This window comes from Ixodes scapularis, unplaced genomic scaffold (genome assembly GCF_016920785.2).
Source record: "Ixodes scapularis isolate PalLabHiFi unplaced genomic scaffold, ASM1692078v2 PGA_scaffold6__148_contigs__length_123643588, whole genome shotgun sequence".
Taxonomy (NCBI): domain Eukaryota; kingdom Metazoa; phylum Arthropoda; class Arachnida; order Ixodida; family Ixodidae; genus Ixodes; species Ixodes scapularis.
In genome coordinates this window covers 23,009,772-23,153,950 of record NW_024609881.1, presented here as the reverse complement: position 1 = coordinate 23,153,950, position 144,179 = coordinate 23,009,772, and the positions used below count along the sequence as shown (strand labels likewise).

General features: G+C 45.8%; 1 protein-coding gene, 1 long non-coding RNA gene and 2 pseudogenes across 3 annotated transcripts; 2 read left to right on the top strand and 2 right to left on the bottom strand.

The window, feature by feature from the left end:
• The first annotated feature begins 54,064 nt into the window (after positions 1-54,064).
• On the top strand, positions 54,065-68,230 carry LOC115331562 (zinc finger protein 501-like). The gene is made up of 5 exons (XM_040219148.2): positions 54,065-54,078; positions 57,474-57,573; positions 67,272-67,497; positions 67,663-67,820; positions 67,905-68,230. The coding sequence occupies exons 2-5, from the start codon at positions 57,546-57,548 to the stop codon at positions 68,228-68,230; spliced, it is 738 nt and encodes a 245-aa protein (XP_040075082.1). The 5' UTR covers positions 54,065-54,078; positions 57,474-57,545.
• A 3,184-nt stretch (positions 68,231-71,414) lies between these two features.
• LOC115313874 lies at positions 71,415-132,925 on the bottom strand (annotated as a pseudogene).
• Positions 132,926-132,959: 34 nt separating this feature from the next.
• LOC120847401 lies at positions 132,960-133,755 on the top strand (annotated as a pseudogene).
• Positions 133,756-139,080: 5,325 nt separating this feature from the next.
• On the bottom strand, positions 139,081-141,993 carry LOC120847410. Of its 2 annotated transcripts, none has more exons than XR_005717365.2 (3): positions 141,621-141,993; positions 140,854-140,996; positions 139,081-139,526 (listed from the first exon to the last, which is right to left on the bottom strand). It is a non-coding gene; the product is annotated as an uncharacterized LOC120847410 (long non-coding RNA). The 2 variants fall into 2 exon arrangements; XR_005717364.2 differs by having other exon boundaries at positions 139,081-139,446.
• Positions 141,994-144,179: the final 2,186 nt, after the last annotated feature.

Genomic DNA, 144,179 nt, shown 5'->3' with positions numbered 1-144,179 from the left:
ACCAAAATATAGCATTCCGCAGTTCTCCTATACAGGCGTGCTATAAAATTATTTGAGACATACGCTACTTCTCTGGAAAATTGTTTGACGGAACATTAGGACGTTTTCACTTCCAGAATGCTCTGTTTTGGGGTCGCGCATGCAGTTGCGCCACTATTTACCGGGCTTGTGAGAGCACTAAATAGTAGCTTCGCGGTGATTATTTGCGTTCGTGTTCATTATATTATTTAGATTTATTCTGTCCTTCACCTCCTAACAGTCGTTGCACGCTGTTTCCGTGCGCGCCCGAGAAAGCGCCGAAATTCCGTTTTAGCAGACGAAGCGTTCGCCGGTCGCGCCGCACCAGCGCCTCCTGGCTACACTTACCTTGGTTTAGCACAGAAGTAGTTTCATGGCGCCACTTACCCGTACACGGCACGTGTACCGCTCTGAATTCTGAAAGCGGAGCTGAGAGGCATAGCAGAGCCGTAAATGCAGAGCAGGGGGTCAGAGCAGAGGGTCAGGCTATGTATGATCTCTACGGGTCAGGCAGAGGGTTTTCTGGTTAGTTTCAGTTTCGGTCTGGAGGTTCGCGGCACAGCACCGCCACACTGTTTATCACGTGCCTCGCTCGGTTTGGGTACAATTCCAGGTTGTTAGTGGACTGTTTTTTTTGTTTTTAAACTCAGGTTAGGCTCGCTCAGTTGTTAAGTTGTATAATGTTTTTGTTGATCGTGAATAAAGATGTTTTGTTGCGTCATCAGCTGGCTCTGCATTTTTGTTGTGACGTGAGCCTTTCACTGATTTACAGGTGTACGTAACATTGTGTACGACAGGCAATAAACTCATGTTTACAAACAAACCGGAGCGCCCCTAGCGGATGCCACCGGCGCCGCGCATGCGCGGTGGATGGTGGGCAAGAAGCCCGCCGTCGCCCATAAAGAAGCCATTGAATTGCGTTGTTGTCGGCGTCGGTAGGAGTTCCCGTGCTCTTTTTTGCGTTGGAATTGTTGATTCTACGTCCTGCTAACAATGTCTGACTACTTGAGCGGCTTCAGCAAAACTAATGAGGCAAAACTTTGCGTGAATAATGTGACGTGCGGCGATTAATTTCATGTGGACGCCGCAGAATGGGCGCTAAAGCCTGACTCCCACGATGAGATTCTGCTCGCTATTTTCAGTCGCGACGTCGCTCGGACTGCAAAAGTGTGGACCGTAGCTGAGATGGTGGACGTCGATACTGAAAACCGCAAGTAGAATCGGGCATTACGAGTCGGTGATGGCCACTGGTAACAATGATCAACATCTTCTTGTATCTGTTTACACTTAGCCTACTTACCCCAACCAACCTTCAAAAATGTTTTGAGGCCTGCACTTAGTTCTTATCGCAATTACCGGGTCAACGTTTTGTTTACGGACCGCTGTCGTTTGAACGAGCTGACGACGAAAAGCAGCCAAGTTTGAAAGAGCAGACGACAGTTCGAACGCATGTGCAATGGAGTACGGGCAAGAAGCACCGCGTCCCGCGTCAACAAACCATTCGAATGTCACGTTGTCGGCGTCTGTGTGAGCCTGCATACTCTTTTTCGCGTTGGAATTGTCGATTCTACGTCGTCATCGCAATGTCTTACCACTTTAATAACCTGAGCGAAATTATCAAGGCTCGTTACGCTGCTAAACTTTTCGTAAATAATTTGACGTGCGGCGATTCATTCGCATGAACGCCGCAGAATGGACGCCAAAGCCATGATGATATTCTTCTAGCTATTTTCGGTCGCGGCGTCGCTCGTGCTGCAAAAGTGTCGGCGATGATCGACGTCGATACTGCAAATCGGAAGCGGGAACAGACCAAGCGTAACAAGTCGGTGATGGCCACCCGTACCAATGATCAACATCTTGTACCTACTGCTTTCACCGAGCCTACTTCAGTCTTTTCAGGCCTGCAATTACTTCTTATTGCAATCACCGGGTCAAAGTTTGGTCTACTGGCCGCTTTTGTTTGAACAAGCAGACGACAAAAAGCAGACAGGTTTGGCAGAGCAGACGAAAGTTCGAACGATCAGGTGGCCGTGTGAATTTGAAGACGCACTGAACCCGTGGGTGGTCCGGACAACTTGGCGGTTTTCTCTCGTTCATGTTGGAACAAAGCAAATACATCTGGCGACCACAAAGTGTTGCCCGCACACGCAATCGTAGTTCGACAGCGTCTGGTTTGCCCTTTTCACGGCTACTATCCACGCTCTCGGACGAAGGGAGAGGGCAGAAACACATGAAAACTGATCTTCAAACCTTTCCAGACTCTCTTGGTACTGCCCCCGTCGCAGCATTTTGACGAGAAGGCAGGTTTTTTGTCTCATATCTTCCAAAGGAACACAGGAATGCATGTCTGGCACGGCGACTTCTGCCAACACCACCTAGACTAGGCTTCTGCCCACCGCCCCAGACCGGAAGTGCGTCCGGCGCGCCACCACCGCGGCGTGACGTAGGAGAGTTGAGTCAGAGCCTCCTAGATAAGTGTACTATGCCTCATATACGGCTCTGCTATGCCTGTCAGCTCCGCTTTCAGAGCGGTACACGTGCCGTGTACGGGTAAGTGGCGCCATCAAACGACTTCTGTGCTAAACCAAGGTAAGTGTAGCCAGGAGGCGCTGGTGCGGCGCGACCGGCGAACGCTTCGTCTGCTAAAACGGAATTTCGGAGCTTTCTCGGGCGCGCACGGAAACAGCGTGCAACGACTGTTAGCAGGTGAGTGACAGAATAAATCTAAATAATATAATGAACACGAACGCAAATAATCACCGCGAAGCTACTATTTAGTGCTCTCACAAGCCCGGTAAATAGTGGCGCAACTGCATGCGCGACCCCAAAACAGAGCATTCTGGACGTGAAAACGTCCTAATGTTCCGTCAAACAATTTTCCAGAGAAGTAGCGTATGTCTCAAATAATTTTATAGCACGCCTGTATAGGAGAACTGCGGAATGCTATATTTTGGTGGTTCAACTGTCATTTTAAAATTGCACATACCAGCTCGGTTCTTGAGAAAATATAAAATCTGCCATTCTCTCCCTCGTCAAAACACCTCATGTCTTATATCGGTTTCATGTCTATGTCTCGCCTGCTTTCATCAGCTGTCAGTAGCACATAAAAAAAGAAATCATTTTCTTGCGCGTCGTACATTACCGAAATTTATAGAGCGTACGTGGTCCAGATGTCAGACGAGACCTAGATAAATCTTTAAATAATCGGATTTGCAAGCTACGACAGTGTAATTGCCCGCACAAGTTCGGCTAGGTAGTGGATTTTATTTCTGAAAATAAAAAAAGGAAAGACTTGACCCACTCAAAAGTTGCAAATAAAAACAAGCAAAGTTCTATGGGCCGACATAAGGTGAAGCCTTAATTTTACTCTTAAAGCTAGAAAACAATCTTGTGGGCCACTGGGACGTTCGGTAGACAAAAACGGGGGACGATATCAAGGCTGTCCCGTCCACGCTTTTGTTAAATTAAGCATCCCAATGGCCTACAACCACGGTTTCTTTTTCTTTTTCTAGATCGAAATACGTGGGAATTTATTGATTTTCCCTTGTAACTTTTGACTGAGGGAAGTATTTTTCTTGATATTTTAAGTAACTAAATTCACCACCTAGCCGAACTTGCGTGATAAATTACAGTGTTATAGCTCGCAAATTCGAATTTTTTTCGATTTATTTAGGTCTCATCTGACACGTAGACCACATATCAGTATATATCAGGATTAATCTATATTTATTACAGATGTGGTGACATTTCGTATTTTTAGAAGCCTGTTTGGAGCGAAAATAGTGCATATATCAGCACTGGTATGTGCTAGGCATCATTTACATAGTATCTCCATAGGCAAGTCATCACATTGAAATACATCAGCGTCATTTAGCGCTAGTATACTTGCTAATATATATGACTACAAACACCTATACGTGCCGAAAAACAAACTCCTGGGAGATAGTTTAAGGAAGTGGTCCAGTGGCTAACACGTTACCATTCTGAAAAATAAATCGAGAAAATCCAGCTTGAGTTTCCAAGCATTTATTCACAAACATTTGTGTACTTCACAAGTGGTGTTAAATAAACCATTCTAAAACAAAAGAACACTGACACCCCCCGAAATTATTATTTTTTTTTAACTTTTTGCCAGGCGATTTATTATGGTATCAGAAGACTACCGAATCAATATGCTGCTACAGCGTCACGTATATTTTTAATAAAGTTTTAAAAAAAAACCCAACTGCTTGAAACCGAAACCGAAACTGGACTGGGGAGTCTAGAAGTTTTTGCGCGACACAAGGGATAATAAGTCAGTAGACACGGACAAGCCCCTCTACTTCCTTCTGTCGCGCAAACACTACTAGATTGCACCATGAACCCACTAGGCCAACAAGTGTTAATGGACTGGAGAGGTAGAAGAAATATAGGAAGAGGAGAGTGGTGGCTGTGATACTTCTCTCCCCCCAAAACAACGCATTTGCAGCTTTTTAGAAGCCACAAATAATGGGCATCATATGTCTTTTCCATCTCTAATATTGTGTGCCTGCCTTCGATGACGTACGACTCTGATCTTTGGTGGTTGTGTCTAAACCATAAAAACGGCACATGGCCACAGAGAAGAGAGTAAAAGCGCGACTCAAACCGGCCAGCTCTCGATCGGAAAGAAAACAAATTTTGAGCAGCGAATTGTTTTCCGGGTAGTTGGGCTCTCATATGTAATTTACAAATAAAAACCTTGGCAAGCATAAATACACTGTCAGTGTCCCTTTAAACCTGTAATATGTTCTGCGTTTTCGAATAAAGCCAATAAAAACCAGAAAACGCTTGTCGATAAAAAAATTTGTTATTTATAAATTTTGTCAATTTAGATTTGTCGTAAAAACTCGAAATTTTTTGGGTCTGTCAGCTTTAATAAACCGAACAGGCCTTTATATCACCTTGGCTCCGCGAGCCAGCTTACGATTCACCTCGTGTTTAGTGTCAATTTCCAGTTGTAGGTGTCACAAAATTGCTGTTTAGTCTTTTGTAATAAAAATAAGCTAGCCTCCCCACAACCACAGTCGAATATGTTTCACGCATGAAAAGGCTCCTTTACTAAATTTGGAAACTGCTGCTTTCTACTTTTCATTCACTTCGGCTAGAAAAGCCACTCTGAATTTTATGTACCACAAACTAAAACTCCGAAAAACTCTGCATGCATTTTGCTCAGAAATGAAATCCAATACGCAGAACCCCAAATATGTTACAAATAAACACTGAGCATACTCCTTTTACGACAATGCACTCAGTTTATCAGTCGAAGTTCACATATGTAAAGAATGTTACACACAGAAGATGACAAAGCATTTAATTGCAGATACACAAGTGATCACTATTATATTCAAATAAGGAAGAGAAAAGGATGGTTTGGCCCTAATCATGACGTCCTATTTCAGGCATGACCTGCTGCATACCACATTGTGGCTCAAGCAGACGGAAGCCAGGTCAAGAAAGGAACTTTGCACTCCACGAAATACCATCAGACCCGGATGAACGAGCGAGCTGGCTACAAGCTATCAAGAGAGATGACTGGCTGCCATCAACCTACTCCATGGTTTGCAGTCGGCACTTTGTGCCATCCGACTATGTTGAGGGCAAACGCCGGAAGCTGAAGAAGGGCGCTATCCCAAGCATCTTTTGAAGCATGCCGCCTTCAAATATCACTAAGATGAAGGACGCTATCAGAAGGAAGTGCAGCACTCCATATTCATCAGAAGTTCCCAAGAAGAGGCAATGCCTGGACACAGGCAGTTCGCAAGTGACTGATGCGACATCAAGCTCTACACTGGACACTCCACCTACCTCCTTTCTGTGCAATGAAGGTGCTGAACGAATCCAAATCATCTGGACATCTCCAGCGAGCACCTTGGAGCCTCAAAACAGGCAGGCATCAGAAGAGTCAGACAGCAGGTCATGCCAACAGCCAGTGCTGTTCACCCATCAAGGAACACAGGCAGACGTTCGAAAGATGTCAGCACAAATAACCGTAGAGAAACGTAAATGGACCCGACGAGTCACCACCCTGCGAAACCAAGTGGAGAGACTCAAGAACACTGTTGACATATACAAAAAAGACTTGGAAAAGTTGCAAAACCTGAGGGAAGAAGATGATGTCAAAAATTTTCTTAACATCCGTGAACAAGCAAAGGAAAAGAACGTGTCGGCTATGTTTCTAGTCGACCAAGTAAAGAACTACCATAAGAAAATCCCAAGTTGGACAGATCATGCTATCCGTCACTGCATTTTGCTGAGACACATTTCTACAAAGGCCTATGAACACATAAGGTCGGAAGAGCTTTTTAAACTTCCCAGCAGGAACACTCTGCAAAGCTACATTGGAGCTGCCTCAGGTCAAATTGGCTTCAGCGACTTGGCGAAGGCTCGGCTTCAAACAGAACTGCACAACCTGGCAAACACACAATCAAGGACATGCTCTCTCATTATTGATGAAATGCAGATCAAACAGAGCTTGCAGGACAACAAGCAGCAGGATGTCTTTGTGGGCCAAGTGGACCTGGGACCATTGACTGAAAAGACCAAACAGCTCATCCTGGCAAATTCGCTGCTGTGCTTTCTCATGAATGGGCTCAGCATCCATACCGGATCCCTGTTGCCTACTTTTTTACCAAAGGGTTAACAGGAACCGAACTGGCCAAGCTTCTGCTTCATGTCTTGGGCAAGGTGGAAGACGTTGGCTTCAAAGTACTCCAGATTGTAACTGACAATCACCGAGTGAATGTCAATGCAATGAAGCAGCTTTGTGGGGGACTCCTTACACATCATATCCTGCACTCAAATGACCCGGAGAGGATTCTGTTCCTTAGCTTTGACTATGTTCACATCTCGAAGAATATACGGTCCCAATTCCTGGAACGCAACTTTGGAAAGGACAATGAGATCAAGTCCTTCTACCTCAAGAAGTTGTACGAGCTCCAGAGAGAGGCGGCTGTCAAGCCAGTCAGGTTCCTGAGTCGCAAACATCTTTTCCCTAGCAACATAGAGAAAATGAATGCCAAGAGAGCAGTCCAGCTCTTCTCCCCTGAAGTGACCGCTGTGGTCAAGCACCTCCAGGAACAAGCTGGCCATACGAGTGACCTACTGTATGCGGACGCAGGACCAACCATCTTCTTCATGGACTCTGTGTACCGCTGGTTCATTTTGCATGATACCAGTAACTGCACACAACACATACACCAACGCTATCCAGATGTGCGCCAGTATGATCACCCAGATGACCCTCGTCTGGAATGGCTCGAGTTTTCATTCCCAGCCTACCTCGAGCAGATCAAGAGCACAGCAAGCCCATCACAGTTCCTGACGACAGAAACCTACGAAGCCCTTCTCTTGACAACATACTCGACAGTTGCATGTGTATAAGACCTTCTAACCAAGGAAGACTTTGGATTTGTACTGACCAGGAAGTTCAGCAGCGACGCCATTGAGTCCCTGTTTGGCTCATTGAGACGATCTCAGAGGTGCCAGCTTAGCGTTCGGGCTGCAATCTCAGGAATTGAAAAGATCCTGAAAACTGGTCTCATCACATCTTCCCAGCAGAGCAAATGTCTCACATGCTGCCTCGGCCTCATCGGGTATGACTTCAGCGATTCGGTGCATACCACCAACAGTGTCAGCTGCCACGCCATTCCAACTTCCAGAGAGTGCAGCGGAAATTTGAGAAAAGCTGTCAGATCCCAATGTACAATACCTGCCAAGCCTCGAGCTGTCGGCGACAGAGCACGTTGGGGGCTACATTGCCCGTGTTGTACAAGGACACTTTTCATGCTTCTTCTGCATACCTCTTCTCACAAAGCCGAAGACAAACAGTGCCTTGAAAGGGATCACAAACCACCTGGACCGGGGAGGCCTTTTGTATCCCTCAGATGAACTTGCCCACCTTCTCAATGCCCTCAGGATGTTTGCAGCGGATGTGTTGTCGTACAACCTCAGGAATTGGCAGCCCCTCGAAACTCTTGTGAAGTTTGCACTGCCAGCAGTGTATGACTCTCCTTTGCTGCTCTGCCCAACGAACAATTCAAGGCTCATCGCCGTGAACTGATCCATCTTGTCTGCACAAAGTTCTTCAGACCACTCCTTGTTAACTATGCCTTCTGTCACACATAGATTTAAGATGTTTGCACGAAAGCCTCTATCTCGGAAGTTTCAGAAGGTGAGGTAGAGTGCACGCAAAGGCAGATTAAAGCAGTCTTTTTTTTCTTCTTTTTCTACCTCTAGTCAAGCGGAACTCTGTTCATATGTATTTTATTTGTCCTTTAAGCCTTGGCATTTAGTGATTTTGTGTCCGAGTTGGTCTTTCTGCGCAAATTATGATATATGTATAAAGATTTACTGGGTGCCTTTACTCCCGCTAATAATTCCAGCACCTGCTACAAGTCGGTTTTCCCTTAAATTTTGTCAGATTTCCAGCACTCGTCACTGCAACGTGACTCGATCACGTTCCACCAGTTACATAGCACACCACTGCTGCAATGTATTGCGTTGCTAGGGTTTGTTTTAATGCGTTGAAACGCATCAATTATAAAAAAAAGGGAGACAAAATGTTGTTGCAAAACTTCTTTCAGCAGAACTGCTGTCCCTTATTTAGATACAGTTCGATTCTTGCTTATCACTGCTCACGACGTAATATTTTTTTTCCTTTACATAATTTAACATGCTGAAAATTTAGACACGATGCAATATTATTATATGGAAAGCCTTTGACCAGCGCGACTGCGTAATATAGAAAGCCAAACTCTCGACCGACGTTTCATTGCCTTGCCTGACCTTAATTTTGCTCTTTTCCGACAGTCGAGCTTGCAAACCCTGCTGGCCGAAATTATTAATACCGCAGCGCTCTTCCTACTTACGCATAACTCAGGTTAAGATTGCGTTGTAACCCAGATACTGCTCCTCATCCGGGGTTCGAGTCCAATCACAGCGGCTCATGGGGTTCTCACCGAGTTGCCGCCGTGCACGCCGATATTTGGCCATTTGGCCGCCGAGCACGTCCTGCGAATCTTCTGCTCCTTCGGGAAGGCCCATGGGCTTCACCGCACAACACAACATGTACGCCTAGCTGGCGCCGCCATGCGGGAACCACACGCACTCTTTGCCGGCCGCCTTTGCATTGCCGGAGTCACGAGCTGACGGGCATTGTACACTTATCTAGGAGGCTCTGGTTCAGTGCCCTTTTTAGCCTCGACCGCAAGGAGCAAAAGCGAACAATAATCTCGAACCCAGACGCTCACGGGGAGGGGGGGCTGCGTCGGCCTGCGCCGCCGCTTCCCGTTGAGGGCTTCTTCGCTGGTGTGTGTAGAGACCGGCGACCGTCGAGGCCAGAGAGGAACGAACACATACACGCGCCTGGTCCGGGTGGAACGAAACAAGTAACTTCATCTGCCCCTTTACTCTCTCATATATATACAACCTAATAGTAGCGACCCCTACCACAACATCCCCCTTTCTCAGAAACATCACTCGTGGATGAACACATCAGGACATACTACCTCACTACAAGTTCAGTCTCTTTGGAGCTGCTCCCCGCAGGGGGCACCTGTGAAAGCAGGTGTTTGGAGAGTGGCGTCTCCACGGACCCCGAGCCCTGCGGGTTCGCCCGCCCACGTATGGCTGTGCGTGGCCTTCCCGTGTCTGGGGAAAAGGGCATCCTGGTGGTTGAGCCGAGCCCGGGGTAGGTTTAGACCCTTCGGGGCCCCCCGGGCGAGGTAATACACCACTTCGGCCCCCGCTTCTCATAGACGGGAGTCCTGGTAAGGCCAGGCCAGGATGATTCAGCCTAGTCGCCACTTCTACTATCTCCTCCTCTCTTTCACCCTTGTCTTCTCCTTCTTTTCACTCTTCTCATTCCTCTTCTTTCCTTTTTCAACTCCTTTGGCGGCAAGGGCTAACCTTGGGTGGCGAAAGACCTCTTGTCCAAAACCACACTTGGTTATAGAAACTTGGCATACTAATAGAGTAACGTCTTCAGCCAAGCCCATCTTGTTATGAAGCGTTACCTATTCCCTTGTTGGGCTCGGTGGTGGGCGGTGCACCACAGTTTCCGAAAACCATTCCCCTCTTATGGGTTCTAAGCAAAAACAACCTGATCGGCCTCCGAAAAGAGGCCGGACCGAAGCACTATCCACATTTCTGAAACGAGACAACTCAAATGATCACTTCACAAGATTTTTCGTTCTACATTCCGATGACTCTTCTATGCCACTCTCAAGACTGTCTCCATTCCTTGTTGCTAAAGTTCTTCAAAACACACTCGGAGCAAAATATGAAGCAAAAAAGCTTTTTTCCGGTGATCTTCTTGTCGAGATTTATGAAAGGTATCAGGCAACTGCCCTCCTCAATCTGAATATGATTCATGATCTCAAAGTGACCGTATCTGCACACCGTACGCTAAACACCATTCGCTGTGTGATATCTGAGGATGATCTCATAACCAGTTCCGAAGAGGAAATCGTGGAGGGTCTAAGCACTCAAGGTGTTGTGGCCGCAAAACGAATTAAAATCTGTAAGGACGGCGAGGAACAACCTACGAAACATGTCATACTGACGTTCGAGAAAAACTCGTTGCCCCCTACCGTAAAGGCGGGTTACATTAACTGCAAAGTGCGGCCATATGTCCCAAACCCGCTTCGCTGCTTTCGCTGCCAGCGATACGGTCACGGTTCACGAGCTTGCCGTGGTCGTGAAACCTGTGCCAGGTGCAGCGGCTCTGACCATACTGCTGACGACTGCAACCTCAACTATAAATGTGCAAACTGCAACGCCGACCATCCTGCCTACTCTCGATCATGTAACCACTTTAAAAAGGAAAAAGAAATACTTGCTCTCAAGGTGAAAGAAAACATTTCCTACCAGGATGCAAAGCGCCGCCTCTCTGCTTTTCAGAGAGGATCTTTTGCCGAGGCGGTGTCCAGCAGAGGACCTGCACCGTCTAAGGTATCGGTGGCGACCCAGGTGTCTTTTTCAGACCACGGGAAGCCACTGCAGTCCTCTGCGCCCAGGCTGAAGCTTGCACTTCCTGGGCATTCTATCTCAGCTGCGAAAGCAGCAGATCCACATAGTCGCACCAAGGACATAGGTGCCGCAGCTGCGACGGAGGTTACACCTTCGTCCCCGCATCCTGGTCCCTCCCCTCAGGCAACGGAGCGAGTGTCTCGCTCCTCCTCCCTGGGGAGAACTTCCCCGTCTAGGAGGCAGCACGTGCCACGTGCAACAGACGATACCGGCGGGACAACGGGCCGACCTAGCACGTCGACCGCTGGCCCATCAGGTCAATGCAGGGGCCGTGGGTTGCCCCTACGATCCCTAGACAACTCTAAGGCCTCCAGTAGGCCTGCCAAGAAGTCCCTAGAAGCAGAAAAGACTGCAGAGGCAGGCGACCTTTCTGCCCCAGAACCAGATTCAGAGGATATGGAGTGGCAGACCCAGAAACCAAAACATAAAGGGAAAACACCAGTTTTCCCTCCTAAATGAAGCATCACATACATCACCCCTTTTTCCATCGCTCCTCTGATAGTTAAATTTCTATAAAGAATGACGGCGATCATTCAGTGGAATTGCCGAGGTCTACTGAGGAACTTTGATGATATCGAGTTCCTCCTGGAGCAACACCGCCCACATGCTTTATGTTTACAAGAAACGCATCTCAGTTCAAAGCATACTAACTTTCTTAGACGCTACCATATTTTTAGAAAAGACCGAGAGGATGCATGTATTTCTGCAGGAGGAGTTGCAGTGGTTGTCCCAAGGCACCTTCCCTGTTCCGAAATCGCTCTTAATACTGCGCTAGAGGCAGTAGCGGTGCGTCTCCTCCTTCACAAAGTAGTGACTGTTTGTTCTTTGTACATTCCTCCTTCTTTTACATTTTCGATAAATGATTTTAATGATCTTTTACTCCAACTTCCGGAGCCCTTTCTTTTACTTGGAGATTTTAATGCCCACAACTCTCTATGGGGTAGCGACCACGTTGACGCCCGTGGTCGACTGATAGAATCAATTTTAACGTCTTACTCACTTTGCCTTTTTAACACGGGAGAACCAACCTATTTTAGCCCATCCTCATTATCATCCTCGTGTATTGATCTTTCCATCGGTAGCGCTTCCATTTTTACTTCTTTTACGTGGGTCGCATATACTAACCCACATGGAAGCGATCACTTTCCAGTTTTCTTGAAAAACAACTTTTCCCCCAAGTCCTTGCCGATGCGGACTGCCCGTTGGAAGTTCGAGAAAGCAGATTGGTCTGTTTTTACCGAGTCAACGCAGCTTGCCTGTACATCATTTGATAAAATCTCGGTGGACCAAGTTACAGAACTGTTAAGTGAGTCTATTCTTTATGCAGCATCTCTTGCTATTCCTATGACTTCTACGCATCTCCCTCGGAGACCCAAGCCGTGGTGGAATGAAGAGTGCACTGAATCGAGAAAAAAAAAAAAACAGAGCGTGGGTATTTTTCGACGTTACCCCACGCAGAGTAATCTCCTCGCGTTTAAACAAATGAAAGCTCGGGCAAGATACATTCGCCGCCAATCTAAGCGAGACAATTTCCAGGGGTATGCCTCTTCAATTAATAGCACTGCAACACTAAAATAAGTCTGGGATAAAGTCCATCGGATCGAGGGGCGATACCATGCTTTCGCAGTCCCACTTCTTTCCCACAATGGGATCTGTCCAGAGAGCCTAGAGGGTCAGGCCAATCTTCTTGGTCAGCATTTCGCTCATGTATCAAGTTCCAAAAACTCTTCCTCTGCATTTCTTCGATACAAAGAGCAAGCGGAAGCGCATGCCGTGAAGACCTCAGGTGGTGTTCGCGAGGCTTACAATCAACCCCTCACACAGCACGAGCTCGAAATGGTCCTTCGCTCAACTAAGCCTTCATCTCCTGGACCTGATGGTATCCACTACCGGATGCTTACTCACCTTCATCCTTCTACGCTACTCCTTATTTTGTACCTCTTCAATCGCGTCTGGCAAGAGGGTAGATTCCCACTGGCATGGAAGGTAGCCACAGTCATACCACTTCTGAAACCCGGGAAGGACGCTTCGTCCGCATCTAGCTACCGCCCAATTGCCCTCACCAGTTGCCTAAGCAAGACATTTGAACGCATCATTAATAAAAGGCTCATGTACTTAGAAAAACAAAACATTTTAGATAAAAATCAGTGTGGTTTCCGTTCCTGCCATTCCACTGTTGACCACTTGGTGCGTCTTGAAACCACAATTCGTGAGGCTTTTATTAATAAACAACACTGCGTATCAGTGTTTTTCGACTTGGAGAAGGCATACGACACAGCATGGCGCTATGGAATCCTTCGTGACTTGTATGAAGTAGGGGTACGTGGCAGGTTGCTTGCTATCATAAAGAGCTATTTATCTCAGCGAACGTTTTTTGTGAAGTTGGGCACTGCTCTCTCCAGAGAATTTGTTTAGGAGGCTGGAGTTCCGCAAGGCGGTGTCTTGAGTGTTACTCTCTTTATAGTCAAGATGAACTCAATAGCCCGGTCTATACCTCCATGTGTGCAATATTCTCTTTATGTGGACGATCTCCAGATATCCGTTTCATCATGCAATCTTTCCATTTGTGAACGTAGACTCCAAGTTGCAGTCAACAACCTCTTGAAGTGGGCAGACGAAAATGGTTTTAGGTTTTCTCCTGATAAGACTGTGTGTGTCTGCTACTCTCGGAGAAGGGGAACCTCCGTAGAGCCTTCCTTACGAATGCACCAGACTCCCATCCCGGTAAAGAAGGAGCATAAGTTTCTGGGTCTTATTTTCGACCGTCAACTGTCCTTCATATCTCACATAAAGAATCTGAAGATAAAATGTCAGAAATCACTGAACCTCCTTAAAGTTCTGTCCCACAAGACATGGGGCTCTGATCGTCTATGTCTTTTACAAATTTATCGTTCTGTGATTCGCTCACGTCTGGACTACGGTAGCTTTGTATACGGATCTGCTAGGCAATCAGCTCTTAAGGCACTAGACCCCATCCATCATCAGGGACTTCGTTTAGCACTTGGAGCCTTCAGAACGTCGCCTGTGCTCAGTCTCTATGCTGAAGGAAATGAGATGTCCCTTGACAGACGGCGTTTCTCCCTAGGGTTTATGTATTCGTTAAGGATACGTTCAGTCGCTCAGCATCCAGCCCGGGAGGTTGTGGAGAGCACTAGATACCAGAAGACATTCGAAAACAAGCCTAGCATTATCCCTCCATTCGTGATGAGAAACAGGATTTTGGCAGAATCTATTGGGATAGACAGTAAGCTCCCAGTTGATACAGTTGCAAGGATGGTGGCTCCATAGGATTTTAACTGCATACGTTGTGATTTTTCATTAACAAAGTTCAATAAGAAGGATACCCCAACTGAGGTCATGCGACAAGAATTTTTCGAACTCCACAAGGAACACAATTCTCATTCCCACTACTACACAGACGGCACAAAAACTGAATCATTTGTTGGCTGTGCCATGATTGGCCCTTCAGTAAGAAGTGTTCGTAGGCTTAATTCGTCCGCTACTGTTTTCACTGCTGAACTGCATGGCCTTCTGCTTGCAGTAGATCACATCATCCAAACAAGTAACTCTCGGTCAGTTGTATATACAGATTCGCTGAGTGCTTTACGGGCTCTGACATCGCTTGAAACCCCAAAGAATGCCCTCGTTGTTTTATTACAAAACAAAATAATAACGGCAACCAGGAAAGGATGTAATGTTCTATTCTGCTGGGTACCGAGCCATGTTGGAATCCTAGGGAACGAAGAGGTAGATCGTGCTGCGGGCACTTCTGGCTCCCGTGCTGTAGACATTAGGAGCATCCCGTACAGAGATTACTGTGCCCTAATTAAATACCATGTTAAAGCCCAGTGGCAAGCAGAATGGAGCCTACAGGTGTCAAACAAACTGCACATGATTAAGCCTTTTCTTAGTGAGTGGCAGAGTGCTAGGCACAGAGACAGGTTTTATGAGGTAGTCCCTTGTCGACTACGCATAGGACACACGCGGCTCACGCATGGACACCTCTTACGTGGGGAGGACCCTCCTGGATGTGAACATTGCCAGGAACCGCTGAGTGTCTCACATATCCTTCTAGAATGTCCTGCGTATGAAGAAAAACGCCTCCACTACTTTTTCCAACTGTACAAAGAGCATGTTCCTTTACACCTATGTGTGTTACTTGGAAATGAGCCACTACTCCCACCCACCCAGGTTTTTAAGTTTTTAAAAAGCGTTGATCTTTTACACAAATTGTAGCATTATTTATAATGTATGGTCTTACACTTATTTTATACATTTTGCAAATTACCAGCTACTAAAGCTCTTTCTTCTCCAAAATCCTCTTCTGCAATAGTATCATTTCTTGGCGCATCATAGCCTTAGCTGCTTTTGCGCCACAAAACCCCAATCTACTACTACTACTTTGGAGCTGCTACTCGACGGCCAGATCTCGTGCGTCGAGGAGTGTGGATCCACACATTCGCTGGTGCCTGACTTGCATCAGCTCTCGGACTTGCCCTTGGCTCTGCGGGAGCTTCCTCGGCAGAAGGCTGCGGAGGGGGAGTTGTAACCAGGCTTTGTTGTTCAGAACCTTGGGGTTGGAGGCCATTGGCTCCATCGGCCGCAGGAACCGGCAGAACCGGAGCTGGCAGGCCGGGAACAGGCTCCGTAGGTTGGCTCCCGAAAGGAACCAGGTGTCGCCGATTTCTCTGCAATACACCCCGCGGAGTTTCGACGACATAAGAGCGTGGGCGTTGCGCTCGGCTAAGCACTTGAGCAGGGCACTGTGCGTCGGTCACCCACACATCTTCGCCAGGTGAAAGTTCCCTGAGCTCGCGCACTCCATGACGACGGTCGAAGTCGGAAGCTTGGCGTCGCTTCGCCGCGCTATCCCGCTCCAGAAAGACCTGTGACTTCGGCCATGCCGGCTGGAGTTTCTCGGCAGCCTTGGGTACTTGAGTCCGGAGCTGTCGACCCATCAGCAGCTGAGCAGGGCTAAAACCCAAGACGCCAGGAGTATCTCTATAGACGAGAAGTGACAAGAACGGATCGTCGCCTTTAACCAAAAGGTCCTTCACTGTCCGGACTGTACGCTCCACTTCTCCGTTTGACTTCGGAAATCCAGGACTGCTAGTGACGTGCTTAAATCCGTAGTCTTCCGCGAATCTGGCGAAGTCGTGGGAGGCAAACTGTGGTCCGTTGTCACTTCGAAGTACCTCAGGGATCCCGAAACGCGCCATGACACTTTTTACTGCAGAAATCACGGCTTGACTTGACGTGGTTCGCAGTGTCATTACTTCAGGATATCGTGAGTGATAGTCCACCATCAGTAGAAAATCTTGGCCGCTTAAGTGGAATAAATCGACTCCTACCTGTTGCCAAGGTAGCTCTGTTGGAGGCGACGTCATGAGAGGTCCAGCCCGCTGTACCCTCGTCGATGAGCAGCGCTCGCACTTCTCGACCATGGTTTTGATTTGATCGCCGATACTGGGCCACCACACCGAGTCTCGAGCCCGTGCCTTGCATCGGTTGACTCCTTGGTGTCCCTCGTGAATGGCCTGCAGGACCTCAGGTCGCAGCAATGCAGGAATAACGAGGCGTCCTCCTTTGAGAAGCACACCGTCACAAACGGTTAGTTCCCCGCGGTAGTTCCAGTACTTCATTAGGTGACACGGAACCTTGGTCTTCTGAGGCCAACCTTGGTCACAGAACTTTGCCAGCGCTGTGCACTCGCCATCTGTTGACTGTTGTCGACGGGCGCACCTTCTTGGATTGCGTGAACCACGCTCTGGACGTACAGCTCTAAGCTGTCGCAGGTTGATGGAGCTGTTCGGCTCAACGGCGCTCGGGACAGGGTGTCGGCCGTTGCCAGGAGCTTCCCAGGAACGTATAAAATCTGGTACTGATACCGCATCAACTTTATCCTCAGTCGCTGAACTCGTGGAGGAAGAAGGTCTACGTCCATGTCGCCAAGCAACGCAGTCAAGGGCTGGTGATCGGTTTCCACTGTAAACCGCAGTCCCCGGACGTACTCATCGAAGCGACACAAGGCCCATGTGACTGCCAAAGTCTCCTTTTCGGTCTGGCTGTACCTCTGCTCGGTCGCACTAAGTGACCGTGAAGCAAAAGCCACCGCCCGACGCTCGCCAGACGGTTGATCCTGGAGCAGGACTGCACCAAGACCGAAAAAGCTGGAGTCAGCAGACACTATGGTCGGGTGCTCCGGATTGTAACAAGCCATACAAATGTCTGAAGAGAGCATAGTCTTCAACTTGAGGAAGGCAGCCTGCTGGTTTGGTCCCCAGACCCACGCACTCTTCTTGCTCAGCGATTCTCGAATAGGTGCCGTGACGGCAGACAGATGTGGCAAAAACCTACCTACGCGGTTGACCATGCCTAACAGTCTACGGACACCTCCGACGTCGACCGGTGGATGTCCTGTACAGCCTCCACCTTCTCAGGGTCTGGCATAATGCCATTCTGGCTGACGACCACGCCAAGGAACTTTACACTGGTGACGCCAAACTTGCACTTGGACCTGTTCAGAGTCAGACCTGCTTTCTTTAAGCGGTCGAGAACCTCTGTGAGAGGCTTGTCGTGTCCCACGACATCTCGGCCAAAAACGAGAATATCATCAATCATATTGACAACTCCATCTTGGCCCTCCAGAATGTACGACATCTGGCGTTGAAAATATTCCGGCGCAGAGGTAATCCCGAAAGGCAACCGACAAAAGCAGAACCGTCCGAACGGGGTAATGAACGTTGTAAGTTCCTGGGACTCACTTGACAGCTTCACTTGGTGAAAACTTGACGTGGCGTCGAGCTTGGAGAAGACTCGCGCCTCGCCCAGAAGTCCAAGCACTTGATCCACTGTCGGCAGGATGTGACGTTCACGAAGCACTGCCCGGTTCAGTCGAGTCAGGTCCACGCATATGCGGTAGCTTCCAGAAAGCTTTCGGCACCACTACCATGCCTGCGCACCACGGTGTCGGTTTGGTTACTCTTCGGATTACCCCTTGGGCCTCCATCTTGTCTAGTTCAGACTTTACGACATCGCGTAGTGGGATGGGGACCCTTCGCGGAACGTGCAGCGAGTACGGTACCGCGTTCTGCTGAAGACGAATTGTGTACTGCTCCCGAAGTTCTCCGAGTCCCTGAAAGAGCTGTGTTGACAAAGTCCCGTCGAGCTCAGTAGTACTGTTTTCGGCAGAAGACACCGGAAGGTGATCCACAAACTTGACCACGCCCAACGCCTGAATTGCCGGAAATCCCAACAAGGGAACAACTTGCGAACGCACGACGTAGAGCTTCTGCTTGACGCGCTTGGTTTTCCATTCCAAGGCCGCGACGAACGTTCCTAGCACGTCCAACGGTTGACCGGCGGGTCCTGTCAACTCCCCTTCTGGGGGCTCCAGGCGAGCTGGTATCCCCGAAAACGTACTGGGGACGACGGTGACCTCCGCTCCGCTGTCAACCTTGAAGCTCAGCAGTAAGTCGTTGACCTTCACGTCTACAAACTTTGCTCTAGCCTTGGACGGACAACGGACGGCACCAAGCTCCAGCGAAGCCAACTTATTCTTGGCGCGGCAGACAGCTGCGAAGTGGCCCTTCTTGTGGCACTTGTTGCATTGCGCACGGTTAGCAGGGCACTCTGAGCGCGGATGCGGAGAACGTCCGCAAAAGCCGCATGAAGATGCTCTCGCTGCATCACCGCTTGCTTGCTTCGGCCTTGGCAGGCGGTTCTTCGCAACTTTTGCTGCGTCAATGTTTAACGCTTTGGCTTCTGCTGAAGCTGCCATGGCTGTAGATGCCAACGAGTCCCGCAGCTTCCGTTCCCTCTCTGCGTCCTCGTATTGGCGAACTTGAATGAGCGCTTCGTCCAACCTAAGCTTCGTGTTTCGGCACAGTCTGTCCGACAGCTTTGTGTCTCGCAAGCCCACCACAAAACGGTCGCGAATGAGCCGCTCCTCGACTTCTCGCGACGGGTAGTTACATTTTTTTGCCATGTTGCTGAGCGTCGTAAAAAAGGAGTCTGCTGACTCACCCGCTTGCTTCAACCGTCTGTGGAAGCGTGCGCTCTCGCAGAGCTCATTCACTGGATGAACGAAGTACGCGTTGAACTTCTCAGCGATGAGATCGTAGTTGTCGAAGTCTGAATCGTCGACGTGTAACGAAGTCAGAACGTCCCGCGCTTGCGGCCCCATGGAGTATAGTAGGGTCCGAACACGGACTTTGTCGCTGGCGGCGTAGAGTCCTGACGCGTAGACGTAGTCATCAAACTGCTGATGCCACTGTTTCCATTTTCCGGGGTTGCTGAAGTCAAACTGGGGCGGTGCTTGTAGATTGAGCGCACCGACTGGCAACGCTCCCGGACCGGCGGCGGCGCCCTCCCCTTCGGCCATGGCGGTCTCCTCCGAGGCTGGTGCTGGCGCTTGAAAAGAGAAAAGGCGCTAGCCGCCCACTTCTGACACCATGTAGAGGCCGGCGACCGTCGAGGCCAGAGAGGAACGAACACATACACGCGCCTGGTCCGGGTGGAACGAAACAAGTAACTTCGTCTGCCCCTTTACTCTCTCATATATATACAACCTAATAGTAGCGACCCCTACCACAACAGTGTGCCGACTGCCGTTTCGCCGGCATCGGTCCTGTTTACCGCGGTATGTGAGTATAGTGCCCGTAATGTGAGAGCCGTGTGTCCATACGCCACTTTGCCGCTGTTGGTTTCCATCTAGCCGAGCCAGAAAACATCTCGCGACGAGTTGATTACGCCGCGAGTGACGAAGAAGCAAACATGGCGACGGTTTGTGCGATTGCTTTGGTGGCTCCGGTGTTGAGTGTCTTCAACGTCCTCGTGAGAAGGTTCCCCTGCCCTTCGAAGTTATTGCAAGCACCACGAAAGATGTGGAATCATCGTCTCAACTACAAATAAGCAGGCCTTTAGGAGCAACAACGGTGCCGAGCAGGCGCTCGGCACCGTTGTGTCAGGCTCACGCAGCCAGCCGCACAGTTGTGTTGGTTGTGTCGTCAGATGTTCAACAACGCCGAGGTATTTTCATTTATCATTTGGAATGGCTTCAAGAGTGGAAAATTGATCTATTTCGCGGATTGTTAACGCCGAGGCGAGTGCCCTCCGTTGCAGTGCCGTCGTCGCGCAAAGTGCAGAGAAAACCGGGTGGCGATGGCGGCGGTGCTCTTTGATCTTGCGCCGTCGGGCTCATGAAGTCCGGAGTAAACGTACGTACGTGCGTCTGCTGGATCGGTGTTTTGGACTTCCTCAAAACTCTTTCTCACACGCACTTTCCTTGTGAAGCTTAGTAGCTCATTACACCTCATCGTCGACTGCGCTCATTTGACTACGACGGACGAGCCTGCGTGATGTGAATTTCACTTCCTAAGGTCCTTGGTGTGCTGTAACGAGGGCTAATAAAATATCACCGCGAACTTCTGAACAAACGAGTCGAAGTTTCGTCTGCTATCATAACCGATCGCCTGTCACAATATTAATCAGTAGCGTTCCTAGACTCCGCCCCCACAGGCACCGTGCTTCGTTGCCCGATAGTAATTAAGTGTCTCCTGGTACCTCGTAGAATTCGAGCTCCCACTTCAAGTAAGTACCATCCTTTAGAACTGGTAATTAATAGTTTCGAACCCAGACGCTCGCAGCGTGTGTGTGTGTGTGTGTGTGGGGGGGGGGGGGGACGCGTGCTAATATACTCGGAGCCCTCGTTTACGCCGCTTCGCAGCGGCAGACAAGGCGCCACATTACAAAAGAAAGCTAATCCGAGCTGTCTATGTAACTAGACCCATTCGCTAGTCATTCGATGAAACGTCGTGGTCTCGTTTTCATTCGCTAAAGGGGCGTTCGATCAAGTGAACGCCTCCCACTGATTTCGGCTCGGCAGAGCCGCGCTGCCGCAGAAAGGCAAGCAGATCGCGAAAATCGGTCTCAAACGTGCCACGAATGTAATGTCGTATACAAGAAGCCAACAATCAAGCATTTGAAAGCTACAAGAAAGCGGTAGCGAAATATTTACTACGCAATGAAAAACCGGACTGAAACGCGGATGTCAAGGGTCAGCAGACACCGAGAACATTTAAGACAAGAAAGGTTTTCTCTTGTTTTCTTGATCGAGATGGGTTCTCGAATGTTCACGACATCTTATCTGTTGAAGAACGGGTCGCGGAGGCTTCTGGTGAAGACATCGTTCACGATGTGCCGGTGCATTCGGACGGCCTGTCGCATCCAGCTCCCCAAAGCAACGCCGCCAACGCAGCCCCCCCGCCCCCCCCCTCCTGCCTGCCAGTTCTCTCCGCGTGGTGGCGCGAGCGTAGATAAACATGGCGGCGCCCTGGAATTGGCTCGGACACTGGTCTATAAAGTAGCGATATATGAGAAGAGAAGAGGGCAAGGGAGGAAGTGGCCGAGTGGGCTAACGCGTCTCAGCTCGGAGCGTGGAGCGAAAGCTTGCGCTGGGAACCTCCTGGGTTCGATACCCGCCGCCCCCGCCCGTTTCGATCTGGATGAGTTTCGTACCGGCACGCGTTCGTGTGATCACTACTGCGTGATGCAAGTTAAAAATCCCAGGTTAGCGGTTGTACCGCACTGGCTAAATTTCTCATCTACAGCTAAGAGACCGATTACCCGTTGAGGCGCATCTCCATCAAGGCTGTATAAACATAAAGAGCAAGCCAATATTTTTTTTTTTTTTTTTTTTTTAGAGAAGAGGGCACATACAAAGAATCTAATCTGCGTGGGCATTCAGAGACACGGGGAAGCAGGCGCGTCAAGAGTGGCAAGGCTCCGTGACGACAGCTTGGCAGCCCTAAAAAGGGCCTTTGTCGGGGTGTTAACGTAAATAAACCATACACTTGACGGGAAGGTGTGAGTTCGTTCCGTAGACTGTTGTCAGATCAATTAGGCAGGGCAGTACGGCTCTATAATTCGGTTGGAACCAGGGCTTCGACGTGGCCTAGCTCCTAGGCGCCAAGTACAGAGGCCAAGTCCTGGTCACGTACTCTCCGAATGCAGCAGCTCGCATCTCGTCCGTGATGAGAGTTAACGTACGCTGCCTCAATGCGCTGCTTAAAGCGTCGAGTGCGGGGATGCGGCCCTTGTACACCTGGGACTTCAGAAACCCCCGAACGAAACATCGCATATCGTGAGGTCTGGCGATCGGGGGCTCCCACTGCATGTTCGGCGATCCCCGGCCCATCCATGGCATCCTGGGAAGGTGTTGTCCACCCAGTGCCTTACACTCGTCGACCAGTGGGGTTGCGCACCATCCTGCATAAAGATGCATACGTTCCGCTTCATGTGCCGTATTTCCAACTCGGGAAGGGACTCATGCTGCAGCATCTAGGTGCTTCCATATTACGTTGTCATTAAAGAAAAAGGGGCCAACGACGCCTTCTCGCCAAATTCCGCACCAGACTGTCACCTTCGGCGACTGCAACGCTTTCTCGAGCGTTCAGTGCGGATTCGTCGAACTCCGATAGCGGTATTCTGTCACCTGCCCGTCCAGGTGAAGTGTCGCCTCATCACTGAATAACACAAACTGCAGATGATATGGTCCAATCCCGAGGATCTCGTTGGTGTAGAAAAGACTGAACTCCTGAAAAATATTTTGAAGTGTCTGGATCGGACACGTACGTCACAAAATAGTCTCCGCTAATCATTTCTTTAGTTGAAAAACTACTTCATGGGACACATTTTGAAGTAGAAAAGGCCGATCAGCTGCAAGACGTTTTTTTCACAGGACGAGCGCCCGGGCTGGAGGAGCGTGCAATGTACAATGCAAGGGACAGCCGATTCGGAGCACACTACCGCACGCATCTCTGGATAGGCGCTCGCCACGCGACGCTCGCCCTAGGGCCACGGCAGCCAGGCCCACAATAATAACGTCACGTGACACAAAGACAATAAAAATGTATTTATATGCATTAATATTATTTTTATAACTCACAACTTTTGTCAGGCTGCGTTTAAAAGTTGTAAAAAACAAATGTTGTGACAAAAATGTTTAGTCACGTGACCTTTAACTGTAAAGCTACATTAAAATCGAACGGGTTTATTTTTTATTTGTACTTATTTTCAAAGGCACATTATATTCTGTACGAAGTAATGATTTATATTAGCTATTAACAATTAACAGGGTGACGTCACTTTTGTTACGTTACTTCCGGCGTCGGAGGAGTGATTTGCACACAGATGTCCCAGATGTCACTCCTTCGACGGGCGTCGGAGGAAGTGCGGCCGTGATTTGCACTATGGTGGCTAGAGAGCCACCCTAATTTGCACACAGATGTCACTCGTCCGACGTAGAGCACTATAGCTCCTTCGGAGCAGAGTAGCGTAGAGTAACTGTATACACTCCGTGCGGGAACTATAGGGGGCGCCTTGAAAAACGCGCGCAGCGCCGCTAGCGGAGGAGCTGGCGTTCGACCGTGAGGCGCGTTCAGCAGCCCGCGGCGCCTTTTCGCATGCCAAGCTGTGGCGGCAGAAGCGCGCACGGACGAAACTTTTGCTTTTTGAGCCGATACGTTGAGGGTTACGTTGCATGAGTGCTGGGGCAGATTTAAAGGAACCATGAAATGACTTTTTTACTTTTTCCAGATAACTTTTACATTAAACCGTCAATGTTCACTGAATGCCGAACAGGCATCCGTTTTCGTCTCGGTTTATTAACTTCTACACAAAAAATTAATGAAATATCGACTTTTTCTTGACCGCGAAACAAGCCGTGACGTACGCTGCTTCCGGAACCGGAAGTTCTCTCGGCAGTTGGAGATGGGAGCGTTAGCGGCGACGAGTTGGGGTGTGCCGGTAGGTTTTACTGCGCCGATGTCACCGACGTATTTTCTGAATCGGCGCCTCTCATCGCCGCATCGCAGCTGAGCGAAATTCAATGAGATACGTTGCGCTACAGCGACAGCATGGGACTAGTCCCATACGCCGTTATGCCTGTTGGGAAGTGCAGCGAGTCTTCCGGTGAAGACTCCAGAAGTTAACCCAACTGTCATTGTTGGTAAAAGGCGGCCAGTGTCAGTCGTTTGCAAAGCGACGTAGATGGAAACAAATTGCCGCGGCGTTTTTCGCGGTCTCGGAGATGCAGGAGCGAGCCGACGTTAAAAAAGATACGTTTGAACTACGAGTGTCAGCAAGACCCACGTAAATACCTGTTCACACTCGGAGCGGACACGCGCGTTTGATGGAAGTGCTGTATTCGCGCTGTTGGTAAGCGCTTCGGGACCGATCTTTTACGATTGCAACTCGATACTGACGCGACACTCGGCAAAGAAAGGTTGGACCGGTATTGCGCGTGTACCTCCCACGAACTGTTACAGCTCGACAGTGACGTGCAGTCTGTCAGAATAAAAATGGCATACCAATAACAAAGTGTACATACCGTGTTACGAAGGTAATCCATACAGCGTTTATTTGAGCTCTATATCACACAAAACAAGAAGAGAGAATTGACGAGGGTCCCTTTTCGACGAGTGTTCGTCAACCCTGCCTCGGAAAACAAGGGGAAGAGATTGACCTCACCTCTTAACCTAAAATTGAGGTCAGCGATCAAACTATAATACGGGAAGGGTCCACAAGGGTAGCGCGGGCATATTCCATTCAGCACGCCAGCCGGTCGTAGGCAGACAGACGGTCTTGCGACGAAGCAACGCTGCGCCGAGTCGGAGTGCCTGCTAGGCCTATATCCTGAGAGCTTCGTAGGAGCGGGATTCGCGGCTGTTGTCGCTCTTCTCGGGTGTTTGTGGATCCAGCGTTCTTGTTCGTCGTGGTCCGTTTTAAGTACATTTTTTTCTTGCTGCTTGAAGTCGGCACGCGCGAGATGAAGACGTAGAAAAATAAACGTTCAGTCTGTCAGAGTTCTGAGAGGAAGGAAACCAAAGGAAAGAACCGTTCTGAACTCGGCCCTGCCCTACTGCGCACGCGCAGTGGTTGCTTTGTTTACCACACGATAGATGGCGCTTGGCTCTAAGCATTATCAAATTTGGCAATTTTCGCCACACATCTCTAATTATGCTACAAAATGGGGATCTGAATATTATTTAACAAAACTTTTAGGAAACATTCGCCGGCTATTTATTGTTTACGATCGCGGTGCTGGTGAGGTAGGCTCTTACCCAATAGGCGACCTGGATTTGGCTGACGTGCTCCATTTCCGCGGATGCATCGTAGTGAACAGGCGAAGGAAGGAAGGCGCAAAAGAGTCCAGTTTTCTTTTAAAAGTTCTATAGCAAATAATTTTTTTTGGCTCCCTAGTTTTGTGTTTTTGTGTTTCTTTTCACACCTTTTACGACATGCGGTGGATGAAATTCGATTTTAAAATCATTTCATAGTCCCTTTAAGAAGGGCATTTAGCTGTTGTCCACTTCTTATATATTGATTTTGAGTCGTTATTAGGGGTAATTTCTCTAGTTGCGGCCAAAAAAGGAGTTGGAGCGATTTTCCCAAAAGCAAGACGGCCGCCACGATAATTGGTCTGAGTGGGAAATTTATTTCGCCCGTCGCTGTAAACGTAGGACTGCTGGAACGATGATATTGGAGGCGAGTGAGATGTTCACTAAGTTTGTGCACGAAGTGTGCCAAGTTTCATTTAGACAGCAGGTGTGAAAGTTATGTTTCTAACGAATAAAGAAATAAAACTGTACGGTATATCCAATATTGGACCCAAAATGTTGTGTTATAGCGGGCTGTGCAAAGTGCAGATTTGGGCACACAGGTGCTTGGACTTGACAGTAACATGACACATGTCACAGCACTTATTATAAAAAAAAGGTACCATATGGAAACCAGGTGAAAATTTGGTTTGGGCGGCGTAACTCAATGGGAACCGGTTTTGACCATGAAAAGGCTGTCAAGAGAATACCACTGGTCGGGGGAGGTGGAGACTTTAGAGGTAGGAAGGGACTAGTAGGCTATACATCCAGTTGAAACAACTTTACGAAAGGTGGATCCAAAGCCGAGAAAACAAAGTTGTCGGCCAACACACGGTTTAGCCGCCAAGGGCTTTTGCGGTCAGCTGTTGTGTAATAACCTGTTGTGCGAGGTGCTGATTTTCGGCGCACAGGTACTTTGACATGACCGTCACGTGGCACAACACTTATTATAACAAAAATAGTTGGCATAGCGAAACCAGGTGGAAATTTAGTTTGGGCGGCGTAACTAAATGGGAACTGGCTTTGACCGTCAAAGGCTGTCAGATAATACCACTCATCGTGGGAGGTGCACACTTTACAGGTAGGAAGGGACCAGTGGACGGTATTTCCAGTTCGAACCCCTTTGCGATAGGTGGCTCTAAAGCCGAGAAAAAATTATGTCTACAGAACTCGGGGTTTCAGCGTTTCCACATCCAGAAGGAGGCTCATCAAGAAAGAAAGTACACCATATAAACTTCCATACTCAAACGCCGATTCTCCAGTGACTCCGAGTTTCATTGTTGTTTTCTTTAGATTTATATTTGTCACTTTTTTTACCGTTCCAATCTTTCTTCATGAAGTACAGATTGCGTGCCATACTTGTCCGGAAATATCATCGACACGTACGATGGGGACGAAACTGCTTTGGAGGGCATTCCTCCAACGAAATTGGCACTGCATAGCCGCGAGTTTCAGTTCGTCCCATCGGCGCTGACACATGTAGGCGTTACTGATACGAAAACAAACGCAGAGCGCAAAGCGGCAGTGTAAAATATGTCAGCCGTGCCGACACAGTGGCAGACATGATCGGGACACCAAATTTCTCGCGTCGTACGGCATGGCTCCATCGTTGTCGCTGTCCCACAAAACATCGGCGAGGTGAAAAACTGTGAAACTTTGTCTCCACGAGATACGACGCATAAGTATTGAAGCACTTAATGACGCAGCACAGGCAGCACTTCATGCTGTGAACCCAGCGCAACTGCACCACTCCGACTTCAATGCGTACCAACGTACGCGGCGTGGTTTCGGTTTCGTTTTCTCTGGGGTTCTCACTGCCTACCTTCGGTACCGGCCGCGCGGCGGCGCGCCAGTCGCGTCGCACGGAGTAGAGCCAGAGTATCGCGTTCCTTTTCCTTTTGCCGCCATCTCCGCATTGGCGGAGGAGTGGTCACGTGGGCAGAACTGGATCCGACCTTCGTGCGGGAAAGCGGCCTCCCAGAGCGCCGAGTTTCGGGGGAACATATTTTCTGCTTTGAGTTTGCAAAATATAGATCCCAGACTAAACTGGAACGAACCGAAAGCTTCCTAAGTCATTGAACATTATGTGCGTCAGCTGGGTACAATACAATCCTGTTTTTATAACGCGAGCGATGTTTTAGGACATCCGTTTCCAAGGTATGGGAAGCAGACGACACGGACGACGATCGCGTTGCTTGCGTCTGCGGCTCTCGCGGAGTGATACGCGATACGCGACCGGCGCATCCGGCCTTCTTGGCGAGTCGGCGAGCTCTCGTCCGAAAGCGAGGGGACGGCGTTTTCGTCAGCCGCTGCGTCGTTTACCGCAATGAATTGACGAGTTCACTTCACACGCGACCCGCAGGATCCGCGGTTGCGAATTTTGCAATCGAGAGGGAAGCAGGAAACGACGGGAGAACGATGACGACGCATGCGCGGCTCGTCGCCGCACGCCGCACTATTTTCCTTACGCAGCGCGCCGCAGCACGCCACAGCACGCTGCCTCGCGTCTGCGCCTTCGCGTCCCCTGCAAAAACCGACCGTGGCTTCCCGCAGTGCTTGGCTCCAGAATGGCACCATTGCGGTACTCTGCTCCGCAAGCGGAGCAAATACAGTTACTCTAGAGTAGCGCAATCTAGAACGCCGTCTCTCGGCGACTAGCGGCGAACGCCCGGAGGTTCCAACTGCGGTCAGAAATGCATGGAGAACGTGAGAAAATCGTTGTTTCTTCAGTTTTGTGGGGATGTGCGGAATGAAAATAATTTTTGACATAATAATGAAACATTTTAGAATAATATGCGATAAGTTTTGTGCCATACAAGGACGTAACTTTTTTTTAAAAATGGAAGTGCTTCCTCCGACGGGCGTCGGAGGAGTGGGACCTGTGTGCAAATCACTCCTCCGACGCCGGAAGTGACGTAGTCGCGTCGGAGGAAAGACGGCTGTGTGGAAATCACTCCTTTGACGCCGGAAGTAACGTATCATCCCCGGCCCCGGATGTTGCCTTTGTTATGACATGTGCGCGACCATGTGCGTCTGCCGCTGTAGTCTTCTGTGGTCGGGTCCTGCCCGCGCTGCTGTCGGCTCCGGTCACGCAAGCTATTTTGACTGATTTTTCGCACTCTTTGAAGCGTTTTGTTTAGCATTGTCTTGTTCTTTTTAGCAATACATTTTTCCGTATCTAGTGCTACTCTTTGTATTTTAGCTTTGATCGCACCCCCAACGTGCCTCGAGTTTTGGTAACCGGCGATTCGATGGTGAAGTACTTGCCCCAGTACTTGCCATTGAATAGTCGGTTGGCCGTTGAGGTTGCGCCGTTTAGTGGTATTAGAATTATTATTAGTGGTATTAGTGGTATTGGCAGACATCGAGGCTTTGAATGACCGTTACCGAGAGGTGAACTCGCTGCTGTGAGAGTTGTGTCGCAGGGAAGGGTTCACGTTCCTTGACGGGCTGGCTGACGAGTGGCACCAGTGGATCGGCCGCGACGGCGTCCACCCAAACCGGATCGGCAACAAGGTATGCACACGTGCGTTATGTCGCTGCACTAAAGAGCGCGAATATAGCGCGGCTACGATTGCAAAGCGCGCCGTAAAGAGGGGAACTGAAAATGGACCCGCGCACGTGGCGAGCTAAATTACTGGTTGGATTCAACTGGTTGACAGAACGGTGCCAACTCCAGCAACGAAACACGACACAACTTGGAAGGTTGACCAGTCTTTATTGTCAAAAACCGAGAATGAAAATAAATAGGTTCGGTGACGTCCACCTTTCCGGGTTGAAGGAAGCACAGCGTAGCTCTAAGGACCGCTTCAGTTGCCTCGTTAGCTAATTGCGACGATTGAATCGCCCTTTCAGAGCTAGTATTTGTGCGAGGTGAAAGATTAGCCGCTGGCGTCTGTCAGCATCCGTGACGACGTCCCTAGCTTCTCTCCATCGCGTGAAGAAAGGTGCTCACCCGTGTTTCCGCGTCGCAGGTGAAGTCCTGATAGGATGCGGTTGCGCTCCCACCTTACAATCAAACAATTTCAATTGCTTGTGTCACAACAGCTGCCAGTTCGGGTAGACTTTCCGCCATTTTTACCATTGTGCTCTCCGCGGCTGTTTTCTCTTCCGTCTGGTTTCTCCCTGGGTGCCCTCCGGTCGTTGAACTGCATCTTTCTGCCCTCGAAGTTCACCGTTGGGTTGCAAGAAGCGCAGATATGGTTTTGACATTTTCATAACGACACGTTTATCAATACACCAACTTCGGCGATGGTTTCCCTTCTCTACCGACCACCGGATGGACGGATGGATGAATCCGGCTGAGCCCTTTGGATCGGGCGGTAGCTTACGCCACCTAGCCATTCTGTTTTACCATTTAAGCTTAGAATATTTAAATGTGAAAGCTATATTCACTCCGCACTGCAAAGAAAGTGAGGCTATAAAACACCCTTGCCATCAGTTAATAAGAAAATACCTAGTTTTCTCTCGCTTTCTGCCACCATTCACTTAATCTTTGCTTGGTAATCTCTACAGTCTTGAAATCCACTGTTCCTTCGCTGTTTCTAAAACCCAATGACTTTATTAAATCTATGTTCTCTTCGTATCAAGTGCTTCGTATCAAGTATCAAGTGCTCAGTTGTCTCGTCCTCCTCTCCACAAGCAGTGCACACTGTATCCATTTCCTGGTACTTCGCTCTGTGTGTTCTGGTTTGCAGTACACCCGTCCTCGCCTCAAACAACAATGAGCTTCCCCTAGAATGGTCATAAATGCTTTCTTTGGCAATAACTGTTTTGTTTAATTTATAGCTTTCCAGAGCCGTTTTTGTCTGCATTCTCTTTAGCCACCAATCTCTTTCTGTCGCCTCAACTGACACCTGCTCTTCCTAAGTCCACTATAGCCTTAAAAACTGTCCTCCTAACTCCCGGTGCTCTGTCTCCAGTTTGTATCTATACTCCTCATGTATAAATAGCTGAAAACCTTTTGTGCGCATTGCCACCCATCCATTTTCCTCAACCAATCCTCAAATTCTATCTTGCTCACCGCTTCCCTGCTCTCAAATGACGCCCATTCCGTGTCTCCTTGTACTAGCTCCCTGGTTTGGTGTTTTGCCATGTGTCCCCAAAAGCCAGCCTACCTATTCTGCACTGTTTTATTTCTAGTCTTGCATGCACTTCAGATTTCACGCATAGCACTGCATTTCCAAAAGTCAAGCCAGGCACCATGACCCCTTTCCGAATCTCTCTCACCACTCATACCTGTTGTAATTTCAAAGTGCTCTATTTTTCATTACAGCTGCATTTCTGTTGCCCTTACCTATTATATACTTTCATGCTCACTGAGATATTCTGCACCATCACATATCCATACTCCTAGATACTTGTATTTACTAGCTTTCTCAACTGTAATATTCTTTACCTTCAGCCTCTCAACTTCATCATCGTTAAAAATCATGATTGGTAATTTTTCACTGCGTCACATGTGCCATCTGTCGACAACGCGTAAAACTAATCCGCATGCGTGTCACAACGGCCTGCTGGGTCCGATTAAAAAAAAAAGGACTAGGTCTTTGCTTCAATGTTTAATACATTTTTATACATGTACATAAATGTTGATTTAAGTAAATATTTTGATGCCACTAATTATATTGCAATTTATAAAAGGATATGTACATTGAAATTTGACATATTTTTTAAATACATAAATGTATACCTAGTAACTAAAGGTTTATCCATTTCTGTAAATTTATATATTTAAGTTTTTTTTCCTTCACTAGCAAAGATCAATACACCCCCATCTTGTCGAAATGGACACGGCATGTGAACCCCAACAGGGAATGGGAAAACAATTGAAACTTACCCTGGGAATCCCCCCAACCAGTTAACTCCTTAACTGGTCCCAGTTACCCCTACCCGTTCTTCATCTGGGCATAGTCAATCCAGTTGAATCCTCAGCTAGTCCCAGTTGCACTCCTATTGGTAACAGCCAATTCCAACTTGGGACCAGTTAGTTCCAATTGTAACCAGTCGAGATGCCAACCGGTCCCAGTTAGACGTTTTGTCATAGGTGCCGTGTATGTAAGGCTAAAGGCGCAGCACGTTTTCTGTGAAATCTTAAAGGCAACATCTTTAACAATTTGAACGAGTGAGGTGACTGCAGCTGACAATCAGCTTTGGTGCTAATGTCAAGTACCGTGTGCAGGTCCTCGCTGGGTTCATGGGCCAGCAAGTACGGAGCATCCTGGAGAAGATGGCCAGGGCCAAGATCCAGCAGGACCACAAGGAGGCAATGCCACGGACCCGCTTGTGGGACGGCTGGACCATCAAGGGTGCCCCCTTGACCGCACCATGTTGTCTCTTCAGAATTCTCCGACTTTTCCAGCAAAGTTTTGTTAATCTGACCACATAGTCTTTCTAAGAGGCTGGTGAAATTATAGCAAAAAGTTTGTGGGCCTCACATCTGGTAACAAGAAGGCTCCAAAAACAAGGCCCCTTGAAAACTGAGCAAGTTGCTACTTGTGTCAATTGGCTCTGAAGTAACCAACAACTAGGCGCTGCACAGTCCGATGATTCTTTCCGAGTCTGAAGTGCTTCGAGGGAACCGGAATGTTGTGTTATAATGTGAATAAACTGTTCTGCATTACAAATCGAGTTTGATGTTGTTTACTTACATTTGGTGGGGTGCCAATTTGTCTGATACCTTAGTAGTTACATCAACACACTGCATTTGATATCAATCCTGCCCCAACAATAGCTAGCACACATGGGCCCCTTTTTTCCTTTCTGATCACTCCACAAATAATGCCCGATGCTTCTCTGCTTGCACCAGAGCAACGTAAAAAAGCTAACTGCGAGAGCACTGGCTTTTCTCCGCAGCGTGGAGAAGGTTACCAAAAAAGAGCTGGTGCTTTTCACATGCACCGGGGCGATGTGGGAAAACTTACAGCGAGAGCACGAGTGCTTCTCCGCGTGTACTGGTGCAACAAGGAAAAGCTTAACACGAGAGCATTGTCGCAAAGTATTAAGCTTGATGCTAGCATTGTATTGAGAACACCACAGTTTGCAGAGACGTGGTTCATTACTCCGACAAGCTGGAAGTGCGCTGTGGAGGCATTTGTTTACAGCATTTTCAAAAAAAATTTTTTACTGTCGAAGGATGTATGGTCATATCAGTAGATTATACAAAAACTTTCCAACACAAAGAATGGAAAGAAACTACAGTGGACTGCTTCCTTCAACCAGCAATGACAGTGATGAATTTTGTTGCTGGTTGAAATAAGTAGTAGTCGTCTGGAGTTAGTATTCTATTCCTTTTATGTCCAAAAGGTTGAAACCAACACTTTATTCTTATTTTCCTGCTAATCCTTAAAGGAATGCTTTTCCGAGGCTGCTGGCCCAGATAGCTAACAATTTCTTTGTTTGCATTGTTCGGCCAAGCATCACAGCTACCAGACAACTGGGTTCTAGTTGCCTGGTAGAAAAGCTGTTTTTCTACCAGGCAACTGCACGTGCCGTGTCGATTTTCTTTCTTGAATGGCATGGGATTGGGCCTGGGTGCCATACTGCAGGAAACGAATGATCCGGAGCCCAGGTAGCACTTCCACAAGATGCAAGGAAACTCCTTTTATTGGGAGTGACAATAATAAGACATTAATATTTGGCTCACAAATTCATTGCCTTGGTCGACACGGGAGCCACAAATTCCTGCACATCACATGTAGAGTAATTACTACGGGCAATGAACACCTATTGCACATGGGTAATAGCAAATAGTTACAGCCTATGCGATGTGGAATGATGTTACTGCTTCTTGCAGGCATGTCCACCCTATTTAAAGAAGGAGTCTGTGAAGATGTCCACCGATGCCTTTGTAAACAACTACAGGCAAACTAGAGCAGAACTGTTTCATGTTCCTCCATGTGTAACCAGACATTTCGTATGCTTTCATGAGTGCTCACTGTGCAATACCTCACGTCTCTCGGATTCAGTCATACGATGCCATCGCTCCACCTCACCTTTATATATCTGTATCTGTTGCAATGTACCGTCGCCATTTGGATAATCTTACATTTATTTGTTTGTTAACTTTATAAGTGTGTTTAGGATTTTTTTTGTTTGCTGGTTTTATTGTTTGTTTTGGTGCACCACGGGGCGTCCAAGATAAAGACTGGTGGCACCTAAAATAAAGATGATTATTATTATAAACCTGTTGCTGACCCTCCTAATTCGAGGGCCACAAATGACAGCCCTTTTTTGCCAGCACTATCTACTATCGCTGTAGCGCTGTCAAATCGTTATTTGCAAAGAAAAGTGGTGTAACATAATTCCTCGTGTCTCTGCGGTACAAGGCAGCGTTTGCCTTTGCCTGATTGACACCTACACAGAGTCGCAAATACTTTTCCAGAAGCTCTTGTCTCCACTATAATCAACTATATAAAGAACATGACATTGCCACTCTTTCTGAGCATTTGTGCTACCCACTTATCTATACACTTGAAGCATAAAAGCAGCAATATTACAATATTAGTAAGTTAGCTATAAAAAAATTAAACAGTGGTTCCTGCACGGGACATCCTGATTCAATCGACTTATAGATTCAAGGTCCAACCGATCGATTTCAGAAAAGCAGACCGTACCGAATTTCACCTGCAGGGTGCAAAGTTATCTAATAGTATATCAACAAAATGTTGGAAAAAAATTGTTCAGCCCATTTTCATCCCTTGGCCATCCCCCATTGCCCCCTTATAAAGAATTGAGGGCTCAATGTCGCATGCTGCAAATGAAATGATTGGCAGTGGTCATGCACTGACACACATATCAACAGGGTGGAGGATAAAAATCAAGTTGATTTAAATCGAAAACATGATTTAGACCACAACTTTAATCATACAGGTAAATTACTTCTAAAATGTAATTTAATTACAATTACTTTGCTCCAAAAGTAGTTTAACTACAGTTACGATTAGTACTACCTGAGAAATAATTCATTGCAATTACAAATTACTTTGCTGATGACATCATCAGTGATGATGACAATGCTAATGTTGGTTACGTCATCAGTGACGTCACTGATGTCATCATCAGTGATGATGATGCAAAAGATTTCCGGTTGGCACCGGAAATCCTTGCAAAAATAATTGTAATTATGCCTCAAAGTTTGTAATTACTGATGCTAAAAAGCAAATAAAGTACAATTGCAGCTCCCTTTAGCAGGAAGTAATGAATTACAAATTACCAGAAAAGTAATTAAATTACAGTAATTTAATTACTGTAATTAAATGACTACCCAAGTATGATTTGAATACCGATGTTTCAAATCAAACATTTTATATATTTAAAAAGAAAATTAATTTTACCACTGGAACCTCAACTATTTTATTGTTTTCAGGTGTATTTATCTTTTCATTCCATGTAAAATAATTATCAAGTAATATTGACATGGGGATAACGAGCAAATATAAGACTTCTTCGAGGCACAAGTAAATTGTAGAATTGTACGCTCTCTCTACTTTTCAGCTCGTTCTTCAGGTATAGCAAAACAAGGGAAAGGGTGGAATCAACAAAAGAACTGCGTGCGTGAACAAGCATACAAACTCAAATACCAGCAGAGAGAGGTATAGAATCAGGCAGACAGACTAAAGTGTATGTCTCTGGTTGGTCTTGCATATTCTAGTGTATTTATTATTTTCAGAGAAATTATATTTCTCTCAAAAAATTATTTTGAGAAAACAGTTTAAATCTAATCAATGATTTTTTTTTTCTTTTTTTAATTTCGCCAGTGAGAAATCTGTAATTTGGTTAGTTGTAAAGTCATGTTCAATCAATCAATGTTGCCTATTTCCATAATTGTTCTTCGGAGGATGAGATTCGCGCATGGATTTCTTGCAGTAAATGTAGATAATGAAGAAGTATTTCTAGGTCGCTTTTCCGCAGTACACAACTTTGTAAGGTGAAGCGCACTTGCGGGTTTTTTTTGCTTTCCTGCAAAACTCGGTGTTTCAGGGAGAAGCACGCTTATGGAACGTTAGGTCTACTGCTTTCCCATCTTACTGCAACTGACAAGTACATTTGCTGGTTCTGCGCTTTCCCACAAGGAAAAATACGTGCAAGGGGAAGCGCACTTGCGAGTTACTTGGTCCGCCGCTTTCCCGCCGTACAGCAAAAAGAAGGGGGAAACCCTCCTTCCAGGGTACAAGTTCTTTTCTGAGTTTCAAACTGTTCCACAAGGCACATTCTCGTAGGAAGAACCGCTTTTGCGGGTTGCGCTATTGTGGATAGCGTGCGTTTTTAATTAGAAGCACGCTTGTGGGCTTTTTACTGCACAGATGTCATAGAAAAATGTCCTTCCAGGGGCAAGCAGACTTCCAAGTTAATTGTATTTGTTCCTTGAAACCTCTACTTCAGCAATGTTGCTATTGTGATGAAGCACATGTTTCCTCCCAATTATAAGGTTAGTACAAATAAATGGTGTACAAAACACGTCTTAGCTTCAGCCAAAACTCTGTACTCAGCATACAATGTGTATGTAAAAGAAAACACATGGTGGTATATATTTGAATGATTAAATCAATATAAAACAGTAATAATAATAAAACTTTGTGGTGGAGGAACACTTCAAATGTTAAAATGTAAAGTTGCATAAGTAACAATGTACTAGAATAATGCTTTCTTTTGATTTCTTGCCTGTTTAATAGTTCCTACACTTGGAGAGTTCATTTAAAAATTAATAATCACCACAATTCAGTACCCTCTAACCTCTGAAACAATAATTACATCCAGGAAGTCATCTCCAGCTATCCCATACTCACCAGTTCAATCGATCATTCCCTTGCACAGACACATAAGCTACCCTAGCTCGCATAGGACTCCAGCTCGACTGACGCAGGCTTTGCCCTTTCATACATATTTTTTTCTGAATAATCATACAAAATTTAATGTTTCATCAGCAAATTTTAATGAGAAGGAGATGGTGGTCTTCGTGTGAAATATGATTAATAAATGAAAGATTGTGGAGGGAAGGTAAAAAGAAAGGATCAACCAATCTCTGGGGGGATAGAGGTAAAAGAGATGGAAGAATAAGCAGAGAAGGTGCTTGGCCCCACAGCTTCATGAATTCTTTCAGAGGGGTCAAATGATGGTGTTCCCTTCGGTCAGAATCTCAGACATAATCTCCTACACCCGCTGTAAATGGTTTGGCTCTTCGCCTATCATCTGTGTATTGCTTGCTGTGCTTCTGGTAATCAGCAATGCATTGGCAGAGTTGCTGTATCTCGATGTGAACGAGCTCGTCAAAACTTGGGAAGCCCACGATGTCCATACAGGTACGCATTTTACGTCGGTGGATGAGCTCAGCGGGGGAGAGCTTCGTCGCTGCATGTGGTGTGCTTCGGTAGACACCCGGAAACTCCTCAAGGCCAGTACGAACGTTGGTTTGTTCCTGCAGGATAGTTTAAACGTACTGCTTAAGCACTCGGTTGAAGCGCTCAACCTGACCATTGGCTTGTGGATGGTATGTCGGAGACCGATGGTGGTAAATCCCTCTGGACTTCAGGAACTCCTGGAATATGCGGGATTCAAACTATGGGCCATGATCAGAAAAAATCACCTTCAGATACCATTCCCGGTTGAAGATTCTAATGAGGAATTCACATACAGCTTCAGCCGTAACTTGGTTACAAAGAGCTACCTCTGGCCACTTACTGAAGTAGTCGACTAGGGCGACTGCAAAACTGAATTGTGATGGAAGTTTGTAAAAAGGTCCGACAATGTCTATTCCTTGTTGTTTCCATGCACCCGATGGGAATGGAACTGGTTGTAGGGGTGCCGCTGCCGTCACAGCTGTCTTATCGTTCGTCTGACAGGTGTTGCAGTCTCTAATGTAGGTGTCGACCTCGATGTCGACTCTGGGCCAACAGAAGTGTTGGTGTAGACGCTGCTTCGTCCGCATAATTCCAGGGCGTGACTCATGAGCTAGATCAATGAGTCGATGCCGTAGCCAAATAAGTGGAACCAACACTTCACCACGTAGTAGTAAGTCATCCACGGAGGAAAGCTCTTCTTGCAACTTGTAGTATGTAGATAGTACTTTATCACATTGTTCCTCGTGACCCCATCCAGTGCAGATACACTGGATTACTCGAGGCAAATTAGGGTCTTGCCTGGTTTCGTTCTTGATTTCTTCTTGATTGATTGTGCATAGATTGCGTACCGGCAAGTGCATTCTTCCTAGTCGTCACTAAACTTGCTGCAATCCGAAGGATTCGGAGTAAGCAGGCATGACAGTGCGTCTGCTACGACACTCTTGTTTCCTTTCTGGTAATGTACCTCGTAGTCGTACCTGAGCAGTCTCATAGCCCACCTGGTTATCCTCATTGGTTGTCGACCGGATCCTCGTGTAGAAAGCAAAGTAACGAGAGCCTGATGATCTGTCTTGAGCGTGAAATGGCGCCCGAAGAGAAAAAAGCGCCATTTCTCGCAGGCCCAAAGGCACGCCAATGCCTCTTTCTCCCCTGCAGAGTAGTTGCGTTCGGCGCTTGAAAGTTTTCACGATGCGAACGACACCGTTCGAATTCCTTCCGGATGTACTTGCTGCAGAACCGCGCTTAGTCCGTCATTAGATGCATCCGTTGTGACGACGGTGGGCAGCACCACGTCAAAGTCAGTGGATTGCTGTTTCGTATCAGATCCTTCACAGCAATGAATGCCTCTTTTTGGGCCTTTTTCCATTAAAAGGGAATATCCTTCCGCAGGAGCACGTGCAGAGGCTCCACGATGGTCGCAAAGTTTGGTACAAACTTGAGGTAACATGTGAGCAGGCCGAGTAATGATCGTAGTGATGTTATGTTTGTGGGGGATGAAGCCTGCATGATAGCCTCAATATTATCCTCGCATTGCTTGATTCCCTGCGGTGTCAGCTCGTGTCCTAGGAATTGAAGCTGCTGGACTGCAAAAAAAACATTTGTGCTGGTTTAGTTTCAAGCCTGCATCTTGAAGGCGTGAAAGAACTTGCCTCAGGCGGGCATCATGCTCTTCTCTTGTGCGCCCGAAAATAAGTACATCATCCAGGTAGACGATGGTACCTGGAGTACCTCGGAGTATGTAGTCCATCATTTTTGAAAGGCAGGGGCGGCGGATGCCAGCCCGAAACATACTCTGGTGAACCTGAAGAGACATTCATGCGTCACAGATGTTGTTAGGTCTCTGCTTTCCTCTGCCAGGTCCAACTGGTGATATGCCAATGAGGGGTCTAGCCTGCTGAAGACCCGGGCACCGGAAAGCTGATGAAAAAGTTTGTCGGGGCACGGTAGAGGGTGGGAATCCAAAACTATTGCAGTGTTCGGCTTGCATAGGCCTACACAGAGCCGGATCTGCCCATTCTTTTTGCGGGCCACTACGATGGGAGACACCCACTCCGAAGCATCGATGCGCTCGATAACCCCGGAGTGTTCCAGCTTCACCAGTTCCTCAGAAACTTTCTCCCGCACTGCGAAAGGTAGTCTTGGTAGCTTTTGTTGGAAAGGAGCGACGGAATCTTTTGTCTTTACCTTATGTACAAATCCTTTCGCATGATCCTAATCCCTCGGAGAACAGATGGGGGAAGTCTTGTGTGATCTCTGGAAGGTTTCTCGCGGAGACCGTTGCCACCTGTCCTCCGGTGGGAGGAGCAAAGTTTAGTTGGATGTCCAATGCACAAAAGGCGTTTAGGCCCATGACAGCCGCGTCTGTTCGTACGACGTAAAATGTGCAGGTGCTGCGTCTTTGAGCGAACTGCACCGGTGCGTCGAATTTCCCCAGAACGGGAATGTTTTTTCCGGAGTAGTCCAGAAGTGTTGTACTCAAACATTCTAACTTGTAAGAGTGGAAGTGTCTTCGGTAGACGTCTTTTGGCAGGACTGAAATGGATGAACCCGTGTCGACTAAACGTTTGGTGGGAACATGTGCCAGATGTATCTCACACGTAACCGATTGTTTGGTAAAGCTGGTAGTTAGCACCTGGACTTGGTCGTGCGCTTGTTCCACTCTTCGTACATGGAATTTTGCTTGTGAAACTCCCTGCTTGCAAACGGAGGCGAAGTGTCCCTTCTTGTTGCATTTTCTGCGAGCTTCATTCTGATGGTCCGCCATGTGGTGTGGTGACCCACATCTGTAACAAGTGCCGGACGACTTGCTGGGACTTGCCCTCGAATTTTTGGCTTTTATTTTTGCCACTTGTGAACTGAATCCCTCTTCCGTCAAGAGCTTGGCCTCCTTCATCACTTGCTCAACTTGAGAGGCGATGGCAAGAGCAGATTCTAGGGAAAGTTCAGACTCTAGGAGGAGTCCTAGAGTCCTGTCGACTGCACCAATTGTGTTTTTAATACGAACGCCTATACAGTACAGAAAAACCAGCTGCTCCATCTTGTGCTCCATTCGTATTCCCTTCCTCTTCGTCCTCGTCTACCAGCAGCCAGGATCAGCTTGTAGACACAACAGAGAGTATACGCTGCTATTTAATAGAGTTGCAGGACGGTGAGGGCGACGCGCTCACTGAATGAGTCGAGTATCACATTCATACATTCGTCCCTGTTCCTGAGTCTCGGGTTTTATTACCATGTATCACATTTTACTCTGATAACACTCTACGCATTCTACTGTAGTGACAGGGCCAGGCAACATATGTGACCGAGTGGTCCGGTCAGCTTTAACCGTGAGTGTGTCATATGGTGGGCACACCTTTTCAGTACTGCTCGGTTTGACCGAAGGCGCAAGTGTCAACGCCTACACAAAAATCAGCCTCTGAAGGAAAAACTAAATCTGGTTCTATATAAAAACAAACACAAAGAACAAATGCATAATATGTAAAATTAATGTGCATGATTACAAATTGAGTTAAATCCCAGTTACAATTCTTTGCTTCAAGTTGATTCCCAGTTAGGTCCCCATTGGTTCCTAACTGGAACCGGCATATCTCAGTAGTAGTGACTCCAAGTGGACCCAGTTTCAAATCTAACTGGCGTACCCGCAACGACCCCCCTCCCACCCCCGTTCCCTCCTGGGGTTCCGCGGGGGGTCCCGGGGGTCGCTCCTATCGTTCAACCTTCTTGCAGCTGGGTTACGCACACTTACCACCTGTAACTGAGAACCTTAACGTAACTCAGCTGTTGGCTCGTTGAAAACTACTCATTAGGTGCGATAATCAATGATTCTGGTCACGTTTAAGGTCTTTGCAACAGCGAACACCGATCTAAGCGCGCGGGCGCACTCGGCCGGCCGTCACTACCGCCGGTCACGCTGGTGCAAGAAAGCATTGAGCGTCGTGCTATGTTCCGCTCGCTGGCAGTGTAACGAAGGCTACGGGCACGAGATCAGCTGCGAGACGTTTTTATCACAGGACGAGCGCCCGGGCTGGAGGAGCGTGCAATGTACAATGCAAGGGACAGCCGATTCGGAGCACACTACCGCACGCGACGCACGCGCTAGGGCCACGGCAGCCACGCCCACAATAATAACGTCACGTGACACAAAGACAACAAAAATGTATTTATATGCATTAATACTATTTTTATAACTCACAACTTTTGTCAGGCTGCGTTTAAAAAGTTGTAAATAAACAAATATTGCGACAGAAATGTTTAGTCACGTGACCTTTTACTGTAAAGCTACATTAAAATCGAACGGGTTTATTTTTATTTGTACTTATTTTCAAAGGCACATTATATTCTGTATGTAGTAATGATTTATATTAGTTATTAATAATTAACAGGGTGACGTCTCTTCCATTACGTCACTTTCGGCGTCGGAGGAGTGATTTGCACACAGATGTCACTCCTTCGACGGGCGTCGGAGGAAGTGCGGCCGTCGAAAAAATTGAACTCCTGAAAAATATTTTGAAGTGTCTGGATCGGACATGTATGTCAAAAAATAAAGTCTCCGCGAATCATTTCTTTAGCTGAAAAACTACTGCATGGGACACATTTTGAAGTAGAAAAGAAACTGTAATTAACACCTACAGTACCGTTCCCAGGAAAAAAAAAGGTTCGGTTTCATTTCTGGTTAGAACGAGCCTGAAACACCGTTTTGAAAGAAATCAAATTAAGAGCGGACAGAAACTAATTGATAATATAATAAATTAAGAATATTCATAATAAATTTTACAAATTTGTTTGAACCATAGAGATCATACATACTAACACTAGAGGAAAAGGTCCGCCATTTCCCCATACATTCTGGCTCAGGGGGGTAAAGGTGGGTGAGGAGGAGTGGCAAATCCCGTGCGCCGACATCCTGGGTCCCGAGTGAACAATCGCAAAAGAGAGCGACAGAACACGAGAGAAAGAAAGCAATGTTGCCATGGTAAACACGAAGAGTGAAAACTCTCAGCAATATAAACAGTGATAATTTAACGTTGTAAACTAAATTCTGAGCTATTCTAACGCTTATAAAAAGCAATAAAGTCATTACGCTGCATTAACTTCCCTTCAGTAGAAATCTCGGAAATCTGGTGGTTGCGCAGTTTCGTATTCCTCAACCGCGCCCAGCCGCGCCCCACCGGCGAAGCCGGGTATATGGTTTAGTTTAGCGTTAACGCGAGGCCGTACATCTGCGCACTCTGCTAAAAGAAAGCTTCGAAAGGAACGCGAATATCTTTCCACCGGTAAGTTCGTGGATTGTTGAAGTTCACGAAACTGCTCTGATGATGTAACCGTGTTTGGGACCCCGAGGGTCTGCCTGCATGATCCGCCGCTTGCGGCAGCCAGAATGTATGGGAAAATGGCGGACCTTTTCCTCTAGAGTTAGTATGTATGATCTCTATGTTCTGGCTGCCGCAAGCGGCAGCCACATACCCGGCTCCGCCGGTGCGGCGTGGGTGGGCGCGGTTGAGGAATACGAAACTGCGCAACCACCAGATTTCCGAGATTTCGACAGAAGGGAAGTTAATGCAGCGTAATGACTTTATTGCTTTTTATAAGCGTTAGAATGACTCAGAATTTAGTTTACAACGTTAAATTATCACTGTTTATATTGCTGAGAGTTTTCACTCTTCGCGTTTACCATGGCAACGTTGCTTTCTTTCTCTCGTGTTCTGTCGCTCTCTTTTGCGATCGTTCACTCGGGACCCAGGATGTCGGCGCACGGGATTTGCCACTCCTCCTCACCCACCTTTACCCCCTGGTTTGAACAAAACAAAATTCTAAAATCGGGAAATATTTGTAAATGTATTCACGGCCGACTCAGTGTTGTAATTTTTGGCGCTGCTCTGGTCGTATCGCTGTTGGTGGCTCTCTTTGGAAAGCTTCGTTTGTTGACATCTTTCTTATGAGGTAAATTTCAAGCACTTCAAGGAGCGAAGGAGGGCGCCGATACGGATGGACTGGTTTTGACTCTGTACAAGCCAGCGGTAAGTGCCGATCTCGACAAAGGGAAGATCGGGGAACTACCGCGTTGGTCAAAGGGATCGACGGCCGTTTGAAGGAGTTGGCCGTAGTTTGAAGGCTCTGCTATGCCTGTCCCCAGCTATGTTAATTAGTTTTACTTCATTCAAATTTCCCTTCATGACTTCTATCAATCTTCTAACCTCCTCTTTGTGAGTATAATCCTTTTCAACTCCGTTATTTCATCCTCACCAGCACCTTTGCCAAATCCAAAGAAAGGCTCTCATCACATGACAGAATCAACTTGAGCAAAGTGGTGTCATTTTTAAAGGGATGCTACAACGAAATTTCGGCGCTCATTTTTTGGTCTATTTGTGTTCAAAGGAGCAGCATCACATCGAACATACCAATATCTTGTTTAAAAAAGTCACGAAAAGGCATTTTAAAACGAATTAAACGATTAGTAAAGAGCACCTTGTGGATGTCGCCAACGCCTCGCTTGTAATTCCCGTCTAGGAACCTTGACAGCTAGTGACGGAGCTTGTGTCGCCTCCGGCCATGACGAGAGAAGAGGGGCAGGAGGAACTCCCCTCTTCTCGAGAATGCCTTTTCTGTGTCGCAGAAGTCGCTATAGACCGGATGGATGGATGGATGAATACGGCTGAGCCCTTTGGATCGGGCGGTAGCTTACGCCACCTAGCCATTTTGTTTTACCATTTAAAGGGACAATAAAGGCGATTTTATTTAATTTTTTTAAATGGTGTTTTAATGCTTTTTGGGAACATAGCATGCCGCCCAATTTTTCGTAGACATTTATGACGCGTATTTATGTGCCTACGAAAGATGTAAGGAAACCGAAAACGGAGGTGACGTAGGAGTGACGTCAGGTGTGAATAGTCGGTATCAGTAGTATTTAGGAGATCGAGACTCTGGTTACCGCGGTGGATTATAGCAGCGCGGTGGCGCGGTCGTTGCGCCGACTCTGTCAACATGGACGAATGCCGCTCTCGCGTGCGAGTTCGAGCTTCCGTTCAGTGTCCGAACACCTACGGAACGGGAGTACGAGTGTGGCGGCCTCTGCCATCACCCGACGGAGACCGCCCAGCCGGCAACGAGCGGCCCGCATGCCGAAGGACGGACGCGGGGGAGATGCCGAAGGGAAAGCGGCAGCGATCCCGCCGTCCCGGGATCCGGTTCCCCCGCGGACTTCCTCTTTTCGTCGTCAAAGCACATGAACAGCAACTCACACGTGAAAACTAGCGTCGCCCGAACGAATACAGATCTTCAGTCGACCGTTAGAACAGCCATCTACAGCTACCATTTTGCGAACTCTTTCGAGTACCGTGTTCTTTTTTAATTTTATTTTGTTGGACCATAGTTGCTCGTTGCCGTTTTCACGTCCAGCGTAGCAAAGAAAAAAACAATGATGCTGCTTTATTTACGGTTTAGTAATCATTTCCGATCCGATTTATACTTTTGATGGTTATTCAAGCGGAAATTAGAACAGTATTTCTAAAAATCGCGAACCAAAACGTGACCGAGGGCACGTTTCTCGTTTCGACCAATTGCTGACGCGTCTCTTGTGACGTCGCGCTTTTTGGCCCCGCATCGGTCACGTGAGCTCCGCTTCTCCTGGTTTCTCTCGCAACTCTTGGGGCGTCGCCCCAGTCGATCCCGGTACGATTATTACCGCGACTGTTTAATTGATTTGCGCGGCACACAAGCGCGGGTTTCGGCTGAAATTTGGGCAACGTAGCCTGAGACGTGCCTGGAACCCAGTTCAATCGCCAAAAAGATCTCCGAAATTGCCTTCATTGTCCCTTTAAGCTTTCCGAAATTCGGTGCCATCTGGTGGCTGAAATGGCGGTTTAACTTTTGCCATACGAATGGCGGCAATGAACCCGTTGCCTGCAGTATTTTATCGGGCACCGTCCCTTTTGCATGTCAACGGCAGACGAGAATAAACTTTTCGCTATACAGGTTTTTCTGGATCATCTCTTCCAGTGTCGATTCCCACAATGATGCAACCAGTCAGAACGAAGCGCCAACCCAGACAGACGCCTTGATAAAGTTCTATAAGTCAAGGGGTTTCGAAGTCGATTTTGTGCCACTAACAGGTTCAGTGGGCTCGAATTGGAGAAATGAACACTTACGCAGCGCTTGCATTTAATTCCGGTTTCGCAACGTGCTAACATCTAGAATGTATAGGCCTCAAATCCTCAGCTTAGGAGTATCTTCAACATGTTCCTTCATCAGTAAACAGAAAGCCGCCATTGGTATGGCACATATGCCGTTTTTCGGATGATGATGATAATGATCAAAGTGGCCAGACTGAATTTCGGAAAGGGTCTATTGTCCCCCTACAAGATTACAGAAGATTAACCCATCACTCAAAATCCGTACAAAAGCAGCCTCTTCGGTGGTTGGAACGACTAGGCCGTCCTCTCGACGTCAGCCTCGCTGTAGCTTTGCTCGTCCTGAGACAACCTACGTCACGATTGAGTTGAATGTCACGTGGTCTCCGCTGGGCTTTCTCCGAACGCTTGCCAGAGGGGGCCGTTTATAGCGAAAAATACAGGCACAAGGCTCAAAATACAAACGTGCGATTGTCATTTACGGATATTGTGGATCATATTCAACCTATTTTTGAACACGACGGGAATATTTCAAATTTCGTTGAAGTATCCCTTTAACGTATAAACCGCATGCAAGCGATTAGGTGAGTGACAAGACATGCGACGGCGACCCGCTTCGCTGTCGCTCGGTCAGTTGCGCGACGAGGCAAACCGCAAGAAAGCGACGGGAGCAAGCGACCGAGTCGATGCCGTCCGACGGCACTCCTCTCACGCCTTCAAGTGCCGTCCGAAAGTCTTGTGTAAAGTGAAGTGTCAAAATGAGTTTTTCGAAGCTGTAGCATAGTAACTTTACGTCAAGGTTTCGAGTTATGTCCGACGGAAATAAGTTACGGCCTGGTAACCTACGGAACCTTATTGAATGTTACGCTTTGTGCCCGAAACACGACGTAAACACAAAAATATTATAAATTACTTCTGCTTTACGTCCGATGCAGCATTCGAAAATTGGTTAAAATCACGGCTCTATCCATATCTCCAGGTTTGTTGATAGGGTTGGAGTGTGTTCCTCGTATGTAGAGGCTACGTATGCCCCTCACTTCCGCTTTCTTTTTTTTTCCTCTTTTTTAACAATTTTTTTCAAGAGGATTTTTTTTTTTTATATATGAAACCATTTTTTTTTAAGGCCCGTTCACACTCTTGCGACCGAGTACGACCGAGAGAGACCAGACCGGTTTTTAAGCCTCTTGCAATCTCTTAGGACCAGCTCCGCTGCATCGCATTCATTCTTAAAAAGTCTCAAAAGGCTTAAAAACCGGTCTGGTCTTTCTCGGTCGTACTCAATCGCAAGAGTGTGAACGGCGCTGACACAAAAAAGAAAAGAAAAACCTGAACAAAATGGAAACCGCAGCACGCATGCTGCGAGCCTGAGATATCAGTGTTGGTTCGTGGTTTGTATGACAGATTGAGGGCCCATCGTCTCATCTAAAGTGTCTAAAACCCCTATATGTGCCATGATCTAGAAAAACCATGTTGCTAGTATGTTTCGACAGTTTTGATGCCAGTACACTCCACAGACTTGTCTCTTAGCTGTAGATGAGAAAGCTAGCTGTTGCAGTACAATAGCTAACCTGGGGTCTTTAACGTGCACCACGCGGTAGTAATTACACGAACCGTTGCCAATACCACGGCCTGCGCCGGTACGAAACTGATCCAGGTCGAAACGGGCAGCGGGTGGGGGTAACTTCATTTTTTATTTAGAGTTCCGTCGGACGTAACTCGAAACGTTGGGGTAAAGTTACGTCGGACGTGACTTTAATTTTTATTTTGAGTTCCGTACGTAACTTTAATTTTCATATTGGGTTACGTTGGACGTTACTCGAATCCTTGACGTAACCCGGGTTCTGTCGGACGTAACGCTAGACACTGCATTCTTTTTTTACGATTAACATTGAAAAACAAAAAAACGAAGGTTGTTGACGAAACTTTGCAGAGCAAAAGGGTATGGGACTCCCTTTCCGGAGGTGCATGGGGTACAGCGTGGCTTGTGTTGCTGGCTGGACTCCGCGAAGTGGCGTGTACGGCCGGGCCAAGTGGGTTAATAGTTTTGTAATTAGCAGCCGCATTCTGTCGCCGCCAAGCGGCGTGAATGCAGGCGGGGGGGGGGGGGGGGGGGTGGTTTAACGAGCTCTCCTGTGATACACGCGTCGTCCGGCTTTTTTTTTTTGGACGGCACTGCAGACACAACCTAAAAATCCGAAAACCGAGCGATTCGGCAAGCGACAGTGAGAAATCTCCGTTGCTCTTCACCGACTCCCGTCGCCTCTTCTCTCACTTCCAAAATCGCTCACATGTGCTTCAGCCTTTACTGTAGCACTTATTTGGACCAAATGAAGTGTGTCAACAAAGTACTTAGAATCTGCACACTATCACGCAAGGCATTTTCTTTTTAATTTTTATCTGAGTATATACTCTTCAAAGACTGCTGTGTCGAAGTATTGATTACCTAGGTTTCTCTCGATGGGCTTTCTTTTGAGAGGGACCCTAGTATGTGATAAGTTTGCCGCGAAAGAAAGTTGAAGAGAAGTGAGCTAAAGCAAAAAAGACAATGTCTGCACGCTGAACCTGCACAGCGCGCTTGTTTGTCTCGAGTTCGCTCGTGGCACGGAGCACTCCAAGAACTTTTTGACCCGGACTCGCAATGTCTTGCATCGATGCGCTCAGGTTCTTTGTTTCTGTGTGTTTAGCTTGTACCTCGCCTGCCGGCCTGGTAAGCACGCGCCGCTGGACTGGACTGTGTTTTGTCGTATTCTGGACCGTTACATTTTGCATACAATTTTGGGAACCAGTTGGCGACGGAACGGAGTAACATGGTTTTGGTTTTGATAAAACAGCAGTCTCCGCTCGCACAACGAAGCACGTAGGGTGACCACCTTCCTGCTAGCGAAATGCGGGACACGCAAGGGGGGAGGGTCAAGGAAATTCATTAAAGGGACCATGAAATGATTTTAAAATCGAGTTTCCTCCACCGCACGTCGTAAAAGGTGTGAAAAGAAACACAAAAACACAAAAATAGGGAGCCATGAAAAATTATTTGCTATAGAACTTTTAAAAGAAAACTGGACTCTTTTGCGCCTTCCTTCCTTCGCCTGTTCACTACGATGCATCCGCGGAAATGGAGCACGTCAGCCAAATCCAGGTCGCCTATTGGGTAAGAGCCTACCTCACCAGCACCGCGATCGTAAACAATAAATAGCCGGCGAATGTTTCCTAAAAGTTTTGTTAAATAATATTCAGATCCACATTTTGTAGCATAATTAGAGATGTGTGGCGAAAATTGCCAAATTTGATAATGCTGAGAGCCAAGCGCCATCTATCGTGTGGTAAACGAAGCAACTACTGCGCGTGCGCAGTAGGGCAGGGCCGACAGTTACTTGGTTGGGTGACGGCGACCATTGATGGCGACCGACGAACATTTATTTTCTTTGTTTTCCTTCCTCTCAAAACTCTAACTGACTGAACGTTTATTTTTCTACGTGTTCTTCCCGCGCGTGCCGACTTCAAGCAGCAAGAAAACAGTACTTAAAACAGACCACGACGAACAAGAACGCTGGATCCAGCGACTCCGACGAAGCGTATAGGCCTAGCAGGCATTCCGACTCGGCGCTGCGTTGCTTCGTCGCAAGACCGTCTGCCTACGATCGGCTGGCGTGCTAAGTGGAATATGCCCGCGCGACCCTTGTGGACCCTTCCCGTATTATAATTTGATCACTGACCTCAATTCTAGATTAAGAGGTGAGGTCAATCTCTTCCCCTTGTTTTCCGAGGCAGTGTTGATGAACACTCGTCGAAAAGGGACTCTCGTCGATTCTATCTTCTTGTTTTGTGTGATATAGAGCTGAAATAAACGCCGTATGGATTACCTTCGTAACACGGTATGTACACTTTGTTATTGGTATGCCATTTTTATTCTGGCAGACTGCACGTCACTGTCGAGCTATAACAGTTCGTGGGAGGTATACGTACAACCCCGGTCCAACCTTTCTTTGCCGAGTGTCGCGTCATTATTGAGTTGCAATCGTAAAAGAACGGTCTCGAAGCGCTTACAAGCAGCGCGAATACAAGACTTCCATCAAGCGCGCGCGTCCGCTCCGAGTGTAAACAAGTATTTACGTGGCTCTTGCTGACACTCGTAGTTCAAACGTATCTTTTTTAACGTCGGCTCGCTCCTGCATCTCCGAGGCCGCGAAAAACGCCATCTACGTCGCTTTGCAAACGACTGACACGGGCCGGCCCTTCTGCCAACAATGACGGGGTGGTTGACTTCTGGAGTCTTCACCGGAAGACTCGCTGCACTTCCCAACAGGCATACCGGCGTATGGGACTAGTCCCATGCTGTCGCTGTAGCGCAACATATCTCATTGAATTTCGCTCAGCTGCGATGCGGCGATGAGAGGCGCCGATTCAGGAAATACGTCGGTGACATCAGCGCAGTAAAACCTACCGGCGCATCCCAACTCCTACTGCCGAGAGAACTTCCGGTTCCGGAAACGGTCTACGTCACGGCTTCTTTTGCGGTCAGTTGGAGAGAATGAAAAAGTCGATATTTCAATAATTTTTTGTGTAGAAGTTAATAAACCGAGACGAAAACGGATGCCTGTTCGGCATTCAGTGAACATTGACGGTTTAATGTAAAAGTTATCTGGAAAAAGTAAAAAGGTCATTTCATGGTCCCTTTAACACATGCATCACAAACCCAGGCTCTGTTAACACATTTAATATCCTGTGCTGTTTATACACCTGCTAATTGTATTGCACCCATTAAGCTCGATTACTTTTCACTCCCAGTGAAATATCTTCTATGTGAAATGTGTTATTAATGTGTCGAAGTTGAAAATATAAAAACCGACTGTAGCAGAACTCAATGCATTAAAGGGACACTCAAGCGGTTTTCGGAGAAGCTACTTTTTGCTGCGATGGTGTTAAGGAAGTGTCAGTGAATGAGTATCTTCAGTTTTAGAAGGCAGAAACGCCTATTAATCACGCAGGAATAAAATACGTGCGGACTCTTTTCTGTACTTGCGAGGACCAATGAAATTATCGTATGTTTGAAAATTTTGGCGGTCTTTTTAAGGTTTCGCTAAAAAAACAATTTTCAGTTCATTTAAATATGTTCTGCATGATAATTTCACAAGACGTAAAATATTTCTAGTTCAGAATACGCGATTGCGCAATTATCGTTTCACAAACAAGGGACTACGTTTTCTTCTTGCCCTCCTCCGCGGGGGGTGAATTTCCCGTTCCCCAGGGATGCGCGGAAGCGCACGTATCTCCGCGCGTTGCAGGCCGGCCGTGCCGGTCGCGGGCCGGCCGGCTCCTTCTATCCGCAAACGTGGCGTCGGTGGTGATCGTCGGAATGGACGGCCTGGTGAAAGCTCATCGTTCCGCGTAAAAGCGCTATCCTTGACTGTGAATTTTCGTCGTGTTTCGCTATGATAACCCAGCACGTACTAGAAGGGAAGATCCACCTACTCGTGCGGCGATGCCGTGGCGGCACTCTCAAGATAGCAGAAACGCCCGTGTCGTCGTGTTTGTTTACTTCGACTACAGTGGTGCTTTCTAAGCATTTGTGTCCTCGAACATCGCCCGGATTTCTTATTTGGCGCATTTCATGCGTGTGCTCAAGTTCAAGGTATTACTGGCGCGTACCGTATAAAGGATACGAATTTTCACGCGTTTTCATCACCGGAGAAAAGTGATTAGTGTTAACAATCCTGAACGCTCGCAACGTCTATCTGATCACGAAATCATATTTCTACGTTGCTATATCGCTGCTAAGATTACATTGTCTTTTATAATCGTAGAAAAGGCGTGTGGCGATATTTGTACTATTGCAATGTCGTGTATTAGAGTCGTGATCGTCCAAGACGGCGCTGCATATTTTTATTTTATTTTTTTCATTCGCTGTACCCTGCAAGCCTATCAAGAAAAAATAATAAAGCTTTAGACTAGAAAACTGTCTGTCTATATACACTGCTGACGGCGGCGTACAGACGCGGTCGCCGTGCTGACGACCCGCTGCGCTTGTTGTAGTGGTTACAGGTGTGTGTCCGCGCGGCGCAGTGCGGTCGTTCCGGTCGCTCCGGTTGCAACGGACGCAGTCGTAGGTACGCGCTCGTTGCACATGTCTGAACCAGCCTTCCCCCCGTTCTCCCGAGGCGAAAGTCAACGTGGCGACATCGTTTGACATCACGTACCAGAGCTAACGCTGCGATGTCAAGCGTTGGTTTGGTTACGACTTGCCCCAACCGCAAATCGAAGAACGCCCGAAAAGGTCTGCGTTTCGTCGTCCTCGGAACCCGAACATTACTCCGAAGCGCTGCTATCGTCCACATCGCGTCGGAGTGGCGTCATAGGAAATCATCCCCGGGTCGGCTGTCCGCCGAAGAACTTCAACCTCTAACGGCGTCAGGTCCTCGAGCGTAGAGAACTCCGCCATGATCGAAGCTCGAATGATAAAGAGGTACGGCCGATGCGGCTACCTCGGGATCACTGCGCGACGGAACGTCGTCCAACGCCATTTTCCCGAGATACTTTTGATAAGCGTGCGACGACCAATGAGAGTGGTTTCGTTTTCGGATGGATCCGAGGTTTGGCGGCCTTCAATTACATTTTTAATAAAGAAATAATCACCGTATGACTATACTTTTTGATTTTTAGGGATACTTAGGGCGTCTAAATTCAGCTGTCATCATCAAAACACGAACTCAAAAACCACTTGAGTGCCCCTTTATATGGAATTAAGAAACAGTAAATCTTTTTCGGGTAATTGTTTCCTGTCAACGCTTACTTTTATCAACATGGTCCTACACAAATTTTTAACATTATATTCTTTTTCGACCGTTGCGAGTTGTAGGCTTTTTTGCCGTTTATGGCTGCCTTCACTAAAACAAAAAAATCCACAGCAGCCCTTTCGCGTTGACACAGTGATTTCAAAATAATTCCAATATTTTATATTGAAACCTTTGGTGAGCAATTCTTAGAATATTTTGCCAAGGGGAGAGGCACAACGGAGCATGCGCGTTGGATCTCCTGCAATAACGAAGGTTGCTTCCCACAATGCTCGGATAGAAATGGTGTACCATTGCGATTTAGACGATAACCAGTGACATCCGCGCTTCCCTGTGCCCCGTTGTTCGGCAACAACATGAGTTGCAGTGTGAATTTTACTACAGTATGAAATGCGGGACATTTTGAAGATTTGAGAACTTCTTGTGGGACACGGGACACGAGCCCTCAATGCGGGACAGTCCCGCGAGTCGCGGGACGGGTGGTCATCCTAGATGCGCGTGCAACTGCAAGCTGCCAATGTTGCCCTCATGTGCATGCAAACATGATTGCACGACAGAGGCACCAGCCGGGACGCTTGCAATTCATTGCTTTGCATTTGCTTGCTTTTGTCAAAGACCTGGCACGTCGGGAACCAGTAAAACGGTGGCAAACAGTTTTATGGATTTGCTCGGCAATTCCTACAGCACTGTACACTTGTGGGATATCTCAATGTGTCTTTGGAGACATTGAAAGTGGACATTCATTGCTTGCCGAAGGCAAACCGAGGCTTGCAGCAGCCTTGCAGAAAGTTTCGAAAAGCAAAAGGAAAAGCACCCACTAGTCGTACTGGACCTTTTTCTTGCTTATAGTTTCGCATTGCACTGCAGTAGTTAGGTATGTGTTTCATCAGTCGGAGACTGCTTCCCTTTATTAAATTATATAACTAGTCAACTTTTTGCTTTGATATTTTCTACTACTAAGCTGGTCATTTTCAAATAAATATAATGTGTGCAGTTTGGCTCTTATTTACCTATAGCGGGTACATATATATATATCATTTAACTGAAGCATTGCAAAATGAGTCATGTCATTGGCATTTCAGTTAACATGTTCAAAGACTCTGAGGTGGTCTAACTTGACCATAATGTGTTTATTGCAACGAGCAAAGTGCCCTTCATTTGTCCAGCACTTAAAACAAATATTTTTATTTTTCTAAGAATATCTGCTCCAAAAGCCACTTTTGCTGCTCCACAACGGCTTAGGCCAATCACATCACTGAATGATGTTAGTGTGGGTTAGGGTGCCTGTATATAAGCTCCAATGAGCGCATTCAGTAGCGGCTCCTTCAGCTCCGAATGGAGTAACGCGGCTCCTCAGCTGCTTCTGCGCAATTTCTGCTTCCTCCTCTACCAGACGGTCTCCGAATAAGATGGAACCAGACGATGCTGAGCACGATCGCTTTTATTTGACGCCGGTATTGAAGAAGTCTTGACAAGGTCGTTAAAGAAAAAGCGAGTGACTGTATCTATCAGCGCTGCTGTTCGAAGCGATCCAACGCCTTCGAGCCCTTCGCGGGGCGGTGCAAAGGCTGCTTCTGTTCTAAAAACCGAGAAAAACGTCGTCAGCACATGCAAAATATGGAGCTGAGCGAATCTCTGCCGCCAGTTGCGATACTTTGATACGGCCATGCGTTTGTTCTGCCCTTCGTTACAAACTTCCTATAAAATGTATTCGTATATACACAGGAAGTTCGGCCGCGCTCGGCGATCAAGGTTTGGTTGGCCGAAGCGAGCATCAGCTAACGTACAGCCCGATTTAGCTACGACAACAAACCATTAATCGGGATCATGCTCTGCGTGAGTGTCCAACCGGCTACCAAAGTCGCGTTCACTGCTTGCCTTGCTCTGTTCAGCGTGGAAAGGACTACCGTCGATATTCACCGAGTGTCCATGCAACGGCGATCAAGACACGGCTACAAATAAACCATCTACGTTGTTTATTAGCATATTCAAACCTAACAAAATACGGTCCAATGCATTTTCCGAAAAGAGCCTTACCTGGCAAAAAAATTCAAACGTGTTATTCGTCTTACCTTGAGCACTTTTCACTAATAAAAGCAATCAAACTGCACACCCGCAACAAAACCAACGTAACTTATCCTGCCATTTTTTTATATTTTTTTCTCTTTTAGCGTTGGAATTTTGTCAGCGATCCGGAATTACATCATGTTGCGCCCCTTTCCCTTCTCATGCACCATCTCCGGAGATGGTGCATGAGAGCCTGACTCCAAAAACTCGGAGTAACGTGCACCGGAAGTCGGTTTTTGCCGTCTAGTGGAAAAAGCGCTGACTCCTTGACTCCTGGAGCCGCTACTGAACGTGCCCATTAGGAACAGAGTTGTTCATTCATCCATCTTGAAATTCAAAGTTATGCAGGAAAGTCACTATTCACGCATGCAGGTGCCATGCTTTCACGAGTACGGCTGGTGCTTTGAGCTCATACTTTTCATTATCACTTTGACGACCACGCTGCACTTGATTATGTACTTGCAGGAAATATTTCGCCGAAGTACTATTTAGAAGATGGGCCATGCAGCACGACACGCTAAGGAACTTTCAAGTAGGTATACTTTTTCTAAACAAATTTTGTTTCGTGAAGAAGCACGCCCATCCATCGTTTGTTTTGGGCTCTCGATGCCAAGCAATTATCGCCAACTTTTTATCGCAGTCTCCATACTAATTCTGGCTGCAGGTATCAAATGTAGGGGTGCGACATTAAGCATATTGAATGCTAGCAAGTTTGTAATTTAGTGTTAACAATGAACTGTGATTCAAATCTATAAAAACATGTTTTTGGTCATCTGCTCTAAAAAAGTTAAGTGCCGGTAATCCAGTAGTTGAGAAAAGAACGTTGCTTGCCTATTTTATTTTATTAAAGAATCGGTGAAATTATGAATGCATAAAAAAAAGCTTTCCCACTAGTTCAAAGAAAACATGTTTGCTGCAATAAATTATCTGGGATACCATGGTTCTATAATGTAATGGCACATACAGCCCTCATACTAGGACTTGATTTTTTGTATGTGGTGAGTTATCTTTCCCCGCTAAAAAATCAATGTGCTTGGTTTCGTGACGGGATTAGTCAGCAACTGAAAGAGTGAGTACATGTATTTATTTTCTGCTTCATTTCGAGACAAAATATTTTCGGAAATGTATGCCATAATTATCAAAGTTGCAACTAAATTGTGAAAGGCACTTTACCTTTCACAATTTAGTTACAACTTTGATAATTATGGCATATATTCATGAAAATATTTCGTCTCGAAATAAGGCAGAAAATAAATACATGTACTCATGATCATACATTTATTAATATGCTGCTAAACAAAGGTCACAGGCTAATAATGCACTTTTGGCAAAGAACTCTTGTTCCATGAACCCTTGTGCAGCAAGTGTCTTTTAAGTTGCTAGCTCGCCCGCTCCTTTGACTTTCAAAGCAGGAGGCACAGCGTGTGGGTATTTTTATTTTTAATAAATTATTATAATATTAGCAGTTTTCAGAATTGGGATGCAAAAATTCTAAGGACGTCAGGTATGAATAATCATTAACTATAAAAATCATGCAAGGAAATTTTGTTTATCTTGTACAGGTTATGTTAACAACATTTTTTTGCAACACTCCGAAGTGTACTGATTGCAGAAACAATTTTAAATATGAAGAAACATCTGGCATCAAGTAGGATTTGATGCAGAAGGTCCCTCAATTCTCCCTAATTGAAAAAAGAATGACGGACAAAAATAGATGAGGAGAGAAGTAGAAACATGACAAGTAAACGAAGATCACACTTTCACTCTCCAGCCTTAAAAAGAAGGGTATATTTTTCCGTTCCTTTTTTTTATGCTCTGATATACCTTAGTAGAGTAGTCTGTTTGGTGCCAAGATAAGTATTTTGGGCAGTACTGCAAAGTCATAAAACATTACGGCTTTACAGTAGCTTGTATCCCTGCATACTGAAGGAATTCCAGAACTGCATTTTCCGCTAGCTGTGTACAAAATTTCTTGGTACAATCGCACAAACAATTTTGGTATGATAGCATGGAAGTCCCATATGTTGAGTGTTCACTAATTTCACACTCTAATGAATGTAGTCTCACCAGATATGAGCATATTTCCAAGTTGTATTAAAATTCCACTGATTAGTAAAAACATTGTAGCACTAATTCCGAGCATTGCGATTATTTTGTATAAAGCAAGGTTGATGCTGCTCCTTCCAAAACAAAGATCAGTGCGAACAGTCTTCCGGTGACGAGCGGCCGCCTGTGCCAAGTGTTCCTATGACAACATGACCTAGATCGAGTAGGCCGCTGTGACCTGTTGTAACAAGTTTTCCGGTGACGAGTTGGATTATGACGAGTGACCTGGTTCCAGGGGAGAACAATCAACTCAGGCTCCCTTACAGAAAGCCAATCTAGGATGTCTAGTCCGAGCCATGTGTAAGGCCACAATAATTAGCTGCAACAATCAGGCTCTGTGCAGTTTTCATTTCAACTTTGTAGCTCTTTTAAACACTCATCTATCAATTCATCAACGTTCGGGAACTGCAACATCTGCCTTCTGCCCTGCTCGCGTAAGACCAGGTGCAAAGATGCGGAGGCGGCATCCTCCAAAGTTGATGTCACTTCATTGCACACTATACCAGCTGTTTTTGCAAACGCTTTTAAAAGTTCCTACTACTAGGGTGTTCGAGAAATAAACTCTTTTCGGGAACAAACTTCCGACCACGGGGGACGTCGAAGATTGCAGAAAAGAACCACGAATTATTGAAAATGAACAAATGGTCCTGACTAGAAACTTGCTGAGCATCGTTACAAACTCAAAGATTAGTCAATTATAGGAAGACAAAGCATGGGGATGTGCTGAAGTTCCCACTCGTGAAGCAGGAAGAAGGCTGGCAATGTGAAAATGTTGATAACAAAATGATCAGTGTTTTTGCATCGCCAGCCTTCCATTCGCTAATTAAGTGGAAACTTCAAACACATTTTCACGCTTCACAGATGCTTTAACTCTTCCCAAGGTTATTTGATTTAAGGGTTTTTGATAAGTCTTAGCAAGCTTCCTAATGAAACAGTGTTTATTTTTTACAAATTAACAAATTAGTACAATTTAAGTATTTGATTTTGTAAATATTAAAAATACTGCAGAAGCGCCCACTTCGTTCCAGCGCCAACTAATTATAATAATAATATTTCTACCGGCTCAGGACAGCCGTGACGCCACAAAACATTTTCCAAGCTTCGGAAGTTTACAAATTATACGTTAACCGCCCGATTGGACTGGACAAGTGCCCATGTCTAGATTAACCCTATTTTCAGTGAAAATGGGGTGGATGCTTCCCCAATATTTTGCGGTAGTGTTTTTTTTTTCTTTTGTTTTTTGTAATTTCTGACATTTGCCTTAACTGCCAGTTTGTTCCCGAAAATATTTTTTTCAACAACCCAATTTAAAGGAATTTTTGAAACTTTACAGTGTGCGAATGCTTGCAATGTTAAGCATTAAGCGACACTCGAAACATTTCTTGGAAAGAGGGACATGGCGGTCATCCTGTATGGGTGGATCTGATCATCCCAAGTTCAGTCTGATCTATCTAGAAAAATTGAGCGCTCTCTACTAAACAAATTTAGAAAATATATAGGGACAAGTGATCGTTTCCATGGCATAATTATCTCAGATTTTATCTTTTGCCAGTCTCCCCTTTAACTGATAGGAATTTTACTGTAATGGCAATTCGACAGAAAGCCAGAAAACGGACTGTGTTAACATAAGCAAACAACCACCCATTGCTAGGCACACGGCATTCTGTTTTCTCGTCCATTTGTCATTGTTATCTCAATATGGCAAAATTGTGGATGTCTTTTGTGTGTTGTCCTCATAGCTGTCTGGCTAACCTGATGTGCTTGGAGGGTGTGCCTACTTTGTTCTTAATCACGGCGATTGCTTTCTACATTTGGTTCCAGTCATCTCAAGTGGTCCTCTGCCTCCTTCGTGATCGTCCATGCTTACGAACCTGATCACAGCCAGCAATTCTAATGGAACCGATCCAGTCCTTATGTCTTGGTAAGTTTTTCATTTCCACCTCTTTCATAACGAGAGTACAGTGGCTGTGTCTAGACTACAGGTGGTCATAGCCCAAAGCAGCGCTTTTTGTACAGCTGCCCACAGATTCCTACCAGTTTGTGCCGATTCGGAGATCCTCCACCAGGGACGCTCAGATAAAAATGTGCAGAGTGATATGGATTATGCTTCTCAGGGAGGGAAGCAAGTACTAGGATTGAAGTTTAGGGGAAGCTCATGGCAGCGGAAAAAGAGTGTGAGGAAGGTAAATTTGGAGTTCCCATATACGGGAAGGTGAAGATGAGATAGAGGAAGCGGGCTTTCCGCGAGGTACCAGGATAACATTGGTAAACAATGAACAGCGTAGAATGTTAGCCATTGCTTCCTAATTTTTTTTATTCGCAAAGCATGCAACAACGTTTTAGTGAAAATCTATAATTTGTGCAAACATTAGAAAACATTCCTATTCTTGGCCATCTGATGCATCCATTTAATAGGTGTTGAGCATGTCATACTCTTGAACAGATTCAGGATAGCAGAGAGCAACATCTAAAAGCCAAGTGCTTTTTTAATTTTCTTGCAAATTATGGTTTTAAAGAGAATGTTTAAGGTGGTCAGAAGCGGGATTGCAAACACTTGCAAACTAAAGTCCTTGAGTATTTCTTCTTCGGCTAAAAACATGCGCATTGAGGCCATGCCACCTTTTTTCATGTTGCTGACATCTAATTTTTTTCCGGGTTTTGTGTGTGTGTTTGTGTGTGTGTGTGTGTGTGTGTATGTGGGGGGGTGTCGGGGTCGGCAGTTTGATAAATATAAAACAAACTACAAAGACCCTAAATGCTGCCATCTGTTGGAAAGTGAACAAATAAGCTTCCAAACTCAGGCATTAGCCAGACTTGTGGTTCATTGTGGCCCATAACGGAAAGCACGAAGGAAACTCCTATTACCAGCCTACCGTGCGTAAAAATTGAGATGTAGAAAGGAGAACCTTTTTATCAGATCAAAATGGAATTGTCTATCGTCCTAGGTAAAGACGGAGGTAGTACAGACCATGAGTTATAGGTAGAGATATGAGGAGACACTCTGGGTACAGGCAAAGGTAACAGCAGAGCATGTAAGTATGAATAGTCTGGTACAAACTTGATTGAGGTGGACTTTTGTATTGCTTTGGGATGGGAGGGGCTGATGAAGGAACAGGGGATCTTTAAATGGTTAAGCAAACTAAGAGAAGGCTGGAAGTATAGTGGGAAAAGCTAAAGAAGGCAGAGTTTCTCAATGGTTTGCTCGAATCAAAGTGCCATGCCCCAATTCATCCAGGATAAAAAATATTGTTGAGCCAGGTATCTTTCTATCCAAATTTCATGCAACGCTAACTGTCTGGTTGCCAGAAGGCTGCCTTTCATTTCCAAGTGTTTTCCTCTGAGACTAGCAAAATCTATAGGTAGCACTGACCACATGATAATGGTAACCTTTTCCAAGGGACAACAGTAAACTGCCACTGTTGGATGATGGCCATTATGTTAAGAATGGCAATGCTTGCCACCTCTATGAGGAATGGGCCAAAGCGGTTCCAAGTTTATTGGCATTTGTAAGGAGCTCATAGGAAACATATCTACTGTGTTACGCATGAGTGGCACTTCAGTACATCACCGTGTGGATCCAACAATGGCGTAATAGGGCTCGGACCATCGTAAAGTTTACTTTTGTGCACTGGCACCATAAATGTAAGCTAACTCGGATTCTGTTTTTTCCAAGTTTCTTTTTTGGCTAAATTAGCGGGTGTTATACCTAGCTAAGCCACATACCTAAGCTTGCCTCAGGATGGGAGGATTCAATGAAGGAATAAGTGATCTCCAAAATGTAAAGAAATTTAATGAATGCTGGAAGACTGGTGGGAAGGGCTCAGAGAGTTTAAGTGATCGCTCAAAACAATTGCTTTGACCTAATTCATCCACCCATCCACTCAGAATTAAAACATTGTAGAGCCTAGTATCTTTACATTTAAATTTCACACAATGCCGTCTTGCTGGCTTCCAGAAAGCTGCCTCCCATTTCCAGCTGTTTTCTTCTGAGACCAGCAAAAACCTGGGTAGCACTTGCGAAATGATAATGGCAACCGTTACTCTAGGAACAACAGTACACTGCCGTCTTATGATGATTATTGCGATGAAAAGGCAGAGCTTGCCGCATGGGCCGAAATGGTTCCCACGTTATTTGCATGCATGGTGCTCCAAGTGCTTCTCATGAGGGGCACTTCACTGTATCACCTTGTGGGCTAAGCTATTGTGTGGAAGGGCTTAGAGCAGAGTTGCACAACATGCGGCCCGTGGGCTGCATCCGGCTCGCAGGCACTTCCTGTGCGGCCCGCGGACATAACATTGCGAGATATGCTCAAGACGGCAACCAGTGCGATGATACCAGATATTGAAAGCCTGTGTAGTTCCCAGTAAACATTTTTTTGGCCCGCGTCATTTTTTAGTTGTGCAGCCCTGGCTTAGAGAATCATAAAGTTCATTTTTACCTGCAGGCAGCAAATATGTGACCAGTGTTTACAAAATTCAGTTTCTATTTGAGGTTTTTGCACTATATAGGGATCACAACATCAGCAAATATATTGGAACAGATTTTTCTTAGACATCACGTCGTAGTAAACAATTTGTAAAATAAGTGCCTATATGTTTAGTTGAGCAATTGGCAGTGACCTGCGTAGCATCAATGGCCCCTTGCACTCTCTATGGTGTATCCAAGTAGTATATTTTAGAATATTGACAGTAGCCTTTGTCATATAATTTCATACTTTGTCTAATAAGTAATGTCTTGTCTGGCACAAACAAAAATTTCACCATTTTCAATGTTTTTGTTTTTTTAGCAAAAAATTTACAAAGAAAAGATTTTCACATTTATCTTGTAATATAATTACAAGGAAAAGCACTTAACTTAGCAAACAACCTAAGTATATTGCATATCTCTTAAGGAAAATGCTGCTCAGCAAGATATATTTTTGTGCGGCTTTCATGCAGAGAGAGCCTATTTGGTCCTTATATTGCCTATCAAAAATCTGCTGCTTCTCACGCCGAAGGCAATGGGTAATTAAAACTTCTGGTATATCTGTGATAGTATTTTGGTATAGAAAAGTAAGGAAGTCTTACAGAAATATTTGTTTATGTTAGCATCATCTTGTAAACAATGAGATACATGGTATGTGCAGAAATTCAACATGAAGAATAATTGGTACTTTTTTCACTGAAATAAATGCAAGATATTGGCGAGCTAGAAAGTGAAGGGGGCCGCCCTCAATTTTCTTGAACCAGGCCTTTGTAAGACTTAATTTGGCACTGCACACGGCCAGCACCACGCCATTCATAATATAGCGAATGGTACAAAATTTGAACTTCTCTAACAAGTGCTGTGTCAAGGTCAATTAAAAACCACGAGGTTTTATGCAATGCTTCTTTTTCCCCTGTTCTACCCCTTACAAAAGTAAAAAGTAGTGACGGGCCAAACTTTTGCCGAATCCAAAATTCGGCGCTGAATCTTAGAATTCAGCAAAGCCGAATTTTTGCCGAACTCTTCGAAAGATTCGGCAAAAATGCATTGTTGCCAGACCGAGAAGTTGATATATCGTTTTTGCGTGCAAAGGGAGTTTTTAGGATTTTTTTACTACATATTGACACAGTTATTACTAAATAAGCTAATATTCTACAAGATAATTGTATCGGTGTCATTTTTGTGTGTTTACTGGTAATTTTAAATTGACTTTTTGCAGAAGTGGTGTGACAATGGGGTTTGGTAAGTGGGGGCGCAGTCAGCACAGTCACGATATGCGAGTTTCGGTTTTGAGGCCTAATCAGTGCACGCCTGCAAGTGTGTTGTTGAAATAAAAGCGGTAACACTGTGTTCTTACTTTCTCCGCTTTCTCTGCGAGTCACCACTTCGTGCGTGAAAATGAATTCAACGGCTGCTGAGCCTTCATCCCAACAGATAACAATGTTATTGTAAATATGCATGTTTTTCGATTTTAGTCACTTTAGCTTTGCATGAAAGTGCATTCCATATTCACAACATCTCGTTTTTCACTTTTAAAATGCCGGTTTCTGATGTTTGGACACACCGGACATTTATGAAGATGTGGAAGATTTAGGAATGTCGGTTGTGCAACGTCGAGCATGATAGTTGTGTGTTTAGTTTTGTGCAGGTAAAGATGGAAACCGCGAAATAACATTAAGGGGAGACATGGGTCTTTGGAGCCAAAAACTTCCTAAAACTGCATTTATTTGAAAACGGTGATGGCTGTTGTTCTTCTGAATCTACCAGGCTTTTAATTTCGTGGATGAATGTTTGAGCTATAAATCAATTTATAATATCTATGTGGGCTGAATGTGCATTAAAGTTAAGTCTAAAAAATTGTTTTCGCAAAACACAATTTTTGGACTCAATGAAAATTTGCAGGAGGGATATTTCAGCATCTACAGCAGTCAGAAATATAGCCTTTCTTCAAATGTGTTCCTAAATGTGTGAAGCATACAGTGTTGAGAGCATATTTTTTAACATAAGTCTAGAAGATTTTCTATTTGATCTTTTGTTTTATTACTTCTTAGTCATGCACTGAGCACTGAACTTCAATATGTTGTAAAATCACTAATAATGGGTTTATCTTAAAAGTGCTTCCAACATTGTATTCTCTACACTTCGTAGTATCTGGTCATGCGTTAAAAAGGATATTTTGTTGAGCATTTTTTTCTCTATCATTCCTCCAAACAAAGACAGGCAAATTTTAATTATCTTCAGGACAATTCTACTGACTGAGGAAATTACCAGATATATGAAATCAACACAAAAAGCTGAACAAGCTTGTGCAGTTTCATTGAGTTTGGTCATAAAATAAGAAAAAAAGCTCCAAGACCAGTGTTCCCCCTTAACTGAAAAGCAATATTATTTTGGTACAAACTACTTGTCAGCCGAAAACAGGATTGCTATAATGGCAAGGAGTGCTTTAAAGTACTTGTCAGTTGATGCGGCAACTACCTCGTTGCATCACTGGAAAGATCAAATTAAAATCATTTTATCCCAAATGTACCACATCATTTGTCAGTTGCGCAGTGGACTGGGTCGTTTTTGCGTCAATTTCTGGTTTCTGGTCGATCTTCCGTTCTTGAGGCAGAGAATATTAAAGAGAACCCCACTCACAAAGGCTGAACACAGTTACCATGTCGCCCACTCCGCACCCTGCCTTAACCGCTAGTAGCACTTCACAGTACAATGGCAACCGCACAACCACACGGCAGCCATTTGCAATCCATGGCCCTATCGCGTTCTCGGACGTGCGCAGACGCTTGCCGAATTTTTGCCGAACATTTCTTCAAAAGTTCGGCATGTGCCGAACTTTGCCAAATCTGAAGTTCAACAGATTCGGTCCATCACTTGTAAAACCTTTGCATCGCCAGGTCCAGTGCAATTGATGTTTGACCATACAATTTCCTACAGAGCCAATCCTAATTGTCGCTTAAAGAGACACTGACACCCCCCAAAATTTTTTTTTATTTTTTGCCAGGCGCTTCATTATGGCGTCGGGGGACTACCCAATTAATATTTTGCAACAGAGTAGCGTATTTTTTTAATAAAGCCAAAAGACGCAACTGCTCGAAGCCGAAACCGAAACCTGACGGAGGTCGGAGAAGTGGAGAGAAGAGAGTGAGTGGCGGAAGTCACGTGGCTACACCCGACCGTGCGTTTTTTTTTTTTTTTTTCTCCTCTCCGGTAGCAGACGACACGACATGCGGCGTTCGATGTGGCGTGCGGGAACTGCTCGCCGTGCGATTCTTTTGCAGTTATGTTTGTTCCGCTCGTTGTTCTGTACTCCAAGATGAGTTGTTTTGTACATTGAGGAGTTGGAGACGAGTAGTGAGTGCCCGTGGTGAATTTCCATGATCGGCTCCGAAAAGAATACACCCAAGATGTTGCGTGAAGAGCTGGCTCACATGTCCTGCATCCGAAAAAAAGTGGCATTGTGCGACAGAGTTTCCGAAAGATCAACGGGATCGGGACCAATGGCTGGCTGCAATTCCTGTAGAACATATACGGGCGATTCGGAAAGCGGACGCTACCTGATTTATATGCTCCTTGCATTTTGTGGAAAGTGATTACATTGAGTTCGCAGGTGTCAAAACGGAAATCCCATACCATTTAATTCAGCGAAGTATCGTCCACAACATTTGTTTGTTATTTTTTTGTTTGTTTCTTCAGGGATGATTGTAAAAAAAAAGAAAAAGATATGTAAACATCAAAAAATGCCTGAAAAAAAAAAAGTTTCACGGGGGATTGAACCCGGTCCCACCGCGTGTGAACCGGACGTCTTTCCCACTGAGCTACTGAGGCATCGCTTTTGTGGTGGATCTCTTTCCTTAGTAATAATTCAGCCTGTAAACTGTAAGTTGGAATGTTTGCTGTCCATTTTTCTCTAGCAAAAGCACTCCCGGGTCGAAGTCGGGAAGCACCACGCTTTGGGGACATTCGCACCTAGTAAAGAAATCGTACGCGTGCATATTCAACTCGAAGTAGACACGTCGTACTTGACGTTTGCGCGAGCGAAGTCTTCAGCCACGAGAAGGGAGCGACGGCTTAGCGACGTCTTCGTGCAAATCGGCTTGGTGGCCGGGCGTGTCGTACGGGATGAATACCAATTCTTTTGATCAGTCCCAAATTTCTCTTTTAACCGTAGACAGAATTCGCCGGTACCGCGAACGACAGTTCTGAAATAGAGGTCCCACGCCCGTCGTCCGCTGCCATCGCCGTCCCCGCGAGTCCCACATGCGCAAAACGACGAACGCACAGAATGCTTCCGGTTGTCTGTGGAACTTTTTTTTTCAATCAACTTATTTACAGCTTTTTAGAAGCCACAAAAAATGGGTTTCATATTTTTTTCTATTTTTAATATTGAGTGTGTGCCTTCAGTGACCCACGACTTTGATTAAATTTGGTGGTCGCATCAATACCTTAGAAAACGGCCCGTTACCGCGAAAAAGAGAGTGAGCGAGACTCGAACCGGCCAGTTCTTGATCGGCGGTTTTTGGGCGGAAAGAAACCGAATTTCGAGCCGCAAATTCTGTTCTGGGTAGTTGAGCTCTCATATGTCACGTACACCTAAAAATCTCGGCGAGCATAAATACCCTGTCAGTGTCCCTTTAAACCTGTTTTGTACAATTTGTCTTTTTAATTAACACAATAATGTCCTTCTCACACTGGCAAACAATTATTGCCTCTTCTACATCTCGCCATTTCAGAGTACCATTGAGACAGGCGTTCGTCTTCTTGTCTGTGGTCTACTTCTTAGAATCATGTGTAACATTAACTAGCCCTCAGTAACTGTCTCTTGTGGTAATCTTGCTTGAAATCAAGGCTGTAAACTTTGACTCAGTTGTCTGGAACTCATGTGCTGTTTCCCTGAGCCTCGCAGATACTATTCTGAAAGCAAGCAGCAACAGTGTGTCAACTGAGTACTTAGAATCTGCACACTATCATGCAACACTTATTTTTTAATTCTTATTTGAATATATATAAAGGGTGTCTCCAAGCAGTATTCAGGCATAGCAAATTGTCTGTTAAGGGTTATTAAACTTTTTACTGTCTTTTGATAATGCATTTATTATTCTCAAATTTGGTGAGTAGGTTTTAGAGAAAACATGTTGACTGAAAAATTCTTATGCACCTACCGTAAAATATAAGCGCCTTCCCAAAATTTGGAGATAATTCGCCTAGATATAGAGGGGGCCCTTACTCGGATTGGGCCTAATATTCAAGATGGCGACCACAAAATGGTGGACAGTAAAAGTAAAGAAAAAAATCATTATAGCCTGCATTATTCATACATTTATTTACGGACACTCCAATCAATATTCAATTCGGAAAACGGAAATTCCGGTATTCACCTCAGTCGCTATCAAAGCCACAAAACAATTCCTCAGAATCAGATCCAACTCAGGTCTAGGCCCTCAGTCCGTAGCTCGTTGGGTTTCTTGGGGACAACGGCGCCGCTGTCAGACAGCCGTTCATGAAGATCGCCCTCCTAGCCGCACGTCCAGAGTTCATTTCGCGCTCTGAGAACTAGTACAAGGTGTCGTCAACTTCACTAAAGATGGGCACCAATGCTCAATTTGCGTTATACCTTTGACTCCCCGAAGTTGTGTTGCAGCAAAACTTTGTACTTTGTGTCCCTCTTGCGTACCCTCTTACAGTCCAACTTGAAATGGCAAGAGGTCAGATAGACATTTTTGCAATTATTCTGAGGTCAATCCACAAATTTGAGTTTCTTACGGATGCTTGGCCAACAAGACAACCGCTCCCGACGCAAGCACTAAGAAAAATGGCGGCGATGGCTGGTGGTGCGTTCTAGCAGCCTCTTGAATTGGATGGGATTGAATATTGGCTTTGCACACTGTGACAGCCGAAAGCCCGAAACAAAGCTAAAAAATGCCTTCGGGATGGGTGGCTATGGGAGGGGGACGCTTGCTCGGTCGTGTACAGAAATGGGAAATTCCTAGATGGGGGGGGGGGGCCACTTGCTCAAGTAGGGCGCAGGCTCGGTATTTTACGGTGGTCAAAACCTTCTAATTGATGCCTTTTCACAGATTGCACAACATAAAGCAGACAAAAGTTTCTTTGATATGAACACCCAAAAGCAAATCCAGCAGATTGAGTGTGTGGTTTCATCTTTGAGCGGCAGTTCCAACAGGGTGATTCTAACTTTTTCGCTCCCTGTTCTTTGGCAAAATTATGATGTTTCAACTTAGCTAAAGTCTACACCCATGAACTTTGAATACAATAGAAGCCCCACCTAAACACAACTTCGTGAACACTTTCATTGCAGCCAGTTCAATGGATTCTTTGTACAAGTTTTGCTACGTTGCTAAGCACATACCTTCCACATTATTTCACACGACCATGTTTATTTTTCTCTGGATGAACAAGTAGGGTAGATCACCGGCAGGGTGAAATGATGTTAGTGTGGGCTAGGGTTCCTGTATATAAGCTCTCATGAGAGCAGAGCTGTGCATTCATCCATTTTGAAATTCAATGTTATGCGGGTAATCCACTCTTCCCATGTGCAGCAACCGTGCTTTCACAAAAGTGGCTGCTGCTTTGAGCTCATTCTTTTCATTATCATTTTGACAACCACGTCACACTTCATTATGTACTTGCAAAAAGTATTTCTCCAAATTACTATTTAGAAAATCAATCAGGCAACACAGCATGCAAAGAAACTTTCAAGTGGGTATTCTTTTTAGCGACAAATTCCTTAAGGGTGAACAGAATAGACAGGTTGGCTGTCGTGTGACGTGCTTTGTGGCTTTGTGTCCGGGTGAGATGTTTGGGTACAAGGGATGTATCAGTGAAAAGACAGATATCTGTCAAAGGACAGGAGGTATGAAATGGTCTGTTTTCAGATTTTTATATCGAAAAGCAGGCTTTTGACTTTCTACCTTTTATTGGCTTATGAAATATGCTATTAATTTAATGCCAACCTACATTTTTTTATCCCAAGCCAAAATTTGTTTCATTGAGTGCTTTGAACTGATGTAAAAATGGAAAAAATGAAATTCAACCACTCAGCTGATGCAGAACTACAATAATGGTCTTATTTCTAAAACATGTGGCTATCTTTGTTGTGCTTTCCTAGTGTATCCTAATGCAATGAGGCCTTGTAGGAGACGGAGCTGCACTTTCGAGAGAGACCAGCTGCTCATTGAAAGCCACTGAGGACATCTGGTTTGGGTGTTGTTCCTGTACCTATGACACCAGAGATCAGCATGGGATCGTGAACCACCTGGTTGCCCATGGTGATGGACAATCCAAGAGCCAGCATCCTCCCGTGTCCTCTCACTCCAGGTCCAAAGTGCCAAGCAACACTCAAAAGCACAAAAGCAACAAGTTCAAGTGCCAACTGTGTCCTCAAGCCTTTGCTAGTAATTCCCAACTGACCAAGCATAACCAAACACACACTGGTAAAAAGCCATTTAAGTGCAAGCTTTGCCTAAAAGCCTTTGCTTGGAATTCTCATTTAAGAAGGCATGATCTAACACACTCTGGAGAAAAGCCATTTAAGTGCAAGCAGTGCCCTCGAGCCTTTTCTCGTAATAGTGCTCTAATCTTACATAATCGAACACACTCGGGTGAAAAGCCATTTAAGTGCAAGCTGTGCCCCCGAGTCTTTGCTCAGAATGGCGATCTGATCCGCCATAACCGAACACACTCAGGTGAAAAGCCATTTAAGTGCATGCTGTGCCCCCGAACATTTGCTCGAAATGCCCATCTGCAAAGCCATAACCAAACACACTCAGGTGAAAAGCCATTTAAGTGCAAGCTGTGCCCCCAAGCCTTTTTTCAAAATAGTGCTCTGATCTTACATAATCGAACACACTCGGGTGAAAAGCCATTTAAGTGCAAGCTGTGCCCCCAAGCCTTTGCTCAGAATGGCGATCTGATCCGCCATAACCGAACACACTCAGGTGAAAAGCTATTTAAGTGCATGCTGTGCCCCCGAACCTTTGCTCGAAATACCCATTTGCAAAGCCATAACCAAACACACTCGGGTGAAAAGCCATTTAAGTGCAAGCTGTGCCCCCAAGCCTTTTCTCACAATTCCAGTCTGATCCGCCATAATTAAACACACTCTGGTAAAAAGCCATTTAAGTGCAAGCTGTGCCCCCGAGCCTTTTCTCACAATTCCAATCTGATGCGCCATAATCGAACACACTCAGGTAAAAAGCCATTTAAGTGCAAGCTGTGCCCCGAAGCCTTTTCTGAGAGCTCCAGTCTGATCTGCCATAATCGAACACATTCAGGTGAAAAGCCATATGAGTGCAAGTTGTGCCCCCAAGCTTTTTCTCGGAATTCCAGTCTGCTCTGCCATAATTGAACACAATCAAGTGAAAAGGCATATAAGTTCAAACTGTGCCTCCAAGCTTTCTCAGAGTTCCGGTCTGATCTGCCATAATCGAGCACACTCAGGTGAAAAGCCATTTAAGTGCAAGCTATGATCTCAATCCTTTTCTTGGAATCCAGGTCCAATCGGGCATAATTGAACACACTCAGGTGAAAGCCATTGAAGTGCAAGCTATGCCCCCAAGCCTTTTTTCGGAATTCAAGCCTGATCTGCTATAATCAGACTCAGGTGAAAAGTCAATTATGTGCAAGCATTGCCCCGAGCCTTTACTCAGAATCGTAAATTAAGAAGGCATAATCTAACATACACTGGTGAAAAACCATTTAAGTGCAAGGTATGCCCCCAAGCCTTTTCTCAGAGGCATTCTGGTCTGGCATAATCGGATCCACACAGGTCAAAAACCATACAATTGTAAGTTTTGTCCCCAAGCGTTTGCTCTCTATTCTGAACTGAGCCACCATAACCGAACACACATTGGGGGAAAGCCATTTAAGTGCAAGCTGTGCCCCCAAGTCTTCTAAAAATCCCGATCTGATCCGCCATTATGGAACACACTCAGGTGAAAAACCATTTAAGTGCAAGCTGTGCTCCGAGCCTTTGCATGGAATTCACACCTGAGACACCATAAGCGAACATTGGTGAAAAGTAATTTAAGTGCAAGATATGCCCCAAGACCCTTTTTCAGAGTTCTTATCTAATCTCCAATAACTGAACACAGTTGTGAAAAGCTATTTAAATGCTAGCTGTGTACCCAAGCCTTTGCTCAAAGAGTAAGCTGATTAAACACAGTCGAGCACACGGATTATAAGCCATATAAATGCCTGCTTGCACCCCAAGTCTTTTCTCAATATTTTCATCTCTGATGCCATAATCAAGCACACAGATGAAAAGCAATACAAGCAGGGGTGGAAGCTTTGCGCCATTGTGTGCCATTCCGCTTTCGCTGGGCCATCCTCCTCCCAAGCCCAAATGTTGCACCAAAACTATCCACAAAGGTTTTTTCAGTTATGAAAGCAGGTGACTTGTTTGATAAAAACAGGTGTTGATTGCCCATTTTAATCAAATGAAAATTATGATTAATTCCAGACCAGGTAAGTAGACAGTGCTCCATTTCGTTTCATAGTCATATGTTGATGAGCTGTCAAGCGCCAGCAGCGCAAGGGAAGACCGCGTGAGTTAGTTGTTTAAGTCGTCCGTTCCGTACCAGTGCCGTCGAAGCACTTGTTTGGGCGCGTTGCTTTGTGCCATCAGTGCCACAGCTCGGCCAACATTGCATGTAGATGTCTGATCTCCGAAAATGGGAACTGCATAGGTGGCTTTGTCAGAAGTATTGAGACTTACTTGCTAGTTTTGTCAGCCACTTTTTTTAACAAACTCCTAAACAAGCTTTCTTATTCTATTCAGTCATGCTTGTTTTTGTACGGTCGTAGGCACGTGTGTATGAGCAGAGAAGATATGAAGTTTACAATTTTCTGCATTTGTACTATAATGAGAGATTTGTATTCTGTTGACTTGAGTATTGGAATACATTTATGTTTGCTAAACAGGGACTTGGGGAGCATTTGTATCCCCTAACATTGAAAACTGTAGTCAGTTAGAATTGGGCTTAATTTCATCCCATACTATTGCATTTTTAAATGGTTTCGTTTTCAAGTTATGGATACTTGTGATTTGGGTTGTTAAATGGGCACAGCGTTTTGTTTTCATGACGCTTAAGCTGTGCTTATTTTGTTGACTATGCCTTCTATTGGAAATCCATAAGAGGAACGAACCCTCTACCAGGACAGTTTGCAATAGCTACCATTTAGATAAATTGCATTTATGATGTTTGCTTTTTAATGGCAAGGGCTGGATTAGGATGTAAGGAAAGGGTATGTTTGGAAATGGTGCTGTACGTTACATGTAGATGCTTTTTCGTTATGATATTTGTTTTACTTAGACAAACATCTCTGCGCTTACAGACCCAAGTTCGACCTGGGTGACCAGCTCCAGGATTTACTTTAGCCGCTACGAAACTCTACTTTTGTAGTTCCTGAACTGCTCCAAAGGGGCATCTTTGCTGCTCTCAGACCTGCTACAAAAGGCTGAAGCTTGCTTCCACCCCTGTACAGGTGTCCCTAAGCCTTGGCTCATTCCGATCTGATCCACCATAAACAAAAGCAGCTGTGAAAAACCTTATGGTGCGGCTGAGTTTCCATGACTGCTCGGAATTGCAGCTTTATGAACCTCACCAAAACACTCATAAGTGAAAAGATATACATGTACAAGCTTTGTCCCCCAACCTTTGCTTCAAATTTCATCTGTCCCACCATATTCAGGTGCACACAGGTCAGAAGCCTTATAACTGCACACTGTTTTCCGAAGCCTTGCATCAGAATTGACATCTGATCAACCACAGGCGAAAGGATATACAAGTGCAAACTTTGATCTGAATTTTTGTATCCCTCCGTAACCAAGTGCGCACGGGTGAGAATGACATTTTGATCCGCCACAATCTAGTGTACTTACGCCGAAAGTTTTACGAATCAGCTGCAAGTTTAGCCTTCCATGTTTTGTAACATGTGAAATCATTTGACTCATGCAGAGATATACACCATTTCAGTTGAAGTGTATAAATACATGCGGTGCCCTAAAATGACATTAATGCATTGGCTTAAAGAGTACAGCAATGTACCTGTACATTTTATTATGCATCCGCCTCATGCTAATCTGATCCACCATAAACAAACACAAAGCTGTGAAAAACCTTATAGTGCGGCTGTGTCTCTGGATGACGAACCTAAGGGTGATTGCATTAATCAGGTGGCAGGGAATGGCCTTTTGCGCTGTCGACTTCTCAGAACGGTTGGTTGTATATCCAGTATGGTTACCACATTGTGCACGCATAGCGAAACTCTTGCATTTCTCACAAGCCTTTCATCTGAATGCTACTGTTTGCAATCACACAAATGTCTTGAGGAGTAGGAAGCAATTCCTTGCCAGAAGTGATCAAGGGGTTGGTCAGTGTAACGGCAAACCTTTAAAATTTTCGATAGATGGAAATAGGTCAGTGTAGCTCATTTGAGGTTTTGTCTCTTTTTTTTTTACTCGTCTGTATAAAAAATAGGCACTTGCAGAAAATAAATATATGAGCAAATTTTCTTTCGATTATCAAAAAAGTGTCAGTTTTAATTCCTATACCGGCTTTTTTCTGCTTTTGCGATCCTAGTACCCTAGTGTAAAGTAATTTTTTCGGTTTTAATTTTTACGTCCTGTAGCATGCCCTTCCATTTTAGCAATCAACTCGGCTTGGAACCAATTTTTGAGTGTGCGTGCACTGCAGTGGTTCCTGCTCCCGATTTGAACCTTACTATACTCGGGAACAATGTTTCTTGGAATTACCGTCAAAGGCACTGGCACGCGTTCCCTCTCCAATTTTGAGCACTTATGGAAGTTTTGCGTGCGCTCTCTTCTTCGAGAGGCAGAGAAAAGCTATCCCCCTAGTATAGTCGTATTCCTACACCACCAAGCAGGTTTTACAATTGACAGCGTGTCATTTTTTAATACTCCATAATTAGGGTTCGGAGTTTTCGGTTTAAACCGATAAAAGTACGCCGAATTCATTTTTAAAAATTCGGTTTTAACCGAAAAAGGTCAGTTTGTAGCTTCAGCGTTTTAGGTTTAAACCGATAAAAGTACATCTAGTCCGTTTTCTAAAATTCGGTTATAACCAAAAAAGGTTAGTTTCTTAGGGCCGCGTCAAGGTGGGTGGGGGAGGGGGGGGAGAGAGGGCTTTGCAAGGTTTGACATTGTGTGACGTCTTCGTAATTGCCCTCTTCCAAGTTTCAACATGCAACAAAAGAGGTCTTGAATTGTCTTTCGCGGGACATCTGTGTCCTTTCTGTGATCGGGCTTAGTTTTTCAAGTTCCTGTTCTTAAAAAAAGTTTGGGTGTCATGCACTTTAGAAGACATCGAGGAAAGCCGTTGATACCTTCTTATCACCCTCTCTCAAACATCCCTGTGGTTAAAAACATAAATAAAATAGATTTTGTTTTGCCATTTCACTGGTTTCTTACGGTTATCACCTCAGACGGTCACGCCGTCAGAATAGGAAGGAAAAAGAAGCGTGCTGAAGATTATGCCCGCGAATTCCGCGATTTTGAGGTTTGTCCTGACGGAAGTTGTAGCGAAGACCACGCATATATATGTGCCGTTATTCTTTGAGTGATCATCTCATCCCGTTTTCGATGGTGTTTCTTTCATGTTCACCGAAAAAAAAACGGTAAATTTTTTTGAGAATAAATATACACCGAAGAAAATCGAACTTTAAATTAAACACCGAAAAAAGTATGCCGAATTTTGAAAAAATAAAAATCGAAAACGCGGAACCCTATCCATAATGCATGTTCAACACTCTGTTGAAGGAGGGATGTAGAGAACTGAACTGACTTGAACTCGCTCGTATTATAAATGTTCTTACTTCCTTTCCTCCACTGGCACCTTCATAATCATGTATTTATGACACCTGCTTTGAGATGTTGCTTTTGTGTTTAGGTTATCGCAATTTTCTGTTGCTCTGTATTCTTGTTCTTGATAGTTGTTTCCGTGCATTTGTATGTCGGAGTTCTCGGACCGTAGGCGTGATGTATGCCAGACGATGACCTTTGTACTAACACATCCATTTTTTGCTTGATTTACTGCATCCTGTGTATTGTTGGTCAGTGTGTGCATAGTTTTGCATTGTGTTATGCATTTGTATATATCTTAAACTGCAGATGATAAATGTGTAATCAGAGTTTTGTATCGGTGTTCCTCCAAATAAAGCTGGGTGATTTCAGATAAGATCGACCAAAGGGTGGCTGGTCGACATTTTTAAATCAACTGATGTTTTTATATGACATTGTCTAGTGTCTGGTATAAACGAATCCACACTTAGTTTTGACCAGAAAAAAAAATTTGGAGACAAGAAAAATCGTAAGGCAGGGAGAGGTGGACAGTTGCAATAACGCGCACTGATGGAGGGGGCAAGTTTGAAAGTGAATAATTAAAACAATAAAATTAGGAGAATTTTAAAACTTTTTACAAACAAACTATGGGTACAACTTGCTTGTAATATAAAGTAATAATATTTATTAAAAATTTATTTAGTTTTCTAAAAATTGCCAAACATGCCTGCTCGAACGACAAATGGCAAACTTTGGAAATCTGTATCTCATGAAATAATTTAATCATTATTACATAACTTGCAGACATTATTTTACTAAAATATGGCTATTATTGAAAAAATAAATAAGGTATCTGAGTGACACAATAGTTACAATATATTTGGGCAAACATGGGAAAAAATCAAACGAAGAAAAATTCCAATGCGAATAAAAAAAAACACCACCTTCGATTTTTTTAAAATTTGGGTACCCTGTTATACTCTATTTCGGCATTCATTTCTATTAAAAACTTGTTACATCATTGCACTGTGAAAGAAGAAACAACTCCCCAAAGTAGGGTCCTTTTTCAAAGCCTACACTTAGCAGTGTCCTATACAAGAAGTGACTCTGAGTTCCAGTTTCATGAAACTTGCACAAATCTTTTATATACATTTATTCAGATGAGGTCATTGATAAAAAGAGCGATCGGACATACAGCAAAAGGGAGGAGAAACTATATACAGCATTTTACATAAGCGTACAAAGTGGTCTCATATTAGAGACTAATGATTTGAGAAAAGATGATGCAGTGTGAAGTTGTACCTTCCGGTATATTTTACATCTAGAGTAAAATAAATAACTTTACTTCCACACACAAAAACAAAGATATAATAGTAAGATATTTAGGTTGGCTGTGTATTTACGATTACAAACAATTTCAGGTGACGGATGCCATAGTGCCTAACTGGAGCAGCTTCGATGCTCTCGGTGTATGAATGAATCGTGGCAAGCCGATATATTTTATCCTGCTCGAGGATAACATTTTGGGATTTTTTTTATAGTGATCAGATAAAAATTATTAGTAACCACCAACAAAAACAGTAGGTTAAACACCCCGTGAAGAAAAATGTGATAAATAAGATGTCCCTGCATTCAAACTGAGCAGTCCTTGGGAAATCAAATTCGGCACTTTACGCTAAGGTTTTCCTCGCTGTACCCATTTAATAAAGTTGCTTCCAAGCAGATCCGACTGTCCGTGCTACATATACGTCACAGGTCCCTTCTGTTGATGACTTGCTGAGCCGCCACGCGTGCCAAGACTGAATGCCAGGGAAGGCGCGCACCGTCAGCCACTCTTCTTTTTTGTGTTCACGATACCGAACAACCTCATTTTCGTCCGGATAAACAAGATGCACGCCTTTCAGTTTCTTTGATAGAACGCTCACCATTGTCCTGGCCGTCTGAATTGCGCTTACTGAACGTTCTCTCAGGTTGTTCAGCGTGGCCTGGTGCTTCACGAGTCCGCCAACTCCGTCACATGCATTTTTCCCATGTCCAGATGCAGAAAATAACCACTGGGCTTGTGGGCAATCGTCCTTTGCAAATTGGTGAAGCTGGTACCGATTCTTGAAATGACTGGCGGCGCCGTCACTTACGTACGTCACGTACGAGTATACCGCAACGTTGTCTTCAACCCACTCCTTCACTTTTTCTAGAGCCAAGCAAGCGTGAGCGGCGTCGTGACACAGGTCCTCACTGATGATGGCAAAGCTGTTTGTAGATTTTCTTGTCGTCACTACACATGTAAATATCGAAACTTGTTTTTTTTTTTCCAGTGATATGCTTGCACTTCGTCAGGAAGCACGATGGTCCAGTTTTCAGCAAAGTCAAAATGAAAGACAATGCTCCCGCGTTGCATGCACTGTTTTTCATCGTAGATCGCTTTACCTTGCGTTTGCCGGATATGGTTGTGAAGTACCCAACTTCCAACCGTCACTTGGATGACTTTTAGGAAAGTCTCAGGTTCCAATGTTTTTTTCACAAGGTCGCCGGACTCCCATGTTGCAAGCACAATCTCTTCATCCTCCGGGATATCAAGTTCCTGGAGTGTAAGAAACTGGCCTTTTGGGCAGTGATCACAGTCTCCTTGAAGGCACAGTTCTGTTGCTGGGTCGCACAGAAATGCCGAGTTCATTTCACCAGTGTTGAATGTTGAGCCTGTAACGTTTTCTAGAGCGGCAATACAAAGATAATAATTGGCGCAGCGCACACAAACGCACACTTCCTGGTGTGGAATACATTGGACCCATCTAGGGCGCAACGAATAAAATTTCGTCAGCCCAACGCCGGAATCGGGATGCTTGTCTTTGTATATACGGAAGGCCTCTCGTATTGAGCGTGTCATGAAGCGCTTTGGCACGAACGTTTTCTCTCCGTTGAGCATGACAGAGATGACGTCCTTCTGGTTGGGACTTTGGCGCGAACATTGTAGCTCGTCTTTCGTGAAGTACTCTAGGGCAGCAGACAGGTTCTCAGGGCTCACCTTGCACCTCGTGTAAGGATCCGGCTCACATCACACGCCATGCTTTTCCTTGAGTTTTCGGGATTTACTCATGAGGTACATTGAGGCCTGTGGAATCATCTTTTGAACCTCATTCTTCGTCAGTGTTGACGGCAGGAGTGTAAGCAGTTGACAACGTTCCCGGAGAGAGGTGGCGGTTTCAAAGGCCTGCCGAAAGTTGTCCACCCACTCAGTGCATGTGGAGCATGTTGGTTCGGACGACCCCGATGGTGCGTCCCTGTCGTACGCAATACGTAGCCTTGAGCGTATATTCTTGACAGCAACCTGCTCCAGTTCTGTCTGCTTTCTCTTGACATAGGCAGGCCTGTCCCGACTCCTTACGACGTTTGGTTGTCTCAGCGGCGACACATCTGTAGGTAGTATGCTGCGATTTAGATCTTCAATTGCTTCTTCAGCTGGCACAAATATGTCAGGGCACTGCTCTGAGCTTCGCATCGAGATCTCCTTAGTGATGTGCATGAAGCAATGGTAGCACAGGTAGTCCGTCGCACTCACTTTGGTGGAACAGTCAGGCGGAAGAATTTGCTTCAACGAATTTAGGTCCAACTCGCCAACACTTCGAAAATTCCGCTGCTTTGGTATAGTCTTTTTGTGTTTGCAAAAGTAATCTGCACAAAACACTCGTTCGGAGCTCCAGGACGTCTTCATAATGTATACATAAATAATAGAAATTAAACCCCAACTGATGGCATATAATTGCCAAGTGAAAGAACTACTGGGTGCACAAAGTCCGACGCTGAGGAGCTCACTCACTGCAAACGTACATTTGAAAAGAGAGGTCACAACTGAGGCTGTCGGCAAAGCTTGATCCACGTCAAAGGAAGAAAGAGGGAAAGTCTCCAGACAAAAAATTGTGGTCAGCGGCCTTCGAAAAAGACTTTCCGGAATCGCACTGTCGTCCCTCCACGCGCTGATATGAAAGCACCCGAGCTTCTACCACGTGGTTCATGACACAGCCTGAGCCATGTCGGCGACCGGTTCGCGAGGGGTTGGCGGTGGGGTTACATTGATGGTCACTCGGATTAGCCCTTGCTGTACTGAGCTACCGCCTGCAGTGCCTTATCGCCGGCTGGTGTCAACAACGAGAACATACACACCCTGTCTACACCAAAACTACAAGCGTTCACCGCACACGCGTCGCCGCCGCTTTTAAGCTTTTGTGAAATTGCTTTCTTTTGCCGCGGAGAACCGCCTTATCTTAAAGACCGACCAACGAACCCATTTTCCGCAAGGTAGGAAAATGGCCCTCGCGCCCTTCTCTTTTCACGCTCTCCCAAAAATCACGTGACGGCAGGGGCTCGTTTTGTGTCGGCTTTTTCTGTAGGGATAATCCTCAAAAACCGCGAAATGAGCGGCTAGCTGCGAGCGCAACAACGACCTTGAGACGTCCGGGTGTCTTCCCTCGTTGACGCAGGCACGCTCAATCCGCGAGATTGAGGAAGCCAGCGCGACCGAACGCTTTTTCCCATGAGCTGCAGGTCCGAGGCCGCTCGGTCGGTGGAGATCGAGGGGTCTTGGTATGCTGTGTTCGTTCCAGCAGCTGCTTTCTGGCATCGCGCGGCTGCTGGAACCATTCCCGTGTCTGCACAAGGATTGGCTTGCGCAATAAAAAGTTCAGGTCGTTGATAATACTTTTATTTTCTAAACTTATAAATCAAGTGGCTTTCCCTAATCTCTTCATTACTGTTTGAAACACATCTCCTCTCATAGGTTGTTCATCCCATTTTGGACTCTTTTGCGTATTTATTCGTCCTTACCTCTGCTTGAGGACTGTGTGATAACTTGATAAAGACCTTTAAATATTAGCGCGGGCTTGCGCGATCAACGCTGTCCCGGATTTACCCAAAATTGGAAAGATTGGCGTCAGGAGGAGTTGAAGAAGCAAACCGAAAATCTTGCTTCTAATGAAGATGGCACAATCGTAAGATAGGTCTTTGCTTCACTTTCCTCCACAACACCCCATCGTTTGCACTATCGCAACTTCTCAGTAACATAGCTGTATAGCACATTTTACCCATGGTTACTATAGATCTGGCCCCATAGGCTTTCCAGTTATGAGCGAGTCGACTTTTTAACGACCGGCGACTCTCCTGAGTGAGAATAAATATTATCACCTTCCCACAACATCCGCCCCTTTCTCCCCCCTCCCTTTCCCGAGTTGGGTAGATATCAGGCCACTCCAGGAGCAGCCTGCAGACTGCGCTTTTCGGCTGCTCATTCTCAACACATTCGAACGTGGAAGTAAACACACCGCATGAAACGACGCCCAGTTGATTTGCAACCTAAATAATGTGGCTGTATACTGTTGGGACCCAATCAATTTCATCATCAATCATTATTTGTTATGATTTCATGGTGAAAGTGTGTTCGTCGTGATGCCACAAAAGTGATCGATTCAAAGTTTTGTTGAAATACTCGCTCCTGTGACGCTGCAAAAATGTTCCAAAAGCCGGGTGAATTCATGATTGAAAAGGTTTACTCCGACTTAACATAACAAATTAATAACAAAAGGTACAGACGTTTCGCCACCTATGCAGGTGGCATCTTCAGTATACACTGACACAAATGAGGTGAGGTCGACCAGTCTACTTATCACACACGTCCCCGTAAACGTCCGGCAGGGGGCCACGGCTGGTGTTGCACACCGATAAGTCACGGCGAATGAACCAGGACTCGACGAATTTTCCTTGCCCCCCCCTTTGTTCTCGGGCCAGCGTCGTCGCATTGTCCAGGTCGAAACTGTGTCCTGTCGTCCAGCAGTGTTCGACAAGTTCTGTCTTGGACCGCGTGGCATGGGTGGCCTTGGCGACGTCCCTTTTGTGTTCTTTCAATCTCGTTGCCCTCTTTCTGCCCGTTTCGCCGATGTAGGTTGCGTCACAATCCCCGCACTGCACTTTGTATACGACCCCACTCTGACCGTCTGCAGAGGTGCGGTCCTTCGGTTTCGGGAACACATTCGCTAAGGTATAATGTGGTTTAAAAACAGTTTGTACGCCCAGCGGGCGCAAAGCTCTCCGAACAGCATCTGACACGCCCTGGACATAGGGAATAGATACAATAGACGTTGCCCGCACTCGTGACTCACTCCCCCTTCCCCTCTGCATTCGCCTCTGCGTATCGTTAATAAACGTCCTCGGATAATGGCGCCGCTCTAACGCACCAACCACATTTTCTACCTCTTGCAACCGTAGCTGCTTGTTAGAGCACGCTGCATCACAACGTGATAAAAAGGTTCTTACAACGGACCGTTTGTGTTCGGTCGGGTGATGCGAGTCAAAGGACAAAAAATTTCCGGTGTCACACTGCTTACGGTACACCGTCGTTTCCACACTGCCATTACTGGCCCGGCGTACCAACACATCCAAAAAAGGCAACACATTATCTGTCTCTGTTTCGTACGTGAACTGAATGGCGTGGTGTACGCTGTTCAGCGCCACATGGAAAGCATCTAGGTTAATTCTTTTCAAAATTACAAAAGTGTCATCTACGTACCTACAGTACATTTTCACCGGAAAGGGTACTGAGTTTAGCACCCGTGTTTCGACGTGCTCCATCATTAAGTTTGCTACGGTAACAGAAATAGGACTTCCCATAGGGCACCCTTCGATTTGATGGTAAATCGTGTTGGCGAAACTGAAGTACGTTTGATTCAGGCAAAACCGCAACAAAATTATAATATCCTCCACAAGTAAGGACGTACGACTCTCCAAATTACAATCTTCTTTCAAACGCGCCTCTACATAATCGATAGCCAGGCCAATGGGGACATTTGTAAACAATGAGATAACATCAAAAGACACCATCACATCGTCATCATCAAGCTGCTGCGTACGGACTTCGGTTACAAAATCGCGAGAGTTTCTAACCGACCTAGAGTTGTCCTCAGTTAACGGCTTCAGCACTTCAACCAAGAACTTCGACAGGTTGTAAGTTGGTGAACCTACAAAAGACACGATAGGACGGAGAGGGCAGCCTTCTTTATGCACCTTAGGTAGCCCGCAGATGGTTGGAGTGGCTCCGTCCGAAGAAAACAGTCGGCGGTACAACGTTTGATCCAAACGTCCTTTGTTACGCAGTGCCCGTAAATGTTCAACGAGCTGGCGCTTTGACTCTGACTCTGACTACGCCGGGCCAGTAATGGCAGTGTGGAAACGACGGTGTACCGTAAGCAGTGTGACACCGGAAATTTTTTGTCCTTTGACTCGCATCACCCGACCGAACACAAACGGTCCGTTGTAAGAACCTTTTTATCACGTTGTGATGCAGTGTGCTCTAACAAGCAGCTACGGTTGCAAGAGGTAGAAAATGTGGTTGGTGCGTTAGAGCGGCGCCATTATCCGAGGACGTTTATTAACGATACGCAGAGGCGAATGCAGAGGGGAAGGGGGAGTGAGTCACGAGTGCGGGCAACGTCTATTGTATCTATTCCCTATGTCCAGGGCGTGTCAGATGCTGTTCGGAGAGCTTTGCGCCCGCTGGGCGTACAAACTGTTTTTAAACCACATTATACCTTAGCGAATGTGTTCCCGAAACCGAAGGACCGCACCTCTGCAGACGGTCAGAGTGGGGTCGTATACAAAGTGCAGTGCGGGGATTGTGACGCAACCTACATCGGCGAAACGGGCAGAAAGAGGGCAACGAGATTGAAAGAACACAAAAGGGACGTCGCCAAGGCCACCCATGCCACGCGGTCCAAGACGGAACTTGTCGAACACTGCTGGACGACAGGACACAGTTTCGACCTGGACAATGCGACGACGCTGGCCCGAGAACAAAGGTGGGGGCAAAGAAAATTCGTCGAGTCCTGGTTCATTCGCCGTGACTTATCGGTGTGCAACACCAACCGTGGCCCCCTGCCGGACGTTTACGGGGACGTGTGTGATAAGTAGACTGGTCGACCTCACCTCATTTGTGTCAGTGTATACTGAAGATGCCACCTGCATAGGTGGCGAAACGTCTGTACCTTTTGTTATTAATTTGTTATGTTAAGTCGGAGTAAACCTTTTCAATCCTGTGACGCTCTAGTGCGTAAGGTCAAAGCACCCGAGGCAGTGCGTAATACTTTTCAACTGTCGTTGACGATAAAACATTTGTGGGAAGTGCGCAAAAATTGTTTACGCACTTCCCACAAAATTGTTAAAATCAGCTTGCGAAAACCGTTGCTCCCCCCCCCCTCCTCTCTCTCTCTCTTCCTTTTTTTTTTTTTTCGCGCCACTGCAAAAAATAGCGGCCGAGCAACGAAATTCTATCAAAACCTCGCTTCTTAAAGAAAGGACACCAGGCTATAGGGTACTGAATCTGCCAGGGAGTTTGTAGAAATAAAGGGCGACCATTGAATCTAGCCTTCTGCACATCATGTCCGGGATATTTCCATTTTCCTTCCACGCGATTAGAAGGCAAGACGCTGGGGGAATTTGTGTGCACTAACATGCTACTTCTAAAAGAAAGTACCAGATTTATTGTGCATGTCAATCTACATGTAAATAGTTGAATCAGTGTGCACAAACATTCCCGGCCTGGAGGATGACATGGAAGCATGGCGGAAAGCAGCTTGCTGGAAATATAAGTCTCTATTGCATTGTACTGGTGTGAAAAATTATTACGTATTTTTGTTTTATTTCTATGCGAAAATAAGAACAGCGTTTAGAAACCGAACACTGTGTGTTTCGAGGTGCGCCGAAAGGACATAGAAAACCGGGACAACCTGAACAATACGAGGCGCCTTGCGTCACTCAGCTTTTCCTGGTTTCTTGTTTTTCCGGAGCCTTTCAAAAGGGGATGAAAAATTATGAACCGATTGACCCGACTTGCCACATTAGAGCAGGTCATTTTCATTACGACAGGCTCTCTAAAGCGCGAGACACATGCGCGAAAAATCCGTCCGATCCGACGTCCGATCCGGCAATACGACTGCCTGATCCGAAAAATTTGGTCGCTTCAGACGTCGGATCGGCGATCCGACGTGCGTCCAACTCGCCAGATAGTTTCGCACGGCGGACGGATTGTCGGATGCGTCCAGCCAATGACAGCACAGCTAGTGCGAACGTCATGATGACGTACTGGGTCTGGCGGGACGAACAAGAAAACGGGACGGGCGCCGGGAAGCCGGACGCGTGGATTCCGCTGACCTATTCAAGAAAGATGGCCCCGGCAAAAAATGCACGCGCTAACGAGAACGAGCTTCTAACTTCGTTCGTGCGAGCTAAACCGTCAATCTGGGACCAGAGATCTGTGAACGCGGACGTTCGCTAGAATGCTTGGATCTCCTGGGCGGAGCCGAACGGATCGTCGTGTCGCATGCAAGGTCGGAAGCGTGTGCCTCAAACTGTCGCGTGCGGCGATTCGGAGCGGCGTTCGGACTGTCGGATCGGACGTCGGATCGGACGATTCTGTCGTCCATGTGTCTCGCGCTTTAGAGCGTCCTGCATAGTTCAGCTTGCACTGGTCCGTTTTTATTTTCGGTTCTTTTCAAAATGTGAGCTCTAAGCTACTGGACCAACCTACAAGATTCAAAATTTACGGAAGCGGAGAAGTGGTTGGGAGGGCCAAGCGGGTAAGGGTTGCACGCCCCTCGAACCACCGTCCGTTACCTTTGCTTAGCGGCTGGGCTTTGCGAGCAGAATGCGAGCTTGCTCGAGTAACTTGGATCCGTTCAGAAGATGATCCCCTCTAAACAACCATCTCCGCCGCCTGGGAAGAACGTAAGTGGGCGAACGAGACGCCTGTGGGTTTTGCGTCACGCCTGCATTTCAAGGGTCAGACTTACTGGTTCCCGACACCAGCACGATTGACGGCACCGCCCGCGTCTTTGAGTGTATATTGATACGGAGAAGGAGAAGAGCGCGACGGCCCGCGGCCGTAGTGCGTTAATTCTGGCTCGCACTCTGGCGGGCAATCAGATTAAAAAACTACCGCTGAGAACCACCCCGTGTACATACTCGAAAACATGATAAGCATCGAATGGGAGTGAACGTAAACGTATAATGATCCGATACAAAGTTTCGCTTGATTCCTAAACGAATAAAGCCATAGCCAAGTACACCTTCACATCAAATTGTTAGACAGAATTGAAGAGAAGATTGTGTGTTTCTTGAAAGAGATTTCGGCCCCCTTCTATCCATTCCGCTTTTCTATAGGCCCCAAATAACGTGGGCGAATCTTTCCTTTTGTTGCATTTCCACTTCTCCGCTTCCGCAGTTAATGAATGTGGTAGTTTGGTCCAGTGGCTTAGAGCCCACGTTTTGAAAGGAACCGAAAATAAAAATGGACCAGTACAAGCTGGACTATGCAAGACGCTTGAAGATAGCCTGTCGCAATGGAAATGAACTGCTCTAATGTGGTAAGTCGGGTCAGTCCATAATTTTCATCCACTTTTGAAAGGCTCCGAACAAACAAGGAACCAGGACAAGCTCTGGTTGTCCCGGTTTTTTATGTCCTTTCGGCGCTCCTCAAAAAGGACAGGGTTCGGTTTCTAAACGCTGTTTTTATTTTGGCACGGAAATAAGACAAACATACGTGATAATTCTTCACACCAGTGCAATGCAACAGAGACTTCTATTTTCAGCAAACTGCTTTCCGCCATGCTTCCATGTCATCCTCCAGGCCGCGAATGTTTGTGCACAGTGATTAAACTATTTACATCTAAATTGACATGCACCATAAATCTGGTAATTTCTTTTAGAAGCAGCATGTTAGTGCACATGAATTCTCCCAGCGTCTTGCCTTCGAATCGCGTGAAAGGAAAATGGAAATATCCCGGGCATGATTTGTGCAGAAGGGTAGGTTCAATGGTCGCCTATTATTTCTACGAACTCCCTGGGAGATTCACTACCATATAGCCTACTGTCCTTTCTCCAAGAAGCGAGGTTTTGATATAATTTCGTTGCTCGGCCGCTATCTTTTGTAGTGGCGCGAAAAAAAGAGAGAGAGAGAGGAAAGCAACGGTTTTAGCGAGCTGATTTTTTTTAATTTTTTTTTTTTCAGCCATTGCGATATTTTGTTGTCTTTCGGTATGCTTTTGTGGTGTAAACAATTTTACGCACTTCCCACAAATATTTCATCGTCAAGGACAGTTTTAAAGTATTACGCACTGCCTCGGGTGCGTTGACCTTGCGCACTAGAGCGTCACAGGAGCGCATATTTCCGCAAAATAAATACGAGGACCTATTTCTACCTTTGAATCGACCACTTTTGTGGCATCACGACGAACACACTTTCACCATGAAGTCGTAACAAAAAATGATTGGTGATGAAATTGATTGGGCCCCAACAGTAGAGCCACATTATTTAGGTTGCAAATAAACTGGGCGTCGTTCATGCAATGTGTTTACTTCCATGTTCGAATATGTTGAGAATGAGTAGCCGAAAAGCGCAGTTGCAGGCTGCTTCCTGGAGTGGCCTGATATTTCCCCAACTCGGGAAAGGGAGGGGAGGGGGGGGGGGGGGGAGGTGAGAAAGGTGTGGATGCTGTGGGAAGGTGATAATATTTATTCTCACTCAGGAGAGTCGCCGGTCGTTAAAAAGTCGACTCGCAGATACCGGGAAAGCCAGTGGGGCCACATCTATAGTAACCATCAGTAAAATGTGGTTACAGCTATGTCACTGAGAAGTTGCGATAGTGCAAACGATGGTGCGCTGTGGAGGCAGGTGAAGCATAGACCGATCTTACGATTGTGCCATCTTCATTAGAAGCAAGAATTACGGTTTGCTTCTTCAACCCCTCCTGACACCAATCTTTCCAATTTTGAATAAATCCGGGACAGCGTTGATCGCGCAAGCCCGCGCCAATATTTAAAGGTCTTTATCAAGTTATGAAACAGTCATCAAGTAGAGGTGAGGACGAATAAATAGGTAAAAGAGTCCAAAATGGGAGGAACAACATACGAGAGGAGATGTGTTTCAAACAGTAATGAAGAGATTAGGAAAAGCCACTTGATTTATAAGTTTAGAAAATAAAAGTATTATCAATGACCTGAACCCTTTATTGCGCAAGCCAATCCTTGTGCAGAGACGGGAATGGTTTTAGCGGCCGCGCGATGCCAGAGAGCGGCTGCTGGAACGAACACAGCATACCAAGACCCCTCGATCTCCACCGACCGAGCGGCCTCGGACCTGCAGCTCATGGGAAAAAGCGTTCGGTCGCGCTGGCTTCCTCAATCTCGCGGATTGAGCGTGCCCGCGTCAACGATGGAAGACACCTGGACGTCTCAAGGTCGTTGTTGCGCTCGCAGCTAGCCGCTCATTTCGCGGTTTTTGAGGATTATCCCTTCAGAAAAAGCCGGCACAAAACGAGCCCCTGCCGTCACGTGATTTTTGGGAGAGGGTGAAAAGAGGAGGGCGCGAGGGCCATTTTCCTACCTTGCGGAAAATGTTTTCGTTGGTCGGTCTTTAACTACGCGCCTGAAATCCTTCCAGGCGGGCGTACACAATATCAAGCGTTTCGAGAAATGCCCTTGGAATAGAACTATGGGAAAATTCGGAGCCCGCGATGTCGATATCGTCGCCGTTATGTTAGTACGCCGTCGCGTAGTGCAGTCCCCCGTTAGGGGAGGGGGGGGGGGGGGGGCGGTCTTACTACGATAACATGGCGACAGCGTTTACACTCTATGTATTTACGCGAGGCTCGAGTATTTGGGGATAATGCTGCCGGTTGGTGTGCCCCTCTGTGCCTGATATTATCGCCCGTGACGCCAGCGAGTGAGATGGCGACAGGCATGACTGCTCAGTAAACAGGCGTCGGCGGCCATGTTTTGCTGGTTAAAGCGAACCCCCTTGTCCTTGACAGCGAGCGGGGAAATGCGAAAAAAAGATTGTATCGGTCGTTTTGCCATAACTAGCGACGAGTGTCGTCTGCGGTTTCCGGCAACTATTTTGCCATAATCGTGAGCTTAGCGAGGAAATGATTTTTGCAAGCCACAGAACACTACCACGCAGAAAGGGAATGCTTGAACATGTTTTTGTTCTGGATATATATCAGGGATATATATATGAGAGAGAGTGAGAGATGAAGGTAGAGCGGAAGAGGGAATAGCATATAGTGTCGCAGGAGAATAAAGTGAACAAAGTTCCTAGTGGCCGATGGCTGCATGATCTTTTCTCGGATCACTAGTCCGTAATATGATACCTCGTTGTACACAGTAGTTTCTTTTTAATTTAAGTGTGTGAACGATTTCTTTAGTTATCATTGGCCTCATCTGAATAAAAATATATAAAAGATGTGTGCAAGTTTCATGAAACTGGAACTCAGAGTCACTTCTTGTATAGGACACTGCTAAGTGTAGGCTTTGAAAAAGGACCCTACTTTGGGGAGTTGTATCTTCTTTCTCAATAAAATTATGCAACATGTTTTTAATGGAAATGAATGCCGAAATAGAGTATAACAGGTTACCTAAATTTAAAAAAAATCGAGGGTGGTGTTTTTGTTTTATTCGCATCGGAATTTTTCTTTGTTTGATTTTTTTTCCATGTTTGACTAAATATATCCTAACTATTGTATCACACAGATACCTTAGTTATTTTTTAAATATTAGCTATATATTAGTAGAATAATATCTGCAAATTATATCATAATGATTAAATTATTTCATGAGATACAGACCTCCAAAGTTTGCCATTTGTCGTTCGAGCAGGCATGTTTGTCAATTTTTAGAAAAATAAATAAATTTTAAATAAATATGATTACTTTATATTACAAGCAAGCTATACCCATAGTTTGCGCCTAAAACGTATTAGAGTTCTCCTAATGTTATCGCTTTAGTTATTCACTCTCAAACGGGCCCCCTCCATCAGTGCGCGTTAATGCAACTGTCCACCACCTCATGCCTTACGATTTTTCCTGTCCCCAAGTATTTTTTCTAGTCAAAACTAAGTTTGGATTCGTTCATACCAGACACTAGACAATAACATATAAAAACATCAGTTGATTTGAAAATGTCGACTAGCCATCCTTTGGTCGATCTTATCTGAAATCACCCAGCTAGACAGTTCGAGCTGCCAGTGTTATAGATTTCTATTCCAGCCATTGCATATTTTAGCTGAAGGAATGCTGTTTGCAGAGAAGCTCTCTGGAAAGTTTTATTTCGGCATTTCCGCCCCCCATCAAAAGAAAAAAAAATTACAACATTATTTTTACCACGAAAGTATACTATGCATAGGTGAACACTCATTCTCCACCCAAATAATATCCTAGTGGTCTGAACCAGATGCGAAAGTTCCAGAATTAACCAATATCTATTATAAACAAATTTCTGAAGTTTTTATCGGAAAATGGCAGTTAATAAAGTTTTCGAATTCATGAAGCTGAATGGCACCAGTCACCTAAAAACAAGCTAAAATGGGCCGCATTTTTCCCATTAAAATGTTTTAGAAAATCACCTAACTTTTAAATGAGATGATGGTTAGTTCTGAAACTGGCATCTGGTTCAGACTGCTAGCACTACACTTTGCCTTTGAATCATCCATAGTTTATTGTTGCAGTGAAAAAACGCAACATTTTTTGGCGGGAGAACACGTACATCATATACTTGCTCTACAGCTCTTGTGCTGCATCTGCCGAGTCTATGGTGGCTTCTGCCCCTGTCCCAATGGCAAGAGCCTCCAGGAACAAGTCGATTTCTGGCTGTGACCTTATACTTTTGCAGTCCATCACTATATGCCTCCTTCCCTCAGCTGGCGCAAGCAGTCTCTAGGTCTTCGGTGAAGTGGGTCCTCCACTGCCGTCTTTGGAGAGTCCCGGCCCCTGCATTGAATAAGAAACTGCTTCCCCCGGTGTTTTCGTGAAAACACTCTCAATTGTGTCCTTCTCTACCCCGTGCATCCATGACGATGATTTCTAGGCCTTGCTATTTCTCCAGCGTTCTCTCTCTTCCTCTTGCACGAGCATCCTCGCCGCCTTGGCTTTGGCTGCAGCGTGGTGCTCCGGTCTTTGCTATCCATCAAAGGTCGTGTTGGGATGTGACAGTGATGTGCGAGTGTCCTTGTTTTTTCCCACCACTTGGTGTTCTGGTCGCTGGAGGCCATGTAGGTCCAGATCTTGTCCACCTTCTCTGATCCATCTGTCTCGGGTGTCTCTTAGCTGGGCTTCACCACTGTCTCCTTGTCCTCTATGCTCAACCAGCCGAGGTGTCCTTGGACTGCTCTATTGGAGCCGTTGGAGAAAGCTCCAGGGGCCATTCCTTTTGCCTCTTCCTGCCTTGTCTTTAGAAAATTATGCTTGTTTGATTCGAGGCCAGTCGCCCCGTTCCCGTACGTGATGCCTGGAATAACTGCCACCTTCCACAGACTTCTTAACACTTTAAAACCGTATAAATTTCCTTCCAAGGATCAATTTTCACTCGATTGCTCTTTTGTGGACCTGTTCTTTATATTGTGTCAGAGAATTCCGCCCGCCCTGCTGTAGAACTTTCCGGAAATGTGTGGTGCCCTACCATCTGCTTGACGCATTGTGACGTTTCTATGTGTAGCACGTGAGGTTATTCAGGAACTGAAGGCAAAGTTCATGTTGGTTGACTATTTGGCAATTTTAAAGGCAGATAAAAAGCAAAGCAGTATGTGATAATCAGGGTTGTAAAGTGTCTACCGTAAAAATACCGAGCAAGCACCCACTGAAAATTTGAAGATAATTGCAAAAAATAGGGGATGGGCGCATGTGAAGTCATCAATCAATTTTATCTTATGTTCTGTGCATATTTTTTCAGAAGTTTCAAATTATGGGGGTGGGTGCTTAGTGCCGAATGGGCGGATGCACAATATTCTGCGGTAGGTACACGTACCTGGCAATCGGTACCTAGGTATTTTTGTTGTACCCGAGTTACACACCTAGGTACTTTCATTTCTCAATTTCTGTATGCTATGTATCTTAGGTACTTTTTCCAGTAACTTGTAACTAAGTGAAGTTACCGTAAAAACCCACATATAATACGAGCCCGCGTATAATACGAAGCATGACTTGAGGACAGCGAAGGAAAAAAAAAGTTTTGTTCACGTATAATACGAAACAATTTAAGGACCGCGTAAAATGTGACCCAGGAAGTCTTTAAAAAATTTATGTGCGTCGTAATTGAACCTTGATCACTGTCATCCTTTCCATCAGACTCCTTATCCGACGCCTCCTCCCAAAAGCAGTCGTCTTCAGTGCCGTCGAGCGTATTTGAAATCCCGCACTTCTTGAAAGAGCGAGCGATGAGTGTGCGCCGACGCAGTGGAAACGCGGCGCGGCGCATAAAGCGAGCAACCCAATGTCGGCTCGCCGAAGTTCTCTTGCAGCAGCTCAATATTTACGGCGAGGTGCTGTTCACGTTGCTCTTATACGAAGTCGCCGAGACTTGCCTCGACGTCGGCGAACACGCCATTCTTTGGGCTCCTAAAGCTTCTCGTTCCGTTGAACGCAAACAGAGCTTGCTTTCGTCTCCATCCGTGGATGCTGCCTTCATTTACGACTGATTGTCGTCCGGCGGCACTGTTGCCGATGTCTTCCGCAACCAAAATGACTTTTCTTTTGAAGGCAGCCGAGCCAGCTGAGCTATGGTATTCTAATACATGTATGAAGGGTCAGTTCTGCGAGCACACATGTTGCATAGGCCCCCACCTTCCCGCAGAACTCGCACGCCCTCCATACTCTTCTTTTAAGTGCAATAAAGTACAGTATGATTACAGTGTACTAGAATACTTGAGTAGTGTTGGGACCGGAGCGGCTCGGCAACGGGAGCTCGTGAGGGCGCGTGTGTTGACAGTTCGTGGCGGCGCTGTAGTGTAGTTATCCATGGTTATCCAGCTCGCGCAGCCCGCTTTTTTTTTTTCACTTTGAGCGGTGCACGTGTCGGTACCACGATTTTATACACTCCGTTTCACCTTATATTGTACCGCAGCGAAGGCTACAAGCGCGAGCTCAGCATTGGCAGCTGCATGCCCTTAGTGCACGAGACCTTGTGCCGCCGAGATGTGCCCTAGAGCAAGGAGCTCGCGCTTGTAGCCTTTCCTGCGGTACAACACAAAGTGAAACAGAGTATGGGGCACATAAAAAAATCGGTATTTTCAAATCTTTTCTTTTTTGAAAATTTTGCGGTAGGCAAAGGGTGAATGAACGGTTTAATGGGCCATGTTGCAATTGCAGCTTTAAAGGGAGCCATTGTTAAAGGCCAACCCACTTTAGAAAGTTCGCGAACAAACAACACGCTTTGACCGAAAGCAACGAGGCGCTCGTTTTTGTTGTGTCTGTCCGTCCCTTCTCGTTTTCTTCCTCAAGCTTAATTATCTCTACCAACCCCGGCTCGTTCTGTTTTTAGATATTCATCGCTAAAATTTTGCCTTTCTTCGCTTAATTAAAAAACCGGGCGCTGAAAGCGCGAATGAGGTTGTGCTGACATCGATGCGTAGAAAAATGACAGTTGTTTCTGTCCCCTTGTCACTAACTCGACAGCGTGTCTTTGGTGGACTCGCCGGCGCCACACATCAAGACGACTATTACTATTCTACATATTTTCATAACGCGGTTTCTGAATCAAGCGAAGAAAGGCAAACTTTTACGATAAAATTTGCGAGCCTCGTTGCTTTTTCGCGAATTGTCGAAATTGTGTTTGCCTTTAAAGGGGCGGTGAACCGATATTCAATTGGAATGTTTTTCACTTTACACGAGCTTACTGGCACTAGTGGGACTCAAGGATACTCACATGGAACGTCACTGGCCAAGAATCTCCTTTGTTGCGGTGTAATTTCAAGGACAAAAGCGATCATTTTCATTCCATCTCTCCTTTGCAAAATTTGATGATGTAACGTGGGGATCGCACTACACCCCAAGGACGATATTTGAATGCGGTTCATAGATTGGACCCGCGAATTGCGTGTGCACTCGATTTGGGCTTGTGATAATTGCTAGTTTTAGAAGCATTCGGGTAGTGGCCCGTGTCCAATCGCTGCAACGACGACAACAGCCGAGCCATAACAATGTCTGGAACTAAGCGCGTGTTCTGTGCTTTGCCAACCCCAGCGCGTAGCTATGATCAACTGGCGGCATATAATCGGCTCTAGATCACGTGGCCGCTTGTTCTGGCTGCGAGTTGAGGGGGTGGGCGCTGCTCGTTTTTCTTTAATTTTATTCTGGGACTTCTATTGCGTCGGGTGAAAAACGAACGCGTGTTTCATAGGTCATTAACGTGAGGGATCCGTTCTAAGTGGTATTTGCACAAAAAAATTGTTGCATTGCCCTTTTAATAACAACTTCTTTTAAAACTGCAATTGCACCATGGCCAATTAAGCCGCTAATAAACAAGTTAACTAACAGATTTTGGTTAATTATTAAACATTGCAACGGTTATTCACTAGTGATGCAAAACTATCGATAAATCGACTATCGATAGTTTTTCAAAAACTATCGATAGTGTCCCAGAACTATCGATAGTCGACTATCGATAGTACTATCGATAGTTTTTCTATAGTCGACTATCGATAGTTTTTCGATAGTCGACTATCGATAGTTCTGCGACATTATTTATAGTTTTATTACTATCGGTAGTCAAATTTCTGGTGACTATCAATACTATCGATAGTACTCTCGATAGTTTTCCATTACTAGAGCGAACACAGTTGCCGCACCGTCGCTCGCCTCCCTTTTTCCTCTCTTCGCCCAAATTCCCGTCTTCGGCATCACTGAAAGCTGAACCAAAGTTTGGATTGTGAGTACTTGGGCTAGGTGGTGTCCCTTATGAAAAGATAAAGTGAGAAAAAGATAAGAGGGAGCAGCGAAAACTACAAGTGTCGCAAAACTATCGATAGTAAACCGTCGACAGTATACTATCAATAGGTTTACGATAGTCGACTAGCGATAATTTTCCGATAGTCGATAAAAGATAATTTTCCGATAGTCGACTATCCGTAGTACTATCCACAGCTTTTCGATAGTCGACTATTAATAGTACAATCAATAGATTTTCGATAGTCGACTAGCGACAGTTTTTCGATAGTCTATCGATATTTTTTCGATAGTCGACTATCGATAGTTCTGCGACATTATTTATAGTTTTATTACTATCGGTAGTCAAATTTCTGGTGACTATCAATACTATCGATAGTACTCTCGATAGTTTTCCATTACTAGAGCGAACACAGTTGCCGCACCGCCGCTCGCCTCCCTTTTTCCTCTCTTCGCCCAAATTCCCGTCTTCGGCATCACTGAAAGCTGAACCAAAGTTTGGATTGTGAGTACTTGGGCTAGGTGGTGTCCCTTATGAAAAGATAAAGTGAGAAAAAGATAAGAGGGAGCGGCGAAAACTACAAGTGTCGCAAAACTATCGATAGTAAACCGTCGACAGTATACTATCAATAGGTTTACGATAGTCGACTAGCGATAATTTTCCCATAGTCGATAAAAGATAATTTTCCGATAGTCGACTATCCGTAGTACTATCCACAGCTTTTCGATAGTCGACTATCAATAGTACAATCAATAGATTTTCGATAGTCGACTAGCGACAGTTTTTCGATAGTCGACTATCGATGGTACTATCGATAGTTTTTCGATAGTCGACTATCGATAGTTCTGCGACATTATTTATTTTTTTATTTTCAAAATACTGCCAATCCCCATTGAGGGATTATAGCAGGTATGGTACAAATAAAAACAACAGACACAATTTTTGAGGCGCGCGAAAATAAGTAATTTTTAGAAATCGTCACTTCCTTTCATATTGAAACAAACGAAACAGAACATAACAGAAAGAACTAACTGATGAACTTGCTGAGAAGGTCTTGTTCAAGAGCTTGAATGAACGCATCCACATTTGTGTAGCTAAAAAACAGCGGGTCAAGGCTGTTCCAATCTCTTACAGCTGAAGGAAAGAAAGAGTACCTAAAAGTATTATTATTGAAAGAGTATTCAGTTAATGTATTGCAGTGTTTATGTCTTGTTGTTCTTGCCTGGGAAAAATTCACATACTTGTTCTTGTCCATTTTAAAGGCGTCGTTTAAAAGGAGATATAAAAATTTGAGTCTTCCTAGTTTGGCGCGATCAGCAATGGTCAGTAGGCTGGATCTTTTCAGCAATTCTGTAGGGGAATCAAAGCGACCATACTTGGGGTGAACAAATCTTATCGCTTTCCTCTGAACACTTTCGAGGATGTTGACATTGGTTTGCGTATGTGGGAACCAAGCAATGAGTGCATATTCTAAAACCGGGCGAACGAGTGTGGTGTATGCGAACAACTTGGTTTCACGACTAGAGTGTTTTAACGTTCTTTTCTGCGACATTCTGCGACATTATTGAAAGTTTTTTTACTGTCGGTAGTCAGATTTCTGGCGACTATTGATAGTACTATCGATAGTTTCGCACTACTGGAGCGAACACAATTGCCGCACCGCCGCTCGCCTCCCTTTTTCCTCATTTCACCCAAACTCCCACCTTTGGCATCACTGAAAGCTGAACCAAAGTTGGGATGGTAAGTGCTTGGGCTAGTTGGGTATCCCATTTGAAAAAATAAAGCGAGAAACAGAGAAAAAGGAGCGACACAAACTACTAGTTTCGCAAAACTATCGATAGTAAACCGTCGACAGTACTATCGATAGGTTTACGATAGTAGACTATCGACAGTACTACCGATAGTGTTTCGATAGTCATCTATCGATAGTTTTTCAATAGTCGACTATCGATAGTTTTTCGATGGTCGACTATCGATAGTACTATCGATAGTTTTTCGATAGTCGACTATCGATAGTACTATCGATAGTTTTTTTCACTATCGATAGTCAGATTTCTGGCGACTATCGATACTATCGATAGCACTATCGATAGTTTTACACCACTATTATTCACCCATTTATTGTCCACCGACCAAGTCTTACAGATATAACGAAACACGGCATCCACATATCTGCCACATCCTTTTTTTGTAAAATATGTAAAGTTCTGTACATAATAAAACAAAAACACCCTGTATCTCTGCGTGAACCAGATACGCCCCCTGTGGAACTATGGGTCTTTCCCCTAAAATACTCAGCTCAGGCGAGACTTGCCTGGTTGTCAGAAGGCAGCTGTCGGTTAAATGTATTGTTATGAGCGTGTAGGTTTCAGATGGTTTACCCTCAAGAGGATAATGCGCTGCATTGTAACCATGTATGTGCTGCACATTGTAACCATTATTTCAATGCCGTGCTGTAAACTATTACAACTTTTTCTTTGCCTCATCTACGTCTGCTCATGTTTTCTGCTCAAAATGATGTGAAATACTTGTTTTTTCTTTAAATCTTATAAAGCATTACTTGTTCAGCCCACGTTGTCTCAGTTTTTGGACTTAAGTTCAATGTTAAAACGCGTGATAAAAATTGTCACGACTTATTAGCCTTTTATTACAAGTGAACGTCGGGTGTTCCTCGGATGGTCGTGGCAGCCATGAAGAAATAGAAGATTCTCACCCCTTTGCGACCGTCGCTTGGGTGGTTCGTCGCATAAATGAACACAAGAATGAGTGACAAGTGAAGCGAGCTGATTAAGGTCCAGAAAAAGAAGACGGGCAGAAAAGATGACAGAGAAGTTAACCTGGGGTATTAAAATCCTACTAAAACAATCTCGGACTTTAGTATGTGCCGTTTCGTTCCATTATAAAATAAAATAGGAAAAAAAAAAACTGCTTCCGAGTTTTAGATATTCCTTTCAAATATCTAATGTTCGGCCTTTGCGACCAAGGAAATGGGCATTTCATTTAAAATGCTCGCCATCAGACAAACCGAAAGTTGCAGCTAATTCTACGCTGAAACAACTTGCAATCCGCTTCTTTAAAGTCGCAATTGTTTTTTATGTAAAGGAAGGGTAATGTAGCTTGCACCGTCCAATACATTGAAACATCATGTTGCTAACGCCACAGCGTAATTCATGCCGCGGTATGACCGCTGGCAGGTCGTAGCTGTATCAGAAATCCTATGTGCACTCCACCAAAGTGGCACCAAAGACTCATATTTTCGCGCGTGCAGCCGCGCATGCGCACACCTTCCGGATAACGCGCCGGTGTCGACACCTGTCGCGATCAATACCACGCACTTCAGGCGAGCCCCTCCAGTCCCAACACTACCCAAGTACTCTAGTACACTGTAGTATGATCATTGTTTTTGCGTCGACGCCATTGTCTAGCCTGATTGTGGACGCATGATGGCGCCTCGGACATTGTAATTTTAATGATAGCTGCTTTGAACGGCATATTGCTTCGAAACCGAAACTGTGTTAGATCGCGCCTCATCGAAGCTGAAAATTTGTTGGACGCATGTATAATACGAGCCGCAAATTTTACATGGCAAAATTTGAGAAGAAATAGAAAAAAAACCTCGTATTATATGCATGTTTTAGTGTACATTTTACAGGTACTTTTCTATTCACCTCGTCAAAATGGTAAAAGATTAACGTTGAGTTGGGCACTACCTGGGAGGCACTGACTTGATCGAGCAACGTTTTAGCAAACAAAGCCCCGCCCATGATGTTTCATCGAACGACACTTTAGTGAATGGCGGTGTTGATTTGAGCAAACGGTGGATTAGCGATGCTGTTCTAACGACACCAATTTATCCAATCGCTTCGGAACTTCGTTTAGAGAAAATAGCGCTTCCCGCATCTCAAACCAAAATCGACTTGAAAGATGTGCGCAGTTTTTGTTGCATGTATGTTGTCCAGGTGGTGGCTCTTTTCTGCCATAAATGCAATGTAAAATATAATTGAAATTAAATTATAATTACAATCTTAACGCAAATTAACATCGCGTAAATAATAGTTTCAACTCAATAAATCAGACTCAAATTTTGCAGTTATCAAAACTGAAAAGTTCCGAAAGAAAAAAAAAGCTTCTGATTAAGATGCAATTAATACAAAGGTGCAAGCGAGCTGGACAAGAATGGCACTAATAATCCCTGGAGATGGGGAACAAAGGGGACAAAGGACAAACACTAATCTCCAAACGCAGCTATAGGTGACTGCTGCGCGACCAAAAGCAATCCGGACTCCGGATTTTTTCGGTTGCGCACCAGTCACCTAGTTGTGTTTGGAGGCTTGTGTTTGTCCTCTGTCCTATTTGTTCCCCTTCTCCGGGGATTATTTTCGTCATTCTTGTCCAGCTCGCTTGCACCTTTGTATTAATTGCATCTTAATCATAACCTTAAAAATGCAGGCCGTTCACCCTTGTTGGTGTTAGACTGGTGGCAGCTGGTAAAACCCGTTTGCTCTACTGACGTCTAACCCCTGGTTAATTCAGTTGGTAGAGCACTCTTCTGAAAATGGAGAGGTCCCGGGTTCGATATCCGGACCAGGCGGATTTCTTCGGTTGCGCACCAGTCACCCGTAGGCTATAGCTGTGTTTGGAGGTTTGTGTTTGTCCTTCGTTGCCTTTGTTCTCCTTCTCCAGGGATTATTATTGCCAAAAGAAGCTTGTTTTTCTTCCGAATAAAAAAAAAAAAGAAACGAGGAAGCTTGAAGTTTTTCGCTCGTCGTCGCAAAGGTTAGGTGCATATGCACTCACTCATGCGTTTCTTCATGCGACCGAAGTCTTCTGGGCCCGTCGACGTCGGCACCGGCTCTGAGGGAAAGAACGTCAATAAGCGAATTTCGGTGTGATGGTAAACACTGGAAGCTGTGTCCGCAGTGATCCAATCGGAGCATGGGGATAAGGCACGCGATGACTCAACTCCGATGTGCACATCGCATTGACACCAATAAAGCACATTTATCGAACGCGTTTTTCTGTGTATCCTTAGTGCAAAAATCTTGACTTCCAATATATTCTGACGAATTTGGGGAAAATAAATAAAGTATGTGAGGTAACTGTACCTGTACCTAGGTACATTTTTAAGCGAGTACCTAGCAGGGGTAGAACTGCTGTGCCATTGTGCACCTAATGACTTTTCATGCGCCACACTGATACAAAAGTATTTACAAGAACGAAATTGTTCCAAGAAGTGCCCAAACAATTGGTTTTATTTGGGGGGGGGGGGGGGGGGGCGGGGCTACCCATGTCAAATTGCTTTCCAAGAAGGGGGGAGGGAGAATTCACTTATTTTTTATTTGGGGGGGAGGCGCCCACGTAGCCCCCTCCCTTGGATTCGCCCCTGCTCGGCGGGAACCTGCAGAGCTTCTCGCCTGCTAAGCTACTGGGGTTGCGACAGTCCGGTACGCAACAGTGCCTAAGGCTTCGGCGTTTGCTCTTCTGCGACATCTGATAGCGATGTTAAAAATAAAAAACCAAAAACGCACGACTCAACACCTTCAAATCAATGTGTGAACAGCCCCATGAGCAAGCAGGCTGGCGAAAGGGCTTTCCCAGTTTTGCGAATATTTGGAGCTAGATGGCGCAACGTGTCACACCAAACTTGATTGCATGAGGGTATACACCAACGTTACTAGAACACTCAGTTGGGAAACTCGCCGTCGAAACCTGGGCCGCTGGCGTCCACCGAGACCGAGCTAAATGCGACAACAGCGCCACTCTTTATCGTTTGTACTGTGGTTACCTCGAGCTTTTTGAAAGCCTGTTTTTTGCGTAAAAACGAACGGAAAAGACTCGTTTTGTATGAAATTTATTGGAGTTTAGTACAAAAAGAGGGGCGCGTTATGTTTTTAAAATCTTTAGTTTGCAGGGTTTTGCGGCACAATTGATATTGTTTTTATACAACCATGCCTCAGCGGGGCTTTCAGGTTGCGCGTCCCGACCTAGGTGCATTTTAACTTCGGTACTTCGACGCGGCGCGTCCGCTGGGGAGACGGGGGTGGCACCCTGTAACCTCTTCCGCTGTATCTGTTCTTAAAGCCCAAATAGAAGTCACGTGCAGTTCCTCGAGTGGCCGCTGCGGGAGAAATGGTGGCGTTGTGTTCGTCATTAGCTCGGTGCTCGGAGACATATTGGGGCCACTTTTTCGAAGCTGTCTCTATGGGAGTTTCCCAACCAACTCATGTTTGGATGGATGATGGATGGATGAATACGGCTGAGCCCTTTGGATCGGGCGGTAGCTTACGCCACCTAGCCATTTTGTTTTACCATTTAAGCTTAGAATATTTAAATGTGAAATCTATATTCACTCCGCAGTGCAAAGAAAGTGAGGCTATGACACCACCTTGCCATCAGTGAATGAGAAAATACCTAGTTTTCTCGATTTTTGCCCCCATTCACTTAATCTTTGCTTGGTAATCTCTAGTCATGAAATCCACTCTCCCTTCGCTGTCTCTAAAACCCAATGACTTTATTAAATCTATGTTTTCGATAGGCGTAGGGTGAAGCCCTTTACAGTAGAGTATCAAGTGCTCAGCCGTCTCGTCCTCCTCTCCACAAGCAGTGCACACTGTATCCATTTCCTGGTACTTCACTCTGTATATTCAGGTTCGCAGAACACCCGTCCTCGCCTCAAACAGCAATGAGCTTCCCCTAGAATTGTCATAAATGTTTTCTTTGGCAATAACTGTTTTGTTTAATCTATAGCTTTCCAGAGCCGTCTTTGTTTTCATTCCCTCTAGCCACCGATCTCTTTCTGTGGCCTTAACTTTCGTCTTAGCTGAGACTTGCTCTTCCGTATCTTCGCTATAGCCCAAAAACGTTCCTCTTAATTTCCTAGTGCGCTGTCTCCACTTTGTGTCTACACTCCTCATGTATAAATAGCTGAAAACCTTTCGTGCCCATTGCTGCCCATCCATTTGCCTCAACCTATCCTCAAATTCTATCTTGCTCACCGCTTCCCTGCTTTCAAATGACGCCCATCCCATGTCTCCTTGTACTCCCTGGTTTGGCGTTTCGCAATGTGCCCCCAAAGCCAGTCTACCTACTCCGCGCTGTTTTATTTCTAATCTCGCATGCACTTCGGATTTCATGCATAGCACTGCGTTTCCAAAAGTCAAGCCAGGCACCATGACTCCTTTCCAAATCTCTCTCACCACCTCATACCTGTTGTAATTCCAAAGTGCTCTATTTTTCATTACAGCTGCATTTCTGTTGCCCTTGGTGTATTTTTTGTGATTCTGACAAAATAGAACTTGGAAACGAAGATTTCATCAAATTGAAAATAGGAAAGCGAAACTTGAGAATCGCTGCAGCAAACACTTAAGTGAAAGTTACTCCGTGTATCCTGTTGGTTCCAATCTGTTCTGCGAGTGCTGGTCTCTTATTATTTCCGAGGCTATTCCTTTTTGAATTTTGTAAACCTAGTAGACAAACATTTTCGCAAAATAACTGGTAGGATGAAGTGGTGGCTGGCTTCTGGAGTTGTGTCAGCTAAATCCCTGCTTATTCACGCGGTCGAAGCTTGCGAGGTCCCTCGCAATCAAGGTCTTAAATCTAGTACGTGGCGACACTTTAGCATCCCAAAAAATCAGGTATACACCTGCTATAAATTGCTACCTTTTGTATGTTTATAGCGAGTTCGTTTCACGGCACTCGTGCCCACGCGTGCCCACTCGCAGCGTGGAACGGGCTCGTTTCGGCCGGCACTCCACGAGTGGTTGCACTCTCCGAGTTCGTTTCAGCGCTGACACCCCACGCGTGCGTGCACTCGCTGCACCGAGAAAATCGGGAGTGCGCCAAAATGCAATCCCGTCATGCCTCGCTCCGGCGGGGCCGGCGAGGAGCGGGAGCAGACGACGAGGGTTCGTCTGCTACGATGTGTCGCGGAACCGAACGGAACAAAAAGTAGATTTTCTGATAGAAATCGCGTCCCGCGGGCCACGAAATCAAACGCGAGCTTGAATTGTGAGCGTCTGCTATTTCCCGAAGAAAGCAATTGACAACCCGTGATTTATTTGCAGGTTTTAAATCGCTCTGTTGCCGTACAAACGCTGAAATATATCAGTGTGTAAAGGAATGCTCAGAACAAACGTAACAGCGGCCCCCAAGATATCTATCACCATCCGTGTGCGGGGGAAAAATTTAACATTTGTCGACAAAGCTCCCCCAGCAGAAACCTCCGACTGCTCAATAAGCATCAGAGAAAGCTAAAGATGGTAACTTTACCCGAGGATTGGGCAACATCATCATGTTTAACATTTACCTACGTCAGCTAACTTGCCCCGTCGTATTTTGTTCGAGAATGTTCTCGTTCTCGACGCCCTCACCAAGGCTAATATCTGATCCACCTATAATGACGATCCAAATAGAAAGTCCCAGTTTTGCTGGATATTCCCCTTACAAAAATGAACAATGAGTTTCAATTGAGCTTCTAATGTGTTTTTATAGAGTCAAATGAAACTCATAAGAAACTCATCATTAAATGAGTTTTATCATTACCCACTCCATATCTATTCTTTCGAGTTTACTCATTACGAATTCAAGTGAGGTTTATCGTTACCCAATCAATAGCAATTCTTTTGAGCTTACTCATTACACATTGAAATGAGTGTTATCAAAGAAAAAAAAACAATAAATCTACTTCCTACTGCATTGCACCCGAAACAAATAGCGCGTCGGTGCTAGTTCTGATATACCGATTTATTTCCTGTGCTTAAAATAATAACTGTATTCACCCTCGTTTACTCCTAAAGGCTTATTCACACGATGTATCTCTTCAACGCGCCACAGTTTAGCGAAACCAAGATTTCGCGAAATCGGCCTGTTCACACGTAAAGTTTGACGCGCGAAACCTATGACGTATTGACTCACGAGAATTTCGCCAAACACTTGTCATCTGCACCGGGAATACCAAGCGTTTCGCATCAAAATGATATGAAGTACGCACAGAGTGAAAAGACAGCCTGTTTTATTAATGCCACTCAATGAATTTCGTCAGATTCGGCTCAACGGGTTTACTAGTCCTGCCAAACCCGGGAAAAACCGCGAGATGATCTCGAAGCATTTCGGACATTTTTACACCGCTAATAGAACGTTATCCCCAGTCATCTTGTTTATATAAGGTGCTTGCACCCGCCGCGACTGTTGACGAATCTGCACCGCGCCCCCAATCCGTACTGTAGGCGCCGTTCACACACCTGCAACCGAGTAGGACCAAGACTCGTCGCCCGTACGCACCGCTTCTTCGCTTGTCGCATAGGGAGGCTTGTCGCTCGCCATGTTTGTTTGTTTTCTTTCAGCAAAGCTCGGATACGGGATCGGCCAAAAATTAGACCCCTCCAAAAGCTCGCTCCTCCTCGAAGGTCAGACGTCATAGCGAAGTCGAGCGGCCATTGGCAGCGTCCGCGTTTCTCCTTCAGGTGATTGACGGGCGTCGGTGAGGTTTCAGCGACAAATTGCTGCAGAAGCGAGAAACGCGCCACTTTTTTCGGAGGCGCGCCACTTTTTCGGTCGAGTTCAGACGGGGAATCTGTTTCCCGAAACTTATTTTTGCGACACAAGATTCGCCAACACGATGCATCATGTGAACAGACCCAAACAGATCTATTTACGGCGCCCCTCTATCGCGATTAGGTCAGTTTCGGTTTCAGTATTGTAACTTTTACTGGTTTCGGTTTCATATTTTAAGGATCGCGTCTTCGACGCCCCATCGGTAGCGACACCAGTTCTTTGTTTTTTTCTTTTTCCGCCATAGTTTCGCCAGTTTTGGGACCGTTGGGTGCGTCGCGGGATGGAAATGCCTTTAGACATGGAAATGTACTAATTTAATCAAGTTTATCTATCTGTGAAGTTTTCTCCTGTGATGATTATGTTCAAGAAGAGCGCGGAAGTCCGACGACGCGACAGAACGAGCAACTCAACGCAGTTGGTAAGCATACTTCTTTGTTTGCATTGTACGCGTTGAACGAGAAGTGAACGTTATGGAGTTTTAGAGTAATCTCGTCGCTGCTGTGCATGCGCAGACCCAAAACAAGCTTCGGACTCGAGCTTTGGGGCCCGTTATTTCTCGATAATAGCGTGGGTACCGCAAAAGGCGGCGCCCACGACATCTCCGTTGATCGCGTCTTCGACGCCGTCGCCCGCTCGGGAACTGCGTGAGTCGCACTCGGCGCCCGCGGTCGGTATGGTCGAAGCGTTTAAAAAACGCCACGGATCGCTGGATTCACAGCTCAGAGCTATCGAGGCGCAAAGCTATCGAGGCGCGTGTACTTACGATCGTGGCAGACATGTAAGCATGCCTGGGTAGTGGATCGTCTGGGCTTCGTAAGTACAACCAGAGTCCTTCAATGCTCCGGTACAACAGAGCAGCTTGGCAGTGACAAAAACAAAACACGCGGCATTGAGTATAAAACAACTATAAAAATGTTACTCTGGACAAAAAGCTTGTTTGATTTTCATGATTAAACGTTCTAACTTTCAAATAGAAGCTGTCGCGACATCTTGGTGGCGTTTTAAGCGCGAGATGCTTGCGTTTTGGGGGGTCCCCGGCAGAGAAACGCTGTTCTAAAACTCTTCGCCGCAATCCTCGCTATTTTGCCGTCCGTAACGCGCGGTAAAGTAGCACCCGATATTCTAAAACTCCCTATTTTCTCGGCACACGTTTTCTCATTAAGCTAGAATTTTTTTTTTCTTTTTTTAACTAGTTGGGTTTGCTTTATTTGTCCTAATGTTTAGATCTATATGTAGCGTAATGAAAAGTTGCCACTCATTCTGTGTATAATCCAAGAAATTGTAGCTTATTTCAACAGAGCACATATTGAATTCCTAATGCTACTTTAAGTCCGTTGCTTTAGAAAATGCCTTATTGGTTTAGTAGTGTACTGATGTCGTTCAACTATAAATTGATTACATTGATAATACTTCATTACTTTTCAGAAGTTAGACTTCCTTGGAATTCGCTTCATGCAGAGCCAATATTCCTTTTAAGTCAAAATGGTTGAAGAGGATATCCATCTTTTGTTTTGGAGTTATGAAGGTGGACTGGATTGTACTGTAAGGACAAACTTCGGTCCCCTGGCTTTCTAGAATTGAACTGGGTTTACATTTGTCGGTTAGATTGATAACGAAGTTGTTCCTTTTGCCTTTTTTTTTCTTTCATTTTGCAATTGTGATGTGATAAAGCCGAGGGCCGCAGTTATTCCCAAATGAAGCAGCAGCAGTGTGTTCCCAGCTTGCGTCACTTTGATTCATTTCAAGGCATGCCACGAAATGAATGTCTTTATTCATACACCGTTGGAATTGGGACTGACTTCAAAATGCAGTTTGACATAGTGTTTAAGTGGTATGGGACTTGTGTTGAATGACCTATGCGGTTGTCACGGGTTCGTGGTTGGTCAACCTGAAACGCTCCAAGTCCCACTTCCTTCTTCTTGTCTTCCTCTTCCCATTGGTTTGAAGCTCGGCCGGCATTATACTCTGTTTCATACTTAGCGTGCAACGCTGTCAAAGCTACTGGCGCGGGTACGTGGCTTCATCTACGGTTTTGCTTGCGCGAGAAGGCGTGCAAATGATTAACGAGATCAAGCCCCACGCTCGTGCCAGTAGCTTTGACAGCGTTGCACCCTAAGTATGAAAGGGAGTATAGTCTCATCCGAGCTCATGCCTCTGGCACTCAGGTAAACATGTGCGAGAATCGCAATTGACCCTCCCCCAAACCACCCTTAAACAGAACAAAATGACAAAAAAGACAAAATTTGTGACAGCGGTGTTCGAGAGAAACTGCAGACGTTTAATTACCCTGCCTGAAACTTTGCAAACATTTCAGTGTGGTTGCAGCTGTGAGGGTGACGTGGATCCAATATGAAAACTGGACCCTGAAGCGACGCCTTCAGGATGCCGAAAATAATTATGGTAAGTTAGAAATTATCCCACTAGTATACTTCCTAAATCTTTGGGCCGGGTGTCAATTAAAAAATTTTAACCCAGTTAATTTGTCACAAATTTTCAGGCATAATATCTTGAAACTGCAGATGTTCCAAACTGGCTGAGGTAAAGCAGCCTTGCAGTGCACCAAGGTTTACACTGAACATACTTTTGTGTATTGTCCACGAGGTGTAGCTCTTGCATTGAAGTTTTATGAGTTAGTTTCTTCAATGTTTGAACTTTCAGCATGCCAACTCGGTAGTGTGTAATTGTTTTTTTTATAGCGCAAGCAATATCTTAATCCTGGCGGCAGGAAGATTCGGCTAGCAGTTGACATGGTTGGACAACGGTGTGCATGCTTGCTTTCTCTGAAGCGGCCAATGAAGCGAAATAACAGCATGTGCGGATTGTCCATGCATTTAATTTTTTGTTTGTTGTTTGTTTCAGACTACATGTGCTCCCAGTACAAGGGGTTGGCCCTCCAGGCTCTGACGACCAGCATGTCGTCTCTGCTGTGCTGTTGAGGGAAATTTAAAGGGTAAATATTGCAGCTGCAGTTTTTTCTATTCTTTCCCTGCTACACTTCCTGCAAATTTCTGTGCATACTCGGTCTTTTTGTTTTCATGGTACTGTAAACTTTTGTTATAGTCCGTTGCAACTATAGAATAGCACAAGCCCGTCCCACAATTTCCTTTCCTCGCCATGATTGGCGGTGTCCTCTTGGCTCTCCTCCTCTCTAGTGTTTGCTTATTAAAAAGAGTGAAGGGCTTTGTGGGAGGGGCTTTGCTATAGACGCTTTGCAGCAGCTGTGCATGGACGCCGCCATAACTGACCTTCAATTTTTGTTTCCTCTTATTTCGTTTATTTCACTTCATCATTACCATACTAGGCCAGGTTATTGCCATATTAGATTCCACTGTGTCCTTTTCTAAAGCATCGGCCTTTGTAGAGGATCGTCAACTACCGTTTCAGTTGCTAGGCATCTCGGTAAGACAAGAAAAGGTCAGCAATGGCGGCTGTAATTTGGCGCGTGTGTAAAGCGTCTATTCTAGAGTGGCAACAGAGTATAGCATGACCTCAGTTAATTTAATCATTTCGAAGAGTCCTAGCGGGCACCCATGCATTTTTATGGGAAGGACTCTGTGTCATATTTTGAACCGAGAAAATGACCCTACAAATGGGAAAGCACGGGCCTTCTGCTACGAAATTAACCGAACCAAACTTTGTTTTCCAAATCAGACCGGAAAAAGTTGACTCCTGTCTTATAAGCGGCGAGTAACAGAAATCCTGTGCTAGTCTCGCCACGTTGGGAAGCTAATGCTATGACCCCCATCTTGATTTCTTTAATGCTTGTTTTGGCTGTTTTCACATCTGGTATTTTCACTGTTCTTTGGCCAAAGGTGAGTGGCAGGTCACCATAGGTTTCCAGAAAAAAGCGGTCGCATATGCAGATATTTCTAGCAAGTTCGTAGCGCAGTGGCGCTTCGTCGCAACCGAGGAAAAGCTATGGTATTGTTGGTGCAAAACATTAAGCCTCACGACTAGCAGCAACTTAATCGTGGATATACTGCACCGTATGGCGTTTATTTGAGCTCTACTCAACACAAATTATTACAGGGGCACTTAGGTATCCCTTTGTGGATTGAATGCAAAAGCATTGCCATTCCTAACGACACTTCCTTTTTTTTTTTCCTCTATTGTTAGGAATGGCAATGCTTTCGCATTCAATCCATGTAGGGATACCTAAGTGCCCCTCTAATATTTGTTTTACATTACATCATACGGCGTCACACATCATGGTACGTCATGTCGTCACGTGGAATGTGATGTCATCGAACCGAGGACATATTTTTATGACCATCTTTCGGGCACATCAACGCCGATGCCGTCAAACATGATGAAAAAACAGCCTCAGATAAACAGGGACGAAGAATGGGTAAAGACATGCCGTCTTTTGCTGTAATGGGACAAGCTTCTTTTTGAGGGGAGAGTAATGTCGCATTCCGAAGCGGCTGAGATAGCAGAGCAGCTAACATGCCCGGCTCTCACACAGCAGCACTGGGTTCAAATCTCAGCCGTGGAAGCACATTTTATTCTTTCTTTTATTCCTCTGTTAACGTTTGGTACAACTCGGATTTTCCGCTCCATAAACATATAATGCTTTCGCATTAAAAAGGCACATTCAGTCAGGAATGTGCCTTTTCGTGTGGTAGAGTCGCACAGCTGCTCACCACTTTGAAAATAACAACTGAAGTACGAGAGGGCACTAGTGATCACCAAATCAGGTTCACGCCATTCATAGGTGAAGGATCCTTTTGAGTGCACTGAAGATTTGTGTGGCATTTTTCTTTCGTTGATTCATTGGTGCATCTCGCCGTTGATCGCTGTCCTGCACCTCGTTAGCTCTAACGGGCAGGATGGACAGCTCGGCAGACTTGTCGGCTGAATACTTTGTGTGTAGTTTAGCATTGTCCTTAGGCTGCTTCAAGTAGGGATGCATGTGAACAGTGCGCAAAACACATGCCTCTTGCCCACGCTTCTATATTCATTGCTGGTCGCGGCGAAATAGCCAAGTGATGTGCGGCCATGTTTGCCCTAAAAAGTTTGTGAGACACTTTGGATAATGTCGTAATATTTCGTTGTAAGTCACACAAAAGTTACGACAATTTTGTTTTGTTAATAAGGATTTCTTCTCGGGTTTTGTCATACGCAATTTTTTATCTTAAGTTTGCTTTTTGAATTCGGCCTCTGATGTCTCGATCCTCCCAATAATTCAAACTTAGTGTGGCGGATCCAGACCTCCGTTTTGGTGTGGGCGGAAAATTTTTAAGGATACTATTCTCCCATTCTTATTTGTGCAAGGGGGGTCCACTCATGTCAAATTGCTCTCCGAGAAGGGGGGAGGGAGGGGGGTCAACTTTGTTTGGGGGGGGGGGGGGGGTGGCCGCCCCCCCCCCCCCCTTCCTTTTTGGATTCGCCACTGTTGTGAAAGCTGCAGTTGACACTCACCCATTCGGAGCATGGTTTTATGATCCGCATAGAACCCTATTACCCTTTCCTTCGTGTCCGTTGTGATTAAAAATACTTCTTCAAGATAGTAAACAAACACAAAAAAGTAAATAAAAATACACAGGGACAACAATTGTGGGCATAAAACACTGGCACCAGTGTTTACCACCACTTATTGTCCATGTGTTTTTTGCGGCGCTTGTCTACGATCATGGATCAATTGGCTCGAATTGCCATATTAATTCTGCGAGATGCTTATAAGTCTTAGCTTCTCTATGTTTGAATTTGGTAAACTTCATAAGCGGCAACATCTGCTGGCTTATCTTTGGTAGACCTTTTCAAAAGCCGAAATAAAAGAGTGCAATGCGGCGGCAAAAACAGTGAGCGATTGATTCTCGCAGACTCGGGGGCAAAATATACTTTTGCATTATGGTGCCTCTGACAATGTTATTAGTGCCACTCATTAAACTATCGAGGTAGTTTGTAAATTAAGTGCCTGGGTGAGCAAAAATGTAGAAATTTTGAATGTGACTTTCCGCATTTAGGGCTGGTTCACACATACAGTGCAGCGCTAACTCAGTCCTGTTAAGGCAACGAACGAGTCACTGCTACTTCCATGGCTTGTATCGTGTGTTCTGAGAGTCCTCCTCTCCTAGAGGACTGATGTCCCGGTTTGTAATACTGTTCAGCGCTGAGGTAGTGATGCGCTGTGAACAGGATGCCTTGCGCGGACATTGAAGTTTAGATAAGCAGATCAACGTGTAACTGTGCATCTTTTTTCTTTATAGGTTACCAGTACAAGGTCTCCCATGGACATGAAGGCAGTACAAGGTCTCCCATGGACACGAAAGCAGTACAAGGTCCCCCATGGACACGGAGGCAGTGTACCGTATACTCGAATTTTGCATTTTTAATAAACCAGTTATTACTCCTTCCCACGGTTTTATGCAGGCATTTTCCGAACACTGCATGCGTATATAGGCATACATAAAAGTGACACTTGCACTCACTTTCCCCTTCCCTCAAAACAACGGTTAGATCCGGACCACATGTCATGCAACCTATTGCCGTCTTCCGTCTTAGAGCCGTCTATCTAGAAACCCACGCTAGGAGTATAATTTCTAATACATTTCATTTGAAAGTCTAGATACACTGCTTTGAGTCTCTGTTGAAAATCAAATGTTATTTTCTACTGCGTTGCAATTCAGGTTTTGATGGGCCATCTCATTAGGTATATTCCGACTCGTCGGAATATACCTAATGAGATGGCACGTCAAAACCTCAAGTACAATGTGGTAGAAAAAAACATTTGATTTTCAACAGAGACTCAAAGCAGTGTATCTAGACTTTCAGATGAAATCTATTAGAAATTCTTATGAGGTGGCACGGCTGAACCTCAATTGAAACGCGGTGGCCAATAGTTTTCGTAAACTCCTTAGGGACTCGTTACAAAACCTCAATTGCTTTTCAACACAGACTCGAAACGGTGTCAATAGACTTTCAAATTATATTCACATGAAATACATTAGAAACTTTATGCGGTTGCTTTGTCGAAACATCAATTGGAACGCGGTGGCCAATAGTTTTCGTAAACTCCTTACGGATTCGTTACAAAACTCATTTGCATTTCTATTGAGACTCGAAAAGACACAATGAGTAGACTCCTTAAACTTTCAAAAGAAATTCATTAAAAATTTTTGTAAGGGTCCAACAGGCTAGTTTTAAGCCGCACCCTTTCAGCGGTTCACGTTTAATACCATGTTCAAACGGATCATGCTTGTGCTCGGAGAGCATCATCAGTTTTCTTCAGTGTAAACGGTTATAAGGATTGAAAGATCGCAACCAGCTGCTTTGTGGACAGCTGTTGCGGAAATTTACGCCGTCTGTAACTATCTCTACGGCAGCCGAGCTGCTTGAAGTCATCGCAACTATAAACTACAGGTTGCAGTGACCAACGTTCGTAGATAAACGTTGGTAGCGACTGCATTCACTCATTCCCACGCATCACTCCGATCAGAAAGGCGCTAGTTTCGGTTTAAAGTCGGTACCTTTTCTACAACATAGATGGCGGCAGAATCAGTCTTCTGCACTCGGTGCATTTGGCGAGTTCGTTTGAGTCCAGTTTTCCGTGCAACACTCTGAGAGTGCGATGCATTCTGGGAGAGAACTCAAACGGTGCCAGTGCGTGTGAAACGAACTCGCTATTAGTTTTACGAATGCAAAGAATTGAGTCTAGTGCATGGTGTGCTTCTCAACGAGCAATTTTAAATTTGTAATCCATTCTGAGTAAAAAATGGATAGAACAAATTAGTGGTTTGATTTTGCCGGGCCATGTCCGAAAATTCAAGAAGGCATAAAACGTTCTTCTTTTCTTTTGAGCAGAAGTCGCAATGTGACAAACTCCTTTGCCATGTATTATAGCGAGTTCGTTTCACGGCACTCGTGCCCACGCGTGCCCACTCGCAGCGTGGAACGGGTTCGTTTCGGCCGGCACTCCACGAGTGGTTGCACTCTCCGAGTTCGTTTCAGCGCTGACACCCCACGCGTGCGTGCACTCGCTGCACCGAGAAAATCGGGAGTGCGCCAAAATGCAATCCCATCATGCCTCGCTCCGGCGAGGAGCGGGAGCAGACGACGAGGGTTCGTCTGCTACGATGTGTCGCGGAACCGAACGGGAAAAAAAGTAGATTTTCTAATAAAAATCGGGTCCCGCGGGCCGCGAAATCAAACGCGAGCTTGAATTGTGAGCGTCTGCTATTTCCCGAAGAAAGCAATAGACAACCCGTGATTTATTTGCAGGTTTTAAATCGCTCTGTTGCCGTACAAACGCTGAAATATACCAGTGTGTAAAGAAATGCTCAAAACAAACGTAACAGCGGCCCCCGAGTTGCCTATCACCATCCGTGTGCGGGTGAAAACTTTAACATTTGTCGACAAAACTCCCCCAGCAGAAACCTCTGACTACCCAATAAGCATCAGAGAAAGCTAAAGATGGTAACTTTACCCGAGGATTGGGCAACATCATCATGTTTAACATTTACCTACGTCAGATAACTTGCCCCGTCGTATTTTGTTCGAGAAAGCTCGCGTTCTCGACGCCCTCACCAAGGCTAATATCTGATCCACCTATAATGACGATCCAAATCGAAAGTCCCAGTTTTCCCATGATGGAACTTAACCCGAGACTGGGGTAGAAACAGAAACTTAAAAGCTAGCCTGCTGGATATTCCAACAGGCTAGTTTTAAGCCGTACCCTTTCAGTGGTTCACGCATAATACCATGCTCAAACGGATCAAGCTTCTGCTCGGACAGCATCATCAGTTTTCTTCAGTGTAAACGGTTATAAGAATAACCAGCTGCTTTGTAGACAGCTGGTTGCGGAAATTTACGCCGTCTGTAACTACCTCTACGGCAGCCGAGCTGCTTGAAGTCATCGCAACTATAAACTACAGGTTCCAGTGACCAACGTTCGTAGATAAACGTTGGTAGCGACTGCATTCACGCATTCCCACGCATCACTCCGAACAGAAAGTGAGCAAAGTAGAATTTGAGGATAGGTTGAGGCAAATGGACGGGGAGCAATGGGCACGAAAGGTTTTCAGCTATTTATACATGAGTAGTGTAGACACAAAGTGGAGACAGCGCACTAGGAAATTAAGAGGAAAGTTTTTGGGCTATAGCGAAGATACGGAAGAGCAAGTCTCAGTTAAAAAGAAAGTTAAAGCCACAGAAAGAGATCGGTGGCTAGAGGGAATGCAGACAAAGACGGCTCTGGAAAGCTATAGATTAAACAAAAGAGTTATTGCCAAAGAAAGCATTTATGACTATTCTAGGGGAAGCTCATTGCTGTTTGAGGCAAGAACGGGTGTTCTGCGAACCAGAACATACAGAGTGAAGTACCAGGAAATTGATACAGTGTGCACTGCTTGTGGAGAGGAGGACGAGACGGCTGAGCACTTGATACTCTACTGTAAAGGGCTTCACCCTATGCCTACCGAAGACAACATAGATTTAATAAAGTCATTGGGTTTTAGAGACAGCGAAGGGAGAGTGGATTTCAAGACTGTAGAGATTACCAAGCAAAGATTAAGTGAATGGTGGCAGAAATCGAGAGAAAACTAGGTATTTTCTTATTCACTGATGGCAAGGGGGTTTCATAGCCCCACTTTCTTTGCACTGCGGAGTGAATATAGATTTCACATTTAAATATTCTAAGCTTAAATGGTAAAACAAAATGGCTAGGTGGCGTAAGCTACCGCCCGATCCAAAGGGCTCAGCCGTATTCATCCATCCATCCATCCATGCACTCGGTGCATTTGGCGAGTTCGTTTGAGTCCAGTTTTCCGTGCAACACTCTGTGAGTGCGATGCATTCTGGGAGAGAACTCGAACGGTGCCAGTGCGTGTGAAACGAACTCGCTATTAGATGCGGAGGAGCTAAGCGTCGGTTACTGACAAACAGCAACATTTTTAAGTTATCAAAAACATAAAATTCATTTAAATAAACTTCTAGAGCAGTGTTTCTCAAACGGGGTTCCGCGAAGGCATTCTAGGGGTCCGCATAGCTCAGCCTCATCAGACAAGCGCGAAAGTAAAAGTTGTATTCTCTCAGGTTGAGAAGAAGCATTCCAATTTTCGGGTAAGTCTTGTGTATATGTTAATAAGAGAAGTCTACCTTACACTCGCCCTTAAGTATAACTACTTAATAAATCACTATCGTAAGTAACCTATACTTTTCCCTTTCCCTCACCACCAACGGGGTCCTTCATCATTTCCGCCGATCCACAAGGGGTCCGCGAAACATCACTGGTTGAGAACCATTGTTCTAGAGGACTGCTGGCGCCAGTCCGTGTTGTACACTGATCTCTATGACAATTGCTGGATCGCGTTTGCCCGCTCCGCGAATGCGGTCACTGGCGGCCATCTTTAGGTAGAGTTATATGACCTCTAGCCAATGTAAGATGCTGCGGCCGCTATCATCCATCCATGGCAGATAGCGTTTTGGCAGGTGGGTTGGCAGGCTGCGGTCAAAATAGCGTGGGTGATATTGCGTACTTGATTAAAATTACTTGATGAAACATGTTTTTGAAACCCGGCGTGAACAGTAGTCCGGTTTTTGAGGACCTGGTAAAAGCTTCACGAAATCGCAGCACCGAGAGAAGAGCAGCACAGCACGTATCGGAAGTCGCATCGAAAGAAGCATCGAAAGCAGACGACGGTACGGAGTCTGCTTTTGATGCAAGCTGCGCTGCTTTCCCCCGGTGCTGCGCTTTCGCAGAACTTTTGCCGGGTCCTCAAAGATGAGGCTACCGTTCACGCCGGGTTTCAAGAATCTGCTTCGTCGAACAACTTCAATCAAGCACGAAATGTCACCCACGGTACAGTGTACTAGATCTACGGTTATTTTTATGGCAGCCTGCCGCCATTGCGCTGTCCGCCATATTACTATGATGGCTAGAGATGATATAACTCTACCTAAAGATGGCCGCCAGTGACCGCATTCCTGTCCATAGGAGGAGCTGGTCAAACGCGATCCAGCAAATAGACATAGAGATCAGTGGTGTTGTAGGTCCCTTCTTCGACCGTGTTTTTCCCTCTAGATCACAATGAACCAACTAGCCGAATCCATAGTTTTAAATAAAGTTACCTTTGTTAATTATAAGTCGTATTATGTATTTTTGCTTAAGTGACACAATTTGGGTGATCGCGATGCGGGAGCTGCATGAGCTATGGATGAGCTGCATCGCGATCGCGATGTATCGTTATGGCCATTGGCCCGCACCACTGATCTCAATGACAATTGCTGGATCGCGCTTGCCGCTCCCGCAAGTGAAGCCACCGGACGCAACCCCGCTGGGATCCGATTTCCCGTTTTGCTAGCCTTTTGCTGCGGTTTTCCAGCGTGCTGTAGACACGTTTTCTACTCGTTCGTCGTCATTCGCCGAGGAAGTTTTTTGAGACTCTGTATTGTTGAGACTTGCCGTTGTGAACACGTGGAAAATTTTCCGAAAGTGCAGTGTCGCAGAAAAAAGGCACAGCGCGTCGAAAGGAAGGGCTGGCGGCGTGTTCAAAGCTTCCTTGGCACGCCGAAGTGCCGTGTCTCTGTGCCTTCGCGCGCTTGGATACCGACCAAGAACCGACGCCGTGTGAATGTGTTTAGCGAGTGCAATGTGCGTGAAGCCGTATCAAAAGGTACAACTCGTCGAAAACGTGTCGCCGGTGTCGCGGCGTGATCAAAGCTTCCTTGGCACGCCGAGTGATGCATCTTTGTGCCTTCGCACGCTAGGATACCGGTCAAGAATTGACGCCGCGCCAAAGTTCTGAACGTGTGTCGCGCGTAGATGCCTTTAGATCATTTATATATATCGGCCACGGAGTTCTGGATCGTCCAGCTGTTCCGGTGAGTTGCTATCAATAAAAGGAGGAGATCTGTACGTGTTCTTATGTACTATATTAACCATGGCTATGTCCCAAATCTACTCTAATAGATTCCGTGGGAGCACGAATAGGGCAACGTTGTGGAGCCAGGGGGGTTTTCGAAAGCAAAAGTACAAGACGGCGAGAATGAAAATCTTTGAAGCGCGGCCGATATGGTCGTGTGCAATCTGTTCACCAATTACAATTAGGCGAGCCGCGCTCAAACGTCAAGTGCAATTATGAAGGTTGATAATAAGCCAGCACTGGTCAGTGATGAGGAGCTGTGTTGCACGGTATTGTGTAAATCGTCTAAGGACGAAAAAAAGACGTACCTTCCCCCCCATCTTCCGTCGCTAGTGGACGCTTCAGCTCGTTCCTAAACCGCGAGGGGAAAAGACGCTGATCCAGAGGCACGAACAGCTTCACGCACATTGCACTCGCTAAACACATACACACGGCGTCGGTTCTTGGTCGGTATCCAAGCTTGCGAAGGCACAGAGACACGGCACTTCGGCATGCCAAGGAAGCTTTGAACACGCCGCCAGCCCTTCCTTTCGACGCGTTGTGCCTTTTTCCTGCGACACTGCACTTTCGTAAAATATTCCACGTGTTCACAACGGAAAGTCTCAACAATACACAGAGTCTTCAAAAAACTTCTTCGGCGAATGACGACGAACGAGTAGAAAACGTGTCTACAGCACGCTGGAAAACCGCAGCAAAGGCTAGCAAAAACGGCAAATCGTATCCCAAGCGAGTGAAGTCCGGTGGCTTCACTTGCGCTGCAGCGAACAAGCGGGGAAGCGCGATCCAGCAATTGTCATAGAGGTCAGTGGCCCGCACAGCGCCGACTATGGTGGCTAAAGAGTTGGCTGGGTCGAGCAGCGCCCAGCGTGCGGCACCGAAAGGGAAAGTTCTCTCCAGGAGGCGCTTTGGAACTTTGGAAGGTCTTGGGCACAGGGGGGTAAAAGTGGGTGAGGAGGAGTGGCAAATCCCGTGCGCCGACACCCGGGGTCCCGAGTGAACGATCGCAAAAGAGAGCGACAGAACACGAGAGAAAGAAAGCAACGTTGCCATGGTAAACGCGAAGAGTGAAAACTCTCAGCAATAAAAACAGTGATGATTTAACGTTGTAAACTAAATTCTGAGCCATATCAACGCTTATAAAAAGCAATAAAGCCATTACGCTGCATTAACTTCCCTTCTGTCGAAATCTTGGAAATCTGGTGGTTGCGCAGTTTCGTATTTTTCAACTGCGCCGCACTGGCGAAGCCGGGTATATGGTTTAGTTTAGCGTTAACGCGAGGCCGTACATCTGCGCGTTATGCAAAAAGAAAGCTTCGAAAGGAACGCGAATATCTTTCCACCGGTAAGTTCGTGGATTGTTGAAGTTCAAGAAACTGATCTGATGATGTAACCGTGTTTGGGACCCCGAGGGTCTGCCTGCATGATCCGCCGCTTGCGGCAGCCAGAATGTGTGGGAAAATGGCGGACCTTTGGGCATGAAAATGTCGTGTGGTAATGGTTTTTCTACCAGTTCTCGGCTGTTTCTTTTACAGAAATAATTGACGGGGCGTGTCGACAGTCCTATACACTTAGATTTGAAGACTCGACCACGTTCATTTCGCTGAGGCTGCTCAAGTAGTCAGACATTGCCAGGAAGACGTAGAATCAACAATTCCAACGCAAAAAAAAGAGCGCGGGGACTCACGCCGGCGCCGTTTGTTTATGGGCGACGGTGGGCGTCTTGCCACACCCCCATCGCGCATGGGCAGCGGCAGTTGCGGTGAGCGGACGTGTTTCCTGGTTCTCCTCGAGCATCCGAAGCTAAGTGCCAGTTTTTCTTCTTTTCTCTCTCTTTTTTTGAGAGTTGATTGGAAGTGACTATGCGGTAGCAGTATTAGGTTTGAACAGCAGCAGTTAACGTTAGTTTCGCAAAGTAGGCTCTGTTTGAATTTTTGGCGGGAAGGGACGGTTTGTTCCCGGTCTAGACATGGGTCTAGATTTGGGTCGGCATGACAAGGGTGGGGACGGGTTGGTGCAGTGCGAGGGGTGTGGGAGGTGGTGTTACCTAGAGGAGACGGGTTTCGGGAGCCTGGAGGAGGCGGCGGGGGTGAGTTTCGAGTGTCGGCTTTGTGTGAAGCTTCAGCAGGTAACTGGGGAATGGGAGGGTGGAGTTCGGGAGATTGAGGCCCAGCTTAAGGCAGAAGGAGAGAAGCGGGTGGGTCTCGAGGCCCAGGTAGAGGAGCTGACTAGGCAGCTTAATCATGAGAGGGAGCAGCGGGTCGGCCTCGAGAAGCAGGCGGAAGAGCTGGGGGAAGTTTTGAAGGCGGGTTTAGAGGAGCGTAAGAGGGAGTGTGACAGTAGGGTAGAGCGCCTGGAAGGGGTAATTCGAGCGAGTGAGAGTAGCGAGGGAAAAAAGGAGGAAGTGTCAGTTCTAGCGGGACGAACCACCAGTCTGCAGGCTGGCGTCCCTGGTGGTCGGGAGTCCGGCCTTTTGGCAGGCGGGCTCGACGACGCTGGAGAGCTGAGTGACACTCAGCTCAATGGCGCCTTCAAGCAGCAGGCGTCGGGCAGTCAGGTGACAGGAGATAAGTCGCAGGACAAAGGCGCGCCAGCACCAGGAGGATCTAGGGTACTGGTAGTGGGAAGCTCTAACGTAGCACGGGTTAGGAGGGGTGTACATAACAGGGTGAAGGGAGACCAGAGGGTAACCGTAAACACTCTAAGAAAAAAGGGTGTATACGGGTACTCCCCTCGGGGGAGTTAGACCGTGTCCCATATGTGACTCCCCTGGGGTGTTTGTGGTATCCCCTCAAGTTGGGGAATTCAAGTACTCCCCAGATATACGGGATCACTTAGCACCCCCCTCAAAGTCCACGGGCCTCAACCGACACCCCTTACTTCGGGTGCTGTTTGGCGCCCTCTGTTACATTCGGGTACTTATATTACACTGCTAATTAGAGGAATTATATGAAACCATTTTAAACTCTCAGGGAGTCAACGAATTCCTTCTAAATAGGGTGCTTTTGGCGCCTTTTGTGACACCCAGGTACTCATGTGACACCCGTAAATCCAGGCATTATTTAGTACCGCTTACAACTCTCAGGGAATCACTTGATCGCCCCTAAATTGGGTGCTTTGTGGTGCCCGTTTTTATACCTAGAGACTCGCGTGATCCCCCTATTTGCGAGTGTTGTCAGACACTATACACAACCTTCGAGGTCTTCCGCGACTCCCCACTTTTGGGGTCGCTTTTGTACACCATGGGTCTCGCGGAGCTCCAAATAGTGAAGTCACTTTTTCAGACCCCGAGACTCAGCTAACTGGCTTGTTCAGGTGTGCTGGAGGGGCGATGATTCCTAAGGCCAGCTGTCATACGAAAGAGTTCTGAATTCTTTGCGTGTCAAGTTCCTTAAGGAGGCACTTCGAAGAGGTTTCAGGGATAAGAGAATAATACCCACGGGCAACGTGCCGGCATCAAAATTTAACTGAAAACTTCTAGAGATACACAATTCAGACATTTGAAAAAAAGTCCTGCCAGTCATGTCCGCCAACAATATTGTCAAACACGTTTTTATTGTAAAATCAAAAACTCTATACAGGTCAAAAGCTTAAAAAATAATTAGTAAAAGCTTGTAGCCTGCCACGAAGCTTCAGGGCAACCTTTTCCAGTGGTGTTTCTTTCAGCCCGATCGTACGTTCAAAGAGATCCAAGGCGGACTTGATCCCCGTTGCATATTGAATATCCAAAGTTCAATAGATTATGAGGCTGAAGCCATGGATGACGTCGCCAACATCCACCGACAGGTCCGCCACCTGGACTTGGACAGCTGCAGAATAGAAGGCGTCCTCTGTAGAGAATAGGACCGTCAGATGAGTTTATCTTTCTCCTGGAACCTGCAATATAATAAAGTACCTCACTTAAAAAAAAGTATGCAAACATGGGTCATATGATTATACGTTCTATTATTTTTCATATTTCGATATAATAATCAGAGATTGCCTGCTTCCGTATGCTGTGTGAGTGCATAATTTTTCTTTTAATGTCACGTAATGATTTCAATGTTCGCAGCCAATAACTTTGCATAGACTGTTGAGGCCTTTCACCAAATGCTCACATATCACAAGATGAAGTGAACAGGTAGTGTTTAAATTATTTTAACATACATATGACCTTCATGTGCCTAGTACAAAGCGGGCACATGTTTAGGGGATGCATATAATTCGAATATGAATTTAGCTCAATTTGGACCCAATTAGTGCAACGCCAATTCTCGAAACGTCGCACACGATTTGGTCATGTACTAAGCTAGAAAACTGGGCCAGTTTAACTTCGTAATTTGTCAGGACTCGTAAGGAACCCCGCCAGGCACGCACAGGACAAGGAAAATATTGTCCTGCGCAGATCGCGTTTTCGATTTAAACAGTGTTATGAGCTGCGTCATTCGCTTAAAGAGCTCTGTAGATCAAAGTGATTAACCCACCGCGTATTCTGTGAGGACATCGACACGAGTTTCGCTGCATTTTTGTGATGGGTAGGTTTTCTTGATCGGTTGCTTTAGCTATGCTCTGCTCCAGCTGCGCATGTCTGAGGAATAGCGAGGCGTCCTTCGTGAGCCCACCTTCTCCATGTCAGTTCAAGGATATGCTAGGACTTTGGCTCGAAAAATACAGTGAGGCTTCCATAAGGCATCTTATCACTGCGCTGCTCAAATTTGTTGAGAATCTGTGGAAACAAAAATGATAGTCTGAAATTAATATTGTTTTTAGAAATAATTAGTATAAATCTGAAGAAGCGTAAAAGGTTGAATATAGTAGATGTTAAGCATAGATAAAACAAGGACCCTACTACCTAGTGAATAAAACAACAATCTCTTCGCATTCCCTCAAAGTCCTGAACAGATCACCAACGATAAACACGCCTTCGCCGTAATGCAAGTGGAAGGTATACGTGTCCCAGTAACCTTCAACGCCTGGCGAGAGTCCGTTTAGCACATAATCAAAGCAGTTCGTTATTGCCGGAGAATATGAAGGAACCTCTTTGCCTCCGCGGCTGGAGTCATGAATTGGGAGTGTGAATGCCTTTTGGCTGATTTCAACTACACATCAAGGTTGATTTAAAGTCCCGAATTTGCGCCGTTTATAACAATATTCAGCGAAAGCAAAATATCCCATTTTGATTTTTTTAGTCTATTATTCATGGTAATAAACGAAACCGATTGATCAATTAGTTAATTGAATAAGAGAAAATATTTAATCGTGCTAACATGTTTTTTTATCGACGTTTAGCCCTACTAGTGACCAAGCGATTGAGATGCTTTGAAAGTTTAATACATGAATGGTTTACTGAATTTCCCCGGAGAGCTCTTTCATTTTGTAGTCTTTTTATTTAGGCAAGAATTTTCTAGACAAGCCAATATCTATGTCAATATTTCGGTATTTAACATTTTGGAACTTAAATAAATATTCCGAGAATATTCCTGCTCACAACATAAGCTCGCCAATTTCGGCAAGCGATTGACTATGCGACTTTTGTTTTCTAGCACGAATTATTCGACTATAACACCAGTCGACAGCAGACTATTCCGATGGCCTTAAATATAATTTGACGGAACCAGTGCGCTCTAAGCAATTTGTACTAAAGGCTCTGTTATACTCCGACGTAACGCGTGCGCGCGTGCGAGCGCGTCATAGCGACGTCACGTCGGCGAAAACCCGACGCTCTATACTCCGGCGTCGTGGCGTAACCGGCGCGACCGGCGGCGTTCGACGCAGCCTGACCGCCTCGACGCCATAATGGAGCATGCCGTATTCCGCGCCGGCCGCGCCGGCCGCGCCGGACCAGGATGCATCACGCGCTGGCTCCTGCAGCCCTCGCGGCGAATACGAGCAATAGCAGACGACGGGAGCACCACCCCGTGTGGCGTCATGTTTGAAGAATCGGACGTCTCGGGTCGTCGAGAAGCTGATCGAGGGAATTCGTCCTCACCCGAGTGTCTACGACTCGAGGAAGCCTGACTACCGAAGACCGTGCGCTTGTCAAAGATGTACCGCATGTACATTGACCACCTACGCTTGCGGCGCAGGCGGTGCACCATCAGTGCAAGCCCGAGTTTTTGTCGTGCAAGGTACGTTCACGCCATCGCTCGAACTCGGCGCTCAAGAAGCGCGAGAATTCTCGTCTGCTATTCGATACGAAAAGGACCTGGAAATGGCGCACACTCGCAGGAAACGCGCCCTTGTAGCCAGATTCTGCGCATGCGCCGCGCTGGCGGCCCACCGACGCGCGCCGCGGAAGTCGCCAGGGCCGCCGGAGTCTAGAGTGGGCGAATTTTTGACGCGCGCGGCGTGACTGACGTGACGTAGCCGACTTCGGCCAGCGTTCTCTTGCGCGCGCGTTACGTCGGAGTATAACAGAGCCTTAAGAGAAATATGAAGCGCCACATCTCACCTGAATCATCAGTCTCGTTGACGAACACCTTGAGGGCCGATTCTAAAAACGCTTGGCGCACTCCTTTCTCTGTTCGACTGCCACCAACAACGATAATTTTTGTAGATGTCTTGTAAAGCGCGAACAAGTGACACTGGTGCACGCCGTTGAAGGTAGGACGGGAGGAGGAAGCAGGCGGATTGCTGGAGCGGAGAGGAAGGAACATCCCTTCTCTGCACCATTCCGTTTGCTTCCCCCTCCCCAGCGTACTTTTCCCCCGCCCTGAACCTCTAGTTGTTGCTTTCTTTTTATTTTTTATAACTTTCTTTTTCTTCTTTTTTTTACAACACCCGTAGCCGTACCACGTCGCCGGTGACGCCATAAGGGTACGAGATGACACGGCTGTGAACCGGAGTTTAGAGGAAAGTCAATGCTCATCCAAAGGCAGAAGGGAACAACAAACCTGTCGAGTCTGTCCTTCCCCTAGCTTAGCGAAGTCGGGTTAGAGGACGTAAGGGATTATAGAGGAGCGGCCGGGTGCTGGCGCACGTGCCTCCATTGTCAGCGTACGCTGGGAAACCTTGAGCGAAAACATTTTAGAGCCTCCGGAGAAATCACCTTGACGTTATTTTTCATAATTACTTCGTCTTCTTTAGGCCGCGCTCTGTATTCTCCATCGTGATTTTATGGGAGAGCAGAACAATTAATAAAACATTGACCAGACTTGTTCTGACGTCCTGTATCCACGTCTTATGTATAAAAAAAAAACTCACGCTTTGAGAAACGAATATTTATGGAAGTTTTTAAAATTATTTTTAGCTTATTACTTTAAGTCGTAATATTGCTTATATAATGGGAAAAAAGGTTGTGAATTTTTGTAGAATTACTGATTTAGATCCCGGCCACTGCCCGATTGGATTCGGATTATCATCGTACAGGAGTGCGATAAAGGGACAATAAAACTGTTCTCCACTATCGGCAGATACCTCCAGTTTATAACCTATCAAACACTTATTTGCACTTCTGGCCGCGCACGAGTAGTCGCAGAAAATGTTTAATAAAAACAACTTGCTCTTGCACTTTGAACAGAAAAAGCGGCCACAAGTTTGAGGCAATGAGCTGTGTTGTCTATTTTTTTTTTTCAATTCTCTCCGTCCCAGGGTTTACAAATACAGCATGTTCTTTACCAACCAGCTCGCCTGCCCTATGTATTTCTTGCAGATGATGTGCCGCGAATGATCATTACAGCAATGCGCAGCGGTTGTAAATGAACGGTGCACGCGCCGCACTCCGCACTCCGTACGCACTCCCCACTTCGTACATTTGGCTGTTCCGGCGGTCACTGCAGTGATTGAGCTCGAGCCAAAATTTGAATGTCCCGCAAGGCATCAATTGCGGCTAAGCCTAAGTGCAGTGCCAACGCAGTGCTCGAGTCCAACACATGAACCCCATTCAAATATCAGTCACGACAGTTCAGATGTTGATATACCCGTGGTATATCAACGTCGTGGTTTCCCGAAACTGCGTCAGCAAGCTTTGCGTATTAGCGACTGCAAGAGGAGTTCGCTTGTGCTTTTAAAACTATACAAAAAAAAACGCACAGTTCAGAGGCATTGCATGAGAGCATGAAGTTCACATACTTCTGTCAGCAATCTTTTTTGAAGTGCTTAATCTTTAAATTCAGTATCGTTTCATGGCAAAATTTATTATTATTGCATGATGAACGTTAAGATCCCACGTTAACTTCCGCACTGCGCTGGCAAAACTATCCGTCTACAGTAGGAACAGTTTCAATCCAGAACAACTTTTGATTGCCTAGACCTCCTCACAGAAAATATGTACATACCTTTCAGTTTGTGACATGTCAAATAGAGTGCATTGCAGCAAACACCCGAAAACATAAACTGAATTTGTTAAACTTAATCACGGTGCTGTTTTTGTTTTGTTTTTGGAGCACGTGTTTTGAACTTTCGATGAATGCGTGGGATTCCTAGATTGCTGTAAAACAAGCATCTGAATAGCCGGTCATCGCACTAAAGCGAAATGTGGAAGGGCGTTCTGTTAAAGGGGTACTCCGCCGATTTCTTCATGGTCCCCGATTTGCTTGAAATTTTGCTAAACTCACCAAACAACATCGCCAAAATAGTATCCCAAATATTAGGTCGAAATAATTTTTTTTCACGAAGTTATTGAATTTACAATTTCGGTCCTCACCGTGTTTTTCAAACTGAAAGTCTCTACTGGCAACAATGAAAAAGTGACGTCATTGGAAGTGCAGGGGTTCACTCTTTGGACTGTAGAATTTGTTCCCAACTGATTTGAAGCAGTTTCATGGTGTCAAATGAATGCCTTGGAAGCTCGCTCCAGTCCCCGCGCTCCAGCACGGAACAAATAATTGGCACATTCTATTTTTTAGACTGCTCGCCCGACTGGCAAGCTGAACTTCCACTGACGTCACGGCCCTGAAAAGGGCGGGTATATTTGAATGTCTGTTTTTGCATGATTTTCATTTGCCGATTTCACAATAACTATTATGAATTTCACGATATTAAATAGCATTCCAGAAAGGGTAAAGGCCTGGGAGTCAGAAAATATAGTTAGTTGAGGTAGCTCAAAAATCGGCGGAGTACCCCTTTAACGCTATAATATTGATCGGGACGCAGAAAAGACGATGGGCGGACATGACCGCCAGTGAAGAGGGGAAAAGTGAACTTGCGAGGCTCGTGACCTTTGTTTCTCTTGGGGAATGTCCGCCTGCAGGCCACCTTCTATCGTTGAGGAGCGCCCTCCCTGTGCTGCCCATGCCGCGCCCCTTCCCGATAACTTGCGTCATGAAACTCTAAAGCTAGTACAACACGTTGTAAGCCATTTTTCTAACCGTAACACATCGAAAACTTAGAGAGACAATCCCTAATAGACCCCGGAATCGTGAAGCAAAATATAAAAACACAACCCTGCAAAAAAAAAAAAAAAAAATGTCAAGTTTTGCATTTTGTACATTTTATTCCCTTAAAAGGGCCCCAACCACAACTTCAGAGTTGCTCACGAACACGTTTAGCTATTTCAGAGGTCGTTGTATTGGTCTTGGCATTCCTTTTATGCTCATTTAATCTGTCGTTAATGCGTCTTTATGTTTGACCTACATGCGTAGACCCGCAAGCTAGAGATATTTCATACACGACACTGTTCCAACAAACTGATTTTTCAAGATGACCCTTTTGCACTCATTCGTACCCGCGTGGAATGGCGCCATCCTGTTGGACTTGAAAGCGGAAATAGACACACCTATCTACACCAAAGTCATTCGCATAAAAGCAGGAGCACAGGTTTAACCTGTGTGTCTGTGTTCTGTAAATAGTCTTTTTAAGGTCTAGCCCCCTTTCATCGTCCCTTTTGTGTCTGAACGTGTGTGTGTTCGCATTCTTTCACCACAGCATCATATATAGAATGGTTTTGTGCGCCTCATGCAGATGGCGTCGCGAAAACTCACCCAGATGTACCCAAATATCCGTCACTCCAGCCGCCGCGCGTGGTTTAAAGACCCGAGATATTACCGTTTTTTGCTTTGCATTTTACGAAACGGAATCGCGATATTTATTTAAAAAAATAGACGTGATTTCTATCTTTTTTTTTAAGATAAACGATACAAAAGCTGCGAATTCCTTCAGCATTAAAACCATTCCATCGCCCCTTCAAATATTCTTGTTTTCGATCCACCGCCCAGCCCGTCTCACGTTGTAATGTTACCTCTATTCGGTCGGAACCCTCGTATAACAGGGACATAATAAACGAAAACGACCTAAAATCCGCTCGCAGTTTACGCCAGGGCCATAAGCTTGTCGAAACTGGAACACACAAAATGTAATTTACGGAATGGCGTCTCGGCCCACCAGGCAGTGCGCCAGCGCCGTACATGAAGCAGTCAAGAAACTTCTCAAACGGACAAAATAAAAAAAGGATGGCTCCCAGAAGTTTTTACCCTAAAATATCCTAACGCGAACAGAGAGGGTCATTATCCCAAGTGAAAAATTCCGACGATGTCCTGACTCCTCAGCACTAATAACTTCGGTTGGGCGAGGTAGGGCGCTGTGTAACAAAAACTTTGTGAAAAGTTGTGCCCTGAATGAGTATGGTCGCAGGCTTTTTATTTCACAATTTATTTGTATGATATATAAAACGCGGCATAAATTAATATCGGGTAAGCTTCGAGAGTTCGCAAAAACGTCGTGCCCGCGGAACTTCAAATCTAGAATAAATGCTGTCTTCACGCTTTCTCCATGATTTTATCTTTTTGCTATATATTTCCTAAGTTAAAAGTTTTTCGGTCGCCAGCGCGTGCAGCAGACTAAATTGGTTGTCACCGGAATGCACCTTTCAGTGTCTCCCACCGCTAAACAAATTAATGGCGAGATATTTTTATTATCGTTTTAGCTACCCAGATTGTCTCACATTGGTTTTTGTCAGAAGCGTAAACAAGACCAATCTAAACCTGCTTTGAAGGTTACATGCTCAACCGTAAGCTTGTAAAAACTCGATCTCGCAAAATGTAAGCCACGGCATGGTGTGTCGGTCTGTCGATCTAGAGTTCCTGTATAGGCTCCCTACAGGAGCCAGAGTTGCGCGTTTGATTCCACGTGCCGCGTGCCGCCCTCGCCGCTATTCGCCGAAATCCGATCACGTGAGGAGCCGTATCAAGTGTCGTGCAGCAAAGTAGACGTTGCACGCGCCCCGGCGTACGTTCCCTGGCTTTTGAGCGCGCCTCGAACGCGCGGCGCTGCTATTCGCCCAATTCAGTCACGTGAGGAACTGTATCCACATGCCATGCATGAACGCGCAACACTGGCTCCCGTAGGGAGCCTATACATGAACTCTACGTCGACCTGCCCGCCAGCGCCCTCTATGAAACAGTCAGGTAACTTTTTGAACTTGGAAGTAAATAGGGAAACGTAAAAAAGAAAAACGAAGAAAAAGGGAACGTCAGCAATTTCAAAGAATCTGTGAAGCAAAAAAGAAAAAAGAAGTAAAGTAAAAGCATAAACTCCAGGATCGGATTTCACTTTCTCAAGGCTAGTCATCCACGTTCCCCCTTCGCAAAGGAAGCCTGGCCCGAGGGCAGGCTTCCCTGCCCATAATCCTTTCGAATCCCCAGGGGAGACTTGTAGCACCCCATTCTCTTTCCCCTTGCTCGCTCCTTCTATTTGAGAGAGGATATTCCTTCCGAAGGGGTGCTAGCGCACGCTGTGGGTGTTGTCACGCCGTCTAACTCCCTCGAACTCCCCTCCTTTCTTAGAGTGAAGTCCAGCCAGGCAAGTGTATGGTGGATGCTATGACCGCAGCACGTGAGGGGGTGTGGGATAACCGGGAGGGAAAGAACCTAGTAATAATTCATGCGGGGATAATGATGTGCTCAAGGGTAGGAGCCAGAACCTCGGAAAGCAGCTAAGCGTGGGAATACGTAAGCTGAGGGACGTGTCTGAGAATGTGCATGTGGTTGTGTGCACCATTCCAGAAGTTCGGGGGCAGTCCGGGTTAAAGAGGAGGGTTGTCGAAGCCAACGGAGTAATTAAGTGTATGAGTCGACAGCTTCGGTACGATGTAATGGAAGTAAACAGAGAAGTGTACGAGGCTGGCTCCCGCCCTTTTGCAGATGGCATTCACTACAGTGAGGCCACGGGTTACAGGGTGGGGGATAGGATGGGCCGCACGGTGTCTGCTTTTTTGGGGGGACCGAGGGCCCTGGGGGCACTGAAGTAACTGAAAACCCAACAAAGTCAGGAGAGGCAGCCAGGGTTAAAAAGAGGAGAAAACGTAAGAACAGGTATAAAAAAACAGCACAATCAGACATTGGATATATTAACATGCAGGGTGGTAGAAAAAGGTTAAAATGGGAAGAGGTAGAGGAGTTACTAAGAAAGGAGGATTTAATGGTGTATGGGTTTGTGGAAACACATCTCAGAGACATGGAGTAGCCACCTTGCAACCCTGGCTATGTGTGGGAAGAATGCAACAGAATGGAGGGAACGAGGAAGGGAGGTGGAATTGGAGCATCTATTAAGAAGAATATGAACTTTCAAAGGATCAGAAAGGAGTGCGCTGAACATTTGTGGCTGAAAGGTAAAGTCGCTGGGGAATCAACAGTTCTTGGAGTTGTTTACTTATGGACAGGGACAGGTGCTAAAGAGGAAAACAGAAAAATGATTGATTGCATATCAAGAGACATTAGTGAACTAGGGGAAGGCTCCGAAATAATTATTATGGGAAACATGAATGCCCATATTGAGGGTCTGGATGGGTATACGGACTCAACTGGAAGCATATTACTAGAACTGGTGGAAAAACATGACTTAGTTTTATGTAATACCAGTCAGAAGTGTGATGGGCACATAACTTGGGAAACTGGCAATCTGCATTCAACTATAGATTACGTACTCATGTCACACAAAATATGTGGTAAGTTACAATTAATGAAAATAGATGAAGAAGGTTCCAAAAGTCTTGGTAGTGATCACAAACGTATCAAGCTGAATTTTGCCAGAGAAGTAAATGCTGAAACTAGACAACATAATTCAAAGCAAACTTTCTGCAGCGACAAAGAGTTGGAAATAGTTGTTGAAAGAATAGAGGCAGCAGTTTCAGGGCAACGGTATACAGATTGGACCTATGAGAGCCTAACTAGGCTTTCTGCTCTAGAACTAGACAAAGTTCAGAGTAAACGAAAGGGGAAGCAAGGGCATAGACCAAAAAGCTGGTGGGACAAAGAAGTGAAGCAAGCGATACAAAAACGTCAGGAAGCCTCTAGAGAACACAGGTCTTCCAAGCGTAGTGGAGAGTCCGAAACGGAAGTAAAAAGAAAATGGGACAATTTTATAACATGTCGCCGAGAAGCATCCAGTTTGATCAATGCGAAAATTCAGAGAAAGGGTGAGGAATGGATGAGTAATGTAAGTAAGAAAGATAGAAACGCTGCCAAGAAGTTTTGGGAGCACTTGAACTCACTTGGTGAAACGACGCAAGCTAGACAGAGGTTCATACTCTCGCATCAGGGAGATCAATTAGAGGGAGATGATGCGATACAATATATAGGAGCAGTGATGGAGGAGAAATTTCGGGAACGGGTACATGTGGAAGATAGGAGAACCGAAGGAAGTAGCAGTCCAGTTTGTGACATCGCGGATTTTGGACAAAGAGAATGGGAAAAGGCGGAACGAAGAGTCCCTAGTGGCACGTCGACAGGCACAGATGGTATCCCTATCAAGCTGGTGAATTTGGGTCCTAAATCTAAGGCAAAACTAAGGGAGGTAGTGAATACTATGATAACAAAAGGAAATATTCCAGATGAATGGAGGCTTAGTAGGATGAGTATCATATATAAGGGAAAGGGAGGTAAGTCTGATATTAGGAATTATCGTCCCATAACCGTGACACCGGTTATTTACAGGTTGGTAATGCAGATTATAAAGAACAGACTGGAGGAATGGGTAGATTGCGAGGGCATACTGGGCGAGTTACAGAACGGGTTTCGGAAACAAAGACGGTTGGATGACAATTTATTTTCTCTAACACAGTGTATAGAAATAGCGCAAAAAGAAAACAGACAGCTCTGGCTCGCATTTCTGGATATCAAGGGTGCCTATGACAATGTGAACCAAAGGAACCTGTGGGACATAATGGAGAGCTTAAACCTAGATGAAGGACTAACAGCACTATTAAGGAACATTTACAAAGATAACATGGTGATTATAACATGGGAATGAAAGGCGACAGGGAAAATAGAGATAAGACGAGGCATTAGGCAGGGGCGCCCGTTATCGCCTTTGCTGTTTATGTTGTATCTGAGAGGATTGGAGGATAGGCTAGAGAAGAGTGGGCTTGGATTCGACCTTTCTTACAGTAAGCTAGGCCAAAAAATACAGCAATTCTTACCGGGATTGATGTATGCGAATGATATCGTACTAATGGCTAACATCAGGACAGAGTTGCAGGAATTAATGAGCATCTGTGGTAGGGAAGGAGAGGAATTAGGTTTAGAATTCAGTAGCGAAAAATCAGCAGTCATGATATTTAACGAGGATGAAGTTGAGAGGCTGAAGATACAGAATATTACAGTTGAGAGAGCTAGTAAATACAAGTATCTAGGAGTATGGATATGTGATGGCGCAGAATATCTCAGAGAGCATGAAAAGTATATAATAGGTAAGGGCAACAGAAATGCAGCTGTAATGAAAAATAGAGCACTTTGGAATTACAACAGGCATGAGGTGGTGAGAGAGATTTGGAAAGGGGTCATGGTGCCTGGCTTGACTTTTGGAAACGCGGTGCTACGCATGAAATCCGAAGTGCATGCGAGACTAGAAATAAAACAGCGCGGAGTAGGTAGACTGGCTTTGGGGGCACATTGCAAAACGACAAACCAGGGAGTACAAGGAGACATGGGATGGGCGTCATTTGAGAGCAGGGAAGCGGTGAACAAGATAGAATTTGAGGATAGGTTGAGGCAAATGGATGGGGAGCAATGGGCACGAAAGGTTTTCAGCTATTTATACATGAGGAGTGTAGACACAAAGTGGAGACAGCGCACTAGGAAATTAAGAGGAAAGTTTTTGGGCTATAGCGAAGATACGGAAGACCAAGTCTCAGTTAAGAAGAAAGTTAAGGCCACAGAAAGAGATCGGTGGCTAGAGGGAATGCAGACAAAGACAGCTCTGGAAAGCTATAGATTAAACAAAACGGTTATTGCCAAAGAAAGCATTTATGACAATTCTAGGGAAAGTTCATTGCTGTTTGAGGCGAGGACGGGTGTTCTACAAACCAGAACATACAGAGTGAAGTACCAGGAAATGGATACAGTGCGCACTGCTTGTGGAGAGGAGGACGAGACGGCTGAGCACTTGATACTCTACTGTAAAGGGCTTCACCCTATGCCTACCGAAGACAACATAGATTTAATAAAGTCATTGGGTTTTAGAGACGGCGAAGGGAGAGTGGATTTCAAGACTGTAGAGATTACCAAGCAAAGATTAAGTGAATGGTGGCAGAAATCGAGAGAAAACTAGGTATTTTCGTATCCACTGATGGCAAGGGGGTTTCATAGCCTCACTTTCTTTGCACTGCGGAGTGAATATAGATTTCACATTTAAATATTCTAAGCTTAAATGGTAAAACCAAATGGCTAGGTGGCGTAAGCTACCGCCCGATCCAAAGGGCTCAGCCGTATTCACCCATCCATCCATCCAAACATGAGTTGGTGTATACATGCTTTGAACCGGGCATCATCCAGACAGCTCTACGGCCAGCACAAGAGAACAGAGGAGGGAGGAACTCCCCACTCAACCGGGCTTCCTTTTGTGTGTCCCAGACGTTGCTATTCTCCCTCTACAAGATTGTAGAAAATTAACCCGTCACTCAAAATGCTCACAAAATCAGCTTTGCGGTTAGTTGCGGAGGCCCGATCGCTGGCGTGCTTCGACCGCTTCGGCGGCTGGAACGGAAAGGGCATCCAGACGACGTCTGTATCGCCGCAGCTTTGCTTATCCCGAGACAGACTGCGTCATGATTGCGCCGGAAGTGACGTGCTCTCCGCTGGCTGCTCTCCCGGCGCTTGACAGAGTCCGCCGTTTATAACGAAAAATACAGCCATCAGGCTCAAAATACAAACGTGCGATTGTCACTTACGGATATTGTGGATCTCAATCAGCCTATTTCTGAACACGACGGGTACATTTCAAATTTCGTTGAAGTATCTCTTTAACAAACAAGTGGATGTATCACACCCAACGATATACAGCTCTGACCATCATTGACCACACCACTGAATTATTTTATTCAAACAGTAGCTTTCACCATCTATCCCGAGGATCTGCAGTATGTAATAAATAAATAAAAATAAATAAAAGCGACTTTTCGCAAAGGAGTACGCACCTTACCGAATCTGCATGTAAATAATAATAAATGTGTATTTTTCTCTCAGCTAACATGCCACAATTAAGTGAAGTGTTTGATCGGTTATCTTCATTTACCTTTGTCTCCACCTTATTATTTTTTAATTAAATGTTGAGTAGTCGCCATCCGGCTTGAGGGGCCCTGTTTATTCGCGATTATCGGCAAGTGGCCTTGCGAGGGACCATCAAATGTGATTTGACTGTGGGTCCCACCGGGTCCCACGGCTCGCTTTCTTGAGCGGAGTGTTTGTCGTATAACGGCGATCAGTTCCTCGGGAGATGTCAGCGGCTGCGGCTGCTCTGGGTCCCTAACGTTTCGTTGAAACTCATATTGTAGAATTACGTTTTAGGGACATCTTTCCATGGACGCATATTTCATGGACACACATTTCGTCGACACCAACGTTTCATCGACACTCGTTACACGAATTGCACGCTGTAGGGACATTTCATCACGCGTGAATCACTGGAATGCGCATAACCCGCCCCCGCCCCCCCCCCCCCTGCATTCACCCTGCATTGCGACGACAGTCTGCGGCGGCTCGTTACAAAAATGTTAACCCACCTGACCAACCCGTCCACGCCCCTTCATGGCAACAGTCTCATGCAGCTTATCACAAAAACAAGCTAATCTGAGCTGTTGATAAAACAATTCGTCGGTGAAACATTGCGTGTCGATGAAACGTCGTTCGATGAACTGATTGCCACCGGCTGCTTTGTTCCAGGGTGCTCAAGCAGTAATGTTTCGACGCGAACGAAGACACACGTGTCTTTGACGTGCCCAAACAAGCAGATCGCAAGCGTGGCAGCGCACCCTTCCAAGAGCCGACAAAGAACTCGACGACAGGTCAGTCCCCTGTGAACTGCACTTTGACGAACGCCATATCATACGCCACTTCACGCATGCAGTGAGGGGGGAGCTCGTTTAAATCCCTCGCGACCGACCTATGCTCATGGACGATGCGGTACCAGCAGTTTTTCTTTTTTTACGATCTGCCAGCCACTGCCAAAGAACCGCCAAACAAAAATGTTATGTATAATACGAGCAACATTCTGCAGCTTTGTGGAACCCCCTACGGCGCCAGTCGGGCGATCACGTAGTGCCGCCGTCCCGCCGCCGCGGCATCCGGAGATCGGGTTACCCGAGCCGCCCTTCACGTGAGCGGGCTTCGCCGTACGAAGATCGTGAGAATAAAAGCAGTTCATACTCAGCCAGCGACGGAAGTAATCTCCCTCTATATACGGGCCGAGACGCCCAACATAACAAAAAACATTGTCTGAGGAGCTCCCTTCGAAAGCACCTTGAGCTGACATTGAAGGGTCAGATTCTGCACAGCAGCTCAACGACGCTGATCTGCTGTGCACCAGCACGGGCATTCTTTAGAGAGTGGACCTGCAAGGCTGTGAACTTCCTAACTACTGGGGAAGCCATCTGATTTCAGGTGCTGCTGAGGTGGTTGTGTTCTTAGCGTGCGAGATAGGCAGAGGGACGGTAGGCTTGGAGTGGTTGGTAGCATTCAACACGAGCAACGGGATTTGCGACCTTAAGATGCTTCAAAGTGCAACTCTGAAAACAGTTTAAGTAGAGAACATACAAGGAGCCAAAGACTTCGAGAAGTAGATTAAAGCCTGCAGGGGACTGGAAGAAGTGTAGGACCTTGATGAGCTGCATCGCGCAAAGTGTAGGCACCGCGCATTTAGATGGAAGGTATTCAGTTTGAAGTGCACTGGCACTGTTCAGAGCCAGAACAGCAGATCTGTGCAGTGTAAATATCCGTGCAATCTGCTGCTGAATGAACTTTCGCACAAGAGAAGTATCAGGTACCCTGTCCAAGCAACAGCTCACAAGATGCAGATCAAGATGCTCAAGTTTAAGAGCAGGAAAAACAATTGCTAACATTAAAAAAAAAAACTGGCAGAAATGAAATTGAAAAAAGCACAGGTTAGGCCATCAACCCTGTATGAAGAGCTCGAGCTGACTTGCCAAGCATGCAGCAACACCAGGTGAGAGCTTGCCTTGAGGCATCCAAGCGTAAAAGGACATGTGGAATGAAGTTCACAGATGAATGGGCACTGGAGTGCATCATCATGCGAATGAATGAAGAGCCCTCATCTGTACCCTTCGCAAACAAAAGACGGTAGTCCTATTAGGGCGTACTGGCCTCCGCACATACGCTCGTGCATACAGGGGTGGATTTGGCCTCAACGCAAGTATGTTCCGCTGTCTAGCTGAGAAAACAAAAGACCATTGACCCGCCATGTGCCACGGTGGGTTGCTCATTGATGAGATTAGGCTTTCTGAGCACCTAAGCATAGGCCAACGTAGAAAGTTTGAAAGGTTTGTGGACTTGGCCGACTACACCACCGCCAAACGCCAAAAGGGCCCCCCCCCCCCCCCCGAAATTTTCCATTTTGTTGGGGCCTCCTCTCCCCCTGCACAACCCAAAGATGCCCATGACAAAATGCTGTATGAGGGTGAGAGGGGAGAGGAGGCCCCAGCAAGATGGAAAATTTCAAGGGGAGGGGGGGGGGCGGGGCCCCCCTTCCGAATCAAAATCCTGGCTACGTGCCTGGCACCTAATGTGAGACCATGGACTGCTTCTATTCTTTCAGCCCCTTGGTGGAACGCCACATCAGATCATGGGCGTCTTTGGGTCACAATATAATGTAAAAGCCGAAATGCTCGTACATATCATCGTAGATGCGATTCTGATGACTGAGAAAGCTGGGCTTCTCATTGACTTCGTGACATGCGACACTGCTGCATGAAACGGGCATATGTGGAAAATATTTGGACTTAAAGCAACATCAACGAACATCTTCTACAAGATGGAGCATCGTGCAGACCCAAGCAGAAAGCTGCACTTCATTTCGGATTTTCTACACCTGGCGAAATGCTCGAGAATCACCAATGCTGATAGCAGTGTTTTGCACAGCAGAAGAGTGAGTCCTAGTGGAGCACATTCAAGAAAGCTGGAAGTGTGAGAACAAGAGCCTCACACAATGGAGAGACATGCCGCACATCACAAAGCCGGTGCTACACCCGAACAACTTGGAGAAAATGAGCGTCAGCCACGCCATCCGCCTATACAGCAACGAGGTAGTTCGGGGCCCTTACCTGTATAAGCAAAAAGTAGAGCGCAGGTTTGGTACCACAACAGCAAGAGTGTCAAGAAGATGAGGGACCTCAACAGTGTTAAGACATCCTGCTGCAGCAAGGATACCTTAAGGCCTGGGTCAAGAAAGGAGGCTGTGCTGCGAGAATTTCTCTGCTACATCAACACATGGCAGACATCGGCAAAAATGAAGTGGCACGGCTTCCTCAGTCGCAGCACCGCCGAAGGACTTCGTGTTACGCTTTCAAGCACGCTTCTCTCTTGCATTATGTGACAGAAGTGTTGGAATACCTCCTCACATCACGACTTAGCCAAGAGCCGAATAAAATCTGTTCAGGATCCTCCGTCAAATGTTGGAACGTAATGACCATCTAGCACCTTCAGTTTCTCGTCTCTGTAAACTGCATGACATTCACCAAACTTACAAGATTGCTAATAGAGAGGTATGTCACCGGAAGCGCCCTGAGGAGCCATCTTAAGCCAACTAACGCATATAACGGTCAGCGACGAGTCGATGACCTCCTTGACCTTGGCAACCTTCAGGAAGTCAAGGCTACGCTGGATGCTTGTGGCATCGTTACTGACCAGCTGTCCCTCACAAGTAAAGGAAGTGACTCGCACTTGGTGTTCTACGTCGCAGGGCACCTTGCACGCAAGTGCATACGGAAGACAAAGTGCAGGGAATGCACTGAACGGCTGCTCCAGGACTCTGCAGCAGCAGCCAAGGAAGCATGCCTGATGAGTGCTTCAAACCAGGGTGAACTTCTTTACCGATAAGCAGCTCAATCTGTTGGTGATGTGTTCGGAAAATGCGTTAATTTCTTGCTTTAGTTCTCGAGAACTTGGAGCGGACAGCATCCTCGATGTGTGCTCTTTCCTGCAAGCATGTGCACTAGGCTCTGTTGGCTGTACTACACACAGCACCACATTGAAAAACATGATCATTAAGTTGATCTTCACTTTTACAAGGTTGCACTTCCTTGTCGCCACAAAGAATGCAAGTTGGCAGGAGAGCCGGGGAAGGAAATAAATACCGGTACCTAAAGATAAGCCGTGTGCGGTAAGACCCTGTATCGACTTTGTTGCTAGCTTGCATTATTGCACTTTTTTAATTATCTATGAAAGGAGCTCAATTTGCACTATTTGTGAACCTCTGGAGCACATCATAAGTTCCCGTCATGCAGGATTTAGAGGACCATAACATTATTTTCAAGTATCAGCACGCTTTTCGCAGAGGTTACTCTTGTGACACTCAAATTGCCGTTTTCGTTCACGACTTACATACATATAGTGATGCTGGTTTTCAGGTTGATGTGCTTTTTGCCAACTTCTCAAATTTTGAGAAGTTCGTACAGGCTTTAAAGAAAAAAGTTCAAGGGTTTTCAAGGACCTTTAAGGACCTGGAATTATATTTTAAAGGACCCCTTCAATACTGTAAACGACTTAATTTTCGCGAATTGCCGACGATTCGTGAAAAACAAGTCCCGCAAACAATTTGGGCCCAATATCAACACTTCGGAAGCTACATTCAAGTCGCAAAAATTAGAACCCGCGAATAATTCCAAATTTTCAGCTGTGGTACGGTTCGCGAAAATTCGAGCCCGCGCAATTCGATCCCGCGAGGACTGATCGGTCACTGAAGCACGGAGTCGCATATTTCTTCATAGAGCTGCCTGCTGCCGTCTTCGTGTTCCTACTGTGCTTCGCACTTTCATGTGGCTTTTTAGTGCAGACTCGTCCATTGACGAGACATCATACGTCTTCCCGCAAGGTCTGCATTTTGCCCGATTCATGCTCTCTGGGTCCGGCGCAACCCAGTGTCTGTAGCCGTCATGACCCAATCACGACCGCTGGAAGTTGCACTTTCCAGGCATCACGCACAGCTTAAACAACGTCCACCATGTGCTGCGTAAAGCAGACTCAAAACAAGAAAACCAGGGCCATAATAGCAAACACTACGCGAGTGAGCGACCGACGGCGCGAGATCACAAAAAGCGGACGGGCGAGGCCGGATCCGGAACCACCAGGACTGCTACCATTGTGGCCAGGCGCTTAACGTGTATCAACCAAATATGTTGAGCTGTATGCCATATAAAAAAATTCCCTCGTTTTAGTTTCTAAATTTTTTTTTTAACTTACACGTCAAAATCATTATTTTATTTTATTATAAAAAATGTAGCACCACTGACTATCATAGGGAAGTTCAAGGGTTTTCAAGCACCGCTACAAATTCCAGGACTTCCAAGGTCTGGAAAATGGCATTTTCAAATTCAAGGGTTTTTCAAGGTTTTCAAGCACCTGTGCGAACCCTGCTTTTGACCGCGTCTCGCATCACAGGCTATTTACTAAAACCTGCACAGTTTAACATGTGTCCTCTAATGGATAAAATACTTTCTCTCAAGTAGACTTCAGTTCACCTCCATTAACGATTCCAGCTCTTTTGCCCAAGTGGAATCTGGAGTTCCCCAGGGAGCGTGCTGGGTCCATTACTTTTTCTCATATAATGACCTACCCCCTTGTACTTCATCTTTAGTCAGTTCTTTTGCTGACGACTGTGTCATCTACCATAACATCTTTTCTAACACAGATCGCCAAGCTCTCCAATCAAACCTGGATAAGATAACTACGTGGTGTTCTTTGTGGCTAATGACCCTCAACCGTAATAAAACAAAACATATCATTTACCAAATGCTCTACTCAGATTCCAACCTCTTACCTTCTGAAAAACAATATTGTTGCTCACTTCTACATATAAGAACGTGGGTGTCCACTTTCAGTCCGATTTATCCTAGCACTTCCAGATTGATCTCGCTTCCGCTAACCGTTCCCTAGGATTCATAAAGTGCAATCTTAAACAAGCACCCGCTCATTTACGAACACTTGCTTATATGACTCTAATCTGCCCCAAAATTGAATATGCTTCTGCCATATGGGATCCTTAGCGAGCCTACATTATAAGTAACATAGAGTCCCTGGAAAACCGTGCTGCTCGTTTCCTGTTTCAACTACTCTCCATATTCGTGTCACCGCATTAAAAATCAGGCTGAGTTGCAAGACCTATCATGCCGCCGTAAACATGCCAGTCCGTCATTATTTCACAAGCTCTAATGCCATGCATCGCTTCACGACGATTTTTTTCAAACGCCCCCAATTATCTTTTCACGTCGTGATCATTCATTCAAAGTGACGCGCATCACATGCCGCTCATTTAGTTATGCACGATCATTCATACCACGAACCATAATCGACTGGAACAACCTACCGGCTCACATTGCAACTGAACTAGATTTCTCAAACTCCCAAGAACTCGTGCAGTTATACTAATACGCCTCGCAAGTGGGCTCATTTTCGTCTTCTGCGCATGAGAAAGGAGGCGCGAAGGCGGGAGAGGAGGTTGATGACGATTCCGACTAAGCTCCGCCCTCGCACATGTCGGGGGAGGCCGGGGGGTAAACAAACATCGGCGTCGGCCATGGCGGCCGTGTCGTAGCGGCGACCGCGAGTCTTTTATTTATTGTAGCCCGGTTAAAATTTGCCGAGTCCACAAGATCGAGCAGCTTCGTGCCCCTTACGATTCCTCCGTCGTCTGCTAGAGGCATTTCGAAGATTCCAAGATGAAGACGACGAAGAGCATCAAAAGAAGGCGCTTGCCTAGCCTCGCGATTGAAACGCCGGTAGCGCCGGTCACTACGAGACCGCCGCCCGATTGTACCGGTAAGTTGCCTTTTATCTTGTTCTTCCTTTACGAACACGACGGATTTTGCCTTCTAGCAGGTCTTTATAAATCTTGTGTGGCGGAGTCGATAGGCGCTACTAATCGAAAAACGGCCGAGAATGTAGCGTTTTCGCGATCCTCCGAAGCCTATCTTCGCAGGTGATATTTAGGAATATATACTCGTCATTTCGACTCGAAGCTGCACGGAGGCCGTATAAGCTATGTTCCGTTTCATTTTAAATGCGGTCGAAGTTAAATCTACATGGGCGAATCCCGAGCTTTGATCATAGCTGCCATGCATGTGCGATCTTGCAGTGCAAGCGCTGATCAGGTTCTCGCGTTTGTAATTTTCGCTTCGTTCGCACTTAGGTGAGACGCAGTATAGTCATACATCGTATTTGGTATAGTAGTTGCAGTCTACGGTTGTAATCATGGCACTGTAGAAAAGCACACAGCTCAAAACTTACCGCAAAAACGCGATCATTTTTTTTTCTTTCGGGAATGAAATATGAATGGCTGTTACGTGTAATACAGTGAACCAACTCGGACAGTACAAATTTGCCGTTTCACATTAGCCAGTATGAGTGAATTGCCGACGAAGTACCGATGCCGCCTTTCTGCGAAATGTGTTGCGCAGTGTATCTTGGAACCACATCGACGCTGTCAGTGTCTGACGTGTTTTTGCGTGTCGCTTGTCCCTTTTTTCGTTCCCATACCAAGATAAAAATTCGGAGATCGCGCACTATCCAAGCCTAGCTAACGAGCGCCCCATGGAATTGACACGGGAGTAAACAATGACTAATATGTACATATTTTTGTTCGCTCAGCAGACTGGGTCAAGCAAAAGCCAGTGTATAAGTGACAAACTTTCTAACATCATTTGTCATTTCTAGGTCCCAGATGGGCTGTTGACATCCAGAAACGCACCAACAGATGGTGGTCATACATCGATTGTGAAGACATTCCCATTTGGATCTACATTCCTAGTCCACTCATTGATAATCTTTCCTTGTTTCATCAATGCCCAAGCATGCCAGGTGCTGAGTGACTACTCGCATGTGTTAGTGATGGTGGCATGCGAGGCTTCAGTATTGTCGCTGCAGATAGGGCTCACCCTCACACCAATGCTGTTTTGGTGTACCTTTCCATGGAATTGTTTGGTTGATTCCAATTTCCTAGAAACGCCAATATTCAGTTTGGTGTGCCTTGCGGCTGAAATAGATTCGTCAAGGAGGTCTCGTCTCTTTCATGGGAGTAACACCATGTCAGCTGCTGTGCATGAGCCACTTGGAAACTGTTCGGACTGCTCTAAAGCACTTGTGATTGACCTTACCTGTTGTGTCCATGCTAATGCTGAAATGTAAAGTTCACTGAACCAAGTTTTACTAATGAACAAACACAATCAGTGGAAAGGTTGAATGGCTTTATTTGTTTTCTCGAAGTATACGCTATTTCATACATAATACATGATGCTGGCAAGGCTACTTTCATTAGCATGCAGGCAATTTAGTCTACATTTTGTTTCACGATAGCTTGGTGAACTGTGGAGGCTACGGCTCCTGCGACCCAGTAAGAATGTCGGAGCGAGGCACATGGACGCATGTCACAGGAGCGTTCGTGTCACCGCGCCAAATGCAAGAACCACCCGCCAGAACCGGCTGTCGTCTTACAGCCACATGCTCAATTTGCCCATGAATCTGTGGCGGGTGCTAATGCTAGGGCGATGTTTTGAGCGGAAGTGGTCGATTCACGGCTACAATTGTTTGAACTTCGATCACAAGCCATGTTTTTCTCAGAAAAGTGTTGATCTATATTAAGTGTCGCTAGTAAGTAACAAATGTCTTCGTCTTTCTTCAGTGTCGTGTAGTGTTGCGGTCCGAAGAATCCGACGGCAACACTACTAAAAGAAGAAGAAACAAAGCCTAGAACTAGGTTTTGTCGCAGATGGCGCTCTTGCTGTGGCAATAACGAGGACTCGACCGTGGAGTGTTGTCACGTGCCTGGCTCCGATGCTCTTATTGGGTCGCAATGTTTGCCAAGTTACCGAGAAACGGAGTATAGTGTGTCACCTGTATACGCTATAAAACAAATGAGATGCCAGGTGTAGCAACTCACGCAGCTGTAGCCCTTATATTATTCTTTGCTATGCTGTTTGAAAAAATACATAAAAAAATCAGTTTACAAAGCCGAATCTAATTTTTTGCCCTCTTGCATGTTACAAAAATAAAAGCATCACGCCTGAACACCAACATCTGTCTCTAAATTATTCCTTGCTGATATGAAAAATAAATATACTGTGAATACGAACCAATACAATCTCAAACAGGTTTAAGAATGGATATGATTCAATAAACAATTATTTCAATCTGCAAGCTTGAAATCAAGTATGTGTGTGCATACTTGACCCTAATCTTTCGACTATTCCCTGTTGACACTTGTTCTCGAAGGATAGAGACTTCGTCGATTTAACGGCAGTTCAAGCATTGGTCAGGCGACATGCTTATGTTTATAGTTTCGACTGTGCTATAGGAATAACAAAGGTGAGTTGTGTATTGCTGAGTCAAAACAGAACTCTCAGGTCTAAAAGGCTTCTTAAAAATGCACTAAATCTGGTTTTGACTTCATAATTACATGACTCGAACATAAACTACTCACTTCAGCAAGTCTAAGAATTCACAAATAATCTGTGAACATGTATTCTGCTTTTATCTTCATTCACTTATGAAACTGATTGCTTATATAAAATATGCAATCAATCTTGCACACCTCCCCATTGCGAGAAGGAAAAGGGAGATTCGTTGGCTTTTTTTCTCTCGCCGGAAAGCAGAAAAAGAAAAGGAACAGGTTTCAATGTGCACATTACGTTGAAGTGGGACAGTTACGGAAACAAATTCTGCATCTTCGGTATTCATGAAGTAGGCAGATTACTTTCAAGTCGTAAGAGGATAAAGTCAGAAACAACTTCAGCTCGCCTTCAATCAAATTTTCCCTTTAGATCCAGGGACGTTTCACCTTCATAACGTCATCAGTACCAATTGGCATCCATTCAGGACTGTAATGGTAGATGTACAAGCTTGACCTCAAGGTCGCAGTGCCCTCCTTTCATCTCCTTGCAGTGCGACCCCTCGTGCACTTGGTCCCAGATGGTGAAGCTGGTGCTGGACAGGATGTCGTCCCCTGTAAAAGAGTCGTCCCAGTAGTCAAACGATCCGGTTACACTCTTGAGCAGCGTATTTGTCCTCCCATGCCATTAGCAACTGAAAATCAGTGAAACCCTATTTTTTAAGCAGCAGAATGCATAAATGGACATGTCTATTCCATTCCCTTCAAACCGAATACCTGCCAACATCCAAGGGATGCAAATCAAAATAAATAGCATTGTATTATTTGCTCTTTTGAGACTCCTTGAACTTAAACCAACTCAAACACTACCACAATTTTAAAGCTGGGAACTTCGAGGACACCTCTCCATATACTGAGATTACATGCTTGTCCCACTCCTCGCTTGTCCTCAGCAGGGTTGGCCAGCGTGTCCTCATACTCCTGGGTTGTTAGTCTTGGAAGTTAAAGCTTTGGTTTTTGTCATTGCTTGGTTGCTGGTAGATGCTGGAGGAAGCTTGTACTGTTACTTTGAAACATTAAGTTTACAAATTGAACACTAACCCGTATTGGTGGTTGAATACAGAAGCTAGATTTGTCATGTCAAGGAGGTTGTCATAAAACAGTGGGCACGGGACTGAACATAGCGGCGGAGTGGGCGACCGAGGCGCATTCGAGAGTATCAAAGAAGACGAGGTGTGTGAGTTTTGCGCGAAAGCAGGACGATCGGCCAGATATGTGAGGATGTGGCGTCGAGAGAACTTGAAACGGGCTAACTGCATGACTGTTATCTGAGCTACATTAACCAGAGGAGAAGAGAGAGTAACAAGTGAACAACACTCTACAGCCGAGGAGGTAATTAACCAGGTTATTTCACCCAAGCATCACAGTAGTCATTTCAACGACCAAGGAAAAAAACGTCCAAACATCAGCACAGCAATACCAGCAGCGAGCCAAGGAATCGGGTTGTGTGTATGTTTATACAGTCTCGAACTTGATCTGCCTCAACGGGCGATGGGTCTCCCAGCTGTAGATGACCGCTAGCCTGGGGCCCTTAACGTGCATCACGTAGCAGTGACACACGACCGCACGCCAATACAGCGCTCATCCAGATCGAAACGGGCAAATGTGGGGATTGAACACACGATTCTGGGTTCTGCAGCGCGAGCTTTCACTCCACATTCTCCGAGCTGGTGCGTGCAAGCCCCCTCGGCCACCAATCCCCCAGTGCCAGGGAATAACATATAATAAATGACAATGGTACAGTGGTCTGCAACAGGTAGCTTTTCAGTGCCTTGAGAAACCAGGTTGAGATCACGTGACACTTTCCTGCCATATGTGGCTTGCAAAATAGAGATGCATAAGTCATAAAGAAAGTAATAATTTGATTTTGTTTTTACTAAAGACATCAGCATCTGTATTTGGCTTCCACAACTTCTGAAAGCTACCGCTGAGTGCATAGAGTGGTTTCTTTCATAATCTTACCTCCATGGAGAACTTCCCAGCTGGTAACGGGGCCGTGAAACGCAGACCCCCGGAAGTCGCACAGGCGCCGAGGGCATTATACAGGGCCCTCAGCATGTCCTCCGAGCAGAGGGCCCTTTCAGTAGCCCGGCAGCCGGTGGATTCTGTTGGAATGATAGGGTAGGGGGAACACAAGCATTTGCAGGTTAACGGACCTCAGAAAACTAGTAGGCAGGTACGAAAACATGCTACTCGCCCCCGCAGCGTTTGCCTCACTGGCACTTTATGGTGAAACAAATCAGCAGCGAGCGACTGATGGAACACGCGTCAGAAGAACAGTTCGTCTTGAGTTTAACACCCTAGGACGGCGCTTTATCGCGCGCGTGAAGCATTGGCGTAGCCAGGTTTTCTTGGGGCCGGGGGGATTTCGGGTGCGAGGTACTGAACATCCCCTCCCTGGCTACGCCACTGGCATGAAGTGACATCGGATGTCACTTAGACACGGCGCTATCACTGCTAAAATAGGCTACCATCGAACACTGAGTCGTGACTGCGAAGTTTATGACCCACATACAGATATCCTACCACACTATCTGTTTGGACAAGTGGCATACAATCTGTCGATGGGGGGACAGACTAAGAGAGACAACTGCGCACTCGGCTCGGTCGTACCACACCGATCGCCTAATCCGCTGCTTTTTCGTAACATTCCGTTTTACTTTGCTATACTCCTTTCACGTACAACTGTTTGTGAATGATGCGAACTGTACAGAAACGACGTAACTCACCTCAGCGAGCGCCATGGCGCGGTTCTCCGGGTTCCAGCGCTGCGGGAGATCGGCCTTCGAAAGCTCGGCTGCCCGTTCAGCTCGCCGAAGAGGGCTGTAGCTACACTTCGGTGCTTCACGGAGACACCGAGTCACTTGCTGGCGAAAAGGGGTCTCCGCCAAAAAGTAGAAAGGCTCACTCGCGTCGCACATCACCGTGCTGACGTTGGGGGGACTCACATCAACATCCGACCGCCGGAGACCGGGACGCATATTGGTGCTTCGTATGCTCCCAGGGTAAATTCTTTCGCGTCAAACGAAGTAACGTACATTTCGAGGTATTTCCGGTCTCTTTTTTTCCGTATGCCGCGTCTTCGTTCAAGCACTAGCAGTGGATTTCAGCCAGAGAAAAGGCCTTCCGCAATGGCTGCGGAGAAAAGACGACACCGCTTTGTTTACCCCCGAGCTCCCGCCAGCTCCCGCCCGGAGCCATCCTCCAATCAGAGCGCGGCGAGGTGACGTCACGCCACCGGCCTGCGCGAAAGAGCAGACGGCTTTCCCTCCGTATACTTAGCATTCTTATTTATTCCTTGTTGTTATATTGCCTTGTATGCCTTTTGTTTTTCTGTGTGTAGAGTAATATGTTTGCTCCTCCCCCCCCCTATGAAACACCCTCCTACAGAGGGCCTTTAGGGATATTTTGAATAAATAAATTTTTGACCACTCAATTGTTTACATAGTCGTTCTGTTGTCGAGAAATCCTGACTTATGAGACTGACTGCCGGCTCATGTTCGCGCTGTTAGCGAGATTTTCACAACCCTGTTTTCGGTTTTGTGCTTATTAAAGTGTTCATGCATTCTTTGGATTGACGTTAAAGTATGTTATATTGTGCGATTCACCCTTTATTTTGGTGTGATGTGCAAAGGCTATCAATTATATACACAAATTTATGAAACTGTTAGAAATAGTATTTTCGAGAAAAGTCCCAATAGACATATACAAAGCTCTAAGAATCGACTACCTGCACGCAAGAACACAAAGCCTTAAAGGGATACTGAACCAAAATTTCGAGCTCACTAAACAAGGCCGGGCGGATAGGCGGGAAGCTGCAAAACCAAAAAATATCACTCATACGGCGATATATATAACGGATTGCCATATTTTTTGGAAAAGAAGTGCGCGATTGAATTCGGCCGACGAGGCCGACGAGACAAGGCACGTCACGATCCCCATTCTCTCTCCTCGCTACGTCCCGTCAAGCTGGTGAACCGAAGCGAGGAGGAAAGAAGCGAGGCCGCTTCTCCTCCTTCTCAAATTCTCCCGGAGGACAGTTACGTCAAAGAACTCGCTTGATCTCGCCCTTCTTTTCCAAAAGTATGGCCATCTGTATGAGATATCGATGTACTAGTGATGTTTTGGGGTTCGTAGCGTCCCGTTCAACACTTCTACAGCCTTACTTTGCGAAATCCAGATTTCGGTTCAGTATCCCTTTAACTTAAGTAAAATTCTGCTTTCTCGGGTACTCAATTTCACATATTTAATATGCATAAACTCGCTTGTACCACTGGATTATTCGACAACAGTTTAAGTAGTGCAGTAAAGAAAACGTGAACATTAAACAATGACAAATCAAGTCATTATCATCCTTCGCTTGTAGCACGACACTGAAAATTTTCCAATCCCATCTCGCTCCACACTGACTCATCAAAATGTAAAGGCAAGTACTTAGATTGCCCCTGCGTGCAAGATTCCGTGATCGGCCAATGATTAAAACTCAAGAGAGTTGCGAATACCCAAATAACATACTACGTCGGTCAAACAAAATTAAAATCTCAGTCTATGATTTCTTGTGACACAAGTGTTACATCGGGGCTCAGAGAGCAAACTGAACTGACCGCGACAACGTGCAGACGACAGCGTGGACACGGAACGGGCTGATCGCGCTGCTGACGACAGCGCCACTCGCGGCATCATCACGCAGCGGGACGGCTTTGCCTCCTCCGATAGTCACACCTTCTCCTTTTAGTCACAATAGTTAGTTGAGTGAGGAAAAGTGGCAAATCCCGTGCACTGACATCCGGAGTCCCGAGTGAAAGATCGCGAAAGAGAGCGACGTAACATGAGAGAAAGAAAGCAATGTTGACAGCTGAAGGACGGTCGCAATGGTAATCGCGAAGATCTGGTTTAGTTTTGCGTTGAGGAGGCCGTACACCTGCGCGCTACGCAAAAAGCTTCGAAAGGAACGCGAATATCTTTCCACCGGTAAGTATGTGGATTGTTGAAGTTCATTAAACTGCTCTGATGATAATTATAATCGTAAAATCGAAGGCAGTTGGTAACCATGTGTGGGACGCCGAAGGTCTGCCCCCATGCCCCGCCGCTAACGGCAGCCAGAATGCATGGGAAAATGGCGGACCTTTTTTTCTAGAGTTAGTATGCATAATCTTTATGACCATGGTGCGGGGGTCGCGGCACGCGGTGCCACCTGCCTTCAATTTCCAAAATAGCTTTAAAACGTTGACGTCAGTTTTCATTTCTCAGGGAGAAAGCAGTTGTGAACTTGATAGTAAGTGCGACAG

Coding starts and splice junctions, on each gene's coding strand:
- LOC115331562 (XM_040219148.2), top strand. CDS start 57,546: ATGGAACCGATCCAGTCCTTATGTCTTG. Junction 57,574..67,271: donor GATCCAGTCCTTATGTCTTG/GTAAGTTTTTCA, acceptor GAGGCCTTGTAG/GAGACGGAGCTGCACTTTCG. Junction 67,821..67,904: donor CCATAACCGAACACACTCAG/GTGAAAAGCCAT, acceptor AAACACACTCAG/GTGAAAAGCCATTTAAGTGC.